Source organism: Megascapheus bottae, chromosome 10 (assembly GCF_031878675.1).
Source record: "Megascapheus bottae isolate mThoBot1 chromosome 10, mThoBot2.hap1, whole genome shotgun sequence".
NCBI classification, from domain to species: Eukaryota; Metazoa; Chordata; class Mammalia; order Rodentia; family Geomyidae; genus Megascapheus; species Megascapheus bottae.
Window position 1 is genome coordinate 5,209,597 of NC_143518.1, and position 139,663 is coordinate 5,349,259.

Consider the following 139,663-nt stretch of genomic DNA (forward strand, 5'->3'; position numbering starts at 1 on the left):
ATAGTGAAGTATCTGAGAATGGGTAACTTACAAAGAAGACATTTTTTCCTCACTATTGTGAGAGCTACCGGAGCTGAAGATCAAGATGCCAGCATTCTGTCTATTTCTAACTGAAACAGGCATCTAATTATATAACTGCAGATTGAAGCTGGATAACTAATTCATTTTATTGCTTGCTTTTAGTTGCACAAGTTTTAACAACACATCTTTCCCCCCTTAATTTCTCTCTTTCTTGTATCACTCTGCTTATTCCTACCTTGCCCCTCCCCACAACACAGATTAGAACACTGGATTGGACTTTTAAACACACACACACACACACACACACACACACACACACACACACACATATATCAGTGTATACAGTCCTCATTTTGCCAAACAAAATTAATAGGCCTTTACTTCCCTTTCTCCAAGACTCTGCTTTCAGTATTTGTGAATCAGCGCTGACTTGAAGGAAGAAAATTTTGGATGACATGGTAAAGGCTTTCTTGCTGCCTCCTCAATGAGGAAGGCAGGAGGAGAGTGAGCGAATGCTACCAGAAACCTCCTTGGTTTTGTACATTCTTGCTCAGCTTCTTCTCTCAAGGTAAGCTCTCTCCCCTCAATCCATAGTTCCACTTCCAGCTTTTTGGTGGTTCATTATAGGTAAGAGTCTCACTGGCTTTCCTAGCCTGTACTAGGTTTGAACTATGATCCTTAGATCTCAGACTCCTAGGTTTCTAGGATTACGGGCATGAGCCAGTGGTGATAGGCTTTGAGAAACTTCTCAGTCTTTGTATTCCAATCACCTCTTATAAGTCTTACCTCTCAAAAGTATCATATTAGGACTGGGAGTGTGGCCCAGGGGTAGAGTGCTTGCCTAGCATGTACAAAGCCCTGGGTTCAATTCCTTCGTACCACAACGAAAAAGCCAGAAGTGGTGCTGTGGCTCAAGTGGTAGAGTGCTAGCCTTGAGAAAGTTCAAGGACAGTGCATAGGTCTGAGTTCAAGCCCCAGGAATGGCAAAAAAAGAAAATAGAATAAAAGTATCAGATTAACAATATCTCAATTTTGAAGGAGAAAATTTAAACCATAGCAACTCTGCAATTGGGATCTGAGCACTGTGGGGTGCACACTAATACAGGGACACAAGGCTGAACAAAACAAAAAAAAGGCAAGTAAATAAATTGACAAAACAATGATAGAAAGCAGCAGTTCATAATAATCTAGAAAGGTTATAGTTTCTATATAGGATGAGATTCTTCTTAACAGTATGATCAGGTATTCTTTCCCTTTTTGAAGAAAATATTCTTTTATTGATGCATTAAATCTTCATATTGTTTTTCAGTCTCAATTTGGTTAATTTAGTTTTTCTTCCTGTTAGAAAAAAAGACACAAGAAGAAAGGCATGCTGGCCCAAACCCTTAATAGTCCTTGGTGCTTGGGAACTAGAGATGAAAAATTAGGGTTTTAGGCCTGCCAGGACAGAAAAGTTCTTGCAATTCCATTTCACTAGGCACGGTATCTTGTGTTCTCTTTCTAAATAACAACCCATTTTCCTTAGTTCCTATCATCAATATCAATATTTAATTGGGCAATTTTAATTTCTATAAAGTACAGTCATGAATTTACAGAAGTAAAATAAGGAGAAGTGGGGAGAGAATGGTGTAGAAACTGTGAATGATGCGTGCTCACTGTCTTTTAAGAAGGCAGGACAGGCAGACTCGAGTGGGGCGGAGGGCCGTGAGTAAGGCTCAGTGAATGTCAGATAAGACAAAGCTGTTTAGGTGAGGCGAGCTGATGATCTCAGCAGTCACATTGAAAGCCTCTGTGGTCATTTTGTGACCTGCAGTTGTGAGTTGTGGGTGTGACTGGCCCGTCAGAGCAGTCTCTGGGATGATCAGGCCTCTGGGCTGGTGGGAGTGTCACGGGCTGTGTGAGGTATATGGTTGTACGAGTTCCTTCCTGATACTCTCCAGTTTCTTGGCAATCAGCTGGCCTTTAGAAAATGAAGGGAAATCCACAGGCTAAAACAGTGAAGAGGAGAATGCATCAGACATTGCAAGCACACCTCATGCCGTGGAAGAATCAGCCCCAGGAAAGAAAAAGAAAGCCAGTGAGCCCTGACCTGGAACTGTAAGTGATGGGTTTCAAATCTGGAATAGAATGTCTGTGAGAAGTCTTTCGGAGATTGTCTCCAGGGAGTACAGTTACCAGTTAGAGGTATTTTTCTTGTTTATTGTCACAGTCTTGAGCAAAGAGAGAATGATACGCTGACACCTGTGCATCTTTGCATAAAACAACTGGGAAAGGCTGAGTTCTTCAATTTGAGAACTCGATGCAGAGAGGACATAGTGTTGGTGGAGAAGCCTGGGGCCAGGGCTGTACCCTGAGCCTCCACTCTTCAGAACCAGGCATTTCTGGTGAAGGTTGGTACTGTCACATTTGCCATATTAGCTCTGTAACACGGGGCTGTAAGTTCCTTTTCATCCAGTTAGTTTCATGCAGTTAGTTTCCTTTGCGCTGCTGGTAAGCAGATACTGTGGGTTAGGATTTGGTTTGCAGGGCTTTGCTTTGCTTTCTAATTTTGTAAAACTAACAGCAGAGGAACAAATGTATAGAGGGCTGTTTGTTCATGGGGGTGGCATATCGGGAGTTTGAACTCAGAGTCTTGCTCTGGCAAGGAAGATTCTCTACTACTCGAGTCATGCTCCTAGCCCTTTTTTGCTTTATTTTTCAAATAAGGTCTTTATTTTTGTCTGAGTCAGTTTCAACTGTGTTCTTCTTAACTATGATCCCCGCACAGCTGGGATGACACCCCTACCTGGAAGTTGAGAAGGGATTTCACAATCTCCTTTTTTTTGGCTGGGCTTGCCTTCAATCTTGAGGCTCCTTCGATAACAGGCATAAGCTATTGTACCCATTCAGTAGAGGTTCTAGAAGAGGTTCTTGTTGTTTCAATTCCAATGATTTTTAAATCTCTCAGAGACAAAGTAAAGACTTTCCCTGGGGCTATTAAGCTCAGGAAAAACTAGAACAATTAGAAGAATATGTCCAAAAACTTCTCAAATGACATTACATGTATACAGAGAGAGAGAGAGAGAGAGAGAGAGAGAGAGAGAGAGAGAGAGAGAGAGAGAGAGAGAGAGAGAGAGAGAGAGAGAGAAACAACACACGCATACCATGCTGTCGAAAGTGTAAATGGATTAAGGTTATCAGCCTTGTTTTTCTTTAGAGGCGAGTATAACAGTGGAAAGAGGCGAGAGTTTGGAATCTACTGACCTGCATCTAAAACTAAGTTCTGTTGTCATTTATTCTCAGAACAGAACAGAGATGAAGAGAATAAGGATGTCTCCCACAGAGGAAGTACAAGATTTGTGGGGCAGAGTGGAAGAGGGGGGAAGAAAGGGGGAGTCCCTGCTCTTGAGTACAGGAGGGATGAAATGTTCTAAAATTAGAGGATGGGGAGAGTTGCACAACTCTGTAAATACACTAAAGGTCACTAAATTGTACACTTTTCAAACAGGACAACTTGGTGTTGTACTCATTCCACCTTAATAAAGTAGTTTACAAACAGCTCTAAAACCAGACAACTTGCTGTTTGAAATAAAATCCTATTTTATTGTAAATGTTGATTAAAATAATTATTGCATTTAATAGTTTATGAAGCTAAAGCATAGATGGTTTAATTTTTCCAGCTATTAAAGAAACAGTCAACTTTTAAGCAAAGACTGCATTCTTTCAAAGCTAAATGTGTACTGGCCCTGGAGTTTAACTGCAAAATTTAGGGAAGGAATCCCATAAAATTCAGAGATTAAGGAAATTTTAGAACAGTGTTACTGATGACAAAGCCTATGACAAACTGAGTCTGAGTGAAATCTATAATTTATAAATACATTTGGTTACTTTATTTTTTATTATATTTTTGTATCCATCCTGGGATTTGAACTCAAGGCCTAGGCATTGTCCCTGAGCTTTTGTGCAAGGGTAATACTCCTATACTAGAGCCACAGCTTCACTTCCACCTTTTCTGTTGGTTAATTGGAGATAAGAGTCTCATGGATTTTCCTGCCCAAGCTGGCTTCAAACCTTGATCCTCAGATCTCAGCCTCCTGAGTAACTAGGATTACAGTTGAGCCTTTTGAGCCTGGCCATCGAGCTGGGTTATATGGCAGCAGCAGAGGATGTGATTGCATTCCTTTGTGTGGGATGGAGATGTGGAGTCTGTGTCTGTAATCTCAGCCCTGGAGACATGAATGTAGAGACAGTCTGCAGAATAGAGATGTGGTCTCCAGTGTTGGAAATCAGCATTGGTAACACAGCAAGATCCTGTCTCAAAAAATAAAACTCCATCCTAAACCAAAAGGCAATGTGAAATGAAGAGGATGTGGCTGGAGGAATTGCATTCTTTTGTGACCTTGAGAAGGTCATTACTCCTCTAGGTACAAATGACATGGAAAGGTGATGCTTTCAGTGACCCATACTGGTTTTCAAATCTCACCATGTACCATTGAGTTCCTAGACTGATCTCAAATGTCTTGGCCATTATTCTGCTGAGTCCAAAACAAAGATCCCTCAAATCTGTTTTATGGAATTATCTGAATGTGCATTTAATTCTCTTTTGACTACTCTTGGTCCCTGGTGCTCCCATTGTGAGAAAAGAATGGAGAAGATTCTCGAACATGATTTTTCTAAGTACATTTAATAAACATTGGTTATAATTTCAGGACAGTCTACCTAGTTAACAAGCTTGGATAGTAAAACATAATTTAATGATGCTAAAATGTTAATGAAAATTATCTCTGGGATCCAAGGAAAATAGATAATTTTAAAACTTTTTTCTGAGAATTCTCAAGGTATTTACAGTAAATATGTATTTATTTAAGAAAAAGGATAGTTGAAAAATCTTTGGGGTTCAACATTATGTCTGTAGTCAATATCACTAAAGTATACATTTTAAATGGTACATTTAACATTCTATGTATTATTAAAAATTACCATAAGTTATGTGGTGTATGTCTTATGTAGCACATATATAATATGCTTATCTACTATATATATCTATTCCAATAATAATAAAAAATAATACAAAAAGCCCTCTTGCCAAGTGGGATGGTACACACCTGTAATTCTAGCTACTGTAGACAGGAGGACCAGGAAGCTAACCCAGGCAAGTGGATTGGAAAAAGGAAGGCACAGATCAAGTGGTAGCAGGAGGTACTCACTTCCACACCAATCTTTATTTCAGAGAACACGGAATCAAGGAGTTTGAGGAGACCAGTGCAAACCTCAAACTTTAGATGTGATCTAATCTATAAGTTACACTGGACTATTTTAGACTATTCCACCAATGTCAATACTTCAGGCACCCAAATTGTAAGCGCTTGGCGCTCTCTCTCTCTCTCTCTCTCTCTCTTTCTCTTCTCTCTCTCTCTCTCTCTCTCTCTCTCTCTCTCTCTCTCTCTCTCTCTCTCTCTCTCTCTCTCTCTCTCTCTCTTTCAGCATAAATTATTCAGAGACAAACAAAACATGTCCTCCAATAAGATTACCTACAACTCAAAATTAGCAAGAAATAAGACAAGTTCAAAAACCATTATCATTGTCATCATAAATGGCATATCTTCAAGGCTTTATAATCTGCATAATGGAACTTCCCATAGCAGTAGTACTATCACAGAGTATACAAACTAAAGTTATTAATACTAGCTGGAACTCAGCTGTATGGGAAAAAACCAATATTTCTAACCTGGCTTAATTTGTGAAGGAAAACTCATTTCTTTTTTTTCATTTTATTTTTTATTATCAAGGTAATGTATACAGGGGTTACAGTTACATTCACCAGATACTGGGTGTGTTACTTTTGACACATTGATACCCCTTCTTATGTTTTTGTCCCCATTTCCCTACCCAGACACCCTCCCAATCATCTTGTTTCCCCTCTTTTCTTTCCTATTGCAAATAAACAAATAAACATATATACAATATATCAGGTAACAAAGTCAGATACAGTAACAATATGAGATTAACTAAAGGGCAACAAAGTACATTAAGAACAATAATCAATCAAGATAAAGCTCTTGTTTCCATATCCTAGAGATCCTTTCATTTAGTCTCCCCCTATATGACCTTACATATCTAGGCTTTGCGCTATTGTAATCCTCTACTAAAGAGTCCTAGATGTGTATTAATTATTACAAATGAGGCAAATCATTGAACCTATGTTCCTTTGAGTCTGGCTTAGTTCACTTAATATGATTTTTTCCAAGTCTTCCCATTTCCTTCTAAATGGGACCATGTCATTCTTTCTGATGGCAGCATAGAATTTCATAATATAAATAATAAAATGTAATATAAATAATATAATAATATAAATACCACATCTTCTTGATCCAGTCATCTACTGAGGGGCATCTGGGTTGGTTCCATATCTTTGTTATGGTAAATAGTGCTGCAATAAATATCATTGTCCTAGTGGGTTTAGTATGTCCTTGTTTCTGGACAAGTGGGCAAATGCCAAGGAGAAGAATTGCTGGATCATAGCGGAAATCTGTTTAGTCTTTTGAGGAACCACCATACTGCTTTCCATAGTGGTTGAACAAGTTTACACTCTCACCAACAGTGCAGTAGTGGTCCCTCCTGGCCACATCTCCACCAGCGTCTGTTGTTATTAGTTTTCTTGATCCTGGCCATTCTAACTGGAGTGAGGTGGAATCTCAAAGTTGTTTTGATTTGCATTTCCTTTATGGCCAGAGATGTCGAGCATTTCTCATGTGTCTATAGGCCATTCTTATTTCTTTTTCAGAGAAGACTCTTTTTAAGTCTTTGGCCGATCTTTTAATGGGATGGTTGTTTCTTTGGAGATTAGTTTTGGAGTGATTCAATTTTTTGAGCTGTTGATATATTTGTCTGTTGTATGGTTGTATGATTAGTGAAGATCTTCTCCCACTCTGTAGGCTTTCTATTTGACTTGCTATCTATGTCCTTTGCCATACAGAAGCTCTGCAGTTTAATGCAGTCCCATTTGTCCAAACTTTCTTTAATTTGTTGTGTTTCTGGATCTTTATTAACAAAGTTTTGACCTGTGCTAAGGAGACCTAATGTATCTCCTATTCCTTCTTGTAAAGTTTTCAGTGTATCTGCTTTTACCTCAGGGTCTTTGATCCATTTGGAATTAATCCTGGTGCAGGGTGACATAGAAGGATCCAACTTTAGTTTTCTGCAGGTGCTTAACCAGTTCTGCCAGCACCACTTGTTGAAGAGGCTGTCTTTCTTCCATTCTATTTTTTTGGCTCTCTTATCGAAACTTAGGTGGCCATAGGTCTGTGGGTTGATTTCTGGGTCTTCAATTCTATTTCATTGGTCCTCCAGCCTGTTCTTGTACCAGTACCAAGCTGATTTTGTCAGTGTAGCTCTGTAATAGAGCCTAAAGTTTGGTATTGATATTTCCTCCTGTGCTGTTCTTTCTGCTAAGAATTGGAAAACTCATTTCTTTATCAATGTAAATAAACAGTGGGGTTTTTTTAAATTTCATTTTGAGGTTACTTATTTATTGCTTTTAGCTTGATTTTGTATCTTGATTCCAAAATTCTACATAATTAGAAGGAAGAATAGGAAAGGAAGGAGATGGAGGATGAGGAGGAGAAGAAAGAGAAGAGTAGGAAAAGGGAAAGGGGAGGAGGCGAGGTGGGGGGGGAGGAGCAGGAGATGCTGGAGATAAGAAGAAAAAGAATGTAGAGGGAAATGAGGAGGAAGAAAGTGAATAAGCATAAAATCTCCCTCCCATCTAGCCTAGTACCTGTATTCTTATGTGTGGGCTTCAGAATGCTTTATTTAATTATCAAGACTATTATCATTGCACAATACTTAATTGTTGGAACTATGGACTGTGTGCGATTGAAGAAAGAAAATCTTATAGTTAAACATTAATGAGGTTAGTAGAGTTTGCACAAAGGCCTTGAGACAACTTTCAACATCTTCTAAGCTAGGAAATTTAAATTGAAATGCAGATTATGCAAAGGAATGGACAGACCAGGCAGAGACTACAAAGGCTGCAGGCTGAGACTAGTTAAGAGTTCAGCAATGTCACAAGAGGGCGCTCCTCTTCCAGATCTGATGTTTCAGGACAGGCCAGTTTCATGTACTTCAAATGGTGTCAGAAATCTATTTGCAAAACGTAAGACCCAGCAGATCATGTCAGCAAACCAAATTCACCTACAATCTCCTGATTTGAGAGAAGTTAGCAAATTTCAAAGATGTAAACTGACTCACCGAAGAGCCCAGATCCATTCATCTTCTTTCTATGTCAAACTCTTTTCATAAATCTGCAACATTATGGTTTATAGCAGAGTATCAGGCAGAATGAGTTATTTAAAGCATTGTTTGTCTCACTTAAAAATGTCGGATGTCAGTTTTTGTTTAGTTCTGTTTTTGTTTTGTTGTGCCAGTCTTGGGCTTGAATTCAGAGCCTGAGAGCTATCCTTGAGACTTTTTGCTCCCATCACTCCACTATTTGTTTTTTGGTGGCTTATTAGTAATAAGAGACTCGTGGACTTTCCTGCTCTGACTGGCTTCAACCGTGATCCTCAGATCTCAGTTTGCTGAGTAGCAAGAATTATAGGAATAAGGCACCAGTGCTTGGCATTTGAGGGGTTTTGTTTTTCTTTTTATAATCTCAGCTTATAATATAAAAGAGTTTCTACTACCTTTTAGTTGAACACTTGTTTCACCATATGTTATTTGTTTTGTTTAGTGTGACTGTTCTTTTTATAACTAGATATATATAGATACATATAGATATAGATATAGATAGATAGATATGTATGTATTGCCAGTCCTGGGGCTTAAACTCAGGGCCTGAGTACTGTCTTTGGGATTTCTCAAGGTTATCACTCTGCCACTTGAGTCACAGAGCCACTTTTGGCTTTTTCTGTGTATGCAGTACCAAGGAATAGAACCCAGGACTTTGTGCATGCTACGCAAACACTCTACCACTAGGCCACACTCCCGGCCCTATACTTACATTTTTATGAATGTTAAAAATACTGGTCTTCATGAGAAAGAGTATCAATGTATGTGAAGTAATGCACCTTCCATCTGGCGAATGTAATGTAACCCTTCTATTAATTACAATAAAATTATATGGAAAAAATACTGGTCTTTATTTCAATCTCACACATTAAAAAAAAAAAGAAGAGGAAGAATGCTTCCAAAGAGTGGGAGTACTTGGGCAAAGGCTGTGTCTAAATGGTCAAAGAGCCCATTTCCGAATGTTACTGACTAATCACAAAAGCAACAAGAAGAGAGATCACAGTAACCTTGGCAGTAGACAATCTGGGCTTCTGGGGTGAATCACTGCCATTCATCAGAAAAACAGGGCAGTCAAAATTCATATTTCCTTATAGTAGCTGTGTGTATCATGAATTTCTTCCCATGTGAACATAAAGTGTAATCCTAACTACTATTTCAGCTTCATCATGGTCAGTTCCCATCAAGATCCAGGCTTTGGTGTTGTTCAGTGATGGAGTGTTTGACTAGCATATGTTTCATCTGTGACACTGAAAAAAGAAAAATTCCATGCAGGGAAGTCCATGAGACTTTTATCTCCAATTAACCAGCAAAAAAGCCAAAAGTAGACCTGTGGCTCAAATGGTAGAATACCAGTCTTAAGCAAAGAAGCTAGGAGACAGCCCTCAGGCCCTGAGTTTAGGCTCCAGTATTAGCACAAAAATTAATTAATTAAAATTGGAAACTGGGAGAGAGCGAGGGTGACGTGATTTTAAAAGAAATGTTCTCATTATCTGACTGTGTAACTAACACCTTTGTACATCACCTCTATAATCACAATAAAATATATAGATTTTTTTAAATTGATGCCCTTGGGGAAAGCGTGAACAGTTTCTACTACCCTCTCCGGCTTCCATATTTATGCCATAGTTTAACTTCCTTCCTGGCTCCTAAAAGCACTTAAATTTATGACTACTGCTCTAGACTTCCAGCAAATCTTGTCTAAGGCACAATTTCTTATGGTAAAGACTTTCCATCTTAGATGAGTTCAGCCAAGATTTTTGAACTACCTCAGAACTTCCCCTAGGCTGAGATGTTGCTGCCTAACAAAATAAAATAAAATAAAATAAACATATCACCAGATGACTGCAGTGATGATTCTAACTCCTCCCCTGCTTCCACAGCAACATGAATGTGGTCATCACACTAACCTTCCATCATTTTGGTTTTATTTCCTACAGGATAAAATGTGGAACAGCCACAACAGCACTTTGAGGTCATCATAATTTAGGTTCTATGTGAATGTTTAATCCTCATCATCTACCTTACCAACACAAACTGCCACACATGCACTGGGCGTGCTCACTTATCTTATGAGCCTACCCTTTCCTTCTGCCTTTCCAGCGTGTCCTCACTGCAACTCAATCCAAACATCTTTTCCATGAGAATTTCCTAGGTCATTTTGACCTCAGATGATCTTGTCTCCATTTATTTTATTTTATTTTTCTTGTATGTGTGTGTGTGCACGCGTGTGTCTGTGCATACATGTTTGTGTGTGTGCGCGCATGCGTGTGCACATACATGCACACACACCACTCCTGGGACTTGAACTCAGAGCTTGTGCACGATATATGTAATTGTGTAATGAACAAGTCCTATCATGAACATGTTTACTTTTAGTGATAGCCAAATTATAAAGATATTGTTTCTTCGTGTATAAAAATGTGGTTTTCCCAAGGCTTAAATGACATGTTAGAGATAACATCCTAGCTGAGATGATAGACTCAAAGGATACTAAGTGCTAGAAAAAATCAAGAAATACAAGCCTGATCTATTACCTTCCTAATTCCTTTGTTTTTAGTTAACTTTTCATTCATGTACATGTTCTCCTACTACCTACAATGTTGGAATAAATACTTTTTTTTTTCTGTCAGCCACTGCAGGTAGCAGAGTCTTGCCAATAGAAACATGTTTGTTAAGTGAACAAGTACAGGGGAAGTTTATTAAGTGAGAAAGATGCTTGAAGACTGGCCAATGACTCTGGACTTTCCTAGAGCACAAAGTAATTCCAAGTGGCTCTAGGCAAAGCACTGCCCAGGTTCAAACCTAAACCTTCATGAGAGTAATATATTATACTGCATCGGATATTAACCTCAACGCTGATTAGGTTTCGTTTACAAGGAGTAGAAGCTACTGAGCCAGTTGTTGGTGCAGAATAAAGATTGGTGTGATTTGACCCCTTAGTATAACGTAGCTACCGTAATGTGTTTCCCATATGTGTCCCTTAACAATGCCGGAACAAAGAGAAAGAGAGAAAAAAATCATAGAAAGGAAGCTTCAACCACATACCACACACTAGTGGCTCTCACCTAAAATCCCAGATACATAGGAGGCTGAGATCTGAGAAGGTTTAGAGCCAGCCTTAGCAGACACATCTAAGAAACTCCTCTCTCCAATTAACACAAAAAGGCCTGAGCTAAAGGCATGCATGGTTCAAGTGGGAGAGCACCAGCCATGAATGAGAAAAACTGAGTAAGAACTTGAGGTCCTGACTTCAAGCCAGGATAACTTCTCAGAAAGAGTTTTGTGCGGGAGGGGAGCTGGGTGTGGAGCCCAGAGAGCCCCACAGCTTGAGAACAAGTGCCCTTAGGACTTAGGGTATTCCGTGCTGAACACTGGAACACGGCACTCACCTCACTAGGCATCAGGACAATCCTTGTGGAAAACATGTATGTATCATTTCAGAAGCATGCTTAGACAGTACCACCCACAAGCTGTGCAAACCTGTCCTTGGTGATCAGTTGGTCAGAGCAAAGTACTAAGAAGGTCAAGGCTAAAGGTTTGAAGGTTTGAAGGTTTGATTTCCCAGGAAACTTTGTATTATTTGCTCTTTTTTCCCCTTTTGGTTGAAGTTTAAAACAAAAACAACTACGGGTAGTTCCCTTTCATGTTGCATGCTCTTTTTTTTTATTAATTTGTATGTATTAACTATGCAAGGATGTTTTATTGTGATATGTCCATGCATTAAATATGTGTATAATGACTTGATCAGATCAACCTTATTGTTTCCCCTGCTTTTTTTTATAATTTTAATAGATTTCATTAGTATTCTGTTTTCATACATACATATAACGTACTTCAAGTATAGTCCCCTTTTTTGTCTGCCTCTCTCCTGCTGGCTCCCCACTTCCAGCAAGAGTCCCCTGATTTCCCAGGTTAACTGTGTACCTCTTGCATGTGTCATAATGAACTAGCTACTCACTTAAGGCAACCAGAAGAGAGCTTGTGGCTACTTCGAGCAAATCTTTTACTACTGCTAGAAAGATTGATGAAAGGCCCCTGATATTTCCTGGCTGTAAACATTAAGTGCTTGAAGATGAATCCATCCACAAATTCATTTTCTGCATTTTCTAGGGCTACACACAAGGTATATCTAGAGGATAATGGTTAGTCATAGCATAATTACAAATTGCCTTGGTACCTGGTGCTATGTAATTTCATCCTAAACCTGCAACACAATCTCAGCCGATGTCAAGCAGAGCTGGGTAGAGCTCCAGTTCTCACCAACTAGATTTTGTCTTCCTTGTGGCTCTTAGGTTAGAGGTCACAGACTTCTGGAACGCAGAAAAACATCCAACCTGCATGTTGAGACTGCTTTGGCTTTGTACCTTTGCACAGGTCATATGTACATCACAACCTTCAGAGCCCTCCAGGCCCCAAGCAGGAAGCAGTGCAGCCACAACACACACAGCAGGCGGCCACTGCCTGTGTGTGGCACAGGTGGCCTCACCCTCACTCCTCCTCTTGTCTTTCAGCCTCTGATGTACAGGCAAAACACCCTGCTGTCAGTGTCAGCTGTATTTTGCCTGTTTAATTTTCCATAGACGTGTTGCCTAAATCCACAGCTAGTAGGGTTCATTCTAGTAAACTAAGAGCTAGATGTCTCTATCAGACCAAATGTCAGGAGGATGAAAACTACCTGTGTCATACTAAGAAGTTACTCATTAACCTGAAAAAAAAATAGCCGCAGCTAGATTAGAAATCAGGTGAGGCTCTTCCTGCAGTGCAGGAACTGTCAGAATTGAAACACCAGATTCTTCACTTTATTTAGGAACTTGGGAAATAAGCTTCGGAGCTGATTTCTTGCCTACGAGGTGGACAAGCATACAATGGTGAAGAAACGATTGTCTTCTGGTGATACGGTGTTCAGGTTTGAGGTACCTGGCAGCCCAAAGAAGACTAGTTCAGAGGCCCCGCACAGCTCCACTGACAGCCCCAACTCCGTGTTCCTCAGGTGGGTGCAAGCTGCCTCTGGCCTCTTCTGGCCACCCTTGTGTGGCACAGACTAGGAGGCCAGCCCTGGATCTGAAAGAGTACAGAGGAAGAGATCTGATCCTAGCAAACAGAACCATTGCCACCTCTAAGCAAAACCATCGCTAGCTTCTCTTTTTTGTGTTCCTTTTGGTTACTGAGCTACTTTTTCCTCTCCTGGCTTACTCTCAGGTTCATAGCAAGGGAAGCCAGGTAATGAAACCTCCTTTGCTACCCAAATATCCTGGCTTATTATTAAGCTATTAATAGTGGTTATTAAGCTATTGAGATCGTTCCCTTTCTACACTGAATATGAAAATAGCACTGGCTTTTCCTTGGTACACCACTTACTACAGGAAGACTGATATAACAGATTTGACCTGATTCTGAACACAGACCTTTAGTTCTGTGAATATTAATATCCACGCCATTTCTCTTCTCTTTCAGGCTGCCATTCTCTCATGAATCTCTGCTCTGCAGAGATCATTTGGGCAAGGTCAGAGAGGAAAAGATGCTCTTTTTTCTCCTTTTTTTTTTTTCTTTTCACTAAGTGTTGCAGCTTATTGTGGGGGTATGATGTTTCAAGCAAGGAAAATGCTTTTAATCAGGCTATTTATTACTACAATATCAATCTCTGGGTTCTGACTCCTTTTTCCCATACCTCTTTCTCCTTCCTCTATCCTGTCTCATAATCACATATTCTAAATGGGAATTCTCTCGACATTTGTAAAATATAGTCCAGTAGAAGTGGAAACCAAATATAAGAAGTATCTTCTCTAGATTTTCATGGGACCTTCCTAAATGAAAAAAAAAGGAATAATCTCCACACTCAAGCTTTATTTTTAAACAATACTATATTGAGAAAATCAAGGATTAAACATGACCATGTGTCTTATTCTTTAATCATCTAAAATCACCCACACAGACAAGCTCTAAATTGTAGTTTTTAAAAATTAAAGTAAAAACAAATCCCATTTTATTTCGTGGCATTCATATATCAGTATAAAATATGGTTATAAATAAAAATGGTTATAAAATAAAGTTAGTTTTCCAAAGCAAGGATCCATTTTTCACGTTGGCTTAATTTTGCTATTATTACTTATTTTCCTGTGATTGTTTGGGCAAGAGTATAACTCAAATGATCAAAATGTAACATTCCTTCATTTTGTTCATATTTTAATAAGCTTCAAGTATCTCTCAAATACTTTGTCTATTTACCTTGTCTCAAGTAGATCAATGCCAACTCCCCTTTGGAATTCAAGCTCTAGCCAGAAAAAAATAAATTAAAATTTGCCAGCAAGCAAACACGTACTTTAAAGTGTAACTTTAAAAAGCATAATAAATATAATTTTCATAATGATTGATAGAGTAAAATAAAGTAAAAACATGTCCCAATCTAAATGTAAACCTCTTTCAAGAAGAGCCTGAATATTCAACATTAAATCTCCATATTTAACATTTAGATGTGCTTTTTTTTTTCCCAGTCCTGGGCTTGGGCTCAGGGCCTGAGCACTGTCCTTGGACTTTCTCAAGGCTAGAGCTCTACCACTTGAGCCTCAGCACCACTCCCGGATTTTTTCTATGTATGTGGTAGCGAGGAATCAAACCTGGGTCTTCGTGCATGCTAGGCAAGCACTCTACCACTAGGCCAAACTCCCAGCCCAGATGTGCTATTTTTAAATGTATATCAGGATTCATTTAATAATACTTCACATATTTTAAACACCATAGGCATTTCATCTAGTTAGATGATCTATTTATGTTTTAGATGTAAAACCATTACATGTAATTTACAGAAACTTCAGGCACACATTGGTTAACTTTTTTATAAAATACTACTACTACTACTACTATTAATAATAATAATAATAATAATAATAATACCAGGTAGCTGAGTTGCCAATGGCTCACATCTTACAATCCTAGCTGCTCAGGAAGCTGATATCTGAGCACTGCAATTAAAACCAGCCCAAGAAAGAATGCCCATAAGACTCTTATCTCCAGTTAACCACCCCAAAAAGGCCAGAAATGGGGCTGTGAGCTATAGTTCAAGTGGTAGAATGCTAACCTTGAGCAAAAAAAAGCTCAAGTACAGAGCCCAGGTCCTGAGTTCAAGCCCCAGAACAAAAAAGAAAGAAGAGGGAGGGAAGGAGAAGGACGAAGGGAGGAAGGGAGGGAGGAAAGGAGAGAGGGAAGCTAGACTCTCCCTTATCAATAATAGTAAGTATCTGTATGACTCTTTGAGATCCCACTATCTTTTTGATGAGCTGGAGCTAATAAACTGTAAACTTTAAACGGAGTCAGAGAGAATTTATGCGGTAGCCTTCACTTTCGTCGAACGGCTAGGCTACAGGGGAGTACAGAGATCCAGTCACAATAAGGCAAGCCTCATTCTTGCATTCCTGGAGACCACTAGCTTCACATCAGTATATATAATTCAAAAATTAACGTTTTATAGGAAACAAGTCAAAGCTGAGATGGAGAATAAGAAGAGAAAACTAATTTACATGGGGTAGTAAATAAAAGGCACCTTACAGAGGTGAAGTTTGGGGGACGGGAGTGTTAAGTGATGAGAAGGAGCATGTTCTGAGTTGGAAGAAGACCTTAGTCCAGGGAACGCTTGGAACTTTGCACCTAAAAAAAAGGAGACAGTGGGCCAAGAGTGTGGCCTCGGTGTAGAGTTCTTGACCTGCATGCATAAAGCCCCAGGTTCAATTCCTTGGTACCACATACGCAGAAGCTGGAAGTGGTGCTGTGGCTCAAGTAATAGAGTGCTTCCTGAGGAAGTTCAAGAACAGTGCCCAGGCTCTAAGTTCAAGCCCCAAGACTGGAAAAAAATAAAGGAGACAATAAGGGCTAGCATTCAATTCCATGAGTACCAGGAGGGCTTCTGGTAATGGGTGCTCATCTCAGATAAGTACTCAGGTTTTCCAGTGGGTTATGTACTATGATTTGCTTGTGCCAGCAAAGCTGTATCTACTCATAACTTCTGACGTGTCCATGCTTCTACATCTCTAAGATTCACACCTTGGTTCATCATAAGTTAAGGATGTGACTGACTTTCCCCAACCATGTCAATTGCGTTCCCAGATCTGTTTCATTTACCACTGACATTATCCTTCTGTTCTGTGATTTTGCTGTCTGACTCTCACTGTTTTCCAATCTGGAAGGTGTGAAATGACATCTTGTTATAGCTTTAATGTGAATAGCCTGTAGTAAGAAGAGATGCATTGTTTCCATTTTTTGTGTGTGTGGTGTTAGTAGCACTTGAATTTGGGTCCTGGTTCTGTCTCTTGGTTTATTTGCTCAAGGATGGCGCTCTACCACTTAAGTCTTAGCTCTACTTTAAGCATCTAGGAGGCTAATTACAGGTAAGAGTCTTAATAAACTTCCATGCCTGAGCTGGCTTTGATTCTTGATGCTTAGATCCCAGCCTCCTGAGTAGCTAGGATTATAGGTATGAGCTACCAACACCTGGCTCACTACCTTTCTCTTGACAGTACTTAAAACATTTTGTAATGTGATTTTTTTTCTTTTTTGTCCAGTCCTGGGCATTGTACCTAAGCTCTTCAGCTCAAGGCTCAGGCTCTACTACTTGAGCCATATCACTACTTCTGGTTTTCTGGTGATTAATTGGAGGTAAGTCTCACAGACTTTAGTGCCCATGCTGGCTTTGAACCACCATCCTCAGATCTCAGCTTCCTGAGTAGCTAGGATTACAGACATGAGCCACCAGCACCTAGCATAATGTGATATTTTTGTTACTTATACATGCTTGAAATTTTATTTCTAGCATTTGAATTTGTCTTTTCATACTATATTCAAGACCTTATTTTTAATTAACTGATCATTGCCTTTATATCTATACTTTCTGTAGCTCATTTAAGAAATCCCTTTCTACCTTAATGAAATAAAAATATTCAGATGTATTTGTTCTCTTTTGAGAATGTGCTTTTCTTTCGCACAAAGGTCCTTTATGGATAGATCTTTGCTCTGTTGTGACCTAGGATAAGACATTCATAATATGCACAGTAGTCCAAAATTTAAGTTCATAAGAACCACCATTAGCTAAAGGAGGCATTATGTTAGGCAGCCTTGTTAATATATATATATATATATATATATATATTGCCCTTGCCTATACTTTATTGGGAAAGGCTTTGGTAAATTAATAGTTACACAGATTAGTCATTCAGGAAATAGAAAATAAAGAATTTCCATTGGACTTAGTAGCTTCTGAATACTTAATATGCAAAAGTAGCCATTAGTCAAAGGTGAGTCTCTCTGTGGAGTTAATAAGCAGAATGCCTGATGGCAGCTGAATGGGGCAAAGATGATACAGAACAAAGTGTGAGTGTAGAAAATATACCAAGCCATGCCTGCTAACCCCCAAACTCTAGTTTGGGGGCTAATCTAGACCCTATGGCCTCACCCCTACCTGCACATCTTTCCATTGTTGTCGGCATCGTTGTCTTGGGTTAGGTTAGCCATTTGGCAGAAAGCAGTATGTGGGCTATATTTACAATGTCTCTCCTACTTCCCACCCTCCTCCCTCCCAGGAACAAGACATTAACATAGCCATACATTTTTTTCTAAAGTATATATACAATAGCTTCATTGAAACTATGCTTGCTATTTCCTCTCCACTCCCATTTTCCCCCTGCCACACTTCCCATCTGGTCAGGTAGCCAGTGGTATTCTTGGCATCTTGCTCTAGAGGATGTTGTGTGAAGATATATTTAGCTGGCAGTCTGTAGAATACATTCCAGTGATTTGCCTCCATGTTGTGTACACAGCAGTTTTCGCTGGCCATCTGGAGTGGGCATTGCATCCAGAAAAAGTCCCCCATCACTTATCCATCCAATACATTCTGCTTAATGGCACAGAGGTAAGGGATCACAGATAACATCATAGTATGAACCTACCCTGCAGGGGCAAAGCACCAGAAGTATGTAGGTAGAAGAAGAGAAACAAGGCCTGAAATGTGTGGAGCCAGGAGCTCAGCTCTGGGAAATCCTTCCAATTACAAGCACAAATTAGAAGCTGGACTTTGCTGTTGTTATTGCTTGGAGAAAACAGAAATCCGTGCCTGTCGAGATGGTATCATCAATAATGCAATTATAAGCAAACAATTATAACAATTATAAGCAAATCAATTGTAGCAACTTGGCGATATTTGTAGACAACTATTTTACAAAAAAGGTTTTAAGTATTTTTCACTACATTATATTTTTCAGGTCCCCTAAAAATATTCAAAAGGAAAGGCATAATAATGTACTCTGGAACATTTAACTCATTTTTTGCCAGTAGAAGAAAATATTTATTCATAACTATTCAAAAATATTTATTCATAAACATAGATAGACAGCTAGATGGTTTAGATAGAACACATGCACACATATCCCTATTTTATATTTTGGTAAAAGTGTTCAGTGGATTTTTTGTACAGTCTTATTGAGATCCAGTATTTCATTCCTTCCACATAGATAACTAACCTTTTCTGTCTTTCTTAGATATGATACTTCTCTTTTGCTACTTTAAATAGGCTTAATAGTCTCTCATACTTCCCTTTTGCATTTGGCCCCTCTGAAACTAGCATTTTTTTAAAATTTTAAAGCCATATCAATATCTCTAATTGGATGAATTCCATTTTAAATTAAAAGTATTGGTAGTCTTTTTTGTTGTGGTTTTGTTTTGTTTTGTTTTTACATATTCATTGACTAGTAAGTGGAGGCTAATGTCTGTAATCCTAACTACTCAGGAGGGTGAGATCCGATGATGGTGGTTTGAGGCACGCACACACACTCACACACACACACACACACACACACACACACACACACACACATCTTCAGATCTCAGACTTCTGAGTAGCTAGGATTATAGGCAAAACTCAGATCTCTCCTCCCATGTTATTTAATTACCTGGGGTAATTTTTAGAGCCCCGAAGGGGATGCTGGCTCCAGAAGTCAACATATGATTGATTGAAGTAACAGGTCAAGCAGGATTCTGATCATGCACAGACTCACTATGGGATTCTGTGGCTTCCCAGATGTTCCTCAGCTCAGAATGGAATTACATCCCAATTTGACCAACCGAAGTCAAAAACATGACATGTAGAAGATGTATTTCATACACCAACACCCATCGACTACCACCATGGCCCAGGCAAATGTGTGCATAGTATGCCATTGGTTTCCTCTCATGATCATGTGACCAAACACAGCTACAGGTCTCAGACCCTGCCCAGCATTAACGCAGAAAATGATGCCACTTGCCAAAGCCCTGGAAAAAAACTAAAGATTTGAAAAACCAATGATAATGCATCAGGAAAAAGCAAAAATCAAAATATTTTGTGTCCAGGACCATATAAAAGACATGATCGCCAGGTACGGTGGCTCACACCTGTAATCCTAGCTACTCAGAAGGCTGAGATCTGACAGTCGCAGTTCAAAGCCAGCCCAGGCACTCCATTGACCACTAGAAAAGGGCAGTGGGGCTGTGGCTCAAGAGCTCAAGAGCTCAAGAGCTCAGAGACAGTGCCCAGGCCCAGAGTTCAGGCCCCATGACCCACCCAAAAAAAAAAGACAGTGATATTTGCTGTATGAGCTTTTGATAAGTGGACAAAATATGACAGATGGTTTCATTGAGTAGGTTTGGAGTGTCCTCTCTGATCTGTGCAAGGAGGTTTTGTCTAAAGAGGGCTGCCTGTGGCCAGGAGTTTGGCCTACTGGTGGAATGCTTGCCTAGCATGCATAAAGACCTGGGTTTGAGTCCTTGGTACATACATAGAAAAGCTGGAAGTGGTGCCATGGCTCAAGTGGCAGAGCGCTAGCCTTGAAGAAAAAGCCCACACACGGTGCTCAGGCCCTGAGTTCAAGCCCCAGGACTGGCAAAAAAAAATAAATAGAGAGGACTGCATGGTATGTGGCTAGTTTCATCACTTAAGAGGTGTGTCGAGGCCAAGTACCAAAAACGGAAAAACTGCCAGCTGCTAGGGTACTGTCAAAGAAGAAATCTATATTTTTCCTTCCAGAAGCCTCATAGGGCAGAGCAATAGATTCCAAGCACAAGTCTATGCAGAAAGGGAAGAAGCCTCAGAGCAGGAATGGTGACGTGGTCTGTTTATCTCAGTTATCCTTGACCTTCAAGGAGGATGCTCAGACCTCAGAGGGCTTGGATGGTGCGGTCTTTTGCTCTTCCTTGTACTCCAGGAGTCCATACTCAGAGGATCAAGCTAACTTGGGGACTTGGCACTTTCCTCTCAGTCTACAGCTCTTCGATAGAGCAAACTCTGAGCTGATATGACTGCTTTCAGAAAACCTCCCCAAGCACCAGCCTCCTTTCTCTGTGTGCACACTGTGACTTTTGTTTACTACCAGCCTAGCACTGACCATGCCTTTAGTGACACTCACACTGTTTGTCTTTTCTTTCTCACTGGGCTGCCGTTCCCTTCTAACCCATCTCTCAGCACTGTTCCTGGCACCAAACACGTAATGATAATCATTAGATAGAGGAAGAAATGTGGAGAGGGTGATGGATAAATGAGCACTTCTCCTGAGATGACCTCGCCAAGATTGCTGGTGACCTCACCCCAGCGACATACCACAGCACGCCAGCTATTAATTTGTTCAGTCCAAGGGACACAGCTAATGGCCAAATCAAATGACACCCCAGACCTTCTGATTCCAGTACAGGCCACTGCTCCAATGGGAGTTATTCTCACATCAGAACCAGTATTTGACTCTCTCTGATTTCAAATGGTTTATCTTTGCAATTGGGAGTGTGTATGTGGAGGTGGGAGAGGTGAGGGGTGGCCGAAGAGGATTCACAAAACCGAAGGGCTACCAGGAACAATATAGAATGAAATTCTTATTTCTGGGGCCGGGAGTTTGGCCTAGTGGTAGCAGGCTTGCCTAGCATGCACAAAGACCCGGGTTCGATTCTTCGGTACCACATACATAGAAAAAAAGCCAAAAATGGTGCTGAGGCTCAAGTGGTAGAACTCTAGCCTTGAGAAAGTCCAAGGACAGTGCTCAAGCCCTGAGCTTAAGCCCAGGACTGGCAAAAAAAGAGAATGAAATTCTTATTTCTGTAAATTTCAATATCATTTAATGTCACATTGCATTAAAGTTCAAAAGTAAATTTACTGTAAAACTTGAGCTAAATGAAATGTGAAGGGAATAGACATTTCCTTCAATAAGCCATCAATTTTTCATTTAATAAATAATCACTACATGCCATACACTTTTAAGTTACACTTCATGCCTCTGCTCTTGCTTTCTTCACCTGAGGGAATTGCTCCCTCAAACAATACTCAACTTCTAAGTCTTCATTGTGTAGTAAGGCACTAAAGATCCCCCAGTGCAGAAAATAAGCATAGTCCAGGTTATTTACTTTCTGAGGCTGTCATGCAACATTGCCCAGGCTGACTGTTGAACTCAAACTCATGATCCTCTTGCTTCAGCCCCCCAGGTGCTGGGATTACAGGTATGCCTGGCTGGGCTAGGTTTTTGTAGTCAAAAGATGGCTTTAGAGAAGACTTCTCAGGTTCCTTGAGAAGCAGAACACAGGGTAGATGGAATGCAAGAGGAGGCTGTCCAGTCTCTACAGGCATAAAGTAGTCCCTGAGGAAATGAAACAGGAGGGATCTGAACCCGAGGCAGAAGGAAGAGAAGAGGTTGGAAGAGAAGAGGCTGGAAGAGAAGACACATTCTACCTATATGCATGAGAATTTGTGCTCTCTCTCTCTCTCTCTCTCTCTCTATATATATATATATATATATACATATATATGTACATATACATATACATATATATGTACCATCTCTCTTTTTTTTTGCCAGCCCTGGGCTTGGGCTCAGGGCCTGAGCACTGTCCTTGGACTTCCTCAAGGCTAGCACTCTACCACTTGAGTCTCAGCACCACTTCCGGCTTTTTGCTATGCATGTGGTACTGAGGAATCGAACCCGGGTCTTCGTGCATGCTAGGCAAGCACTCTACCACTAGGCCAAACTCCCAGCCCTATATGTACCATCTCATTTAGGAACAAAGGACACTTAATCCTATCACCATCCCTACACAGGTTCTGCCTCCTGGACCCTTTGATTGCATGCTGCCCAGCAAACAAAGGGAAATCCAAATTCCAGTCAGTCGCTGATGTGAGCACAGACTCATCAAGGAAACACATTCCACACTGACAAGCTGTGGATGATCAGGGCTGAGGATGAAGCTAAGTGGTAGGGCCTAGCATGTGCAAATCCTGTTTCAGTCCTTAGGAGAACAAGAATAAAAGCAAGAGCAAAACCAAAAGAGAGCATTGGCTTTTAAGTTGCTTCACAGCAACTCAGAGCCTGGATGCTATACTTGAGCCTCTCAGTGCTTAAGACTACCGTTCTACCACTTCGGCCACAGCACCACTCCCTGTGTCTCTTGAAGACGGGCTTGCTTCAAAGCACAATCCTCAGATCTCAGCCTTCTGAGTAGCTAGGATTACAGGCATGAGCACTGGCACCTGGCGATGTTGCCAAATGTTAAGTTGAATTGTTTTCACAATTTCAGAAAAATCTCTTTGTATTACATATTAATAAGCATTTCTCTTAGAAGATGTTTCGTATTAGTGAACCTGTCACGTAGAATCGGCACAAACTGAAAGATGGCTTGGCTCTGTCCTTTCACTAATATCTGATTTTATAATAATAAAATAGACTTCTTCCTCATTATGATTACTGAGGCCCTAACTACTTCTGCAAATTATTCTGAACTCATTTGTATGTAAGTTCTAAGGCAATGTTGTAAAACATAGTAAATATTTAACTGAGATATCAAATGACCTTCTCTAAAGTTCTGTTTGTAACTGACAAAGAAGAGTTTTGCTTAATGCTTTCCATGTAATCATACAAGTGGCCACTAATTAATAAGAACACATCTTGAAAAAGTATTTACTGCACCAAGAGTTTGGCCTAGTGGTAGAGTGCTTGCCTAGTATGCACGAAGACCCAGGTTCGATTCCTCAGTACCACATACATAGAAAGAAGCCAGAAGTGGTGCTATGGCTCAGGTGGTAGCTCTGGCCTTGAGAAAGCCCAGGGACAGTGCTCAGGCCCTGAGTTCAAGCTAGGACTAGCAAGAAAAGAAAAAGAAAAAGTGTTTACTTCTGCCAACAACACATATTTTTTATCTTGGACCCTTCTTTAAATTCAAAAGCATAAGCCTTGTTTAATGCTGAAATCAAGAGAAAGAAAAACGTTCTATTGTGCACCTGTTGGCATGGAATACCCCAAGCAATGCTCCGGCCTCAGGTCACTTCATCAGTCCTTAAGCTTAAAAACAGTGATATTCCTATCTATGAGGCAATTCTTGACTGGGACACCACCTATGTGTCCACATGTCTCCTTCCAAAATCTTTTACAAATTCCAGTCAAACTTCATAATAATCTCATGAAATGGGATTTACTATTACTCATTTTTCAGATAGAAGAGTGAGCCTTGTAAAGATTAATGTTGGCCTTGACATGAAGACTCCAAATCTCCTGCTCCTCCAGTTTCACTGTAATCCAACCCTCCAATGCATATCCATGCACCTTTACTTCCTTTCATCATAATGCCATAGAATTGACTAAAAGGTGTAGCTTCCTTAAATAAGTGGTTGATTCAAAATCTGATAGGATACTTACATGTGATAGCAAAAGCTTTAGTGACAAAAGCAATAATAAATAAATTTCACTTGCTCAAAATTCAACCCAAAGGGCCGAGAGTTTGCCCTAATGCTACAGTGCTTACCTAGCATGCATGAAGACCTGGGTTCAATTCCTTCCTCAGTACCACATACATAGAAAAAAGCCAGAAGTGATGCTGTGGCTCAAGTGGCAGAACTCCAGTCTTGAAAAATCCCCATAACAGTGCTCAGGCCCAGAGCTCAAGCCCAGGACTAGCAAAACAACAACAACAAAACCATTCAACTCAAATTACCATCAAAAAAGTAAAAGCCAGCCCAGTTGTAGTGCATTCGGGAGGCAGGATTGAAGAGGATCACAATTTGAAGCCAGTGTGGACAAAAAGTTCATAAGACTCCATTTCTAACCAATTGAAAAAAAACAAAACTGGGGAAGTGGCACTGTGGCTGAAGTAGTAGAGCGCAAGCCTTGAGCTGAAGAGCCAGGGACAGAGCCCAGGGCCTGAGTTCAAGCCCCATCCTTAACAACAACAACAAAACTGGTATGGTGGCATGTTACTGTCACCATGAGAAATGTACATAAAAGGATCATGGTCAGCCTGGTCTGGAAGTCAGCCCAAAAACATATGGACAATGAGAGACACAAATGAGTAATTTCTCAAAGAGTTACCGTAGGACTCAGCAATTGAGCTCATAAGTATCTACCCCGGAGAAAGAAAAGCCTATATCCACACAAAAGCCTGAAAACAACAACAGCAATAACAATGCTGAAAGAAAACTCTGTCCAAATAATAAGGCTGATACAGCCATATATTTATTAATGGTCAAAAAAGTAGAAATGCCCCAAATATTATCTCCCATGGAAATATAAATAATATGTGTAGTATCTATAGAATGGAATACTGTTTGGCAATAAGAAGAATGAGTGTCATTATATGTTACAACATGGAGAAAGGAGCCTAGTGTAAAAGATTTCATGCTTCTATTTATGAAAGATGTCTAGAATAGGCGACTTTGTAGACCAAAAAAATAAATTACTAGTTCCCTGAGGATTGGGGGAAAGGACGATAGGAATTACCATTAACAAACATAGGTGTTTTACAATTGGCTTAGTGGTGGGGTTGGGGAGGAGGTATATGTTCCAGTGAGGAGAATAATAAAAATATTCAGAAATTACATAGTAGTGACAGTTACAAAATTCTGTTTAGTGGTAGAAAAGCACTGAATTATACACATCAAATGCTAGGATCTTTCAGAATATGTATTATATCTCAATAATGTTGCTATATTTTTTAAAGCTAATGAGAGATTCTTTTTCGTGTTTGTACTTTAGGGGGACTTGAATTCAGGGCCTGGACACTGTCCCTTAGCTTTTTTGCTCCAGGCTGGTGCTCTATCATTTGAGCTACAGCTCCAGTTCCATCTTTTTGCTGACTAGTTGGAGATAAGATTCTTAGGGACTTTCCTGCACAGACTGGTTTTAAACTTTGATCCTAAACTCTAAGCCTCCTGCATAGGTAGGATTGCAGGTGTGAGCCAGGTTCTTCTAAAAGGCATTCCTTCCTGGAAGTTCATACTCTGTCAGCACAAAGTATATCAATAAGTTTCTCAGGACTGATAAAATGGTCTAAAGGATTGACACTTTTTTCTTGAGCTAGATATTCTAGATTCATATTTTATAGGACATTTGATATTTGGGAAACCCTTTTCTTTACCTCTCCATTGAATCATGCAGTGTTGAGGTAGAGGTTTGTCAGGATGAATCTTGGCAGCAAAGGGACGATATGGTCTCAAAGACCATCCCACACTCAGAGACTCACTAGAAGAAATGATGCAATGAAAGACTTACATGTATGCTTACGCATAATGGATCATACGGACGCATTAAACAGGATCCTCAGGGGAAAGACATGGGGAGAGTGTATACAGTCTTCCTAATACTTTCTCTCTCGGTGTCCCATGAAGAGCTGTGCAAAGCAACACAAAGGCAGCCTTTCTATACCAGGACATCTGTTGGTGTGACTCAGGACCCCAGAGGCTCATTGCAGGATGGTCCCACACATAGGTACCCTCTACCTAGCATGTTTGCCAAAGTCAAACTCCTCCAGGGGAAGCCACAGTTCAACCTAAGTCCTACCACTTCATAATTCTAGGCACAAGCAGCCACTCTTCTCATCTACACACCAGCAACAAGACCAAAACATTGGGTTCCCACAGTCAGTTGGGAATGATCTTGTTCTCTTTAAACAAGCTTGTGTAAGAACAGCAGCCCAGGGGCTGGGAGTTTGGCCTAGTGGTTAAAGTGCTTGCCTAGCATGCATGAAGACCCGGGTTCGATTCCTCGGTACCACATACATAGAAAAAAGCTGGAAGTGGTGCTGAGGCTCAAGTGGTAGAGCTGTAGCCTTGAGAAAGTCCAAGGACAGTGCTCAGGCCCTGAGCTCAAGCCCAAGACTGGCCAAAAAAAAAAAAAGAACAGCAGCCCAGGACTTCTATGTGAACTTTTCATCCCAGGGATAAAAGGCAAAGATCTCAAAACCATCATTGAAGGACCTAGATAGAGACAGAGATATGAAGAGTCTTTGGAGGCTAAGGCCATGCCCGCAGATCTGGCTCCAAAGTTCAGTGTACTGATACCCACATCACTGGTGAGATAGACTCTCTCCCAGCAGAGCCTGCTAGCCACTTGGAATTGGCTTCAAGGTCTTACAGTAGAAATAAACATTGGTGCTTCCCTGGAGTCCTGCTGTCCCATCACTGCTCCACCCCCCCCCCAACTCCTGTGGTTATGGGAATGAAATCCAGGGCTTCACACATGCTAGGTAAGTCCTCTACCACTGGTCCTCAGTTCAGGATGTCCTTTAAGGAAAGTGAAGAGGGCAGATGACCAGCAGAGGTTGATTTTTTTTTCCCAGTATAGGGATTTGAACTCAGTACCTTGAGCTTTCTAGGCAGTCATTCTATCACTTTAACCAAGCGCTAGCCTTTCACTATCATAACAATTTTTTTTTGCATAGGCTAGACTGGATTGTGATTCTCTTGTTTGCATTGTGTACCTGGCTGAGCTTATACCACACTCCGCTACTTATTGAGATGGGATCTCCACCACTCTTTTGTCCTGGCTGGCCTCAAACTGCAATCCTCTTCACCTCTGTGCAGATAGGATGACAGAAATGAGCCAGTACATTCAAGAGTACAGAGGTTAATCTGTAGATTTGCTTTGAACCATTTAAGAAGAAATCCTCATAGATGTGTAGATGCTTACTGATATGGTCAAGAACAGAATTCTTTCCATAGCTCAGAAATAACAAGTTGCCTAACTATTCTTATTAGCCATGATCAGAATTACCTTCTATCTTATGGGAATGTGTGTAGAGGGGAATCTTTTTGTCCTTCCAGCTTTATTTATTACAAGTAGTTTTAATAAATTAGCTAGAATCTATTTGAGGATAAATACATACTGGAATCAAAAGCACATGCCACCATGTTCAGCTTCCTTCCCCACAGATGGCATCTCTGCCTAAGCTGGCCTACAACCATGATCCCGCAGCTCTCACCCTCCCATGTAGGTAGGATGGCACTGGATGCCACTTCACCCAGCTTTAGGTTGAAAGGGGAGTTTCTCAAACTTTTCCTCCCAGACTGGCCTCACAGTTGACCTCAGTCTCCCAAGTAATTGAGATTACAAGTGTAAGCCACTGGCACTGGGCTAAAAATTGGTTTCCATTACAATTCTATTTGTCTGGCTTGCTAAAAATAACGTATCATCTCACTAGAAGATGATTTTTAATTAAAACTCCTGTTTCAGCCACCTTCAACTTCCAAATTGATAGTTCAATTTAAAACTACTTTAGAAACCACAGATTATGAAAATTAGTATGTTATTCTAAATTGTACCTGCAGCCACATGGAACAATATAGTCAATTCTTATTTATCAGTCTTCCAAAATTGTTAAAGAGCACTGTTGATTATCACCCTGTCTCCCCAGCTGGGGAAATACCGCTTACTTTCCTGTCTAAATAGCTGGCCAAGAAGGGACTGTCCAGAGAGGGCCTCTCATCTAATTCTCCAGGTTTAATCTTCACAAAGTCTAATTATTCTAAATAAGTCAATTGGAAACCGAGACAAAACCAAATCATTGTTGCTCACTCTGCCAGTCTCCAACCTAACAGTGATCTCCCACCTCAGTTTTTGCCCACTGAGGCAGTTTTATAAAACTTAAATAAAAAATTCTTTCTAGAAAGCTGAAAAAATTGTTTCCTTAGTGAAAAATGATGTTAATTTGGCAACAAAGTACAGAGCTGGGCTATCCAATGCATATGGCAGTTGTCACCCACAAGAAAGGTCTTCTCTGAGCCATTCTGGTACCAGGCACAAGTGATCAGAGGGGACACATGGCACATGATCAGAGGGGATTATCTGACTGCAAGCAACATGTGTATCCATGCTAGCTGTTAAAGGACATGGGACATAGACACAAACTGGGAATTAGGTAGTGAGAGTAAAGCATGAGGGTCAATTCAGATGTAAAAGCTTAGTATGATAGAGCAAGTGGATGCAGCCTACATAGCTAAACTGAAATCCAGCAAGCAGGAAGAGATAAGAGTGCAGTAGTCAAAGAGAATTCTGAACAACCAACATGGCCACCAAGCATACTGGGCTGTCAATGAGCAGGAATGAGTTCCACGAAGGAAGAGGTATTTAACTCTTGATAGATCTATTCCACATCCTGCATTCCTTCAGTGCTACTGGAAGATGGATGTAAGCTGTGCATGGATGCATGAAATAGTCTTGGTTTTGTCTCTCATCCAAATTAGATTCTTGTGAGTCATTTCGGATGTTTAAAAGAGACCTAGCCACACTTATATACAATGGGTGCGTAGTATTTCCTAAGCCTAAGAAATTCTACTTCTATGAAATGAAAGCCTTGGGTTTCTCTACATTTGAAGTAGCACACATATGGCTATTAAATTAATAATAATTAGCTATTTGTATGAAACAGCCTAAGGCTCACCCAGAGAATATTTGAGATCCTGTTAGCAACAAATCATTAAAATTACAATTTGATGTTTCCAAAGCACAGTAATGAATAAACCATCTTACAAGAAAGTGAGCTACATAGTATTAGCCTTTTGTGTGCTTTTTAGGCAAGTAATTCTTATAACTCAATTACATGTACTTTGTGTTTAGAAGATAGTTTTTCTTCAGAATAAGTGGAAAAGCAGTGAGTGTATAATTAAAAAGGAAACAAGGCTAAATGAGAAAAACATACCAAAAGGGTTTTTTTTTAAGTATGGTTAACATTTATTGTCAGATTTAATCTTTAATGCATAAAAACTCATTAAGTTTAATCTATGCTTGCCTGTTAATTCTCATTGGCAAATTTCATTTTCTGGTTATTTTTTTTTTGCCAGTCCTGGGGCTTGAACTCAGGGCCTGAGCACTGTCCTTGGACATTTTCTCAAGGCTAAAACTCTACCACTTGAACCACAGCACCACTTCCAGTTTTTTTCTATGTATTTGGTACTGAGGAATCGAACCTAGGTCTTTGTGCATGCTAGGCATGCACTGTACCACTAGGTCATGCTCCCAGCATGTGGTTACTTTCTTAATAAGCACATTTGAAGATATGATCACTTTACCTTAATCTGAATGTAACAATCCTGATCTCGGACTAAGACTGCAAGAGAATTTGAAATCATAGCTTTTTAAACCTGAAAGTCCCTAAGAGCCAGGCTTTCCATAAGGCTGTGAGAGAAGTGATGGGGAAATTCCAGAGGCTGTCTCTGATCCTCCTAAGTTTCCTCATAGAAAATGAACTTGTATTCACACTCACTCATTTTACTTCTTCCTTATGCTATAGCCATGTTTAGTATTTTGACATATATAAGTCAATATATATATATATATATAATGTCTCCCTCTTTCTCTCCTTCTCTTTCTCTCCCTCTATACATATGCAAATGAAGTATAAAAAGAGTAGAGCCAGGACAAAAAAATCAAAAGCATGCTACTCAATTTCTAGAACAAGAAGATATTTTGCTTAGTTTTGTTTCTGGTCCTGAGTTGAACTCAGGACCTTGTGTATGCTAGGTAAATATACTCCCATTTACACTATGCTCCCAGCAAACTTTTGAGATTTAATTTGGATTTGTTTTGTCTTTTTACTTTTGGTTTTGGGTCTTTGTTATGAAAGCACTTTAGTCCTCTAAGCAACCCTGAAGTATATGAGATAGATTCTCTATTGTCTTCCTGCTTGCCAGCACTTATCTTTTGCCCTTTTTACTCATTTTCTTTCTTTCTCCCTATTTCTTCCTTCCTTCCTTATCTTTTCTTTCCTCCTTTTCTTTTGTCCTTTAAAAAGATGTAAGATGGTGGTTTGTTACAGTTTTGATTTGCATTTCTCAGATAGCTAGTGATAGTAAAATAGCTTTTCAGATACCCATTGATAATTTGTGTTCCTTCTTTCTAAAAACACATATTAAGGTCCCTGGCGAGATTTGGGGGATGCTGTTTGTTTGCTATGAAGTTACTTGCGTTCCTTATATATTTTGAATATTAACTCCTTACTAGATAGTTTGAATATCCCATTCCTTAGGCTATCTCTTCATTCCATTGATTTTTTTTCCTTTGCTATGTAGAAGGTTGTTTTTCTTATTAAGTTGTGTATAGTACCATTTAATCTATTTTTGCTCTTGTTGTTTGTGCTTTGGAATCATACGCAAAAAAAAAGTCCAGACCACTATCATTAAATGTTTTCCCTATGTCTTCCAGTCATCTCATGCTTTCACATCATTTTACTTAAGGCTAGCACTCTACAGCTCGAGCCACAACTCCATTTCCAAATCCACATCTTATAATTCAACCTTCAATCTACTTTTGTGTATGTTTGTATATGTTTTGCATGGACAAGCTGGGTTTTTCTAATACCAGTTATTGAAAATGCTATTATATTTTCATCAGGTGTTCTTGGCACTCTTTTCAGAGACCAGTTGATTATAGGTAGATTTATCAGGAGGCTCTAAGTTCTGTTGCATCAGCCTGTATTACAAGTTCCATTAATATTTTGCTTCTAATGGTCTGTATCTTTTAACAGCTAACATGGATACACCTATCTCCTGCCAGATCCACCCCTCTGGGCATGTGCCAGGTGGTCACCTCTGGTACCAGATGGCTCAGGGAAGACCTTGCCTATCAGCAATGATTACCATGTGCATTGTAGAATCCAGCCTTGCTATTTGGTGTCAAATTAACATTTTGATTACTGATATATTCTATTATATTTTGAGATCAGGCAGTGGGATGCCTCCCACTTTCTTCTGCTCAATTGCCCTAGTTCTTCTGGGTCTTTGGGGGTTCCACATATATTTGAGAATTATTCTGTTATTTCTGTAAAGACTATCTTTGGGACCCAGGTGCTGGTGGTTCTTGCTTATAATCCTAGCTACTCAGGAGCTGGACATCTGAGGATTGCAGTTCAAAGCCAGCCTAGGCAGGAAAGTCTGTGAGTCTCTTATCCCCAGTTAACCACCCAAAGAGCCTGAGGTGAAGCTGTAGCTCAAGTGATAGAACACTATATTTGAGCGCAAAAGTTAAGGGACAGCACTTAGGCCCTGAGTTCAAGCCCTAGGACCACCATTTTTTTAAAATGCCTTTGGGGTATGAATAGGAATTATATTGGATTTAAAGATTGCTTTGGATAGTACAGTCACTCTAACAATGTTAAATCTTACAATTTACAAACACACTTTCTAGTTATTTGTGCCTTCTTTAACTTCCTTTATGAAATAAATTCCTAATAGTGTCTAACACTTTGAGCCACAGCTCTACTTGCAGTTTTCTGGTGGTTAATTGGAGTCTTACAGACTCTCCTGATGGGCTGGCTTTCAACCTCGATCCTCAGTTCTCAACCTCTTGAGTAACTAGGATTATAGATGGGAGCCCCCAACACCTGACCCCTCAGACATTTTCTATGGATGCATATGTTCATCTGTTGCTCCAACAAGGAAGTGTTTTATGGAGAATTGTGCATACAGATCTGCCATATCTACTACTTAGGAACCTACTTTCAAATGGAATAACAATAGCTAACACTACTGTTAAAGGTTTTAATCACTCTATCTTAAGTAGACTAGATCTGCTCATCACAGTCAAGCTATCATTGCTATTGTTTAGATAAGAAAATTAAATTCTGAGTAGCCCTAATTGAGTCATATGCACTGTCAGACTCTTTAATCTTAGCAGGTGACACAAAATGTGCAAATCAGAGGAATTTAATAAGGACCATGAAATTTATAGTGAATTGGCAACTGTCTAGTCCATTGTTGGGCTTTTAGACTCCAATGAAACTCACTGGTATATCATAGCCGAAGGCACTATTTTCTATCTCCTAAACTGGCCATAAGGAAAACCAAAAGCTTAGGTTAGATTCACAATTGAACTAGGTTTTGGTCCCCCTCTGTTTTAGCCTTCCTCTCTTCCCACACATTATATAGCATCCCTCTCTTTTCATGTATCTCCAAGGCTTCTACCAACATCATCTCTGGGGCACTGAGCTAGAGCCATGACTTCTTTTTGCTACTTTGCCTATAGTAGGAGAAAACCCTAGCTTTTTTTATACCAAAAATAACCCTTAAGGCTAATGAGATCAAAGGTTGGTTGAGCTGCACAGTATTTGTAAATACTACTTTGAATTATACAAATTTATCATTATCCCAAATATAGCATTAGCCTCCTTCAATAGATAACTTGGTTCTCTGTCTCTGAGTCAGTTCCTGTGACTTAAGAATCCAGTCACTAGACTGGAAGTCTTCATCATTTCCTTTTTGGAAGCATAACTCTTTCAGTATTTCAAGTCTGTAACTGAAAGCAAATTATTTTGAAGAGCCAGGAGTTAGGATAGTCTCTTCATAAAATATGAGGAGACAATATTTGTCTTAGAGGCCAGTGTCTCTTCACTCTCTTTAACCCTGGACCGATACTCACCCAAGGAAAATATACTGAGAAAAAGCAATCTTCACCCAGGTGTGGTATAGACCCGTAATGCTAGCTATTCATAGCCATGTGGTAGAGTGCTTGCCGAGCATGCACAAAGACCCAGGTTCAATTTCTCAGTACTACATACATAGAAAAAAAAGCCAGAAGTGGTGCTGAAGCTCAAGTGGTAGAGTTCTAGCCTTGAGAAACTCCAAGGACAGTGCTCAGGCCCTGAGGTCAAGCCCAGGACTGGCAAAAAAGAAAAAAGATCAGCCCTGGAAAACCCTATTTCATAAACAAAGTAAAAATGAAAGGGTCAGACACATGATTTAAAGGATAGAGTACCTGTGTGGAGGTGAGAAGTCATCAAGCAGGGGAATATTTCTCTAGCTGTGTTTAAAAATAATGCTTTGATTCCCAAAGTAATGCAAAAAAGAATTGGGCCTGGAAAATTAGCTACTGCAGTAGAATTATAATATGGAAATTTTCATTTTATGAGCAGACGTAAGAATTCTGCTTTCCTTCGTATTGCTCTTTACATGAACAAACATAGTCTGTATGTATATTTAATAAAGAAATTCAATGCATTGGACATGTGTTACATTTCTAGGATGTATGTTGCCTATAGTATGTAAAGATTGTCCTTCCAATTAATTGATTATTATTCAAAAAATATTAAGGCTGAAGCAGGAGAATCAAAAGTTTGAGACTTGGATGGCATATGGGAATCAATTTTGAAATATATGTAAAGAAATTGGGTGTTGGTTGTTCATACCTATACTTCTAACTATTCAGAAGGCTGAGATCTGAGGACTGTAGTTCAAGGCCATATTTGGGAGAAAAGTCGATAAGACTTATAGCCAATTAACCAGCAGGAAACTAGAAGTGGAGGTATGGCTCAAGTGGCAGAGGACCAGCCTTGAGAAAAAAAAAAAAGCCATGAAGGAGTAGGAGCCTGAGTTCAATCCCTAGTATCAGCACACACACGTGCGCGCGCGCGCACACACACACACACACACACACACACACACGCACTACTATATGTGTATACTAGATTCTAGACATGAAGGGCTCAATCCAAGGGACAATAAGCCAGTATCTTCTAAAGTTTAGATTCTAGGAAGAGGGAGTAAGAAAAAAAAATCTAATGTGGTTTAAAGCTAACTCAATGTACAGTTGATTGTTTTAGTGAAGTACTATTAAATATTCAAGAAAGCTACATGTACATTATAATTTTATATATCAAAACTTTCCTGCACTGTTTCTTTTTCATCATACTTAAATGCAACTTTATATGTCCTGAAATAGAGTAAGCACCCTCAAGGATTCCCATTTAGTGGCATAAAGTATCTGAATTTTCACAAATATCAGAGAGACCATCTAAATGAATATATCTATTACCCAAGTTCTGCTGAGAAGGAAGAGATGATGTGGAAAAGGACAATTGACAAAATCCACAGAGGAATAGCAATTTTTCTAAACATTAAATATTGAACAATATTTGAATCTGAAAATATTTGAGATAAACTTTGTTAAACAAATAAAAATAATGTCCAACTTTGCCAAAAGAAGGTGAAATGCTCAGGTCTGATAAACGCAGTATATATATTTAGAAAGCCTGTCACATGGCCTACATTCTGCACTTGTAAAAACAATAGTCTTGGTGTTATTATTGAAATGCTAAGGTTAAATTCCCCAAGTAGAAACCAAAATCTAATGGCTACCTTCTCTAAAATCAGGAAATTGAAGGTTCCTACAGACAATTCACCCCAAGAAAACGAAACCTTGAAATTAAACTAGTACTAGTGTGGTAAGAAGAGATATAGCAAGAAAGTAAAAGAGAGTCAAAATTATTAATTTTCTTCATTCCAGCTAGTAGGAGAAGAGTTGAAGTTTCCAGTTCAATGGACGCTGTGGAGAGAAAGCACAGAGAATTAATTGGTTGTTACAGTAGACCAGTTTTCACCAACTATATAATGCCAAGAAAAGGAAGTCAGTCCATGCTTTATGTTAGTTCTCTAACAAGGAACAAACAAGAAATAACTATTAAATCACATCTGGGCCTACACAACTATCCCTGTGAAAAACCTCAAGCAGAGAGAAATGTCAGCCTCAAAGTCAGTAGCCAGTATCCTCAAGAGTAGCAGATTAAGATCTGGGAGACTTGGGTTCTGTACTTGAAAGTTATTAACCGTAACAATCTGAAAGATGTGGAAAACTTGAAAAGCAATTAGCTGGCAAAGCTAAACCAATCCAAAGCCTTCATTCAGTGTCTAGAATTGTTAAGCACTGCTCTTGATACTAACAGGATATGTGAGCTACATCTCTGTATTTGTGAGGGGACAAGCTTGGATATGTGATGACCACAAATCAAGAGAGAGACCTTGTACATAATAACTAAAACTAAGTGCTAATTCTCACAGGACACTTGTGACATGCCACTGCCCATTCTAATGTGTGTTTGGTTGATTTTTTTTTTTTTTGGTGCCGATACTTAGCTTTAAACTCAAGGCCTGGGTGCTGTCTCTTAGAGTTTTCACCCAAGGCTGGAGCTCTACCACTTGAGCCACAGCTCCACTTCCTGCTTTTTACTGGTTAATTGAAGAAAAAAATCTCACAGACTTTCTTGTCCTGGCTTGCTTTGAACTATAACCTTCAGATCTCAAGCTTCTGCATAGCTAGGATTACAGCTGTGAGCCACCCATACCTGGCATGTTTTAACTCCATCTATCACAACACCTAATATTTTTTCCTTGCTTACAGTGAGGAACCTGAAGCTCAGGGAGGCTAAGTGACTTGCCTAAAGTCACACTCACTCATAAGTGGTAATAGACATTTAAGCTCAGATTCTTGATCATCTATGATGTAGAATTAAATAGTTTTAATCTTTATTATAATATACGGGCAAGATGAGATGGGAGGTAGGAAAAGAAGTTGAATAAACTTAGTGGAGAAATTGGTAGTTGAGTTCTATATTGTTTAGAGAAAAATAATATAACCTCGCAGGGGTCTTCATTCCTTGTCTCCAAAATCAAAACAATGATGAGATTATCTCCAAAATCCTTTGAATCTTTCATTACATTGGAACTCATTCTTTGTGATGTAATTACAAGTGGCACATTGCTTGAAAGAAAGAAAGCTTTGAAGAACAATATGACAAATTACTAATTGTGTGATACAGGGAGAGTTGTTTGCCTCTTCCAGTCTTGGTTTCTTCAGTGGTGCAAAATCCTTGAATGGTTAGCTTTCCTCCTCCTTCCATTGTGTTTAATCTCGGTTGAGCTCATGTGGATCTAGTAAACCAGATAGTTTTGTGGTTGGCTAGACATTGCCAAAATACCTTTTGTATACCTAAAGAAAGTAAAATAAAGGATCTTTGCGCATATCAAGTTATTTTTCTTAATCTAGAAGATTCTACTTTACCATGCAGCTTTTTGTTTTAAAATAGTTTCTTCATTTTTTTTTTTTTTGCCAGTCGTGGGCTTGAGCTCAGGGTCTGAGCACTGTTCTTGGACTTTCTCAAGGTTAGAGCTCTACCACTTTAGCCTCAGCACCACTTCTGGCTTTTTTTTATGTGTATGGTACTCAGGAATCGAACCTGGGTCCTTGTGCATGCTAGGCAAGCACTCTACCACTAGGCCAAACTCCCGGCCCTTTGATTTTTTTTTTAAATTACACAATTCAGCTAATTTTTTAACAACTACATAAGAAAGTAGAAATAGGCCAGGAGTGTGACCTAGTGGTAAGTACTTGCCTAGCATAATGAAGACCTGGGTTCAATTTCTGGATACCATATACTCAGAAAAAGCTGGAAGTGGTGCTGTGGCTCAAGTGGTAGAGCTCTAGCCCTGATAAAACTCAAGGACAGTGCCCAGGCCCTGAGTTCAAGCCCCAGGACTGGCAAAAATAAAAGAAGAAGGAAGGAAGGAAGGAAGGAAGGAAGGAAGGAAGGAAGGAAGGAAGGAAGGAAGGAAGGGAGGGAGGGAGGGAGGGAGGGAGGGAGGGAGGGAGGGAGGGAGGGAGGGAGGGAGGGAGGGAAGGAGAAACAAAGACATAAAGATATATACTATTTACAAGCCATGACTGATAAGATCTAGGAAGTTTTCAACAGATGTTTTCCTGGAGTTTATTGTTTAACATTTTATCATGTTACATACTAAAATAAATATATGAGTGAAAATAGAAAACCTTTTTCTTCATTATAAGTAAGCAGAGGTAATGAGCATTGTAGAAAAGGATAACTATAACAAGTCAACAGAGATGGGTACCATAATCCAGACCTATCACCCTAGCTACTGAGGAGGCTGAAATTGGGAGGATTGAGGTTTGATGCCAACCTGGGCAGAACAGTTCATAAGACCCCTTTTCAACAACTTGCAGTATATGGTGGTTTATGTCTGCCACTCTGCCTTCATGAGAAACAAAAATAGGAAGATCGTGCTTTAGGACTAGACTCAGTAAGGAAGTTAGACTACCTCAACCAGAGCAATAAAAGGACTAGGAGGTGTGGCTCAGTGTTGGAGTGCCTTCCTAACAAACGAGAAGCCCTTAGTTCAAACCCCAGTACTAGAAAAGAAAAAGGGAAAAATCATACTGGCATCTAATTTTTAAGAGGAAATATATACATACATAATATATATAATATATGCATATATATATTCTCCTTCATTCTATTACTTTACAAACAGAATGCATTATGTTGTTTTGCCATTTCTGGTTAAAATTTCTGCGGCTTTTCATTTTACTAGTTAAAATTGGGATTTAACTTCTAGTGCAGTGTACACATACTACATGAATGAATGTTCAGTGCATTTTTAGATATGTATATGTGTGCGTGTATGTTCTACCACAGAGTGTTTCTAGTTTCACAGGACTGTTTCAGTGTCAGTTTCACTAACTGTTCCCTATATCTTTCCCAGGAAAGACAGTTTCCCACAGAAAACCACCAGGCCATCCCTTTAAATAGAGCAGCTACAAAAATAAAAAGTGACAGCTGACAGCACAAAGGAATCCTGAGCCCTGATTTTGTTGTGCTTTCTAGCATATGCTATGATATTTTTCAATAAAGAGCTAATGTACTGGAAGTTTAGAAACCACTAGATAGATAGCCAAGGCTATGGAATCCGTTCAGAGCAATTAAACTGAAACTCAGAGCTGATACTTAGTGAGAAGAAGCGGCCCTCAATTTCTTCCTATAAGAGTGGGATTATTCATGATTTCTTTTTTTTCTAGAGCAAAATAGATGAGGAAAGCATCATTTAATTACGTGATAGTTTACAGTCAACATAGTGTGATTCAATAAGATCTGAACAAATTTTCACTTATGATTAATGAAGTCAAGATAAGCAATAATTACCAATCACCCCGATTCAAATTCTTGATTGTGTCATGAAGCTGCAAACTCTGTACATAAAGAGATGCCCTGGCCAAAGGCCGGTAGCTCATGCCTGTAGTCCTAGCTACTCAAGAGCCTGAGATCTGAGGATCTCAGTTTGAAGCTACCCCAGGCAGAAAAGACCCCATGAGACATTGATCTCCAATAAGCCACTCAAAAACTGGAAGTGAAACTGTGGCTCCAAGTGGTAGAGTGCTAGCTTTGAGCATAAATGGCTCAGGGAATGTACTCAAGACCCTGAGTCCAAGCCCCATGAGCAACCAAAAGAGAATGAGACAGACAGACGACAGACTCTGATTTGATTATCAGTGGAGTATGAGCTTGGCTTTTTTTCGTGGAATTGTGATTGTTGGGCATTCTTGTGTACATTTTTTCACCCCGTTCTTCTGCCAACTTTCAAGCCATTTGCTAAAGATTGGAAGTACAATGAGTGACAGTAAATTCCCACCTTCCCCCAACAATAAGGCAGTTCAGTCCAAATACTGGTTCATCAACCTAGATGTCCCTCAGTTGATGAGTGGATCAACAAGTTGTGGTATTTGTACACAATGGAATTCTATGCTGCTGTCAGAAAGAATGACATCGCCCCATTTGTTAGGAAATGGAAAGACTTAGAAAAGATCAGATTAAGTGAAGTAAGCCAGACTCAAAGGAACTTAGGCTCAATGGTTTCCCTCATTCGTCATAATCAGTAGAAACCTTGGGCTCTACTAGCAGAGATCTGCAATAGAGCAAAATCTTGATACATAAGGCCATATAATGTGAAGCTAATTGAAAGGACCTCCAGGATAGTGAAACAAAAGCCATATAATGAATGATTGTTGTCCTTAATGTGCTACGTTGTCTCTCATCTCCTTTGCTGTCCCTTGGTTATCTCATATTGGTATAGTATCTCACTTTGTTATCTGATATATTGAATTTATTTGTATTTGGATATTTGAAATTTGATAGGGAAGGGGGGAAAACCAAGATGGGTGGGGGGTGTGGGGGGGAGGGAAATGGGTACCAAGACATGTGAAAGGGTATCAATGTATGTGAATTAATGCACCTTGTATCTGGCAAATATCATGTAACCCTTTTACTAATTACAAAAAAAAATAAGTAGTAAAATACATATTCAAGTAATGAAGCTCCTGTAACTTATTATAACTTTTTATTTAACATCTGTTAACTGATACATGTAAAATATTATAGTAAATGGGGAACCCAAAAATTGAAACTAGCCTGGGAGCCTGGCCTAGTGGTAGAGTGCTTGCCTATTAGGCAGGAAGACCTGGGTTCAATTCCTCAGTACCAAATACATAGAAGAAAGCCAAGAAATCCAGAAATGGTGCTGTGGATCAAGTGGTAGAGCTCTAGCCTTGAGAAAACCCAAGGATAGTGCTAAGGCCCTGAGCCTAAGCCAAGGGATGTCAAAAAAAAAAAAAAGAGCTGGGTATGGTGGCTCACCCCTGTAATCCTAGCTACTCAGGAGTCTGAGATCGGAGGATCTCAGTTCAGAGCCAGCCTGGACACTAAAGAATGTGATATTCTTATCTCCAATTAATCACTAGAAAAGGGAAAATGGGGCTGTGGCTCAGGGGTAGGGCAGAAGCCTTGAGCTGAAGAGCTCAGGTATAGCACCCAGATTTAGAATTCAAGGAATATTGCATTTTAGAAAGCCTATGCATTTCTAAATACATATGTATCTAAGAGAATAGAAATATTGCATTTCCATCATTCTGTTCAGAAATATACATTCATGTATTTATCTGTATATGTATGTATTTATTTGTCAGTCATGGGGCTTGACCTCAGGCCTAGGCACTGTCGTTGATCCTCTTTGTGCTCAAGACTAGTGCTCTGCCACTTGAGCCACAATGCCACTTTCGGTTTTCTAGTGGTTAATTAAAGGTAAGAGTCTCACAAGGCCCAGGAGTGGTAGAGTGCTTGCCTAGCAAGCATAAAGCCCTGGGTTCTATTCCTCAGTTACCACATACACAGAAAAAAGCCAGAAGTGGTGCCATGGCTCAAATGGTAGAGTGCTACACTTGAGAAAGCTTAAGGACAATGCCCAGACCCTGATTTCAAGCTCCATGACTGGCAAAAATAAAATAAATAAATAAGTCTCGCAAGGACTTTTCTAGTTGAGCTAGCTTTGAACCAGGATCTTTGACTAGTGAGTATTACGGGTGTGAGCCACTGACGTCAGGCTTGTTCAGGAATATTTTTTTTCAGGATATTTTGTACAGCTCGTGAAGAAAGGAATTCCTAACAGGCAACAAAACTGCTTGTGACAATAATTCTTATGAACATTAAGGAAGGGTTTATTTATTTATTTTCTTTTTTTATTGTAATTAACAGAAGGGTTACATTATATTCTCCAGATAGATGATGCATTACTTCACACACCTTGACACCCCTTTCTCATGTTTTTGTCCCCATTTCTACCCTCATCTTGTTTCCCCTCCTTCCCTTTCCTATTTCAAATAAACAACAAAAAAACATATGTACAATATACCAGATAACAAGGTAAGATACTGTAACAATATGAGATAACCAAGGGACAACAAAAGAGGTGAGAAATAACATAATACATTAAGAACAACAACCACACATTATATGGCTCTTGTTTCTACATCCTGGAGGTCCTTTCATTTAGCCTCATCCTATATGGCCTTATATATCTAGGTTTTGCCCTATAGTGAACCTCTGCTAAGAGAGACGAAGGTTTATACTCATTATTACAAATGAGGGAAACCATTGAGTCTATGCTCCTTTGAGTCTGGCTTACTTCACTTAATATATTTCCAAATCTTTCCATTTCCTTACAAATGGGGCAATGTCATTCTTTCTGATGGGAGCACAGAATTCCATAGTGCATAAATACCACATCTTCTAGATCCAATCATCTACTGAATGGCATCTGAGTTGGTTCTATATCTTTGCTATGGTAAATAGTGCTGCAATGAACATCGTTGTGCTAGTGGATTTAGTATGCTCTTGTTTCTGGATATTGGGTAAATGCTAAGGAGTGGAATTGCTGGGTCACAGGGGAGTTCTATGTTTAGTCTTTTGAGGAACTGCCATGCTGCTTTCCATAGTGGTTGAACGAATTTGCATTCACACCAACAGTGCAGTAGTAATCACTCTTGGCCACATCTCTGCCAGCATCTGTTGTTATTAGGTTTCTTTTTTTTAATTAAAGAATTTATTAACATTTGTTTTTTATATCATATTTCAAATGACGTGTTAAACAAGTGTTAAAGAAGGGAATATTTATATACAATCACTGGCACTTAGATTGTAGAACATAATTAAAATTAGGCTGTGGGTTTGTATGTCATAGATACATATGAATCTATGTAATAAAACATTATGTGTATAGAGTCAAAAAAAAAACAAATACTGGTTCATTACATGCCAGCCATGTACAAATGAGCTGGTATATTTTAGTCTGGTCAATCCTGTAGACTATTCATATTTTACAAACAGGGACACTTCTCAAAAAGAAAAGGAAGTCATTTTCAATTATACCAGAAGACCAAGACTAAATAAGAATTGTCACCATAGCTGTCACATGGCTTCACTCCATAAAAATTCATGCTGATTATCTCTTGGTTATTAACTCTTCATTCCAATGTTTAGTTTGGTTTGTTTATCAGTTAAGCTAAAGCTTGTGTGGTAAGAAAGGCATTTTAGAGAATGGGGGAAAAAAAACAAGGAGTTCTGAAATATGATGACTGAGCTCTACCAAGTTAGACATGTCTGTGTGTCTGATCTAAGAGCATAGCCATAATTCACTTCTGATAGAAAAAAAAGAGACTGAACATGATTGAGTACTGAGAGGTGGTCATTTACTGAGTCCCTCCAGCATGTGACTGAATACTCTGCCCACGGTAGGTTGCCATTAAATGCTGAGGTCTCATGAAATAAAGGCGGGCACTGTCATCCATGTGTTAACATGGTATGCTTGTTAATAATAATCTAATGATGGGGCCAGGGGTTTGGCCTAGTGGTAGAGTGCTTGCCTAGCATGCATGAAGCCCTGGGTTCGATTCCTCAGTACTATATGCATAGAAAAGCCACAAGTGGTGCAGTGGCTCAAGTGGTAGAGCACTAGATTTGACAAGGACAGTGCTCAGGCCCTGAGTCTGGTCCCCAAGATTGGCCAAAAGAAAAAAAAAATCTAATGATGATGATCAATTGTTCGTGTGAACTGAGTGCCTACCATATGTGGGACAGACTGTCTGCAATCCACGCTATCTTTTCAAATCCTCTGAGGACTGTATTGCAGCATGCCTCTGCTAGTCATAAATTTTCGAACAGGTGAGACATTGGAGGTTTAGGGAAGGTAGGTCATTTGTCCAAGGTAATCATAAGTATATCAAGATTCCCTGATCAGTCTGACTCTTAAACATTCCCTTACTCTACCTCTGGATCAGAGCATTCTCATCACCAGGTTAACTCACACAGCTAGCTCAACAAGAAAAGTTGTTTACTGGAAGGACACCACGAGCAATCCCTTGGACATCCAAAGCAGAAAAATAAATCCTCTGGATCATCTAGAGAGTACAAATGAGAGGCCAAGACCCAAGACTACTCATAACAGCTCTCGCCAGCTGTTTCTTCATGCTGTTTGCTACAAATCTATGCAATGTTTTCTTAAGTCTGGAGGCTGGGGAAATCTATAATACCAAGCATTTTTAATGCCCAGCTGTACTCCTGATTCATGTACAATTGAGTTGGGGGTAAAGATACATTTTTTTTCTTCAACTTAATTTATTCCTAAGTGGCATAGAAGTTTAACATTTGGAGTAGAATTATAATTATGTCATTGTTACAATGTGATTATCAAAGTGTAAAATGTACATAATTATTTTAATGTGTATTTTAATGACGATTGCTGGTTTTCAAGTCAGAAAATTATAAAGAGCACAAAATATCCCCTAAGTCTTGCTAACAACTATCACTTTAAAATGGTAAGCTTTAAATTAATACAGCTATATTAGAACATTCATTAAAATGAAAAACTCATTCTTTCTCCTTCTGCAGTAACTTTAATAAGACCACAATATCTGCCAAATAGTGGAATATCAGTAGCAGTATATTTCCAAAAGAAATGGGCAGTTGGCTATGCTTTGGTTTTTAGTTTTATTATTGGCTAGTAAATATCTTTATTTTTAATAATTGTTCTAGAATTTCCTTCACAGGCTTATATAAAGATACATTTTTAATTTGATTTTTGATTACTGCTAAAAATGAAATGGGGACCAGGAGTTTGGCCTAGTGGTAGAGTGCTTTCCTAGCATTCACAAAGACCCGGGTTCCATTCCTCGGTACCAAATACATAGAAAAAAGCTGGAAGTGGTGCTGAGGCTCAAGTGGTAGAGTTCTAGCCTTGGGAAAGTCCAAGAACACTGCTTAGGCCCTGAGCTCAAGCCCAGGACTGGCAATAAATAAATACATAAAAATGAAATGCAAAATTTAATTTTTTATTAGTCTGTGACATTGACACACAAGGACATTTTGTTTCCTCTGGTCTGCTTTTAAAAGTAGAAATCATGCAAGCTACCAAGCCCTATAGAAAATGGACACTTGAATGAAGCTGTGTACTCACGGCTCATGCCTGTATTCCTAGCTATTCAGGAGGCTAAGATCTGAGGATTGCTATTTAAAGCCAACCAGGGCAGAACAGTTCATGAGATTCTTTATCTCCAGTTAACCAGCAAAAGGCTGGAAGTAGAGCGTGGGCTCAAGTGGTAGAGCACTAGCCTTGAGCCAAAAAAGAAAGTATAGGGCCAACACTTAGCCCTGAATTCAAACCTCAGTATGGGCATTCGTACTGGGGGGCGTTTGTTTCTCAGGTGGGTAGATGAAAGTGTTTACTTTTTTCCAATTTGTTCATAGAAATATTCTGCCTAAACATAAGTCCCCTTCATTCCAGTGGTTTGTCTGTATAAAGACTGATGGGATGCTGCTGTAACCCTGAGGTATGGGTCCTTTCTTTGGGGCCCACAGTTCTGTTCCTTTCAATCTGTATTCCATTAATAGATCCACATTCCAGCACAGAGCACAGAGCTTGGACCCCAGCCCAGTTCTCTTCTATTCCAGCCTTAGGCCTCTTTTAAAAGTAGTGCGGATGTGGGGGAGGAGTGGCTTATATGTGACCCAAAACAGAACAAAGGATCAAGTTGCCACAGCCTTCTCCTTCTTACCACCTCACCCCACGACAGCATGGAGCACCAAGTCTTCCTGCAAGACAAAAACAGAACAATTTGAGCTGATGCTCTGTATATGTCTGTTTACTAAATATCTGCTTATTGACATGTATCTTCCAGAGGCCTACAAACTCACTAGATCACACATGGTGCTTATTTGTTTCTGTAAGAGAAAATATTGGGAAGAAGGAAGGAAAAAGGAAGGCAGAGAAGAAGGAACAAGGAAAGGAGAGAGAGAGAAGAGAGGTGGAGGAAGGAAGGAAGCAGCACAAGTCATTCCTAAATGAAGGGACTGCTTGTAGGATTCAACTACAAAGTAGAAGTAAAATAACTGGAGCTAACTGAGAAAAGGAGAAAAACTTTACCTGAACAATTTTTGTGTATCCTTCTTTCTTATTCCTTATTCTTTATTATTTGAGAAGGATTGTTTTTAAAATGGAATCATGCGGGGCCGGGAGTTTGGCCTAGTGGTAGAGTGCTTGCCTAGCATGCACGAAGACCCGGGTTCAATTCCTTGGTACCACATACATAGCAAAAAGCCGGAAGTGGTGCTGTGGCTCAAGTGGTGGAGCCCTAGCCTTGAGAAAACCCAGGGACATTGCTCAAGCCCTGAGCCCAAGCCCAGGACTGGAAAAAATAAAATAAAATAAAATGGAATCATGCTATATACAGAAAAGACTGGAAAGGTAATGCTAATAGAAATTGTCAGAAAAATGAAAAAGGTATAAAAAGAATGAGAAATACAAAATAAGCAATGCAAAGTATGCAACATGCAAGTGATAGAATAGAATGAATAACAGCTTTTACAATAACACTAATGACTTAAAAATCAATGAACCATTAATAACAATTAAAAATTAATGACTTCTAAAACGATTTGAGAATTGTAGTATGTGGACAGAAGTGTCAAAATATTTCTCGGGGAAAGGAAGAGGACATTCTAAAGCATGGCAGAGAAAAGAAGGCCAGTCCATGTACCATGATGCAATCCTTAGTTCCCAAAACAAGGGAAACTAGGGTCTGTGTGAGTATTATTCTAAGAGAAAAAGAGCAAGAGAGGGAGAGGGAGAGGGAATAGAGGAGGCGATTACATAGCTCTAAGTTGTTGCTTGGGGGTTATAAACAGTGCTTGGACTTGCTCCAGAGCTAAACCATCTGACAGTCGTGGAGCGTCATGAGAGTTCTCCTCTCTATTGAACCATTTACCATTTACAAGAAGTACAAGTCAATAGTTTTCTTTTTAGTTAAGAGTATAATATTACTATTATGTTTCTTTTTCATGTGCTCCTTTTCCTTCAGTGCAAAAGGAAAAGTATGCCAGAATTTTTCAATAGTAGAACACATCAGGTCAGTGAAGAGTTCCTCAAGAGTATGGTAGGTGTTCGGTAGGTGGAAACAAACACCCAATGATTCATTCATTCACTTTAACAAGTGTTTGTGGGTCGTCTAAGAGGAATAGGCCCTGTGGATACCATGGTGAACATAGCAGACAAAGTATTTGTTTGTATGAAGTTCCCATTCTTAAGGAAGGGACGATACAAATAGCACAGTTATCATTTGTATGAAGCACCAGTCTTCTCACTCTTTACACTGCCAGCACAATGGACAAAGCCTGTTTGGGCCTAGAAATATGACCAGGGCTTGAACTCAGTTCCCAGACTTTTCTATCAAGGCTGGTACTGAGCCCAGCTCCATTTCTAGCTTTGTTTTTGGTTTTGATTTTATTGTCAGGGTGTTGTACAGAGGGGTTACAGTTACATATGTGAGGTAAAGAGTACATTTCTTTTGAACGTGTTTACCCCCTCCCCCGTTTTTCTCCCATTTTCCCTTCTCCCAGCCCTCCGCCAAGTTGGAAAATTCATCTCCAACATATTATCTTGTGGATATTGCTGTAATCTCTCAAAAACAAATCCTCAAAGAAACAACCATCCCATTGTTATGTATATTTTGCCACACCAAGAAAAAAAATCTCTTCAAAGGGGAAAAGGAATCAGTAGAGGCAAGTTATCATATAAAATTTCATTTTATGATTTATTCATTTATCTATGGATGGACTTTCAAGTTATTTCACCTTGTATCTACTATAAATCACACTCATGAATATCATGTATAAATTGCTTTTCATCTCCTTGCTTTCAATTCTTCTGAATATGTATCTAGGAGTAATTTTGCTGGGTTATATTGAATTTCCATACTTAGCCTTTTATAAAACCATAGTTAGGCCTCTGGATGCCTGACAAAGAGCTGGCCAGAGCGGCCCCACAGTGCTCAATATCTTGAAGCTTACTGTGTAGTGTCTGGAAGGATAGCAATGGCATGACCTAAAGTGAGAAAGTACAGAGGTTGTTGTAGAGAAAGGGGGATTGTGGGGGGAATTGCAAAATGTAAAGTATGTGCATTACACAGTCAGAGTTGCTTCAGTTTAAGACATTGCCAAACAATTGCCTAATTTGTTTATATTTTGGGTCATTATACCATAAAATGGAGTACAGTGTTTAAGAGACAGCAGCAGTCAATTGTAGGGAAAATTTGATTGTGGTATAACCAAATATGGACAAAAATTATGTCTACAATATATTTTAGAAGGCTCTTCGATTTTTGTGCCAAAAAAGAAACATATTTCTTCTTCTAGACCTTTGAACATCTAAATTTTTGTTTTTAATATCAAAGAACAGTTTTAGCTGACACTGTTTCTAGTTACTGAAACAGTTTATAGAAGTAGAAGCTTCTATTCAAAAAGTTTAGGATATTTGCCAAAAACGTGGGCTGTTTTGAATATTGATCGGATTCACAGTACATCTGTCCACAGGCTCAGGGGCAGAGTTCAAATAGTGGGTTTGGAAATTTGTGTGCATACAGACTAAGAATTGCCTAATCCATAATACATGCCAGGGTGTGTCTTATTAGTCAATATAAGAATCTCTGAAGTATCTGTATATGCCTGTAATTTTAGCATATTGTCTCATGGTGTGTTTTGGAAAATGTTGATGACTATCAGGATGAAACATCGAAGCTCTGTAATAATTTAACTATGCCTGGTATTCATAATGAAAAAAAAAATACCAGCATTGATCAAACTACTCCTGTTGTCAATTAAGGTTAATTATCCAAAGGAGGAAATGGGAAGTCATTAAAAAGAGTTTAAAAAAAGAGCTTCACAGTAGCACCAAAGATTCCAGACCCTTTCCCCTTCCTTCTTCCTTCCTCCTCCTCCGACTCCCCCTTCTTCCCCCTCCTCTTCTGCCATCTCTCCCCCTCCCTTTTTTTGTGTGTGTTACTAGGGTTTGAATTCATGCTTGCCAGGCAGGAGGTCTAGCTTATTGAACCATGCCCTTAAGCTTTATTTTGTCTTGATTTGTATTTGGGGAAAGAGGAAAGGATTGAATATTACACACTAAACAAAATTTAAAAAAAAAATCAAATCCCTGTCATTTCTTAAAGAGGGACCTAAGCTTCAGGGAGTTTAGAGACATAGCAAAAACATCAACTTTTACTAAGAGGATAAAGACCCAGATTTCCTGGCTTCCAGTGGGAATATTTACAGAGTTGTATGAGAGAACAGTGTAAGACACATTTGATTAATAGCAGGGCACCTGATTTCTAGGAGAATGTGCTGAGAAAAATCTCCATTGGGTGGCTACAGTGTGAATTTCCATGAAGGGGCATTTGAAGCTAGAACTATTTTTGATGGCTATATTTTGCAGTTTTGAAAATATGGTGGCTTAATGCCTCATTTATGATCACACACGGGTCTCTCTGAGTTCAGTGGACTCAGCTGAGGCCTGTCACTTATAGTCTGCCACCAGTTACAGTCAGAGCCCAGAGTTACAGTCATTTTGAAGACTCAACTGAGCCAAATGTACATGATGCATTTTTTTACTTCCGTGTCTGGTGCTTAGAGGGGCTGAAGTAGCTGAGTATTTTATTGTCTTCATGTGGCACTTCCATCTGACTAGCTCTGGCATCTTACAGAATGGTGATCTAAGTACAGTTAGACTTATATTCTTGTTTGGAGCTTCCTCTAGATCATATGTTTTGGTATTACCAAGGAATAATCTATAAGGCTTCTTATAAGATAGCGTGGGAAGCCATGTGGCTTTATCTGGGCTACATTCCTATCACCAAAGGTGACCCCCAGGGCCAGTCTATGTTCAAGGTGATCAAACCACACAATCTGTGAGGCCTGTGGGGTATAGCTCACCAGGGATCACCTTTGTAAATCAGCTACCACAGTGCAGATAAAAGATTGTCATTGAGCATGTGCATACATGGACATTTCTAAGTCCTGTATAGAATTACACAAAGCAGGCAGAATCCATCTTGTAGTGCTTTAGTGGGAGAAGCCAAAACTTTCCAAGGAAAATAATGCTCTGTACTTGCAGATTCTGCAGCCTCAGATTCAACCATCTGAAGATTTTTTTAAAAAATAGAGTTAGGTCTACATTGGTTGCATTTATTTGTGCTGGACATACACAGACTTAAGTTCTTTGTCATAACTTCCTAGAGAGGACATAATATGTATATGTGATATCAGATATTTTAAGTAATCTAAGATGTTTTGAGTTTAAAATATACACGTTTTCAGGTCCTCACAAGCAATCCTTACCTAGAACCCATCTGTAGGGATTGAGTCTGTGCTCATAAAGAAGGAGCCAGAGCCCTGATTAAGCCAACCCTTAAGGAATTTACATAATATATTTTATTATTTTTTTCAAATGTGACAGGCATCAATTCTGGAGCAACAAGATTGCAAAAAAGATACTGTATTCTCTCCCTCTAACAGTATAAGCTAGTATATAAAGTTTATTTTTTTTAACTTTTGGAAAGACTTGGATCTCTAAAATATGCCATGTTATTTGGAAAGGAGGGGGTCATAGAAACACACACACACACACCACATATATACACATGCACACACCACTATACCACACAACATCACATCACTAAATAAGATATACTAGGGTTGAATGTTCCTAGTCTTATTTCTAAATCTAACATTCATTTTTAAGGGCTAGAGGCAGAGTTCCAGGGGTTGAGCACTGGTCTAGCCCTGATTTCAAACTCTCCTACTAAATAAATAAATAGTAACTAAAGTAAAAATAGTTGAGGGTGTGTCTCAACTAGTAGATTGCCTATCTAGTAAGCAGAGGTCCTGAGTTAAAAGCCTGTATGTCATCACAATTATTACATTAACTCATTAAAAAAAAAAACACAAAAGGACTTGTAGCCCCAGAGCACATTTAGTAATTTCTTCCTTATGTCTGTTTTCAAGTTAATTTTCCAAAAACACGGTTTTATATCAGTTATTCTTACTCTCAACTCCAGCAAACCGGAAACCTATCAAAGCAAATGTTATTTTCTGTAACAAGTCATTATTTAGAACTGTGCTTGGCACAAAACGGTTCTCAATTTTTGTCATCTGGGAACCCCTTAGTCTCTATCTTGTTCTAGGAGCAGAAAATGTTTCTCTGGTTTCCTCCCCAATTTTCCCCACTTTATCCTGATAAAAGTTACTGAAATTTCACAAAAAGAATTTGTTGAATGAATGCATGGAAGTTTCAGATACCAAGCTTAAGAAGGATTCAGGAAGTCAAAAGGTCATTTAAAGGCCAGTGAGAAAGAGCATGCATTCTTTACACAGACTGTGTAGAGTAAATAAGGTGGGAAGAAAAGGCGTTATTCATTTCCTAGTTTGTGCAGAGCAAATTAGGCGCTAATGAGATGTTGATGGTTCGTCCTCACTCCCCTTCCCACTTCCTGCCCACCTGAGAACGAGGAAGTGCTAACCAGCCCACCACTAAAGGCAACTACTTCAAGTTACCTTTGTTATTCCCACGTTGAAAACGGAGGAAGAGCAAGGCACTGGTGGTTTACTCCTGTAATCCTGGCTACTCGGAAGACTGACATATGAAATATGAAGGCCATGGTTCCAAACGAACCTGCACAAAAAACTGGAAGTAGAGCTGTGGCTCTAGTGGTAGAGGACTAGTCCTGAGCAAAGAAAGCTAAGAAGAAACAACATCTAAAGCCCAAATTCAAACCCCTGTGCCTATATATATATATATATATATATATACATACATATACACACACATATGCACTTTATAAATATTATATATATATATATCAAACAAGGAGAACAAGTTTTGGTGTAGGAAGGGACAGTCCCCAATGAAGCAACGTCGTGGGTGAATAATCCAGGCTGGGCTCATCAGCGTGAGCCAGCCCCACCCGGCCCTATCCACTGCCTGTCTCTACAGCCCAATGCATTTTTTTAAAAAATCTGGTCATTATCAATAGAGCAGAAGCAAAAGATGGAAAAGAAAGAGAAACACACACAAACACAAGACACAGACACAGACACACACACACACAGACACACAGACACACACACACACACACACACACACCAAGCTAAGGGCAGCTGACAACTTTGACTTGTTATGCAAATATTTCACCTGCTCAGCCAATAAGCTTCGTCGCTCAGAAAGACGAGTTCAACAGGTTTCCTTTGTCCCGCCCTCGGCCTCCCCAATTGGAGGACGGGGCTGTCACTCGCGCGGACCCTCCCTGTCCCGCCCTCTCGGCGCTGGCACGCGGCCCAGGACCAATCCCGTGGCCCCGGACGTGTCCAGGTTGGCGGCGGGGGGCCCGGCCTGGACGCACGCGCGCGCGCGCGGCGGCGGCGGCAGCTGGCGGAGCGTGGGGAGGGCGCAGCGGGGGCGCGGCGAGGCGGGGCGCTGAGCCGCCGGGTGCCTGAGCCCCACAGGCGGGGAGCCGAGCGGCGAGGAGTCCCGGGGTGCCGGCTTGGGGCGCCTGCCTTCCTGACCCTGATCCCCGATGACTGAACTACAGCAAGAGGTGGAAGACACAAAGCCGGCGAAAGTGCTCGGCAAGCGCGAGAGCAAGGCTGGGCCAGCCCAGTAAGTGTGGTGTGCGGACCGCCCCGGACCACCCGGGCTTCCTGCGCCCCGGGGAGGATGGGGAGGGCCTGCGGGACTTCCTTGAGGGTGGGAAGGGCCTGCGGGACTTTTATGAGGACAGGCTGTGTCCTTAGCGACTTCTGACCTGCGTGTGTGTGTGTGTGTGTCTGTCTGTCTGTCTGTCTTTCTTTCTGTCTCTCCGTCCCCCCCACCCCCGTCCCCTGCATTTCACGCATGCATTGTACTTGCAGCAAGTTCGGTGGGGATGTGAATTATTTAATGTGCGAGAGCCTGTTTGGTGTTTTAGAATTCCCAAGATTCCCAAGGAAACTCGAGGGACACTTATTCAATCCCCCCGTATCCAACCTCCCTAACGAGGATTTCAGTCGCCCTCCTTCTTTGGGCCCTCTGGCAAGATCCGGTTGTCCCTGGCTAGAAGCTGTAGTAGGATTACTGCTTGCACAAGGATGTGGATGTACTGAGCTTCAGGTTGAGTGGACATCTCTCCCCCAACGCCTCCTCCAGGCCCCCTCAAGAGAGGAGACGTAGTGGGGGTTGAACTGTGCTTTATGTCCAGGGCCCTGTGACAGCCGTCGGTTTCTTCTCACAGACTTATCTCCCACTACTCTGGACAGAGGGTGTGGAGTTAGGAGAGGGAGACTGCAATCACCATAGTGTAAAATAGAGCACAGCAAACCATGGATTCTGACTCTTAAAACATGTATATGAATAATAGGATTTGCTAGTTATTTGACCTCTATGATCTCTGTTTTTTTTTAAATTAAAAACAAATCTTGTCATCACTTGGTGTAACATCCTAAAGTGAAACTATTTTCTTCTCTTGCTTTGTCGATTTTTTTTTTTAATTTGATTTGATTTTGTATCAGTACTGGGGCTTGATCTCGAGGTGAGGCAGTTTTTCTACTCAAAGCTAGTGCTCTACCACTTGGGCAAAAGCTCCACTTCCAGCTTTTTGGTGGTAAATTGGAGAGAAGAGTCTCACAGACTTTCCTGCCCAGGCTGGCTTTGAACTGCTGGCCTCAGATCTCAGCCTCTGGAGTAGTTAAGACTATAGACATGAGCCACCTGGCACTGGCTTGATTTGTTTTCTATTTCAGAGGCATGATTTTTTTAAGTGAATTTTATTCCCAAAGATTTTTTTTTTTTTAAGGAAAAAGCACCTTTCAGTACTTGGTTGTTTTTTTTTTATCACTATCATATGAATCAATAATATAACCAGTATCTCAGTAAGCCCAAGAGTTGTGGTATGGAGTTGTTGGGGTATCTAAAATGTTGTACTGACACGGTTATGAACACAACAAATTCCTTAAGTAGTGAAGACTCAGGATCGTCATTCATCATTTCTTCTAGTTTCAGGTAGTCCTTTGTATGTACACATTCCTGTGTGTCAGGGATTTGAGCTGAATCAGTTTGAGCAGTTAGCTGTGCTAACTGCTAACATTAGTCACATGGTCTACCAGAGTCTTCTGTCCTTCCTTTACCCTTTGGCAATGCCAATGCAAGTTGACATTCTTTACTCTGTAGGAATGGGACAAAAAAGCCTAGAAGTAACTCCCACCTCAATCCTGACATGGTAATGATTAAAACCTAGGGGGAAAGGAGCCTTATAAAATAATATCTATTTTTTTTGCACCTAGTCATTCTCTCTACAGACATTCTTTGAGAAAGAGGTCCACGGACAGTGTTTTCATCCACGGACAGTGTTTTCATCCACGGACAGTGTTTTCACCATGTGATGGATGTTGAAAGTGACAGGAGCACCAAGTTGGAGAAGCAAAACTAGAACCTAGAGTTTAAACTCCTAGTCCAGAACTCCTTCAAGGCAGTCTTTAGTTCCAATTACACAAAACAAGTCTTTCCAACAGCTGGCATTATTAAGATGACTTGCCACTAGACGGAGAGTCTGCCTAACAAGTTGTATGCATTTGCAAATAGTGAGATAGACACTATTTATATCTATTTTATAGACAAGAACCTTGAAACACTGCAGAGTTATGCAACTAGGCATTATCATAGAGATAATAAGAGAGCGGCTGAAATTGAAGCTTAAATAGATCTTTCAACTCTGCAGCAAACTTGTTACCATAGCACCATAATTTATCCTTCACTCTAGAGTCTATCATGTACACTCCCTGGCCTGTTTGAAAATACAGGTGCCCCCTGCCGAGACTTTTTAAGATCTTCATAATCTAAGATGCACATGGACTGTTTACTTTTTTTCTTCCTTTCATTCTTCTTTATTCATCCCCTATCCGTACTTCCTTCCTTCATGCTAGGGTTGAACTCACAGCCTTGCAGATACTCTCCTGTTTGAACCACACTCCTGGCTCCATCTTTACCCTTATTACTAGTTAGCATATACATCTTATAGACAAACAGTCATACTAATAGCCCTGAAGTATGTTCACCACAACATTTCGTAGTAGCCAAGTTGTGGAATCAATATTTATTCATCAGTGGATGGATGTGGAATATAGTCACAAAGAAAAATGTCATATAAATATCCTCTTTTCAAACAGATCATTTGTGACATAAGCCTATAGGTTTATATGTGGTAAACCTATAGGGCCTTCTGGTGGATGAAATAAAGCAGGCAATGAGAAGCAAAACCCATATGTAGAATCTAAAAGGGCTGATCTCATGAAAGTAGAAGGATGGAGGAATGGGGAGTTTTTGATCAAAGGTTACAAAGCCTCAGGTACATGGCAGAGATTAGAGATCTCTTGCACAGCAGTGTCATTAAATATAGGCCATATATAATACGTATTTCAAAAGAAGAACAAATTTCAAATGTCTTATGTGATAGGTAAGTGGATGTCAGTGGCTAGCATCTATCCACAATCCTAATTACTCAGAGTGCTGAAATCTGAGAATAGAGGTTCAAAACCAGCCTGAGTAGACAAATCTATGACTGTTATGTACAAATTAACAATCTAAAAGCAAAAAAAATAAAAGCAATGTGTTTCAAATGGTAGTGAGTCACCCATGAACAAAAAATGCAAGAGGGAGGCCCTGAGTTCAAGCTCCAGTATCAGCACAAAACACACCAAAAAAAGATACCTCAAGTGCTAAAATGTTAATTAGCTTTATTTAATTATGCTATGTTGTATACATATATCAAAATACCACATTATACCCCATAAATGTATACAGTTATTTGTCAATTTAAGTTATGTATTTAAAAGAACAGGCTAAAGATGTAGTTCAAGTGAAGCATGCTTTTTCAGTATGTATGAGGTTCAGATATCATACAAAACTCAAAAAAGAGAAGCAGTGTGCAGAAGGAATAAAGAATGTCTACATATAGAATTGAATGATCGCCATTGTTTTATTCCTTTGCTTCGGCAGTTCTCTTATACCTCTGAAAATCAGCTCTGCTTTTTACACATTTTAAATCCTTTTTTTTTTTTGTCCAGTCTTGGGCTTGAGCTCAGGGCCTGAGCACTATCCTTGGACTTTGTCAGGGCTAGAGCTCTACCACTTGAGCCTTAGTGCCACTTCCGGCTTTTTCTATGTGTGTGGTACCGAGGAATCAAACCCGGGTCTTTGTGCATGCTAGGCAAGCACTCTACCACTAGGCCAACCTCCCAGCCAAATCCTTCCTTTATCAGTGGCTACAAATATCTTTTTATCAGTGTTCACTCTGGTCAGTCCCATAGGATTTAGCTGCCACTATTAAATAATTAACCATTAGTGTTTATGGAAGCTTTTATTTGTACAAAGTACTGTTGTAAATTGTTAACATATCTTAAGTTATATACCAACTTTACATTATGTGAAGGATCTTTCCTCTAAGTGCATTCTCCCTACATTTCTCAGAAGGTCTAACAAATACGTCAGTTTTACTGATAGTGTGTTGGTGTGCTGAGGAGGCCAAGACTCAGGACCATAATTAAGAAATGTGATATTGTCAGACATCAGTGGCTCATGCATGTAACCCTAGTTGCTGAGCAGGCTGAGGATCAAGGTCTGAAGCCCGCTGTGGCAGGAAAGTCCATGAGATGCTTATCTCCAATCAACTACTAAAACATTGGAAGTGGTAGTGTGGATCAAGTGGTAGAGTGCTAGCCCTAAAGCTCAAGAACAGTGCTCAGACCCTGAGTTCAAGTCATAGACCGACAAAAAAGAAAGAAGTGTAATATGCTTATAACTGACCTTTAGCTTGACCATGTCTGCAGGGAATGCTACTTTCTGCCATTTTCTTCATCAAAATTCCTATCGGTTATTTGAAAGTACATTCAATTTCCTGAGGGCTGTGGCTTAATTATACATCTTGGTATATGAAAGTAATGTTGCTTATGGACTTATAGGTACATTCTAATTATTACAAATGTCTGGGAAATCCATGAAGCCTATGTTTCTTTGGGTCGACTTACTTCCTCAATACAATTTTTTCCAAGTCTTTCTCCTGGAAGCATAGAAGTCCATTCTATATATATTCCACATTGTTGTGCTGGCAGCTTTATGTGGCCTGGTTTGTGACCTATTAGATAAATGTTAAGGAGTGGGATTACTGGGTCATAGGGAAGTTCTATGTTTATAGTCTATTGTGGAACCTCCATACTGCTCTCCAGAGTGGTTGAACAAGTTTACATTCCCACCAACAAGTAAACTCATGGATAGTAAAAGACAGTTACACTTGGGAAGTGGCGCTGTGGCTCAAGGAGTAGGGAGATAGCCTTGAGCTAAAGAGCTCAGGGACAACACCCAGGCCCAGAGTTCAAGTCCCACAACTGACAAAAAAAAGTTACACTTAGACATAATAATTTTTTTTTTTTTGCCAGTCCTGGGCTTGAGCTCAGGGCCTGAGCACTGTCCTTGGACTTTCTCAAGGCTAGAGCTCTACCACTTGAGCCTCAGCACCACTTCTGGCTTTTTTCTATGTATGTGGTACCGAGGAATCGAACCCGGGTCTTCATGCATGCTAGGCAAGCACTTCAACCACTAGGCCAAACTCCCGGCCCCTAGACATGATAATTAAATAGAACTCTAAACATCCCCACAGTGAGAACGAAGGAGAATATTCTTAGAAAAGGGTCACAAGGGCTCAATAGCTGTGTACATGTGATCATATAAAATAATGCTTATTGAAATGAACTCCAAGAAGTGGAAAAAGAAGGGTTTTGTTTTTCTCCTTTTTAAATTTCTTTACCATTTGTTTTATATGTAAGTTTATCTGATTTGGGGAGGGGAAGGAAGAGCACAGAAATGGGACAAAGGGTGAACTATGTAGAAAATGAGCTATACAATTTGGGGTGGGTAGAAGGAGTCAGGAGGGGAAAAACTGGGAGAAAATGAGAAAGGGACTGATGTTTCAAGAAGAAATATACACAGTATCTGACAAACTATGTAACTGTGACTCCTCTGTATATCACCTTTACAATAAAAATTAAAAAAAAAAGAAAAGACAAACAAAATATAATCCCAGCTACTCAGGAGGCTGAGATCTGAGGATCTCGGTTCAAAGCCAGCCCAGGCTCTAAAGACCGTGAGATGCTTATTTCCAATGAATCACTAGAAAACCAAAGTGGTACTATGGCTCTCAAGGGGTAAGGCAGTAGCCTTGAGCTGAAGAGCTCAGGAATAGCGTCCAGGCCCAGAGTTCAAGCCCCACAACCTGGTGTCCTCTATTGTTAAGCATTTTTTTTATGGTTGTATATATACTGGTACTTGAGTTTGAACACAGGGCTTTGATCTTTAACTCTACTTTCTTGCTCACAGTTGGTTTTCTACCATATTGACCCACATATCCAGCCCAGCTTTTTGCTGGTTATTTGGAGGTGGAGTCTCTATCAGACTCGCCTACCCACCCTGGCTTCAAATCCTGATCCTCTAAATCTCAACTTTGTGAGTTGCTAGGATTACAGATGTGAGCCACCAATGCTCAGTTTCTACTAAGGGTTATTATCTGAAATTTTTTCATGAGTATATTGGAATCCCTAGTAATGTCATGCTATAAAAGTTGTTTTGTAAATTGAGTTATTGTATGCAGAAATGATGAAAAGACACTAATTCCTTATGACAGCTTTATCACTATATTGCTTCGATAATTCATTAGAAAATTGCACCTCATTTGAATCTTTTAATATTGTGTTGAATACCATATAATATATAACATGGTCTGCTAAGGGCCTTACAAGACATTTCTCCCACTCTGTTCCCCTTTAATAATGAAATTCCATAATATTGAATTCCATAAAATTGGATTCATTTTGCAGTGACATAAGTGCATTTAACACATTTGTGAATCTTTTCCAAGTATTTCACAAACAATCATAACACTTTTTTGTCAAATTCTAAAATCACAAAATATCAGACTTTGCATCAGAACCTGCGAGATGAGAGTTAAAAGGCATTGTCAGCTAAGACAAAGGAAGAAATTGACAACTGTAAGGACTGGCGAGGTTTGGTTATCTGCTCTGCTGACATTAGGTGGTTTTGGACATTTGGGAACATAAATTGACTGTGAAGAGATAACAGGGTAAGAAAGGTTCGAATTTTAAAAATGGTTATTTCTAGCTGGGTGTGGTGGCTCACACCTGTAACCCTAGTTACTCAGGAGGCTGAGATCTGAGGATTGATGTTCAAAGCCAGCCCAGGCACTAAAGTCCATGAGACTCTTATCTCCAATTACCCACCAGAAAACCGGTAGTGGCGCTGTGTCTCAAGGGGTAGGGTGGTTCCCTTGAGCTGAAGAGCTGAGGGACAGCTCCCAGGCCGTTCAAGCCCCATGACCCACAAAAAAAAAAAAAAAAAAAAGAGGCTAGTTCTGACATTGGACCTTTCAAAGAAAAATTTAGATAGCACATAAAGGCTTAAACTAAGTGAAGTAAAATTACTGCTTAGCATTAGACACTTTACTGTGCTTTTACATATACAGATACAATGAAGTATTATGTCCACTATATTTTATATACAATTGAGACACAGTAACTTGCCCAATATCATAACAGCTACTAGAAGCTAAATTTCAAGCACCTAACCTAGCATCCTAAAATCATGCATCATACAAGTTCACTGATGTGTATATGCATAATATATACAAGGAAGAGCATGGATGCAAAAGAATACCACCTAGACTAGAACATTTTAATTATTTTTTTGTACTGTACTGGAGCTTGAACTCAGGGTTTGGGTGCTGTCCTTTATGGTTTTTCACTCAAGACTAGTATTTTACCACTTGGGCCAGAACTCCACTTCTAGCTTTTTACTGGTTACTTGGGTATCTGAATCTCACAGACTTCTATTCCAAGGCTGGTTATGAACCACAGTCCTCAGGTCTCAGCCTTCTGAATAGCTAAGATTACAGACATGAGACACCAACGACCAACAGAATTCTTAATTGATGTTTTTCCAGTTATAAAACGAAGGTACACCTCCATTCTAACTTAACATGGGAAGGAATTGTATTACTCTTTGGAAAATAAGACCAGTTGTTAGTTGAGCACTGGTTCTTTTCTCTGTGTTTGTAAGTACATGTACTCTTTGGGGACTTGTATATTCATCTAATAGAAGAAAAGTGGGTTTGTTCAGTTGCTGTTTCATGTTTTGATCTATATAGTATTTGCTTATAAATTCCAAATATTAAAAACCATACTTGGGGCTGAGTACCAATGGCTTATGCCTATAAATTCTAGCTATCCAGGAGGCTGAGATACGAGGATCAAAGTTCAAAGCCAAGCCCAACAGGAAAGACTGTGAGACTCCAGCTGACCAACAAGACGCTAGAAATGGAGATGTAGCTCAAGTGATAGAGCACCACGTTGAGCACTGAGGGACAGTGCCCAGGCCCTGGACTCAAGCCCTAGTACCAACACAAAAGTACTTGCGCACAAAAGTGCATAGAGAGTTTGTATAAAGTAATATGACGATTTGCTTTTTAAAAGAAGCATGTGATTGTTTTGTTTAAAAATGGTCACTAAAGGAACCCAAGAACTTTTCCAACAATGCCATAATTGCACAAAATCTGGAAATTCTTACTGTGTTAGTTTCAAGCCTAGAGCTGACCCTGAATACTCAAGGGATTGGCAAATACTCTTCTTTGAAACTTAATTGGGGCTTTGGAAGCAGCCTGAAGCTGTTTGAAGCCAAATTTAGTGAATATAAATACCTAGGAACCTCTCTGTGAAAGAGATCATTTTTAATCAAAAACAAAATGTGATTATAAAATAACAAGACAGCTTTTGGCAATACTTCCAAACCAACTCCACTCTTTCCAATCAACATTTATTATCTTGAAACCTAATTATGAAAACAACAAACCTTTATGGATTACTACTCTGTTCTAAAATCATTTTAGTGTTTATAATATACTCAAGTAAATGTTGATGTACCATAAGTATTAAAACAGTGCTTATATAAATAAAGCAATGCTTATATAAACCTTTTTTCTTTAAAGGCACATTTTGTATATTTTAGAAAATGCAATTTTGGAAAATACTTATACAGTAAAAAAATTTAAAAATCACAACTTTCTTTTATTGGCTTCTATTTTTTTTACATATGCTGGGAATTACATTTATATGAGAAATACATTATTTTCACCCTTTTCTATGTTTATACAGGAGAGTCTTTTCTTATGGCATGTTAGGCACTATTATTTAGTATTGCTATTTTATTTGTTTGTTTTGTACTCATAGTGAGTCCTTACACTCTCTCTGAGATAGTTCACTCAAGGCTGTCACTCTGACCTTTGATCCACAATTTCATTTGTAACTTATTGATGGTATATTGGTGATGAACGTCTCTTAGATTTGCCTCCCTGGGCTTGCTTCACACCAAGATCTTCATGAGTAGCTAGGAACACAGGCATGAGCCACTAACACCAGAATACCACTCTAGACTTGCCCACATAATAAAAATCCATTATTGCTATCAAGCTTTCCATGGTTGTCTTAAGCGTCACCACCTAGTGAACTGAACACCTACTAGTGCATGTGTACTTTTCTGATACACTTACCTGGTAAGTCCTTGAGGATATTTAAGGATAAGCATACCCTCTCCCTTCCCCAGTCCTGGGGCTTAAACTCAGGAGCCTGGGTGCTATCCCCGAACCTCTCTGTGCTCAAGGCTAAGCACTCTACCACTTGAGCCAGAGTCCCACTTCCACCTTTTCAGAGTAATTTATAAGACTGTCATGGACTTTCCTGCCACTTGACTTTAAACCACCATCCCTGATCCTCAGACCTCTGTGACCTAGTCTGAGCCACTGGCACCGAGCTATGTTTTTGGTTTTTTTTTCTGTTTTTGATTTGATCAGAATAGATTCATTATCCCTGCTATCACACAGCCATTTTATTTGAGATCTGTTAGCACTAACTGTTGAGTAACTTCTGTATGTTATGTCCCCACTCTTCTTTAATGCAGTGTAATCCCACAAGCATTACCTAGCACCTCCTCTGCTTTAGGAACAGAAAGCTGAGATCGATAGGGCGTTTTAGGAGCTCCCTGACTACATATATAATACAATTGTCATCAAATGCTCTGGGAACAGAGCCATAGACACTGGGTCTCTTGGGATGTTTGGGGAGGGACACATGAGGATGATGGATGAGAAGGAAAATACTATCTCAGACAGCAAGAACAGGCTTGTATGCTTGATGAGGATTTGGGGTACTAGAGATTAGACTGAGGGGACTGGGAGGATGAGTGTGACGGGGCGGGGAACTGGGAGCCTGACTAGCCTGCCCTATCCTTGCCTTGGTCTCTGCTTCACTTCTGGCTTTGGCTCTGCTACTAATCCTTGGACCTGGAGGAAATCACTCCTGTCTTTGGTCTTCAGTTTCCTCTCGGTAAGAAGAGAAGAGTGAATGACCTGATTTGTTAAATGCTTTCCAACCAGCAAAGGACCAGCCTTTGAAGAAACTGCCCTACTTCTTTGCACTCTACTGTCACTTTGGGGAGGGTGGGGAGTTTTTGCCCGAACAAACTGAGAGGTTTTTTGTTAATTTTATCTTATTTTAATTTTCTTATGGGTAATACGGGCTCTGATTCAGCCTGGGAATTGTCCCTTACCTTTTTTGTTCAAGGATGGTACTCTACCACTGGAGCCATACCTCCAGTTCTGAAGGCTTTTTGCTAGCTAATTGGAGTTAAGAGTCTTAGCAACTTTCCTCCCAGGCTGGCATCAGATCATGATCTTAGCCACCTAAGGAGCTAAGGTTACAGATGTGTGTACGCTGGTGTCTGGGAAGCTTTTAAAATAGGGGTGGAATCATGGCTTTCTTTCATGACCTAGCAGCTTGATGTGTTTCTTTTTCTTTTATTTCTTTCTGTAGGTAAATTTACTCCTGCTTAAAGCAGGACTGCCACTGGAACAAACCTGGACTGTCCTCTTATGTATTTGTGATAACATGCAATGTATTCAGACTGACTAGTGTGACCACAGTGCCTTCTGCACTAGTCAGAGTAGACAGGCCTCCTATAGTACATGGGGACCATATCCACACTTAAGATGTGAAAACAATCATTTTTTTCCACTTAAAACAGAATCTAAGTTAAGATTTCTGTTCACTTAATAATTATAATAGCATTTTGGTATAGTTAAAATATGTATATTCGCATTAGTATTTGCATGATTTTTATGAACGGTTATTATTAGGCATGATGGTATGGTATGGGGTAGTAGAATATAGTTGTTATTTGTCCTGCACTCAAGAAGCATATATCAGTATAATTATTTTTTCTTTCCTTCTTTATTTTTATTGTAAAGGTAGAGTACAGAGGAGTTTCAGTTATGTAAGTAATGAGTAGATTTCTTTTTGACCTCTTTCCTTGTTTTCTCCAAGATTTTCCCTCCCCCCCCGCCCTTACCCACAAGTTGTATAGTTCATTTTCAACCTAGTGCCTAGTGAGTATCACTGCTTCCTTTGTTTACCCTTTGTCCCATCATTTCTATGCTTCTCTTTATTCTCTCCAAAACAGATAAACTTACAAACAAGACAAAAGGCAACGGGAAAAAAAGCAAAAACCTCATTTCCATTTCAATATGATTCTTTAATTACATTTATTTTCACTGCTACATAACCACATTCAAAATTGCACATATTAATGGGATGCCATGTGTGGTTTGATTTATATATATATATATATATATAATATTTAGATCAAGCCAAACACATCTGTATCTTCAAACATTTATTATTTCTTTATGGTAAAACTAAATTTAGAGTCCTTTTTTTTTTTCAGCTTTTTGCAAACTGCAGCACACTATTATTAGGAATAGTTACCGTACAGTGCAGTAGCCCACCAGAACCTCCTATTCCTGCCTAGCTATAATTTAGTGTCTCTGATTAACTCTTCCAATACTCCCTCTCTCTGTTCTTCACAGCTTCTGGTAGCCATCAGTCCACTCTCATCTTCTAGAATCTACTTTCTAGATTCTGTATGTGAATGAGGTCCTCTGCTGTCTTACCTTATTTACCTCTCATTCTACTCATGCTGCAAACAGCCAGATTTTATTATGCTTTTATAGAAACCTACAGTGTATGTCTGCATTCTCCTTATCCATTTATCAATTGATACTTATCGTATTTCTGTTTGTTTTCTGTTGTGAATAATCCTGCAGTAAACATGAGAATGTTGATACCTCTTCAACATATTGATAGCATTTACTTTGGTTAAATACCCAAGAGTGGGATTGTTGAATTGCATGGTACTTCTGGTTAACTTTTAAATTTTGGAGGAACCTCCATACAGTTTTTCATAATGGCTACACTAATTTCAATCACCACCAATAGTTCATGAGAGTTCCCTTTTCTACTTACGTATCTGAGGAAGTTTTGTATTAAGCCCTCTCTAAAGAAGACAGAGATCATCCTAAAATAAAGGAAGTGGCAGGAAACAGCCTGGTGATTAAAGAGTTTGTATTATGAGAACATAAAATAAATAAAACTGATTGGCAATACACGGGGCAGGAACAGTAAGCTGGAGGAAGATGATATAGAAGAAGGCATCTTACGAAATGGAGAGGGGCTTAAGCAGATCCCTGAAATAAGATAGTAAGGCCCATTAAAGGGATTTTTCTCAGTGGGGGGCTGCAGTCAAGTTTGAGTATTTAAGGAAAGATTTAGGATAGTTTGTTGGAAAACAGTGCGGGAAAGAAGCATTAGTTGACTGTGGAACAATTCAGGTGAGATTGTTTTGCTAGGAGAAATTGGGGGAAATAGATTTGAGAAATATTTAAGAGAAAAAAATCAGAAGAAAGAGGTGATGGATTAGGTTGGTAGAGGAGCAAACAAGACTCATCCTCTTGCTAGGAGTCTGTGTATATTAACACATAAAACATAGAAAGTAAAGGTTTCTGAGTATTATGGAGTTTACAAGTTGCCTTGTCTAAACATAGAGATAGAGCTGAGAGCTAGAAGATAGATCTGGGGACTGTTCACCCATGGGTAGTACTATGAGACTGGATAGAATTTCCATTGGAGAAAAGAATAAGAAAACAAAGTACTTTGGAATGAGGCTGTGTCAAGATGATGTGGCTTCTTTGTTTGAGGCCACAGAAAGACACAGAGGAATAAAACAAAATAAAAATATAATATCATGAAATAAGCAAGGAAAAGAGCATCTTTAGAGCTAGCCAACAAGTGGCAAATGTCACCAAAAGTGCTCCTGGCATTTAATGGTATCAAAATCACTGATGAACTGTGCCAGAGAGATTTTATTGGAAATGTAGGCCTCACACTGGCCAAACTATGCCAGGCCACTATTGTCTGGGAATGTGGAAATGAGAGAAGCAGGCACAGTCCGTGTAGACTATGACTTCAGAGTTTACACAACTTTGAAAACAGAAGGCTTCAGGCATTGCTAAGAAGTAGAAGAAAGAGAAAGGCAACTGGAGAAATGAGGTTTGTGGACAGTTTTTTTATTTTTAAATAAAACTAGAAGAAGGAATGGGTAATAGATTTGATAGCTAGTGGATCAAGCTCAGAAATATCAGGAAATGGATGTGGGCATGAATGGGAGAGAGATCTTAACCTCGGAAACCAGAGGCATAAATAGACACAGGAGGAACAGCTGTGGAGCTGTACATCAAGACGCATGGGTACTCTCATCTGAGGACTTCAGATGTCATTCCTCCTGGTGCAATCTTTACATAGCCCCCTTCACAGGGATGAGCTGTATTTGGTTAGGGGCTGGAGAAGTAAGGAGAGTGTTTTTAATATGAATTCAGGGAATGGGAGAGGAGGATATCCAAAAGCTTTTGAGGACCCAGATGACAAAAGAGACCCAATCCACCATAAGAACTATACTTTTCCCTTTTAGTCTACTTAGAATCTAGGAACTATAAGATGAAATGACTAACTTTGAGTTAATCTGGCAGCAAGGGGGTATATTCTGATTGGACATCAGATGACTAGAATGACTAGAATCAGAGCAGGCAGTCACATGTGTGATCCGAGCTGCCTCAGGAAGGAAGTCTTCAAGTCCAAAAGGGTCTAGAAAGACATAGAAATACAAAAGTCTGGTATCTGTCTCTAAGGACAAAGAGCATAGAAGGTGGGAGTGGGTGGTGATTGCAAGATTAAGTGGCCACAGGCAGACATATGGAGTGTGATAAAATCACACTGATGTGAAGTGATTTCTGTGATGAAGAGTAAAGGCCACAATTGTTAGATGTGAGAGTTGTGAAGGAAGGGACAGTATATCCAAGGGTGGAAAAGTACAGGTAGCTCAGATCAGGGTGATGTGTGGAAAGCTGGACTTTCTTAACATGCAGATTAAATAGAGGTAGAAATTTATTATGTAATGTTTATTTGAACTCAAGTTTATAAAAACAGAAACAAGAGAACTCAGTAAGTTGGCCAATTAATCAGAAAAAAATATAAAATTCAATGATCTTTTTTTTTTTTTTTTTGCCAGTCCTAAGGCTTGAACCCAGGGCCTGAGCACTGTCCTTGGGCTTTCTCTCAAGGCTAGAGCTCTACAGCTTGAGCCACAGCACCACTTCAGCCTTTTCTGTGTATGTGCCAAGGAATTGAACCCGGGTTTACATGCATACTAGGCAAGCACTCTACCACTAGGCCAAATTCCCGGCCCCAGTGATCTTTCTTATCAATAGTAACAAATGGGGGAAAAAAAAAAGAAAGTAGATTGGAGCTGGGCACCCCCATAGGTCACACCTATAATCCTAGCCACTTAGGTGGCTCAAATCTGGAAGCTCAAAGCCAATCCAGGCAGAAAAATACAAACTGGACATATGGCTCAAGTTGTAAAGCCCCAGCCATAAGCACGAAAGCTGAATGAGAGCAAGTGTGAACAGCATAAATAAAATAAACCAGTAAATAGGAATAAGAGGTGCAGTGAAAAGTATAGAAGACTGAGAAGTAAATTTAATAGGGTTTAAAGTAAAACGCTATCCTTACTGAAGGATAAATGAAGATGTGTACCTTCTTCCAAAGGAAGATTGAATAAAGAAGTGTTCCTCCAAACAAAATCTCAGACTCTTAAGAAAACATGAAATGATTCTGATTCTTTTAAAACAGCAAGGTATTCAGGAATAACAGGATCAAATCTGAATGATTTATAGACCTGGCAGCTTGTCATGGTGAAGGTACAAAGGATTAAAAAGAAATTCAAAAACTCTGGAGATGTTTTCAGATATGATGGGTTTGCCCACAGATTTGAAACAACTGGTTAACCAACTGGAAAAAAATAAAGTTGGAAACCTATTTTTGTCCATAATTAAAATATCAAATATTTAAATACAAAATAAATCAAATATTTCAATACAAAATAAGCTCACAGAAATACTAGAAGAAAACAGAAGCCACTATAATGTGGGAGTAAGAAGTCTAACTTGCACATGAATTAAATCTAGAAATTACGAAAGGAAAAATGAATAAAGTTGAGTCCATCCATGTTTCATGCCTATAAGTGTAGTTATTAGGAGACTGGCATCTGAGGACTGCATTTAGTAGCCAGCCCAGGAAAGAAAGTCCATAATAAAAACATACAATTTAATATATTCTTCTCCTTAAACCTAGATCCCTAGTTTTATAGAAAATAGTTGTGTATTTTCAACACTAAGCTAGTGTCATTGGCTGGGATTATTTGGAATGTAATAGCATCAAGGTAATGTCAGCTGTTTGAATCATTGACTCTGAAATTAGGTCTTGGGTCATAGAGTGAAGTTAAATAGGTAGATAGCATTGGACTGTGGGTTGTGAATTGCTCAAAATTATATACTCCTCCCCTGTGGATTCCAAGCTCTTAAGCAGGCTTTGAGAACCTTTTTTCCAAGTTGATTCAGAGCTACCATTTTCTACATTTTCATCTTCATAATGCTCCATTTTATGATCTTTGCCTTGTATAATGTTCTAATTGCAGGCTTTCAAAGGACAGTCATTGAAGTCTTCCCAGTGTTTTATTTTTGTGTGTGTCAGTTCCGGGGTTTGAACTCAGGGCTCAGACACTGTCCCTGAACTTTTGTGCTCAAGGCTAATATTCTACTACTTCAGTTACAGCTCCATGATTCTCAGATCTCAAGCCTTCTGAGTAGCTAGGATTACAGGTGTGAGTCACTGGTACCTGGCCCAACTTTTCTTCTTTTTTTATAGTTTTCATGTAGAGGTGATTTATTTAATCACCATTCACAGAAGAACCTCTAGACAAAATGTGGCCTACAGCAAAATATTTCCCAACTTCCATCGTAGTGAATAATCATTATAAAATGTCAACAGACGGTATGTTCAATTCTAGTAAGAAAAGCTCCCCCAGTGAATTTTCATAGGAATACATGAACCAGCTTGTTACAGATGTATAAAATGTACTTCTGAATTTCAGGTTTTTCACTGAGGAGAAATACTCCAGATAACTGTGATGATTGCTACAAGACTATATCGGCTCAAATCTTTGTTTTCTAGCACTGAAAAAAAAAATTAAATCAAAACACATTTTGTCTGGCTAAAACAACTTCTAGTGTATTTGTGTGTTTTTATAAAACATACAACTACACTTAACAAACAACAGCATTACAGAATCCTAACAGGAAGACTTAATCTTCCTCATGTGTGTGTAAGACACTTCTATGCAAACAGAAAGGTTTTACTATTTAACAAAAAGATTAACTACCCCCCCAATACTAAGCAAATGAAAATTAAGGGAGGATTTGGTAGTTAATTAACCAACTGACTCTGATTTTATCTTTACCACCTTCTTCATCTAAATGTTTACATCAGTCATAGTTTTGAAACAAACTTTCAAAACCCTGTTGTAGGCACATATTTTCAAAGTATATTTACATTATGATAAATTCACCACTCCTTTCCAGCTTCCCTTAGAAAACTGGGTGAAAAAAGACAAAACAGTTTATTCTGTTCCCATTTGGCCCAAAAATCTTGGCTTTGTTGGTACACAGATCACTGCTTCCAGGATTTCTGTGGTCATAACTTTAAAAGGCCTTACGTAAGGCTCCGAAGTATATTTTAACAAGCCTGCCTCCCTCCTGCTGTCCCAGGTGGTTCTGACATGTGGAAGGCTTCGTTCTATTTACAGTTTATCATATGATTTAAGCACACCTTGTAATAAGCGAACAGTTCTGAGAGTGGAAAGATTCGTTTTTAGAGGACTAGATTTTTGTATAGCAATGCCCTGGACTGGACTTGGTGTCTGAAACTCCTGAAACTCGGTACTTTGTTTCAAACTCATGGGTGCTTCTTTTTCAGATGAGTTCAGAGCTATATTCAGGTCTAGCCAAATGCTACAAAGCTGGGAAGCCAGACTTGAGTTTATGTATGAAAGCCCTGGTAGTCCTGAGTACATTCTTAACAGTGTCCTGTGCTCACAGTCTCTTACACCTTTCCACTGGGTAGAGGACTGGAGCAGTGCCGCAGTGTGAGCCGTCGACAGGATACATGGGCCATCTACTGGTGATCATCTACTTTGATACTTTCCTGTTTACACTTACAACCCACTTCATGCTGATACCTGCAGTAGGGCATCTCCCTACCTTCAGCTCCAAGAAAGCCTAACCTCACCCAAATATTGAGTATTTGGAGGTATCATTTCTATTTCTTCCCTTCTTGCAGATAGCCAGAGCCACAGGGCAGCAAGACAAAAGGGACCCTGGTGACGTCAAAGTGAGTTCTTTCTGCTGTGTGAGCAACAGCGGCCTGTGGACTAGTGCAGGAAATATGGCTCCCGTCCCATACAGGTACCCAAATACCTAGCCATCTGCCTGGAAAGGCTGTCGTCCAATCCAGTACCAAGTCCTACTACACAGAGCTAGACTGCAGGCATTTTTTTAACACTGGTTATGATAACCAGATACTTTTAGCTTACATCTCTAATCCTAGCTACTTGGGATGCTGAGAGAGTGAGGATCATGGCTCAAAGCCAGCCCAAGGGAAAAAAAAAAAGTTCAAAAGACTCCATCTGCAATTAACCATCAAAAAGCCAGGCTGTTGGCATGGCTAAAGCAGTAGAGTCTCAGCCAAGGAAACAAGTCAAGGTCCCGAGTTCAAGCTCTGGTACTGACACACACACCAAAAAAAAAGGAATGGGGAATTTTTTCTAAACTGGAAGGAGATCTGACAGAGTTGCTCCATTTCAGGCATCTCTGTGACACAGGCTGTGAGAAGGAAGTCCTACTGTGGAGCCAGGGGAGGCCAGGATCTTAATAAGACACTGAACTATGACAAACATCCTTTATGAAAATGCCACTCCCACTTAAGACGATACTTAAGTCAGCCACTGGTCATAAAAACAAAGTCTTCTAGGGCCTCTTTCATTCCCCAGAAGGAGGAAAGTGGAGGAAAAAAAAATTCTGACATCTTCCAGTTTCTTGCTATCTACAATATCTAAACAGTGCTCATTAAACTCTAAAAGTCCATCCCAGGAAGATATGTTGGCCCCTCCCAGCAGGAACCATGAAATCATCTGGCTATAACTCAGCTACAGCTGCATAAATCACAGGAGGTGGGAAGGGACCATGAGCTAGTCACTTCTTCACTAGAAATGTTCCTTCTCTACCTACCACTTTCCAGGGGTCAGGTTGACCTTTGTGGGGAAGAATTGGGAAGCAGATTGGTTGGTGCCTTAGCCAAAGCGCCATCTAGTTTCTTCTCTAAACTACCCTTCAGCAACTTAAGGTCTTAGCCAGGGAAAGATAAGCAAATAATAGCCCCCTACACAGTGTGTACTTGTGACAGACCACCTTACAGGGAACTGGGATGGAACCCCCAGAGTGTTAGTCCTCAAGGCCCCAAGGAGATAGAGCAGCCTTCTTTAAGAATATGACCTCAGCCAGAACTAAATCTTTGAAGGAGATGCAGAGCTAAATCCTGAAGGAGGTGCTTTGCTCCTGAGAGCACAAGAGAAGGCCAGAACCATCTGGACTAGAGCACTGCTTGTGGGGAAACGTGGCAAGAGGCTAGACCCAGAAAGGCAGCTGGAGGTATTTGAGTTTAGGGATCCTAATTACACCACCCAAACAAGAAAATACTAAAGAAGCAGATATCTGATTGGTAGCCTTCACTCTCAAAGCTCTTAACTTGGTCTCCTCATCTGTGGGGTACGGATAGCATATGCCTTGTGTGCCTCAAAATCTGGGCAGAAGGATTAGGTATGGTGTTGTGGGACAAGTACTGAAAATAGTAAAGCACAGTGCAAGCAAACGTCCTCAGAAAACCCAGTAGGAAGGACTGGGAGGAAAGAAGGAAGAGACAGAGACAAGGTATTTTACAAGACAGCCTGTTTCTTATAGCCAATAGAGACAATGAGTATTTGTCATACTAAGGATGTCAGGAGTGAGACTGAAATCTATTTAAAATCTATTTCCCTGAAAAAAGGAACTAGTTGTCTGGTATAAGTTATTGAGATAAATATTGAGATTTAAAACTTTTTAACAGTGAGAAATTATCACTAATGCTGCATTATTCTGTGTCTTGATACATGTACAGATTATAATATATTTTACTGTTGTATTATGTGATAAGATACAGAATAATTCTATATTATTGACACAAATATGTACCAAGAAACAGGTAACTTCTAGGGGAACACAGATACAAATAAGATAAATAACATTTCTTAGGGAACTTACGTTAGCATTTATTAAACCTAGTCATTGAAATAACAAAGGCTCTATCTTAATATTTGTCATGGGATAGTAGGGACTGCTTTTTGTCTAAATATGTTTGCTTTAGGAGTGTTTTGTTTTGGTAGAATCAAAGCCATGGGTACAGAACTGTCTTCTATAATACTTAAGTAAACTTTTTTTTTTTTTTTGGCCAGTCCTGGGCTTAAGCTCAGGGCCTAAGCACTGTCCTTGGACTTTCTCAAGGCTTGAGCCTCAACACCACTTCTGGCTTTTTTCTATGTATGTGGTACCGAGGAATTGAACCTGGGTCTTCGTGCATGCTAGGCAAGCACTCTACCACTAGGCCAAACTCCCGGCCCTTAGGTAAACTTTTAGGAAATAACATTGTGGAGTGGAAATGTGGCTCAACTGCTAGGGTAAAACTTTGAGTGAAAAGCCAAGTGAGAGTAAAAAGCCCTGAGTTCAAGCACTGGTAGTGGTAATAATAATAATAATGAGTAGGGGGAAGGGAAGAAGAAACATTGCCTTTTTTTTTTTTTTTGCCACTCCTAGCGTTTGAACTCAGGACCTGGGCACTGCCCTTGGACACATTTTGCTCAAGGCTTACACCCTACCACTTGAGCCACAGCACCACTTCCAGCTTTTTCTGTGTATGCGGAACCGAAGAATCAAACCCAGGTCTTCATGCATGCTAGGCAAGCACTCTACTACTAGGCCATGCTCCCAGCCCAACATTGCTTTCTTTTAGAAGTTGAGTTTGTTCCTTTTAATTTTGCTTTGCTTTATTTATGGGTGTGTGTGTATATATATATATATATATATACACATGCGTGTGTGTGTGTATGTATGTATTATACTGGTTCTTGCTATGTTGCTTAGGATGATCACAAACTCGGGCTTGCGCAGTCCTCATGCCTCTGCTTCCCAAGCAGCTGAGACTACAAACAAGTACTACCAGACCCTACTGAATTTTTTTTTATAAGAAAAGAATTCTCAGCTGTAATAATACATGGATTTTAAACAAAGATCATTTGTCCTAATGACATTGCGCTGTGTCTTGCTGTGTGGGCTATCTGATGCCATGTGGCAATCCATCCCCAAGTGCTTCTGGGACGTTCCTCTGTGGCCCCACCCCATGCAAGCCCTGCGCTGCTGAACCATGAGGTCAACACACAAGAGAAGCACGAAGGAAGGACAGGTTGAGTGAGGGAGAAAGAAAACAGAGGGAGGTTTCTGGAATGTTCCTCTGATATTTTGGACACACAATGCCTTTGTTTATTTGTTATTTATTTATTTATTTGTTATTTATTTGGGTGGCAGTACTAGGGCTTGTACTCAGGACCTCAACCCCTCAGTTGGCTTTTTTTGCCCTCTTTTCACTTTTTTTTTTTTTGACTGGCACTTTTCCACTGGATGCACACCTGTATTTCTGGCCTTCTTGGTCGGTTAACTGGAGATAAAGAGTCTCGCAGTCTTTTCCTCTCCCAGCTAGCTTCAAACCATAATTCTTTGATCTCTGCCCCCTGAGTAGCTGTGATTACAGGTGTGAGCCACCAGCACCCAGACTCTCTATGCCTTGTACGTCTTCTGCAGTGCCCATAGAGCGTACCTTTTAGCTCCCTCTGGCTTTTGCTCTCTTTTTCTTTAGTTTCTTACATGGAACAGAGGAGTCATAGGAAATGGAGGGCATAAGAGGAAAAGAAGGACTTTAGCCAGCCCTGTGCTGTCCAGGCTGTAAGAGGGAGGCAGTGCTTCCTCCCAGGCTCTGTCCACAGCAGAGGACAGTGGCAGGACATCATGAATGCCGTGAGGACTGTGCAGCCCTCCCACAAAGACAGACCCTTGTCTCTTGCAGGACTGCTACTGATGGCCTGGTCTTTGTCACTTTTAACTTAAAACGTACGTGTGACATTCCAAATATGTGTATTTCTGCAATGATGCATTCTACCCGGCCACATCCCCAATAAAATCCCCCCTCACCATACAGTCTTCCTGAGGCAACAACAAGGGAATTGAAACTTAATTCAAGAAGAATTTATATTAAGGTAGAGGAATATTTTGCTCATGTTCTATTAGGGATGCCTCTCACTGGGGCACTTTTGCCTTCATCCCCTTTCTTTTCCTACTCTTTCATCTGTTCCATATTCATTCTTTTCCTTCAAGAGAAGAACCCACCTGGCATCTTCCTTAAATCTGGCTGCTGTCACAAAAGACCATAAACTGTGGCTCATAAACGACACAAATTTACTCTTACCACCCTGGAAGCTTCTAGAGTGAGCAGCTTTGGTTCATTGTACCCTCCTGAATTATCGTTCATTCTAAATGGCTGTTTTAGTTTAGTACATGGCATTTTTCTTTTTCTGTCTTACCTCCAAAAACACTCCCCAGTGACCATGTTACTCTCCATAGCTGTTTCTAAAGTTGCTGAGTTTATTTGCTAGTTATGCTTTAAATAGTTGCTCTATTAGCTAACGATTTATTAATATGGTACTATTTCTAAATTTTTTCTGGATTTTTTTATTAAAGAATTTATTAACATTGATTTTTACATCATATTTCAAATGATATGTTTAACAAAGTGTTCAAGAAGGGAATCTATATAAAACCACTGCCACTTAGTTTTTAGAACATAATCAAAATTAGGCTAAGGGTTTGTATATCATAGATACATATTGATTTATATAATAAAACATTATGTGTAAAAAGTCATAGGTTTTTATATCTATGTCGTTGTGTTTATATTTCCAATACCATGTCCATAGCATTGGGTATACAAATATTGAGTCCTTGCTCTTGTACTGTTTGGATCTAATAGCCACATATTAAGGATACCATGCGCTTTTTGTTCCTTTGGTCTTGTCTCACTCAAAATGATTCGCTCTAGATTCATCTACTTCCTTACAAATGCTATTGTTTTATCTTGTCTGTTGGCTATATAGAATTCCATTGTGTGTGTGTGTGTGTGTGTGTATATATATATATATACATACATATATATATACCACATTTTCTGTATCCATTCATCATTCCTTTGTATTTCTGTTTGAATAGATTTTTTGGGGGGAGGGGTGGTCCTGGAGGTTGAACTCAGGTTCTGAGCACTGTCCTTGGGCTTTCTCCAGGCTAGAGCTTTACCTCTTAAGCCACAGTACCTCTTCCATCTTTTTCTATGTATGCGATACCAAGGACTCAAACCCTGGTCTCAGTGCATGCTAGGCAAGCACTCTACTAGTAGACCAAACTCCCACCTCTTGAGTAGGTTTTTAAAATCTGTTTAAAAACTAGTTCTAAGCTGAGCGAGGTGGTTCACGCCTATAACTAGCTATTCAGGGCTGAGATCTGAGGATCATGGTTAAAGCCAACAAAGCACTAAAGAAAAGACTGTGAGACTCTTATCTCCAGTTAATCACTAGAGAATGGGAAGTGGGGCTGTGGCTTAGGGGTAGGTCAGTAGCTTTGAGCTGAAAAGCTCAGGGACAAGCCCAGGCCCAGAGTTCAAGCCCCAGACTGACAAAAACAAAAACTGGCTCTAGTCTGCTGTGGTGACACACACCTTTAATCCCAGCATGCCCGAGGCTGGAACAGGAGGATCATGAATTCTGACTAGCCTTGGCTACCTAATGAATTCAAGGCCAGCCTGAGACTCTTTGTCCAAAACAAACCAACTAACCCTAAGTATATCCCTGAGGCCAAGAACCCTAATCAAATAGATGTTCTTGATTATATCTTAAAGTATATGCAAAGTAGCTTATTTTGATATACAGCAGTTGCTAGTGGAAAAACAGCTTCAGAAAGAGTGGATAGCAGTGGTACTCACTGGACAGTACAACTTGTGGGTAGGGACAGAGAGAAAGAGGGAAGGGGTGACATTGTGTAAAAAGAAATTAACTCATTACCTGGCTTATGAGACTGTAATCCCTGTACATCACCTTCATAATAACATTTTTTTTTTTTTGCCAGTCCTGGGCTTGGGCTCAGGGCTTGAGCATTGTCCTTGGACTTTCTCAAGGCTATCACTCTACCACTTGAGCCTCAGCACCGCTTCCAGCTTTTTGCTATGTATGTGGGGTACCGAGGAATTAAACCCAGGTCTTCGTGCATGCTAGGCAAGCACTAGGCCAAACTCCCAGCCCCATAATAACATTTTTAAAAAACAATGGATAAGCCAATGAGGTGGCTCACGCCTGCTACTCATGGGGCTGAGATCTGAGGATCAAGGTTCAAAGCCAGCAGGGCACGAAAGGACCTGAGACACTTATCTCCAATTAACCTCTAGAAAATGGGATCTGGGGCTTGGCTCAAGGGTAGGGTGCTAGCCTTGAGCTAAAGAGGTCAAGGACAGTGCCCAGGCTAAGTTCAATCCCCATGACCCACACACACACACACAAAAAATATAAACCATATTTATATTTGAAATAGGATAGAGAAGGGGGGAAAACAAGATGAGAAGCGGGTGGGGGGGGGGGGGAGGAAATGGGGACCAAGACCTGAGAAAGGATATCAATGTTTGTGAAGTAATACACCTTCTATCTGGTGAATATAATGTATCCCTTCTATTAATTACAATAACAATATATGAAAAAAAGAAATATAAACCATACTTAAATTATCTTCCCCTAAGAAGATTATATTCTGATTTGATAATGGAGATATATTGTATATATCTTTTTAGGAACAATACAAAGCAGTATTATATGCAGAGGATTAAATAACAAGAGACCTCAACTACCTTTAAAATTATTTATTCAAAAAGTTGATTGTGCTAGGTGCTGGTGGCTCACCCCTGTAATTCTAGGTACTCAGGAGGCTGAGATCTGAGGATCAGGATTCAAGGCCAAGTAGAAAGGTCCATGAGACTCTTAACCTCTAATAAACTACTTAGAAAAAGCCAGGAGTGGCATTGTAGCTCAAGTGGTAGTTTGCTAGCCTTGAGCACAAAAAGGCTCAGGATCAGTGGCCAAATCCTAAGTTCAACAAAAAGAAAAAGTTGATTGTAAGCTAGGTATGGTAGCATCTCACTGCAGTCCCAGCTAATGTAGAAGCTTGAGCTCAGGAATTTGAGGCCAGTCAGGCCAATCTAGCAAGATCCTATGTTTTAATAAACAAACCTCTAAAACAATAAAATACCTAGATATTTATTATTAAAATATTATTAAATAGTATTACATTTTAATAATCTAGTCATGACGTGTAATAATATATAAATATAATAGATATATACCATAAATACAATATAGCATATAATAATATAACACTTATTAAATTGTTAAATATTATTAAATATCTTAACCACTATAGACCTCTTTAATGAAAATTACAAAAGCTTACAAAATTAAATTGAAGACATCAAAAAAAAGGACTGGCTTCTCGTACTCATGGGTTAATACCACCAATATTGTGAAAATGGCCACAAAGCAATTTACAAGTTCTGTGCCATGCTGGTCAAACTCTCAATATCATCCTTCGCAGAAATAGAAAAAAACAATTCAAGTGTAGGCTCCTGTAGCTCACACCTGAAGTCTTAGCCACTCAGGAAGCTGAGACCTGAATGATCACAATTTGAAGACAATCCAGACAGACAAATCTAAGATCTCCAGCTAGTTATTAAAAAACTAGACTTGTGGCATGGCTCAAGTGATAGAACACTTGTTATGAACAAGAAAATCAGAGTTCAAGTCCCAGTACTCACCTGTGCATGCACATGCGTGCGCACACACACACACACACAAATCAATCTAAAAATTCATATAGAAGCATTAAATACCCAAAGTAGCAAAAAGCAATCCTGAGTAAAAAGAATACTGGAGATGTCACCATACTAGATATCTGGAGTTCAAATTATGCTACAGAGCCATTCTCACGAAAACAGAACCAGAGTCATGTAGAACAGAGTAGAAGATCCAGGCATAAACCCTTACGGTACTGCCCTCTGATTTTCACCAAACACATACACTGGAGATAAAGATAGTCTCTTCAGTAAATGGTGCTGAGACTTGTTATCTGTTTTCAAGAAACTGAAATTTGACCTCTGTCCATCATCTTGTATAAAAACCAATTCCAGGGCCGGGAGTTTGGCCTAGTGGTTAAAGTGCTTACCTAACATGCACGAAGACCCAGGTTCGATTCCTTGGTACCACATACATAGAAAAAAGCCGGAAGTGGTGCTGAGGCTCAAGTGGTAGAGCTCTAGCCTTGAGAAAGTCCAAGGACAGTGCTCAGGCCCAGAGCTCAAGCCCAGGACTGGCAAAAAAAAAAAAAAAAAAAAACAATTCCAAATGAGTTAATTAACTCCAAGTAAGATCTGAAACTTTAAGCTTAGTATAGGGAAAACTCTGGAAGTTATAGGCAATTATTTTCTAATAGAACTCCCAATTTCCCAGAAAGCAAGAGCAAGAATTGCCAAATGGAACAACACCAAATGAAAAAATTTTCTGCATAAGAGAATAATAAAAATAAACAACAAATAAAAAGGAGTAAAGCTGTATTCTAGACTTTATTTTCTCCTAAAAATAAGTCTTATAAACTGGCAAGTTTACTGGGGAAGGAATTTCAATCATAGGAACCAAGAAAACGAATGAAAAAAAAATACGTATATAATGTTTTAGATTATTACCTGGAATTCTGTCTTTTTATGTGCCTGAAACTAAGTAGAAAACACTAGATTTCATTCATTTAGTTGTGAGATACAACTATTTGGACATTGAAACAAAAATTCATGTATCAATTCAAATTATTTATAAGTTAAAAACTCAAGCTTCAGTCAGGTGCTAGTGGCTCACATCTGTAATCTTACCCAATCAGGAAGCTGAGCTCTGAGGACTGCAGTGTGAAACCATCTTGAACAAGGAAGTGTAAGACTCTTTCCTCTAGTTAAGGAGCAAAATGCTAGAAATAGAGCTATGGCTCTAGTGGTAGTGTGCCAACCTTAAATGAAAAAAACAAGTGAGAGCAGAGCAAGGGGCCCTGATTTCATGCCTGCATACCAGCTTTAAAAAAAAAAAAGAAAGAAAACAAACATCATATTACTATTTTTAAATAAAGAGTGCAATATGGATAATAGTTTTTATGATCTGAAATATAAGGGCAATGGTATTTATAAACATGTTTGGCATTATAGCTAATTAAAGAGAAGTCCATATTCCCAGAAAAATAGTAAAAAGTTTCTGTACAGCAAAAGAGACAATTATCAGAGCCAAGAGACACATAGTCTGGGAGAAAATTTTTGCCAATTATTCAACAAAGGAGTAAAATATCAAGAATAGTAATGGTAGTAATAGTAATGGTAGCTCTGTTCACAGTAGCCAAACAGTAGAATCAACTGAGGTGCCCAATAACAAATGAATGGATAAAGATCATGGTACACATATACCATGGAGTGTTACACATCCATAAAGAAAACTAAAATAGGTCATTTCCAGGAAAATGGATGGAATTGATGAACATGTTGAGAGAAGCCAAATACATGTTTTTATTCATATGTGGAAGCTAGACCTAAAAGACCTGCATATTCATGGACATGCATGTACATATATATGTATATATACATAATACACATATAAATATGTAAGTATTGGTACTCCTTTTTTTTGCATTTTTTTATTGTAATTAGTAAAAGGGTTACATGATATTTGCCAGATAGAAGGTGCATTAATTCACATACATTGATACCCTTTCACATGTCTTGGTACCCATTCCCCTCCCCCCCCACACCCCACACCCATCTTGGTTTTCCCCCCTTCCAGTATTGGTACTCTTATATAAGCCTCACTGTGTCTTGCAGGTGTGGGTCATGGAAGTTCTACCAAGAGCAGGATAATATTTTTTGTGTGTCTGCCTTTTGACATAGTAGTTGCATTTCCAAGAAATTATCCTGTGGGTCTATTCATCTACATAATAAACACATAAACTCATTCGTCATGTTCTGTATATTTGCAAAGACTCAAATCCACCTAAATGCCCAACAATAAGGAACTGGTTATAGTTCATGCCGTATGATGGAACTCTGTGATGTCATTTAAAAGAATGAGGAAAAGTGTGAATATGAAGATGGGGGAGACCTATATGCATAGCAGCAAAGCAAGGTTAAGAATAGGGTGCCATCATTTATATGTAAGATGGCACCCACTTCTGTGTGCACAACTGCTCACCCAAAGGACATACAAGCTGCTGGGGAAAGTTGGGGCCTTGAGGAGAAACCAGCCTCAAGGAAATAGGTACAGGAGGGAAATTTGTGTCTCCATTAGAAATTGCTTTGTTGAATGCTGGTGCTTCCTGCACCTATCCGAAAAATAAATGTTGATTGAAAATGTCTAGACGGATGCAGTAAAAGAGAATTGTAAATGGGAGGCTGCTCTTGACTTGTAAAATTCAGTTTCCAGAACTTTCCTGTGTCATTATTGGTTAGCTCTATTTTCCAAGTGTTGTACCTCAGCCTGCAAACCATAGACCTACCAAGCCACAGCACCTCAGAAACACCAGCTGCAGGGGTGCCAGTCTTGGCAGGTCTAAGGGCCTGAGTATTCAGCATAGACAGAGCCCGGCCACGTTCAGGAATTTGCTCTGTGGATATTCTGTCTCCTTGTGGGTCAAGATCATGATTTTAAAGTAAGAATCAGAGATTATTCTTATATTTACCTCATGTAAAGTTGCCTCCACCTGTACCACTCTAAGGAAGTTCATTGACATAATTTTTATGCCTCAGTTGAGAATAGGTTGACGTGAGTTTAGACTCACAAAAGTGAATTGTCAGTGTGATTAGAAAGGAACACAGCTTGGGCACCAGTGGCTCACGCCTGTTAGCCTAGTCCCTCAGGAGTTCGAATCTGAGGATTGCAGTTCAAAGCTAGCCCAGTCATGAAAATTCCTGAGAGACTTGCCTCTAATTAACTACCAAAAAAGTCAGAAGTGAAGCTGTGGCTCAAGCGATAAAGCCTTTCAAGAAGGAGAAGGAGTATGGGGAGGAGGAAGAGGAAGAGGAGGAAAAGGAAAAAGAGGAGGAGGAGGAGATATCGCTTCCTGAACCAAACCACGGTGAGCAGTAAGGCATTTGTTTTCATTCACCTGAGATGCAGTTTCTTTTATTTATTTATTTATTTATTTATTTATTTATTTATTTATTTTTGTTGGTTGTGGGGCATCAACTCTGGGCCTGGGTGCTGTCCCTGAGCTCTTCAGTTCAAGGCTACCGCCCTACCTCTTGAGCCACAATGCCACTTCCAATTTTCTAGTAGTTAATTGGAAATAAGAGTCTCATGGACTTTAGTACCCAGGCTGGCTTTGAACCATGATCCTCAGATCTCAGCCTCCAGAGTAGCTAGAATTACAGGCATGAGCCACGGTGCCCAGCCTGAGATGCAGTTGAATTGTAGTTTCTAGCCAAAAGCTACCTACTTGCCTTGACTTACATGTGAAAATCTCTGAATGCTTACCTGGGACACTGGTCCAGCCAGAGAACAGCCTGTAAAATTTACCTTACCTTGCAGAGCCCTTCTCCAGAAAGATGCTAATCGACTCTATAACTAAAATCTAATTGTGAAATATGAATTTAAGTCATCATCAGACTAATGAGTTCTGGGAAGTGACAAATAATGGGTTGTTGATGAAGTCGGCCCAACCTGTTTTGTTTTGTGTTGTTTTTTAATAGATTGTGTAACTGTGTGGCAGTGTTTTACTGAAACCAGCTTGTCCTGGCTAGTAATAAAAAATTCACCTAGTAGGTGAAGTGAAGCTTGGTTGGTATAATCTTGACCGTCTCACAGCTCTGAAATTCGTACTAAAAAGCTCTCCAGGCACAGAACCAGTGCATCATACCCTTGGATGGAAATGGAAACGAAAGGCCACGTGAAGGCTGATTCTAGATTTGCAGCATCTTCTGAATCTGGGCTGTTAGATCTGCCAAGTTCACTCATCCCTCTGTTAGGAAGCCTTGGACATCTTCCCAGCAGAGAGCGTTCCAGTGAACATCTATGGGATCACATGAAGCCCATTCATCTTCGCCGACTAGAACGTTCTCAGTTCCTGAGAGTCCCCAGAGAAGCTTTCTGTTCCCCCAAAACACTGGATTCTGTTCTCTCAAGACCTCCAGGGGAAGGCCCTGGCTGGGAGAAATCTCACCTAGTGGGAATTAACTTGCTTGCACCGGTACCTTTTTTAAGTAAACAAAACTAACATTGAATTGACCCCTAGATAAATTTGCTTCCTCTGTGAGGCAAGCCATAATGAATCCCACATCGATCAACATATAAATGGCCTCTGTGAGCAAACTGTGAGTGTTGTGCTATGGAGAGAAACCAGAAGTTCCCTAGCGAGAAGGATCTGCTAGGTAACTGAGGCTTAAGGGAAACAAGGTCACTGCTCCAGGCTGTTGAGCGGAAGGAGACCAGGGAGGATGGAAAGCTTTATGGAACATGTGCTTCAGATAGGATCGTAAAGGAGGGAGTCCATGCTGAAGACAAGCTCCAGTTTAAGAATAAAGGGTGAGAGCCAGGCGCTGGGGCTCACACTGGTAATCCTGGCTACTTAGGAGGCTGAGATCTTAGGACTGTGGTTCAAAGCCAGCCTGGGCACTAAAGAATGTGAAACTCTTTATTTCCAGTTAATCACTAGGAAATGGGAAGTGTCACTATGGCTCAAGGGGTAGGGTGGAAACCTTGAGCTGAAGAGCTCAGGGACAGCACCCAGGCTCAGAGTTCAAGCATCATGACCCACACACACACAAAAAAAATCTTGGAAAAATACCTGGACAGGTTCTTCTGAGTGGAACCCACCTGTGTATTTTTCACAGGTGAAATATGCTGAAAGATGCTGCTTCCGTATGATGATTAAAGGTGTGTACTAAGCAGTTGAGTGCTGAGCTCTGGTCCCTAAAGCCAAACTAGCACATAGCATTAAGTACTTGGAACTCTGCACTGCAGAAAGGTGCCCAACCAAGAAAGTCCAGGGTTCTAATCCAACCCAAGCTGGGTAAACTTCTCTTTGCAGTTTGGTGCTAGAGCACTGGGCATCTTATCCCTTCAGAGTCCATATTTAAGGAAGGATACCTCCAAACACAGGGACACTTCTGAGAAGGAGTGACTCCTTCTAAACACAAGTGCTTGCTCTACAGGGCAGCTTTTGCTCTGCTCTGAGGCCTAACCAGACTCGGAAAAAAACTTACTAACTACTCAACTGAATGCTAAAATGAATTGTCTTCTGCACATGTGTCTTCCCATGGAAACTTCGCACAAGGATTTCTGCCTGATTCTTTGTGCCTGAGACAGAACACCTAATCTCACTCTGTCCTCCATTTGCTAGTGGCCCTCTTAACAGGTCTCTACTCCCATCTCTCACTTTCCAGATTTACCAAAATTTGATTTTTTCTTAAATATATTAATCCTGACTCTATACAATGAGTATCTGAGACCCTATGGTTACTGAAAAAATGAATAGGATTCTCACCTCAATCTAGAGCTCTCACACCAAAGGATAAATGGACTTATAAGTTGTTGGAAGGATGGGTGATGGCTAGATGGACAGAGGAGAGAAAGAACAGAAAGAATTTATGCACAAACGCCTGGCAGGTGAACAAAGTGGGGTTTAAATCCCAACCAAAACAGTTGCTAGCTCTATGAATTTGGGCGGGATATATCTGAGAGCCTGGGGGTTTTGCCTGTAAAATAAAGGTAATAAATCCTGCCTCACCTGAATGGCTATAAAGACTGCAGGCTGTAAATTAGGGAAGTGCTTGCTTTGCTTGCTTAGAACAACAACTGAAACAAAGGGTGTTAAGTGACATAGAGAAGGGCAAACAAAGAGGGTGGGGGCTCTTGTACCTGCAAGAGGCTGTGTGTGTGTGTGTGTGTGTGTGTGTGTGTGTGTGTGTGTGTGTGTGTGTGTGTGTGATGTGTATAAGGGCCCTCCCAGCTTTATAGCACATGTCTAGGTCAGACAGAGTTTGACCAGCACAGGGCCCACAGGCACGGGCCTGAGAGCTAAGCAAATCCCTGTACACTCAGACATATCCAAGTGAAGTAGTTGTGACCTGCAGCTTCTGCCCTTCAGGCTGCAGCTGAAAGGGGTTACAATGGACTCTGGGAAGGTCACAGCCATCAGAGCCTGTCAATGAGAACTAAAGATCATTCTACAACGAACACTCTCTGGATGCCTAAGATCAAGTGCTTCTTTCTCTTCTCTAGCTCTGAGGCTGAGAATGGCGTGGAGGACAAAAAGAAAGCCTGCAGGTCACCAACCGTCCAGTCCCCTGCCCCATCCGTGGAAGTGGAATCTCCAGACCAGAAAAGAAGCATCTACCTGCGGTGAGTCTTCTTTCAACTCTTTATTTGGGGACTTTTGTGAAGAGATGGTGCTTCTGGTTTTATGATTCTCTTGTTACGAGTTAGAACTAAGTATAGGCAGACCATTCCCTGAGAAAGCACAGCTGGGCTTTCCTGAGAGCCCAGGGCTGGCCCTTGTCCTCCCCTCATCTCTTCCTGGAAGCTGCTGTCCCAGCCTGTAAAACTGCAGCTTCTCTCTGGGAGCACTGTTGTGTTGGTTGGCAGGGCCAAGATTCCCATGCTTAATTTTCTGGAAGCTGTTGGAAAAGGGCAGAGGAAAGCCCCTTCCAGGGCCCCACCAGACTGCTCCTGTGATGGGCTGTGAGGAGAGCCTGGCTTGGCTGGGAGCTGGGGAGGGAAGGACTGTGGTCTGAGACACCAGCTACCAGGGAGGGGCTTAAAGATGCTTTAAAATAGAGCTGATAAACCAGTGGTCCTAGTGACAGGTCAACGTGGTTCTTTTGGGTTTTGTTTCCCTGTTGGTGTTCATTTTGATCTTTGTGTGCGTGTGGTGCTGGGGATAGAACCTGGGTCCTAGTATATGAAAACAAGTGTTCTACCACTGTACCACTCTCCCAGCCCTCTCTGTGTGGTACTTGTCTCTGCTAACGCATGTGATGGCCCTCCCTCCCCTTCCTGAGAACTGTTAGAACTGTTGCTTTCCCTCTCCTTCCACCTCTGCTCAGAGATGATTAACTAATTCCTGCTTTTCACTTTCTTCCCTTCCCTTCTCTCCAAATCTGCTTCATTCAGGACCAAGAGTAAGTCTGAATTTCCCTTTGTAAACTCCCACTGAGCTGCCTGTCTGTCTTTTCTGCATGCTTCTTTTGTAGCTCTTATCTTTCCTATAGACATTTCTCATCAGAGCATCTCTGCCTCCTCACCACATGAGTACCCACACAAGGGCACAGAATGTGTTACTTCGTGTGTGATGCTTGAAACACGGTTGTATTTACCAGCCTCTCCAGGCTTTGGTTAGAAGCCTTGCCTGCCTGGCACAGGTATACACTCTGGGCCATTGCAGGGGGCTTTTCACTAATGCTTATTGTGGAAATCCTTAATCCCTTTTGTGTAAGGGGCCCTGCACTTGTGTTTTGCATTGCTTCTGGTTCTGGTCACATGCACCTTCAAGTTGACAGAATGCAGAAAAATCAAGACTGTGGAGCATGACTGAGCTGATAAGCGTTTGTAGTCTTCAAAGACAGTATCACCCTGCTTGTAGCCTTTGCCTCCAGTCTTTCGAGCTTCAAATGATCTACCCATGTTCTTGGTAGTCCTGTGAGCACAGGTTAACTTAAATCAGTAGGTAACTTGAATTACCACTTAAATTAGTAGTAATTGAATAAATGACATTGTTTTGTTTGTTTATGAAAGGGTCTCATTATGTAGTGAAGGCTGCCTGCAAGCTCACTGCATCGGCTTCCTGAGTGTTGTGATTACCACATTTATCTCTATAAGCCACCATAACCAGTTAGTAAGGCTTTTTTGTTTTGTTTTGTTTTGTGCCAGTACTGTGGCTTGATCTAATCCCTTGCACTCTTACTTGGCTTTTCTACTAAAAGCTGGTATTTTACCACTTGCGCCATACCTCCTCTTTACTGGTTAATTGGAGATAAGAGTTTCATAGACTTTTTCACTTGAGTTGACTTTGAACTGGAATCCTCAGATCTCAGCCTCCTGACTAACTAGGATTATAAGCATGAGCCACGTCACTCAATTTCACATTATTTTTTTGACTCTCATAAAAATTTGGGGGGGGGGCAGTAATTTGGCCTAGTGGTAGAGTGCTTGCCTAGCATGCATGAAGACCTGGGTTTGATTCCTCGGTACCACATACATAGAAAAAAAGCCGGAAATGGTGCTGAGACTCAAGTGGTAGATTTTCTCTAGCCTTGAGAAAAATCCAAGGACAGTGCTCAGGCCCTGAGCTTAAGCCCAGGACTGGCACAAAAAAAAAAAAATTAGAAAGTGGATATCAGGAGAGTCACAATTTGAAGCCAACCTGGGCAAAGTTTGCATGAGACACCATCTCAACCAGCTGGGTGAGGTAATATAAACATGTCATTACAGCCATTTAGGAAGCATAAATAGGAGACCCAATTTGAAAAATAACTAAAGCACAAAAGCCTGGAGGCATGACTCAGGACCTACATGGCTGGTCCTACCTGGCTGCAAGGTTCTATGTTAAACTCCCAATGCTGCCAGCTACAAAGTAATTGTCTAGTCAAGAAGAGTGCAAATATTTGTTCATATCAGATACAAGGAATTTGTATCTGTGAATTGATTCAGTAGCCAGTAACAGAAATCAAATCTAGCCAGGTATTGGTGGGAAAGTCTATGACATTCTTCAGTTAACTACCAAAAAGCTGGAAGTGAACTGTGGCTAAGTGGGAGAGGATCAAACCTTGAGTGAAAAATTTAAAAACAGAGTCCAGGCCCTGTGTTTAATCCCCAGTACTGGCATGAGAGAAAAAGAGACAGACAGATAGAACAAACCCATGGGTTTTGACCTAATGAGAAGTATTTTTCCTGTAATTTGAGCATTGTGGAATCTATTAGGCTGGAAGCCACCTGAGATACCACATCTTTTCAAGCTGAGAAAACAAGAGACTAAGGTTTAATTTTGATCATTTTTGTCCCTCTGTGACACCCAGATCACTTCAGATTATTCCTGACTCTGCTTTGAACCAAATAAGTAACAGAGCCTCATTTTTAGGACTAATAATGAAGAGTTACAGATTTCATGTGTGCCATTTTTCCTTTATGAACCATGAAACAGCTGTATAACTACAAAACTCATTTGTACAGGACCTCTAGAAATCAGATATGCATTCCACTTTGAAATAGCCACTATTGGCTATATGGTTGAAAGTTCACACAAACTTTCTAGAGTCGCAAAACTAACATAAACCTAGAAAGAAATTCTGGGCCTCTGACCTCTGCTCTTAATAGGACAAGAGAATTTAGATATGATTCTTTCAGGGTGAATTTGATTGAAAGCTATTAGATGCATGTATGCCAATATGTAAACATCATAGTAAATCCTCTTGCACATAAAATAAAATAAATAAACATGTTCTTTCTCCCTACCCCCACATTTCTGTTCACTTGTACTGTTCTCTCAATCTCCAATGTTTTGTCTCTTTCCCTCATAATTCTGTTCATTCTGTTAGATGTTGTGTGTCAAATGCATGTTGTTCTGTGGATTTCTTCTTCTCTTTCCTACTGGTATTATCTCCCCGGCTGTTAGTATGTACTGCTAAATTGGGTACTGCTGACTGCTCTGTGTGTGTGTGTGCACGCGTGTGTGTGCGTGTGTTGTGTGTTTGTGTGTTTGTGTGTGCTGGGACTTAAACTCAGAGCCAGGGTGCTGAGTCTGAGCTTTTTTTGCTCAAGGCTAGCTCTGTACCACTTGTGCCCATGGCTTTACTTCCAGCTTTTTGATGGCTAATCGGCAATAAGAGTCTCTTGGACTTTCCTGATGAGACTGGCTTCAAACGGTAAACTTCAGATCTTAGTCTCCTGGGTAGCTGAGGATTACAGGCATGAGCCACCAGCTATGTACTGACTTAAAAAAAAATTCTTTGGGGCCAGGAGTTTGGCCTACTGGTTAAAGTGCTTGCCTAGCATGCATGAAGACCCGGGTTCGATTCCTTGGTACCACATATATAGAAAAAAAAGCCGGAAGTGGTGCTGAGGCTCAAGTGGTAGAGCTCTAGCCTTGAGAAAGTCCAAGGACAGTGCTCAGGCCCTGAGCTCAAGCCCAGGACTGGCAAAAAATAAATAAATAAATAAATAAATTCTTTGTGTGTGTGTGTGTGTGTGTGTGTGTGTGTGTGTGTGTGTGTGTGTGTGTTTACGTACAGGTTTCCAAAGGATAAAGACTCCTGTGTGCCCAAGGTCATCAGCACAATGTCCCTTCTCAATTAATGCTCATTAAATATTAATAGATTCTGAAACAGAATTATTCTTTGTTTTAACCTCAGCTGTAATTTTTATTACTAAATAAATTTTTATTTAGTAATAAAAATTGCCTCAAGTACTCCTCTTTAAAACACTTTGTAAGTGATATGGTGACGACCCACATTTCCATCACTTTGTCCCTTTTCTAGTCACCATCTCTGCAGTTTGAGACGACAGCCTGCTGAGTTTCATATAGACAAATGCCCGTAGTGTCTCACAAGTGATTATCAATATCCAGAGGAGAAAAACAAATGTTTGGCTCCTTCGTGACATGATATAATAATAGAGATCTGCTACAATAAGTAGGTGACATAAACAGTTCATCTTATAATCTCCCCAGGTCAAAATCCAGTTTTGAGGGCACAACTGTATCAAGTGACAAGAATGAGTGTAAAACAGAGAGTAAAAATGACTCTAAGACTGAAAGGAAAAAGTCTTCATCTTCTAGCCAGGTAAGTGCAAACTAGAATGTGTATTGAAGCCATGGTTTACTGTAGTACTAGAGTCAGTGGAGGAAAAAAAAAAAAAAAAAAAGCCTAAGGGCACAGCTTCCTGCTGATTATCCCTAACAGAGACACAAATTTCTGAGAATTTAGAAAAACAGATGGGAAGCAGTTTCTGTGATCAATTTTTCATCAATATTAGATTCCACAACTGACCTTTCAATGCATATCGAGAGGTGGTGAATGCCTCTAACTCTGACAGAGGCGAAGAGAGCAGAGGTTGTACATTCCAGCACTGGTCAGGAACCAGCAGGACAGGAGAAGGTGTGACACCCTAATAAGAAAGTTCAGAGTCTGTTTAGGGCACTAGTTATACGCAGAGTGGAGAGACGTGGACACAAGGTCATGTTCTCCAGGGATAATTTCAGTTCTCTGAAACATGCCCAGACAGGTAACAAAACCTAACTCTGTGTCACAGAGTATAACGCTTACTGAGGTCATGAGTTTGTGGGGTTTTGACTTTTGTTTTATTTTGTTTTGTCTTTGATGCTAAGGATTTAACCCAGGGCCTTATGCAAACTAATAACATACTTTGGCCAGTCCCAGGGTTTGCTTGGCTGATGCCCTGCCTCTTGAGCCATGTTTCCAGCATTCGTGTTTGGTAGTTATTTTGGAAATGGTTATCTCGGACTTTTATGTCTGGGTGGGCTTTGCACTGTAGCTTCCAGATCTCAGGCTCCATGAGTAGCATGAGCCATCATACCCAGCTTGTTTCTCTTTTTTGACACATCATCCCTAAATACTTGAATATGTTTCTTCTAAGAGGCACTACAGTGAACCACTTTTTAATGCACAAATAAAATTCTACTAAATATCCAATTTACTTTAAATCTCCACAGTTGTCCTAGTAAGGCATGCCCTTTATAAAGTGTTCTTTTCTTTTTTTTTTCTTGAGAGTCTAGTCAAGAGTCAAATACTGAATTTATTTGTTTTTATGGTTTTAAGTTATATCAGTCCTACTAAATTTTTTTATTTTATTCCTTTATTACAATGGTATTTTTAATAAATTTTTTATGGTGATTAATAGAAGGGTTACATTATATTCACCAGATAGAAGGTGCATAACTTCACAAACATTGATACCCTTTCTCATGACATGGTCCCCATTTCCCTCCCTCCTCGCCCCGCTTATCCTGATTTCCCCCCTTCCCTATCCAATTTCAAATAACCAATTAAGCACATATAAAATATATCAGATAACAGAGTGAAATATTGTAACAACATGAGATAACCAAGGGATGGCAAAAGAGATGAGAGATAACATAGTACATTAAGGATAACAGTCACTCATTACAATGGTATTTTTTTAAGAGTCCATGGCCTTGGGCTGGGAATTTGACCTAGTGGTAGAGTGCTTGCCTAGCATGCACGAAGACCCAGGTTTGATTCCTGGGTACCACATACATAGAAAAAAGCTGGAAGTGGTCCTCTGGCTCAAGTGGTAGAGCTCTAGCCTTGAGAAAGCCCTAGGATAGTGCTCAGGCCTTGAGTTCAAGGCCAGGACTGGCAAAAAAAAAAAAATAAGAGAGTCCATGGCCTAGAATTTTCTCTCTATTTTGTTGTTGTTGTTGTTGTTGTTGTTGTTGTCAGTCACACTATCCCTAAGCTCTTTTGCTCAAAGTTAACACTCTACCACTTAGAGGCATAGGGCCACTTCTGGCTTTTTCTGAGAAATTTATTGGAGTCTCACAGCCTTTCCTGCCCAGGCTGGCTTTGAACCATATCATCAGATCTCAGCATCCTGAGTGCTAAGATTATAAGCCTGAGCCACCAGTTCTTGGCATTTTTCTTTTTTTCTTTTTTTCTCTCTCCTTTTTTTCTCTTTTTCTCTCTCTCTCTCTTTCTCTCTTCTCTCTTTTATTTTTATTTCTAATTTTTTTTTGCGATACCAAGGATCTCACACATTAGGTAGATGCTTTGAGCTAATATCCCCAGCTTTTGTTTGACTTAATCTTACAGTCCTCTAACTTTGCACCCTCCTGCCTCAGTCTTCCCAGGGGTGGGATTTCAGACACACACCACCATGCCTAACTGGCCTAGAATATGTTTAACTAACTGTAACTGAGACTCCCTTTAGCCATTAAAAAACAAAATCTCATTCCCTCTGCGCACACACACCAAATGCCTAGTTTTCAAACCCCAGTGAAGAGTTGAGGATTTGAAAATTCACACAACTGCTAAAGAGTGTCAGGACTAGACTCACTTTAGTCTTAAGTTCCAAAACTCTGACACAAAATGTACTCTTTGGAAGCAGCAGCCTAATTTAGTGTAGTTTGTGTTGAAGACCTGGTCTGGAACTCTACCTGGTCTGGCCTTTACCACAATAAGGCCAGTTTTGCTGTTGAGAACACTCCTGATATGTGTAATAAACCACCAAGGGCCTACATGAGAGAATCCCTGTTGCTTACTGGACTTTGTCTTTGAAAGATCATGTGAGGCTCACACTCTACTTCCTAGTACCCCCATGATGTGGCTTCTGCCACTCAGTACTTGAATGCCCCGAGTCCTAACCCATACAATGAGAATGTCATGTTTTCCCAGGGTTGTTGTAAAGATGGCATTTGTGAAAGCAGTTTACAACTAACTTGTTGAGCCTCCGTTATCCTCACCATCCTGGAGACAGATGCTTTAGAAATGAAACCATTCACCACACTTCTCTTTCACCTTATATTGCTCTGGAGAATTCAGTCTTTTATTTGAAATACTGCTTGTCCTGTCCTGACTGAGGAAAAGCTTCACCACAATTTTGTCATAGTTTATGTCCCAGGACCCATGCAAGGGGCTTATTAGAGCTATAATGCCCTTGACATCCTTCTGAGGCAAGGAGTAGTGTTTCCCCCTGTCACAGAAGAGGAAACAGGCCCAGGACAATTAAGTGCCTAGACTCTGATCACACACCAAGAAAGCCATAGAGGCAAGACTCATGTTCAGGTTTATCTGAGTGCAAAGCTTTTAACCCTTCCTTTTCAGGGGATACTCACTTAAATATTTACAAGTAAGGATCCAGTATCTTTCCCATGCCATTGTTTTTAGTCAGGAACATTCTTGTCTTGCCCCAAGACTTCAGTGACCAGCAGCTACTTAGTAAGTTTAATGAAGTGCCCATCATGTTAGATAATGAAGGTGACAGAAGATGAATTGGTATAGAGAGTGTTAAGAGAGGAAACACGTGCTCTCTAATGTATACTACAGTTCAGATTTGTGGTGTTGCCTGACAAGGAGTTCAGTGGCATCTGCATTTTGTTTTCTTCACAGTACAAGGCAAACATGCACTTTCACAAGTTGTTCCTTGAAGTCCCAACTGAGGAGCCTCTGAGACAAAGTAAGTTCTGACTCGTTTGCCTTTCTAAACTACACATTTGAAAAGTTGTGAAGTGGTTGGGGGGAGAGTATATTCTGAGACCAGAAGAACAGATTCATAAAGGTCATATTGGGCCCATAATGCCAGATGTCATCACCTTACATTAAAACATTGAAAGAGAAGCCAGGCACAAGTGGCTTATGCCTATAATTCTAGCTACACAAGAGGCTGAGATCTGAGGAGCCCCTTTTGGAGCCAGCTTAGACAGGAAAGTTGTGAAACACATAGCTCTAAAAACTTGGAAGCAGAACTGTGCACGGTTCACGTAGCAGAACACCATGCTTGAATAAAAATGTAATGGACAGTACCCAGGCCCTGAATTCTAGCCCCAATACCAGCATACTGAAAAGAAGAATGAGAAGCTGATGAGAAATTATCCACACTGGCCTCCCTGCCTTCTGTGTTTACTGCAGAAATGTTTGCAGTTGAATCATCCTGAGAGTTAGGATGCAGGCCTCGGCTGAGGTTAAGTGTAAACTCAAGTGTGAATGCACAAATGTGTAGTTAACTATCTAGGATTTGGTGGTCCCATTTAGACAGCCTCCCAGCAAGTTAAGCATATGGCCCATCCTGGGGCTTGAGGTTCAATTCCAGCCTCTCTGTTTCCAAATGATAAAGCAAGGTGTTGGATTCCAGACATGATGCCCAGGAAGCATCTGATTCGTCATTAGTGAGGACCCAAGAAAGAAGGCCAAGAATGTTGCTGTTTGCACAAGGGTGGCGCACACCTGTCCCAAATAGTAGGGTTTTCCTGAAGCATCATTCTTGGTTTTTCATGGTCAAAGGCAGACTTTTCTTCCATTTTGATTGTCATTCTAAAGTTTCTAAGACTTTGACTTAAAAAACAAAACTCCAGTCACCAGTTTTTCTTTCTTGTGTTCTTTTTTGATCAGTCATGGGGCTTGAACTCAGGCCTGGGTGTTGTCCCCAAGCTGAGTTGTCTTCAGCTCAAGGCTAATGCTCTGCTACTTGAGCCACAGCACAACTTCTGGTTTTCTGGTGGTTCACTGGAGATCAGAGTCACACAGATTTTCATGCCTGCGCTAGATTTGAACTTCAATCCTCAGATCTCAGCCTCCCGAGTAGCTAGGATGATAGGTATGAGTCATCAGGACCCGGCCTGTAGTCATCAGTTTTAGTCCACTGAAGAGCCAGGCATGGTAGTACCCAATTGTAATCCCAGCACTCATTAGACTTATGTAGAAGGGTCACAAATTATATGCACTACACTGTACAAGACCCTGTCTCAAGAAAGCAAAACAAACAAGTGAACAACAGCAGAAAGAAAAGGCTGAAAAAAGAGGTGATAGAACTTAAAAGCACAAGTCTCTTATCTCTGATCTTTAAGTATCATCTCTGCCCTTAAGTCACCCAAAAATGTACAATATTTATTCTAAATAGGAATGATGTTTTCATGGAATTCTAGATGCTATTTTTACATCTATCCATTTTCTCCCAGGCTTTACATGTGCCCTACAGAAAGAAATACTGTATCAAGGAAAGCTCTTTGTATCAGAGAACTGGATCTGCTTTTATTCCAAGGTCTTTGGAAAAGACACTAAGGTTAGTATAAAGACTAGAAAAGACATGTAGCTGCTGGTAGAGCTCAATTGGTAGGTACTTGTGCAAACACAAGTCTCTGAGTTCAATACCATTATGAAGGAGAAAGGGAGGGAGGAAGGGAGGAAAGGAGGGCTTGTGTTTTTTCTTAATGTATTGTAAATATGACTTTTTTCTGAACTTCAAAAGGATATGTAGCACAGCTATAATTTAGCACATGCAAGCATTCAGTACTTCTCCATCAGAGTCTCCCCTTCTGTATTTCTTATCTCATCTGCTACTGTCCCCCCATACACATTCCAACCCCCCCTTGCTTTATTACATATGCATGAAGGATTCTTGCTATATTCTTGTCCCGTTTCCTTTTTTCACTCAAATTCTCTTACATTTATTTCATATCGAGATTATGCCTTTATACTTTATTTCTTTTGTCGAGGAGCCAAACACTACGGTTCTAAATGCAGCCAGACGACACTGACTTGCTTTCACTAAATAGCAAGTTCACTCATTTCCTCACAGGCGTTTCCCTATATCCGCTCCATACCCTAAGTCCTCTTTATCCACGGGTCACCTCCGACGCTAAAGCTGTTCCCGTGGGGAGGGTGCCATAATTTGGTTCGTTTCAAGTGAACTCTAGAACTACAGGTGTGGCTCATGTAGTAGAGCATTAACCACGTCAAAAAGCTGAGTGGATGTGTGAGGTCCTGAGATAAAGCCCTGGTATGAGCACAGTTTTCAAAAGAAGTTGCATGTATTAAAACCAAAACATTTTACTTTTTTATATTTATTTTTTAATTTCATTTTAGTGTCAAAAGTGATGTACATAGGGGTTACAGTTGCATATGTAAGGTAATGAGTATACTTCTTGTGGAATAGTGTTACCCCTTCTTCAATTTCCTCCCACTTTCCCTCCTCTTGAACAACCTCCCTTCCCCCTCCAAGTTGTAAAGTTCATTTCTAACATAGCATCTTGATGAGTATCATTGTTGCATTGTCCTTTATCCTTGTCTCATTTTGTCATTTCCCCCTCCCTTCCCCAAATCAGATAAACATATATACAAGACACAGTACCAAAATCAAATACAGTGACAACAACTTCACACAGTATATTAAAAACAAGAAAAACAAGGACCAGGAGTTTGGCCTAGTGTAGAGTGCTTGCCTAGCATGCGTGAAGACTTAGGTTCGATTCCTCAGTACCACATACACAGAAAAGCCGAAAGTGGTGCTACGGCTAAGTGGTAGAGCACTAGCCTTAAGCCTGTCCAAGGACAGGGCTCCGACCCTAAGTTCAGTTCCCAGGGACTGGCAAAAAAAAAAAAAGAACAACAACAAAGAAAAACCTCCTCTTGTTCCATATCTTGAAGTTAATTTCAATTCGCATCATCTTATATGGTCATATGTACACAGCTATTGAGCTATTATGATCCTCTGCTAGGACTATTCTAGACATATGCTGATTATTATAAATGAGGGAAACCATGGAGCCTATGTGTCTTTGGGTCACTTAATATGATTGTTTCCAAGTCTTTCCATTTCCTTACACATGGGGCGATGTCATTCTTTCTGATGGCAGCATAGATTTCCATTGTGTATAAGTACCATATCTTCTTGCCCTGTTCATCTCCTGAGGGGCATCTGGGTTGGTTTCATATCTTAGCTATGGCAAATAATGCTGCATTGAACTTTCGTATGGCCTTATTTATGGTCATTTTGGGTAAATACCCAAGAGTGGGATTCCTGGGTCATAGGGGAACTCTGTGTCAGAACATTTTTTTAACATATTTGTTTTTGCACTGTGTTCATAGCACTTTAGAGAAGGGTCAAGACTGTACATGAACGTGTACAGCACCATCTGGAGGAATCCCAGGTATATACATGCCGATACACACTTCTTCATCCTCATTAAACACAAATGTGGGGGAGTCGAGGTACCTGACATCCTGAGCATAAAGGAACAGAAACAAAAGAACATGATCGTTTGCCTGAGATCATGCCTTCCCAAACTCTTCCTTAAAGAAGGGAAAATCTCTTCTTGGTATCATGTTCTCCTTCATTCACACTGCCTACAGTCTGAGAGAAACCCTCCTGGGCTTGTGTAACCTCAGTGATTTCTGTTATTCTGCTGCTGATTGTGAATAATGCAGGGATGTTTTTGGTTGGTTGGTCAGTGGATTGGTTGGTTGATTGGTTTCTTTTCATTCTGTTTTTTGGGGTTTTTTTTGCCAGTCCTGGGCTTGAGCTCAGGGCCTGAGCACTGTCCTTGGACTTTCTCAAGGTTAGAGCTCTACGACTTGAGCCTCAGCACCACTTCCGGCTTTTTTCTATGTATGTGGTACCAAGGAATCGAACCCAGGCCTTCATGAATGCTAGGCAAGCACTTTAACCACTAGGCCAAACTCCCGGCCCCCATTCTGTTTTTTGTGTTGTTTGTTTTGGTTTTGATTTTGGTTTGGTGGTGCTAGGACTAGAAACCTGTTGAGCCTAGGTGCTAGCCATTAGCATTTTCCTTCAGTGCTAATGTTCTACCAAGTGTGCCTATATCTGGCTTTTTGGTAGTTAACTGGAGATAAGTGTCTCAAAGACTTCCCTGCCTGGGCTGGCTTCAAGCTTTGATCCCCAGGTCTCAACTTCCTGAGTAGCTTGGATGACAGTCTTGGACCACTGGCACATGACCATGAATAAGCAATTTTATATTCATGAAGTGACCCATTTATTTCAAATAGATGCACTACACTTGCATATTCTCCCCAAAACTACTGGCAATCATATGAAGACCACTCAACAAACATAATGGAAATGCTTTAATTTGTTGGACGTAGGTCGAGTACTGGCACACTATTCTTTAGGTAAAACATGAAAATATTGTGTTGATGTATTTGTTAGACATTTAGATAGACATTTTGATTCGTGGTATTATCTAAATCAGTATAATAAAGACAATATTAAGCAGCATTTTATTACTGTTCCAGATATCTTGATTACAAGGCCTTATCATTAGAGTGGCGTGTAGAGAATTCTCAGGACAGAGAATGCCAGTGTCTGAGTCTGAGTATCAGGATTTAAAGACATTTGTGAGCAAAGAGTTATTCTTTTTTTAAAGAGAAGCACATTCACAAAGGAAGTAAGTGTAGTTCCAAGGTATGTAATTCTAGCAGTGGTTTTTTTTCATATATTTTTATTGTAATTAATAGAAGGGTTACATTATATTTGCCAGATAGAAGATACATTAATTCACATACATTGATACCCTTTCTCATGTCTTGGTCCCCATTTCCCTCCCCCCTATCCCCACCCCTCATCTATGCTGCTGTCAGAAAAAATGACATCGCCCCATTTGTTAGGAAATGGAAAGACTTAGAAAAAATCATATTAAGTGAAGTAAGCCAGACTCAAAGGAACATAGGCTCAATGGTTTCCCTTATTTGTCATAATCAGTAGAAACCTTGGGCTCTCCAAGCAGAGACTTGCAAGAGAGCAAAACCTAGATACATAGGCCATATAGTATGACGCTAAATGAAAGGACCTCTAGGATATAGAAACAAAAGCCATATAATGAGTGATTGTTTTCCTTAATGTACTATGTTATCTCTCATCTCTTTTGCTGTCCCTTGGTTATCTCATATTGTTACAGTATCTCACTTTGTTATCTGATGTATTGGATATATTTATATTTGGTTATTTGAAATTGGATAGGGAAGGGGGGAAAACAATCTAGCAGTGGTTTTTAAGTCCTGTTTCCACTCCAACTACCCATTCCTGTGATCCTAGCAACTTGGGAGGTTGAGAATAGGACAATGATGATTCAAAGCCCGCGGGACAGAAAGGGTCACAAGATACCTTCATAATTTATAGCAGGGCGTTGTGGCATGTGCCTGTCATTCCAAGCTACAGTAGAAGCTGAGATTGGGAGTATTGTGGTTCCAGACCAGCCCTGGATAGAAAAGTCCACAAGAGTCCATCTCATCAGGGGAAACTGGTAGCATGTGACTCTGATCCCAACAATAACAAAATCCTAAAAACAGACATATTGTGCTCCTTGCCTAGGTAGAAAGTAGAAACTTATCTTTATATAACTCTCTCTAACCTTTTAGATATTTATATGACCTTATCAGATCATTGGAATCAAATGATATTCTCATCTCGTAAACAGGCAATGATAATAGCTTCATTATTTACCATTATTATTTTATATTTGAGACAAGAATGAATTTAGAGTTTATTTCATATTTCCTAATTTTATGAGATATGAAGAAATCAATGCAATTTTTTTGTTTGGGGCTGGACATTTTCTGTGTTTTTTCATTTAGTCCACAAGACATCTAAAAACTAGACAAGAGTGCTCTAGGGTCGGGAGTTTGGCCTAGTGGTTAAAGTGCTTGCCTAGCATGCATGAAGACCCGGGTTCGATTCCTTGGTACCACATACATAGAAAAAAGCCAGAAGTGTTGCTGAGGCTCAAGTGGTAGAGCTCTAGCCTTGAGAAAGTCCAAGGACAGTGCTCAGGCCCTGAGCTCAAGCCCAGGACTGGCAAAAAAAAAAAAAAAAAAAAAGAATTCTCTCCAATTTAGATATGGAGAAATAGCCTAGAGTAGGTAGCTTAAAAACATGGAGATCGTAACAGACTGAACTGTTAAGATCAGGTCCAAAACATGTACCAATGACGGGTCCCCTCAAACAGTGCTTCATACTAGTTTGCTCCCTCGCATGCACTCAGTACAGGATGAGAGACCAGGAATGTTAGCTCAATGTGGATGACCACAGCTGGCTTCAAACTTGCTTCAGCTTGGTCCTTGTGCCTCTGTCTCCCAGCTTCTGTGATTACAGGCTTATACCACCATACCACTCTTCTTCATGAAGGCCAGGGAACGTGATGCTAGTGATCATTGCTTCATTTTATCTTTTTGACAGGTAGCTATCAAGTGCTATCCTATGAAGTCAGTATTAAGTTGGTTCTTCTGTTTCAGATCACTATTCCAGCTTTCTCCGTAACCCTAATAAAGAAAACCAAAACTGCTCTTCTAGTGCCAAATGCTCTGATCATAGCAACAGTCACAGACAGGGTGAGTATTCCACAAAGCAAGACTGCCTTTCCTCTGTCCTGCTCTGTAATCTTTTGCCTTAGAAACATCTTGCTGACAACTGGAACCCTGCATCATAAATATTATAAATCTGCTGTAGTGCAGGAGGCAGATGATAGTCTATAAAGCTAATTTTTAAAAATACAGCATAGAGACATGCATGTAATATCATTTCCCCTCAGAAGACAGTTTATTCTAACATTACTGTTGCTAAGTTTGAAATTCCTGCTAATTTAAATGTACTTGCCTGACATAGGGCAAAAAAAAAAAAAAGAATCCCTCCCAAATTTCCTTCTCCTAACATCTGGTTATTCATATGTTAGTCAAACTAGTATTAGTCAAACTAATTATTATTATTATATTGTTGGAATATATTTGTATAGTATAATTATATTATATATTATATTGTTACTAATTATAGTATTGCTATTATTATAATTACTAATTATTAGTCAAACTAATATATCTAATTACTTGCGTATTACTTAAACCTTGCTTTCAGGATGAGGCAGGATGATACTGAGGCGTTCCTGGAATGGGCAACTATCTCCTCAAAACCTCAGCAGCCCTCCCATAAGCCATATGCGTAGAACTTGTGCCTGTTCTACAAATGCAGCTTCAGAATGAGCTCCAGACTCTCCTTGCTGCCAGGGCCTGAACAGCTTGCTTGCCTTCTGCCCAACTCGTTATTGGGATTCCTCAGCACATGTAGTCACAACTATTTCCACTGGATGGGCTTGGGAGTTTGGCCTAGTGGTAGAGTGCTTGCCTAGCATGCATGAAGACCCGGGTTCAATTCCTCAGTACCACATACATAGAAAAAAGCCGGAAATGGTGCTGATGCTCAAGTGGTAGAGCTCTAGCCTTGAGAAACTCCAAGAACAGTGCTCAGGCCCTGAGCTCAAGCCTAAGACTGGCAAAAAAAAAAAAAAATCCACTGGAAGTGATCTTTATTTTAGCTTGATAGGAGAGAAGGAGCTTTGGTTACTCATTTTTTCATTAGAAACCATGTTCAATCTTTACCTGCTATTTTTAGGAAAGCATAAAAGTTACATTCATTTTCAAACTATACTAGATGTCTTATGAGAAAAGAAGTAGAAAGATAAAAGAGACTAATCTGAAAATAAGCTAAGTGTGTGTTTTTGGATTTTTTTTATAAATACTAATTGCTAACAGCTATCAAGTATTGCTCATGCATTGTCAGACATCAGCCAAGTGCTTTTTTTTGTCTTTTCTCATTTATCCCATTCTCTCATCCTGTAAGGAAAATATAGTTCAACAATTTTCTCAATGTCATTCACTTAGTACTGGAGTCAGAATTTACAATTGGATTTGTCTAATGCTGGAACCCACAGTATTAATTACTTTGGAATATGACAAGTATTTGTTATATTGGAAATAATATCAACTTTTATGATGAGTGAAGAAGATCAGCACAAAAATCCTGAGAAGGAAATCTAAAAAGACTGGGTCATATAAATGGGGGGAACAAAGGAGAATAATGTTTTCAATATTTTCTGAATGTACCATTTATAGTAAACTTCCCCATGTATCATTTTCTCTCCAAATTATTTGTGTAGCTCTGATTTTACCCAGTTTCCATAGCTCACTTACAAACATCTACTAGGAAGTCTCCATATTTGTGCAAGGAAGAATCTAGAGGTGGCATGGGAAAGAATGAGCCTAGGAGAGCCACTGGAAAGTTTGCAGTGGAAATCTGGGTCAGAGCAGAGAAAGCAGGCCCACAGGAATTCTTAAATACCCTCAGAAACTAAAACCAAATTGAAGAGGGGAGACTTAGAGGATCTAACTGATGTCACAGCACCCGAGTCTTTCCTGCCCCGGTTTTGTGTGGCACCTCAGTCATGCTTTCAAAGCCCTCATTTGGCCTACATTTCTTTATTATGTCTTCTTAAATTGAGTTAAGGGAGTCTTGTTACTGTTTGGGAAGGACTCTCCTTGCTTTATTCCAGAAATGCACTCAAAACAATGTTTTAGTGAGGAGAATAAGAATATAGATGAGGGATACTTTTTTTATGTATGTATATACCCATACTGCCGCTTGGATTCAAGGCCTGTTGCTCGGGGCTAGAGTTCTACCACTTGGGCCACAGCTGCCCTTCAGATTTTTGGTGCTTAACTAGAGATAAAAGACATTCTTTCTTGGACTGGCTTCAAACTATAATCCTCAAAGCTCAGCTTCCTGAATAGCTAGGATTACAGAGCTGAGCCTGTCTATTATTTTGAACTCTGAACTTTTTCATCTCATCAAGAAGGTTCTTTGTTAATCATGATTCTTTTTTTGTTTTGTTTTTCAGTACATATTTGTCTCCTTACTCTCCAGAGATTCAACATATAAACTGCTCCGATCTGTGTGTGGACACTTAGACGTGAGTGTGCCATCTCCAGTCCGTTCCTGTATTTTGTATGGTTTTGTGGATGATCTAGATTTTCATGTTGTTTTAATAATTTCAGAATTCGAGTGTTGGTAATAGTCCCAATCCATCTTCTCCTGAAAACAGCTTCCGGGAAGACCACCCTTCATCTTTGCCTCTGGTAAGCTATCTAAAAGCAGAAGAAAAGGCGCATGGCCCACAATACATTGTACCTACACCACCAGCAGAGGTGGGAAGAACACAGGAATGGAAGAAACAGTAGATCTTTTCTGAAGAAGAACCAGAGGAGGCCATGAGCTTGTTTGTAGTAATTAAGAGTTCTACAGAAGATAATAGTTCTACATGATAGTAGGTTGTGATGGTGAGCCAACCATTCATAAGAGCTTCTTTGTTTGTCTCACCCATTTGAGGCCAGTGCTATACTACTGACCTACATCCCCAACCAATGATACCATTCAGAGAGATTCACAGGTCAGTGCCACAGGCACTGCACACACTGTATTGTGTTAGAAACCAGGAAAAATCAGATGCATACACCTGTAATCTCAGAACCTCAAGGCTGAGATCTGAGGATCGTAGTTTAAAGCCAGCCCAGGTAAGAAAAAAATCCAAGAGCCTTTTATCGCTTTAATCAGAAAAAAAAGGAAGGAAGGAAGAACAGGAGTAGAAACGTAGCTCAAGTGGTAGAGCACTAACTAGGCTTGAGCAAAATAAGCCAAGCAAGAGTTCAAGGCCCTGAGTTCAAACCCCAAAATAAAGGAAGAAAGAAACCAGGAAAAATTAAACTAACCTGCCTTCAAAAACTTCATCTTGGGCTATGGCTCAAGTGGCAGAGCACTAGTGTTGAGCAAAAAGTTTCTAAGGACACTGCCCAGGCCCTGAGTTCAACTTGTGGCAAAAAAAAAAAAAAAAAAAAAAAAAAAAACCTTCACCTTTGAAAGAAGACAAAATTCAGAAATCACCAGGGGAAAAAAAAAGCTATAGTTTCCATATGAGATGAAGATTGTTTGATTCCCTTGGTCTTTGTGGACTACAGGATAAATTTCCAGTAAAAAGTACCTCCTACTTATACAAATTTTGTACCTAAAATGGAATTTAGTGCTTTCATAAGAAAGTTCTAACCTGCATCATTTAAATTATAGTTTGAAAATTGACGTGTTAAATGTTTATCTTTAGTAAAGCAATACAAGCCCATAGTTTCAACAGCTGTGAATTTCTTTAATTAAAAAAATATATTTGGTTTGGACACCGATAGCTCACATCTGTAATCTTAGCTGCTCTGAGAATTGTGGTTTGAAGCCAAGCCCTGGCAGGAAAATCCTTGAGACTCTTATCTCCAGTAAACTACTCAGAAAACGCAGTGGCTCAAAGTAGTATAGCCAGAGTCTTGAGCAAAAGCACGTAAGGGATAGTGCCTAGGCTCTCAATTCAAGCCCCAGGACCAGCACACACACAAAAAATGTGTGTGTGTGTGTGTGTTTATTTACTTATTTATTTATTTAGATTCAAAACATATTCACAAGTATGGTGGTACATACCTGTAATTTCAGGACTCAGAAATTTGAGACAGGAATTGGAGGCCACATTTGAGACCCTGCTGCAAATTTAAAAATAAATAATAAATCAGAAAAACTTGAAGAAGAATGTTCATTTTGAATTGAAACTCCTTTGTACAACTACTTAAAGATCATTTAAAAAAGGAAAGCAAAAAAGAAACGTTCATTATTTATAATAGCCAAAACGTAGAGAGTTAGACTCTAATGTCCTCCTTCATTTTTTAATCTTACAGTTTATATATGCAATGGAATATTATCCAGCCATAAAAAAAAGAAATGCTGATACATAGCTACCACATGACTCCACCTTGAAAACATGCCAAGTGGGGGGAAAAGGGCCACATATTGTATAATTCCATTTACAAATGCTGTTCTGCAGATGATGAGTTTCCATCCCAATAAACACATCGTAAGTTGAAAATACCATGAAAACTCCATTTGCTAGACCGAACCTAACATTTTAACTTAGCCCCACAGCACAGTATACCATATACTCAGTCCCTCTCATGGTCACGTGGCTACCTGGGAATTGCTATTCTGTCACTGTCCAACATTGCAAGAGAGCCTTGTAGGGTAGCACACTATCCCCAAAGTCAAAACTTACATGTCAAGGGCTATCCATCCATGAAATGGTCCAAACTCGCAAACTCATTGGCACAGAAATAAACTAGTGGTTGCTAAGGAATGGGCTGAAAGAGAAATTGAGGCAGTCCCTTGTGGGTTCAAGGTTTCCTTGGGGGATGATGCAGGTGTTGTGGAATGAGAACGTGGTGGTACTTATCCAACACTGTGAATATTCAAAAGCTACTGGACTGCACGTTTTGAAATGGCACATCCCAATTCTTTTGAAAATCAGTCACTTTAAAGAAGTATTAGAGCCTGGAGCTTGTGGCTCACATTTGTAATCCTAGCCACACCAAAGGCTGAGCGCTGATGGATGACCGCTGTCTAAACCAACCCAGGCAGAAAAATCTGAGTCTCTTACCACCAATTAGCCAGTAAAAAGCAAGCAAAACCACAAGTCCCTTGGTTCAATCCTTGGTACTGGCATTCACAGAGAGCCAGACTCATTTCCTTAATCTACTGACACCTCAGTCTTGAGACCTAAATAGGGAGATTAGATGCATTATATAAGCAAGCAGCTTTGCATAACCTCTTATACGTAATAGGCATTTAATAAAATTGAAGAGTTGTAATTTTTTAAGTTTCCTTCCTCCTGATTTTTTTTCTTGTTCTAGTACTGAGGCTTGACCTCACACTGTCCCTTAGCTTTTTTCACTCAAGGCTGGTGCTCTACTACTTGAACCTCTGCTTCACTTGAGCTCTTTGCTGGTTAATTACAGATAAGCGTCTCTGGGCCTCTCCTGCTTGGACTAGCTCCAGACCCACATCCTCAGATCTCAGCTCCCTGAGCCACTAGTGCAAACAAACATACCTGTAAATTCTTGCATGAAAATAAAATTAATGTAGATAACCAGAGACAAGATGGCAAGTTCAAGGGAAAAGGCTGTCACAAGACAAGTCTCTTCTTCAAATGGCAGCTGCCTGAGTTACTAAGAGCTCAACCTAATTGTACTTTGCCACGACATTTCCATGATACCACCTGTATCTTTAGGTCTGAAGCCCTTTGGAGGAGTTGGTGGTTTCCCAAATAAAATGTCTCTGCTTTATCCCTTGCTTCCCTGTCAATTTTCTAGAATAAATCATGTATTTGAGCTGTTTAGGTTGATCTGGGGGGATTAAGGCGCTCCTCAATTTTGTGGTCTTAATTTGTAACACCTGCTTTCCCTTTTCTTTTTCCATACTTTTCTGTAAACAGTACTTCAGTAAAATGTTCTCTTTGTAAAACCATGGATCCTCAAATTTCTATTCACTTTTTCCTTTGTACATGTTTACAGCAGCCAGTTTTTTCTATGACCAACCATTAATAAAGCTTCTCCAGTTTCAAGCTTGGATGCTTTTCTATCATTAGCATTCTACTGGGGATTTTTTTTGGACATTTGTTATTACAAACAAGTTGACTACTGTCTCTTGGCCAGATTCTAACCAGCCAGACGAATCTCGGTTTCAGTAACCAGAAACTGATTAGTTAGGGAAATCCCAGTAGTAAAGGGTAGTCCCTTTTTTTCCTTTATTCTGTGGGTCAAGTATGAATGAGTGAGCCAGGGGTTACAAGGGCCTGCCCTTCACTAAGGAAAATTCTCCTGTCATTGTGTCTCTGCAGGACTTCAATGATGAATTCTCAGACCTGGATGGAGTGGTTGAACAAAGAAGGCAGGACATGGAAGGATACAGCAGTTCGGGTTCTCAGACTCCAGAATCAGAGAATTCCCGAGGTCTGGGAAAATCTCTGTATCTTGTCTCAAACTTAACTCACCACCTAACACCCTCAGCCCTCCTCCGCACTCGTCCTACCTAACACATGCAAAGAGAAACTGGAAAGGGGTTTAAGGGGTATTTTCAAGTTTAAAGAAAAGGAAATACCTTTCTATAGTTTAAAAAAAAAAGACCTATTTCCTTTCATGTATACTTGAAAAATGTCTCCTAAGTTGGCAATAAGCCAGATATGGTGGTGTGCACAGGAACCAAAAGCAGGAGCATTGGATTTCAGTCAAGCTCCCTCACCCCACTTGTGACCAATCCATGTATATACTTGGTCATTGTACCGATTAAGAATTCATTTGTTTTCTCCCAGATGCTAGTGGCTGACACAAGTAATCCTAGCCACTCAGGAAAATGAGATGTGGACTGAGGTTCAAAGTCATCCAGGGAAGACGAGTCCATGAGACTCATCTCCGGTTAACCAGCAAAGAGCTCTGCTGGGCCAGGTGACAGGCATTCCCCTCACCCCTGTATTTCTAGCTACTCGGAGGCTGAGATCTGAGGATCAAGGTCCAAAGGCAGTCAAGCAGAAAAGTCTGTGACACTCTTATCTTCAATTAAGCAGCAAAAAATCTAGAAGTAGATCTGTGACTCAAGTAGTAGAGGACCATCTTGAGGGAAAAAGCTAAGGTATAGTGCCCAGGGCCTTAGTTCAAGCTCAGTACCAACACACAAACACCACAGAAGCCTCTAACTGGAGACATGGCTTAAGTAGTAGAACTCCAACAAGCAAGTAAGCTGAGTTGTGTGCAAGTCCCTGAGTTTAAAACCCAGTGTCCCCTCACCACCACCCCCAAAGAAAAAAGCAGGAAAAGAAAATAATTTGCTTGATGGTTGATACTATTTTCAAATGCATCTAGAAAGAAACTAACCCCCACCTCGTTTTGGCTTGGTAGACTTCCATGTGACAGAATCTCAGGCAGTTCTGAATGTCACCAGAGGGGAAGCAAAACCACCCCGGGCTGACACCCATTCGAACAGAGTGCCTGATGGTAAAGCCAAGAACCTTCCCACACATGGTAAGGAACTGAAGGCTTTATGGAGGTGGGAGATATCTGTTTGGTTTGTGTGTGTGCTGGACCTGAGGCTTGAACTCAGGGTCTAGGTGCTGTTTTGAGCTTCTTTTTGCACGAGACTAGCATTCTACCACTGGAGCCACAGCTCTACTTCTGGATTTTTTAGTAGCTTATTGGAGGTAAGATTCTCACAGACTTTCTTGGCCAGGCTGGTTTCCAGTTGTGATCCTCAGCTCTCAGCCTCCTAAGTGGCTAGGATTACAGGCATGAGCCACTGGCGCCTGGCTCTGTTTGGAACTTTTAAAGGGTCTCAGCCTTTCTTTCTTCCTTTTCTTCTTTCTTTCTTTCTTTCTTCCCTTCCTTCCTTCCTTCCTTCCTTTATTTATTTATTTCTGCCAATCCCAGGGCTTGAACTCAGGGCCTGAGCACTTACTTTGGGCTTTCTCAAGGTTACCACTTGAGCCACAGCACCACTTCTGACTTTCTCTATGTATGTGGTACTGAGGAAACAAACCCAGGTCTTCGTGCATGCTAGGCAAGCACTCTACCACTAGGCCAAACTCCCGGCACGCAAAATCTCATTTTATGACTACTTTTCATATTCTCCCTCCCTGTCTGTAGTAGGTCTCTGCATATTCTCACTTAATGATAATCCACAGTTTGATGGTAAAACTCACATTTTTCTTTTACTAATTATTCCAGTAACTAATTATTATTAATACTGGAATAAGAGCTCAGGTTGTCTTTTATTCGCCAATGACTCCATCACACCTGTATCCCCAGAGAAAGAAGATTCTTTGTAAAACATGCACTGAACGAAACTACTGGAAAACCTTGAAGCTACTGGCTAAAATAGCCACTGGGAGGCTTGGTTGATGTTTTCTTTACTTTGGAATGTCTGTCTAAAATACCTCTGAAAGAAATATACTGTGCTATGATATGAGACTATTGTGTGTGTGGTGTGTGTGTGTATTTGTGCGCTGGTACTGGGGCTTGAACTAAGAACCTCAGAACTGTCCCTTAACTTTGTCATTCAAGGCTGAACTCTACCTTTTGAGCCATAGTTTCATGTCTGGCTTTTTTTTTTCTTTTTTGGCAGTTGATCAGAGGTAAGAACTTCATGGACTTTTCAACCCAGGCTGACTTCCAATCTCAGCCTCCTGAGTAGCTGGGATTACAAATATGAGCCACAGCTTCCTAGGCTTAAACTGTTCCTTTTTTTTGTCTTTAACCCAACAGGTCAGTCAGAAGCAATTGGAATCTTACCTAAAGTCAAGTCTGAGAACTGTCCGGCTGTTCAACATATTCTTATATTCTATGCAATTGTGTGAGTAAATTTTGGCTATTAAGTATGTATGTGAATGATTCCATCCTCTAAATGAGTCTCCACATGGAATCTTCACAGCACCTGGTCTAAAATGACATTTTAAGTGTCTCTTTAGCCAAGTTATTTCAGAAAATCCAGTATAGGACATTGGATCCAAATTTATTGGTTTTTTTTTCTAATATCAGATCCTTTCCATTAACATACTGGAAATGTCTTGTTCCTTTCCAGTGTCTGTGCACTTATCATCTCGACCTTCTACATGAGATACAGAATTAACACTCTGGAAGAGCAGCTGGGATCCCTTACCTCCATCATGAATACCCACAGCACTGAGTAAGAAGACCCTTCCCTTCCACCACATCTGCTCCTGCTCACATTACTCAAATGGACTGAGGCTCCTTAGCAGATGATAATGGGGAACACATTCTCTAGAAGACACTGGGATATGTGTACCTGTGAGCAGAAAGGAGGGAGGAGGTCCATTGAAGTAAATGACCTACACCTGCTCTATTCCTGAATTATAGTGTCACCACGGAAACAGGTAGAAACACACCTAACACAGAATTATCTGCCTCTGTTATCCTAAGATGTGATTGTGTCTTTGGCCTGTTTGCTAAACTGTACAAGTTCGTCTTCATGAAATAGCAATGAATGACAGAATAGAAGCAATTCAAGCAACTCAGCATGTATCATCATGCATGTGAAATAACTTACTGACACACCTCTTGGATGCTATAAATGTTCATCTGTTTTCTTATCAGTTGAATACATCTATACTTTTTTGAACAGTCACTTTTCAATATAGCTCACCTAATTAAACTCATCACACAGTCTTATTTCCCCAGCCATTTACATGAGGATTTCAATGCACTGAATGAAAAGTAAAATAAAATCAGTGTGTCCCATTAGAAAGCATTCTTTTAGCTCACGTTTTGAAAGTAGCAGAGATTGTTAGGCAAGCACTCTACTTCGGGGCCACACTCCTGCCCCTTCTGATATTTACAAGAGAAATATTTACTCTCTGCCACAGCCTAGTCAGTCTTCTATTCAGCTAGATCTAAAATGTGTCCCTTGCCCATATTAACTCTTCTCTTTGTTTTACAGACAGATTGTACCATCTGGCTTGGGGTCTGACGTGCAGTTAAATGTGGAAGTCCTCTGCCAAGAGCTCACAGCCAACATAATGAAACTAGAAAAGGTGACTTACCTCTTTCCTATGTATAATCATAGTAGCTCCTGTCATTAGCCAAAGCCATGGGTGACACATTCACATATGTCCAGCTTAAATGGCCAACCTTGCAAAATAAATGTAGAAAGGTATTTGGTATGTCAGTGGAGAAACAGGTTCTAATCTCATTTTTTTTCAAATTGTGGTCTCTTCAGCAAGCTTTTGTGCTTCCTGCTTAGTTGGACATATTTCTTCGTACATCAGGCCAGCCGTGTTTGACCGCTGGGCCCAGGCTCTAGAAGGCACAGTGGGAAGGGAGCTGCTACTGAGGGGCTGAGCAAAGATACTGCTCCATCTGCACCAAGCTCATTCCTGCAAGACACAGAATATTGCACGCAGTCCATAGTAGAACCCTAGAAAATAGCTGCCATTGTCCCTATTGGATAAGAAAAGAATGAAGTTTCAAATTCCCTTGCTCAACAGTCATATATGTAGAAAGTTAAACTAAGGACTTGGAATTTGAACCAGGGAGCTCCAACTGCAAGTTTGTACTGAGAATTCCTCTGTTTGGGGCAAGGAGAGGCCCAGCATGAGGCCCATTTAGTGCTGAGATCCCAGCACTAAATAAATAAAGCAGCCTTCTGCTCTTCATAGAATCTAGCTTTAATGATATTATGGATAATGTTACTCCTATGGCTCTGCCTCTAAAGGGATCTTCCTGGACAGATCTACCCTACCTTGTGGTGTTCTTGGAAGATAATAGAAGGTCCAACTAAGAATAAAAGCTAAACATGTCAACAATACGCCACAGTCAAACCTAGTTTTTACGTCTTATTTTCTTCTTTCAACATGTCTGTCCCTTTCCATCTGATAACTACTTTGTTTTTTACCCTAATCCTTAAGGAAAGATATAAAGATCTCTTGTGTTCATTTGAACTAATTTGAAGTTTCCAGTATTTTGGTAGCTTTATATAATAGTACTGTATGGGAAGAAATAGGAAATTCAAAGGTCTAAAATTGTTTATTTTCCGACCCTAAATGTTATCAAGCATTTAACAACTAAGCAAAGGAGTTTCCAAACTGCTGATCTAAAACAATTCAGAACAACAAAAAAATCTGCATTGACGTTATTTAGTCTTTGGACAAACAGAAACATTGCTTTTGAATTCCAAACCAGCCCAGAGAAGTTATAGATTAGCTACTAAAATTAGCTTACTTGTTAAAATATGACATTCTGATATCTGAACCTAAGTGTTTTTTAAAGAAACAACTTTGGCTCTTTTGCTGATGTAGAGGATAGAGTAGTATTTGTTTTCTTTTTATTCTTGTTTTGTTGTTGCTTTGTGGGTAGTGGGGTGTGAACTGGGCTTGAGGCACTAACACTTTTGCTTTCACATCCATTCAAAGGATGGAAACTCACAGAATCTTGCTTCCTTCCCCGTGGTGCTTCCCGCTCTCCCACCAGGCTTGTGTAGAGTACCACATAGTGGGAGAAGGGAACAAATAGCAGAAGAATGTGCTCTCTAGAGCACAGCAGGGCTGCACTTCCAAGCAAGCCCAGCTGGATGACTTAGTGGGGACCCCCGTATTACCATTGGAGCCCACCTTTGTCCCCATCAGAATCAAATACAAGTAGATTTGGGACAAAATGGACATTTTTTAAAAAGTTTACACCCTAAAATGTTACAAGTTATACACATTGTTTTCAACGATGCATGTTTAAAAGAGTTATGTCAGGGCCAGGAGTGTGCCCTACTGGTGAGTTCTTGCCTAACATTCACGAAGCCCTAGGTTCGATTCCTCCATACCACAATACACAGAAAAGGACAGAAGTGGTGCTATGGCACAAGTGGTGGAATGCTAACCTTGAGAACGCACAAAGACAGTGCCAAGGCCCTGAATTCAAACCCCAGGACTGGTAAAAATAAAAATAAAAAAAGATATGAACCACATCCTAACTTGTTTTTTTCAGTACCACTTGAGCCACTACTCTACTTCTAGCCTTTCTGTTGGTTAATTGGAGATAAGTCTCACAGACTTTTCTGCCGTCCTACGCTTCTAACCATGATCCTCAGATCTCAGCTTTCTGGCTTGCTGGGGTTCTGCTGTAACTTTTTTAACCAATTGTCACTTCTCCAAGCAGTCAGGGAATTACTCCCGCATAGCCCCGAGGTGAAATAGCAGCTATATGCTAAACAGCTGGTAGAGCCCCGTGGCTGTAAAGTCATGGTTATCTCTGCTCTTTCAGTCATCCTCATTGAAATTCTAACACTTCCCACCTCTGTTCTTTTCCTACTAACCACTGAGTGGTTCATTTGTTGTAAATTTCCCAAACTCTCTTTCCATTTCTGCCTTCTTGGTCCTATCAGTCTCTGGCTGCCAATCTGCCATTGTGAAACTGACTCTCATGGATTTCCTTTGTATTTTCTAAGTATTACTGAAGTCCAACAGCTCATATATTTATTGGCCATTTGTTTTACTGTGGGTTTTTTTGTTTTGGAATTTGGTGGGGTCTGTTTTTTTGGGGGGATAGCGTTTTGTTCATGTTTTACATATTTTGAATATCAATTTTGTGTTTTATTTCCTTTTCTGTCTTTCTACTTGTCTTCATTCCTGAGGGTGAGGCAGGAATGCTATGGAGAAGGAATGTGGAGGGAAGAAAGCAGTGGGTAAAAAATGTAATTATTTTCTTATTAATGTGAGTGATAGAGTAGGAAGCTCACAAATTTCATAGTCATACCTTTGTTCTCATCCCTACTCTGCAAGTTACTGCTTGTGAAACTGGTTTGTTATTTCGCCTTTCTGGCCTTGTGTTTGCTATGTATATCCTGTCTCTGTATGCTGTCATGCAATTAAGATAAATCTTCATGGAAGGACCAACGAGTTACAGCTAATTTTTTTTTAAAGTTCTTTTGGGCCAAGAGTTTCGCCAAGTGGTAGAGTGCTTGCCTAGCATGCACAAAGACCCGGCTGGGTTGAATTCCTGGGTACCACATACATAGGGGGAAAAAAGCCGGAAATGGTGCTATGGCTCAAGTGGTAGAGATCTAGCCTGGAGAAAAGTCCAAGGACAGTGCTCAGACCCTGAGTTCAAGACCAGGACTGGCAAAAAAAAAGAAAAAAAAAAAAGTTCTCTGGATGGTGGTGGCTCACACCTGTAATCCTAGCTGCTCAGAAGTTCCAGATCTGGGGATTGCAGTTCAAAGACAGCCCAGGCAAGAAAACCCATGAGACTTATTTCCAATTGGCCACCAAAACAAAGCCAGAAGTGGGGCTGCGGTTCAAGTGATAGAGCACGATCTTTGAACACAAAGGCTCAGGGGCAGGAGCTAGGCCCAGAGATGAAGCCTCAAGACTAGCACCAGAAAAAAAACAAAAACAAAACCCCTTACTGATGAGGACTGTTGTCCCATAGCAGCACAGGACCTCATATAGTGAGAGCTCATATAGAGCTAGTTTGCTAACGTTCATATAATATAACCATGGGTAAATGTTCCACCTCAAACTACCATTGACCTATAGCTTCAAGAATAAAGCTGCAGTGTGACTTTTGGAGGGCAAACATGATACCATAATAAAAAGAGGCTTCTGTTGCCTTTGGTCTCCAGGACTTCCTACTTCCGCCATACATAGTCCTAGTTATTTAGAGTGCCTGCCTCCCTCTAAATTTTTGAAAATTTGTTTATTCAGCACTGAGAGTGCTTTTAACGGCCATCCTTGAATACACATAGTTTATGGCCCAAACACAGGACATGGTCAAACCTGTCCCTATGAAATTGACAGTCCTCTCCGGCATGTTATATATAATAATCTCTAGAAGGAACGTTAAACATTGTTATGTGACATTTGTCTGATTAAAACCGTCAAAAGCATTTTGTGAAGAGCAGCATTGGTTCTGGGTGTATCTGGGTCATACCTGCTGTCTCTGGTTCTTTTTTTCTCATTTTCTCTTTATATACATATAATATAATTTTATCAAATTCACTGTTATCCCCTTATCCCCACCTTTTAAAGTTTAATTATTTCATTTTGTATGAAACACTTTTATCATATACACACACACCCACTTCCCCCTAATGCCACCTTATTTGAATTTCACCCTTGCGGGCCAGGAATTTAGCCTAGTTGTAGAGTGCTTGCCTAGCATGTATGAAGACCCAGGTTCAATTCCTCAGTACCACATACATAGAAAAAAGTCAGGAATGATGCTGTGGCTCAAATGGTAAAGCTCTAGCCTCGAGAAAGTCCAAGGACAGTGCTCAGGCCCTGAGTTCAAAGCCCAGGACTGGCAAAGAAAAACAAACAAAAAAAATTAATTAAAAAAATTTCACCCATACATGCATTTTTATTCAAGGTAGAATAATCTCAAGCATTTACAAACCACAGCAAATATGTTCAAAATTCTGCATTCTATTTCTCTCTTATTATTTCTAGATTCAGAACAACTTACAAAAGCTGCTTGAGAATGGTGACTGACCAACCAGATCGCTGGGGCCAACATAATACCTCAGTTTCCCCTGAAGAAGGTGCTCCCGCGGTGTTCTTGTCGTGTGCCCCCTGCTGGTCGGAGGCACAAGCAGATGAGAATCCAGATGTGTTTGCCCTTGGAGATGTCCAGCTCAGGAAAAGGGAGAAGGGGAATCATTTGCTTCTTGTGCAATAAAAGTCGATCTTGTCTCTCTGAGAAGGTTTTTTGCTGCTCCTGTTGCTGCTGCTGCTGCTGCTGCTGCTTAAGAAAACAGACCCATCTCCGGAGGCATCTAGAGGGTCTGGGAGGACACTGTGGAATTCCTGTGGTTCTAGACTCTCTTGACTGCGTCAGTGATCACTCCATGCCTTCCTAACCCTTCCCACCCTCCTCTCTCCTTCCATCCCTACTTAACCAACCTGTAGACTAAGGAATACATGATACCCACAAACCCCATGTGGTCCTCTAAAAATTAGCCATGAGTCTCCAGAAATGCAATGAATGTCTCTAAATAGTCTCGCTTGCTTCAAACAACACATGCATTGCTCTCTTTTTCTCTCTTTCTCGTTCTCTTGCTGTTAGGTTCTGATGTAAATTGCCTGTACATCATAATTTCTCAATACAGTTTTAGTAAGAATGTTAAATACAGTGGATTAAACTAGCCTGTTTATGTTTTGCCTTGTTTTGTTTCTGTAAATATTTAGGGCCATCAGTCCTTAGCCACTTCAGGTTAAGAATCTGTGGGATGGGAATACTAAATGAAACTTAACTCTGAAACCAAAACTAATCTTTAAACCAAAAAATTGTAATAGTGATTTAATGCCAGATGAAAAAACACTGAAATTTTAAAGACTGTAGGTGAACTAGGTTTGAAACATGATAAAACCCATTTCCACATGGCAATGTATGTCTTTCTCCTTTACTAATTAAACTCATGAAGTAACTGGTGGGTTGCTAATGTTATTTACCATATGGGTTGCTTGGTTTTTAGTAATGATTGTTTAGGGTTCCACAAGATCTGGAAATATAAAATATATTCTGTTTCTATCTGCAGTGCATTTGATAATCGTTTCTATGAAATGTATTTTGTTAATCAGATAAGCTAATAAGTGAATTGGTTACATTGTTTGTATGTTTAGCCTACTAGACAACTGTGTCTGGTGTACCACTGGCTATTAAAATAAAGGTTCTTTGGATAAAACAGCCCACTAACATAACAGACTTATGGTGCTTGATAATGCTTTCTCTGCCTCTACTACTTCCAATTTACTTTAAACTTCAAGAGCACTGGTGACTCACTCCTGTAATCCTAGTTACTCAAGAGGCTGAGATCTGAGGGTTATAGTTCAGATAACCATGGAAAAGTCTATAAGACTCTCCAATTAGCCAGCAAAAGGGCAGAAATGAAGCTATGATTCCAGTGATAAAGTGCTAGCCTTGAGCAGAAAAAGGCAAGGAAGGCCCCCAGACTTTAAGCCCCAGTACTGGCGTAATAAGGAAGAAAAAAAAATATTTAAAAACAAAAATGAGTTAAATTCTTGGTATCAGTAAGAAAACAATCTGTGAAGTAAAACAATAAAAACAAGGATGGGCTCCAAGTTCAGATCCCCCATTTTATGAGTTACATAAATGCAGGCAAGGTATTGGGCTATACTCCTATCCTTTTCCCCTGGACCCTGCTGAGCTGGACGTATATCTCAAATGGTAGTGTACCTACGTAGCAAGTACACAGCCCTGAGTTTAAACCCCAGTAACTTCCCAAAAGAAAACTGGGATGGCTCTCAGCAAGAAATCAAATCCTACAGTGGCCATTTCATCAGCCCAGCTGCTAAGTCTGCAACTTTACTTCCCAACAAGCACTGTGGCTGACTTGTCCAGAAGGGGGTGGGGAGAGTCACCATTTTCATGTTTGGTATTACTGTTTCTGCATTGGGGATTCTATTCCTGTTGTTTCTGTGTTGGTTTATCACTGAATCCCAAGTCACAGATCTGATGCAGGTGGTTCTGAATGGTGGATTTTCCACTCCTGTTTGTTAGTTATGAAGTTTGGGAAAGCAATTACCTGTGCTAACATCTGGGAAGTTAGGAAATTCTAACGTAGGGAGAAGTTCTAGATGCTGAGTGGCAAAAATGATCACAAACCGTGTATATATTTTGCCCTTACAAAAGTGAGTATTATCTTTCTAAAATTAAAGATAAAATAAAAATGCTGATTGTCCTGGGCCACAATGGCTTACTCCTGTAATTCTAGATGCTCAAGAGGCTGAGTTCTGAGAATCACAGTTGGAAGCTAGCCTGGGCAGAAATGTCCATAAGATGCTTGTCTCCAGTTAACTACCAAATTGAGCTGTGGTTCAAAATAGTAGAGCACTAGCCTTGAGCACAAAAGTTCAAGGACAGTGCCCAGTCCCTAAAGCAGGATGGCATACACACACATACACACGCACACAACTAGTTGTAGTGCTATTTCTGATTATTATTAGTAAATTTAGACTTAATTTCTAGAATACTAGGATGGAACATTTTTGAGTTTTTTTTTTTAATTTTTTTCCTTACAGAACCCACTGAACAAACAACATTTTTAATAGAACTGCTAAGCAGATAGTGCTGGAGGTTAGGGACCTTTTTCCTTTGGGGGACAAAATAGCATTACTTCTGTCAGGCTGCAGGCTCAACCCATTCCATTCTCAGGCAGAGTTGTCCTATTTAGCTGATTTCCCAAGTCCTCAAAACCATCATTTCATGTCTTTTTTCTCAATTTTTTTTAGTCCAGCTGATTACATCATCTTGGGTCAAAATGGAAATCCTGCACCCAAAACACTTTAACATCTATTATTGTGAATACAAGCTAGCCTGGAGGTTGGCAAGTTTAGGTTTGTGTGAAGAAAAGGGAAATGGTTGAAACCATCTAGCTTAGAAGCTCAGAGAAGGGACAGCGAGGACAAGTCCAAGGAAAGGAACCATGAAGAAGGGCTAGCATCTCAGTGAGTATAAAGGAACTAGTTCTGTCACTATTGGAGATTCGGCTTTCTGACACAGCCATTGTCAGAGTAAAGTGGAAATAGGGTGTCATTCATATGAGCAGGAACAAGCAGAGGTTTGGGGAAGCAATCACTAATTCCTCGCCTCTTTCCTTTTTCAGTGTCCCTCCTGGCAAATTCTAGTGGGGGGTAGGAGGGGAGACCCAGGAAAATGGCAATTCTGTTCTAAAGAGTTTCAGCATAAGCATCACATAACCTCACATAATAGACTGCTTGTTTATTTGTTTGGGAGACAGGATCTTGCTATGTGGCCTAGTTTGTGAAAATGATACTGCTGAGAAAATTATTGTATTTCCTCTGATAGGTGGGCATTGTTAGGGAGTAATGGCAGGAATGCAATGGTCTGAATGTCTGTGTCTCCACAAATTTCTGTGTTTCATTTTCATTTGTTTTGCTTTGAGACACAGTCTGTTCTGCAACCTACAGTGGCCTTGAACTTTAGGGTTAGAGATGTGTATTGTCACTTGACATAGAAGTGTTGAAGGCAGAGCTTAGAAAGAAGACAAAATAGGGCTGGGAGTTTGGCCTAGTGGTTAAAGTGCTTGCCTAGCATGCATGAAGACCCGGGTTCGATTCCTTGGTACCACATATATAGAAAAAAACTGGAAGTGGTGCTGAGGCTCAAGTGGTAGAGCTCTAGCCTTGAGAAAAGTCCAAGGACAGTGCTCAGGCCCTGAGCTCAAGCCCAGGACTGGCAAAAAAAAAAAAAGAAAGAAGACAAAATAGCTTAGCTTAATTGCAGGATGTTATTCCACCTTTGTCTAGCCAACCTCCATACATAGCATTTAACACAAATTTGAACTCTTATCCAACGAGAAACACAATTTAATAACAATTTTATATTTGGATCTAATAAGATACAATTAACCATGTAAAAGAAAACTTTCCCATCCTTTCCTTAAACTACTGGCATGCCAAGTCTCACCAAAGATTACATCCATCTTTGGAAGGCAATGACCCCATCTATCATTCCGCTACATTAATTTTGATCAGATTTGATAGTTACCTCTGAACATTCCGTTCCTCAATGCTAAATTTAGAGTTAGTCTCTAATAAAACTTGCATAAAATATTAATGAAATGAAAAAAAAGAGAAGAAAGTAATTAAGGTCTCTATATGTATAATGTAATACACACACACACACACACACACACACACACACACACACACACACACACACACACATGGGGTACCTAAAGAAGGAAAAAGTGGCCAGGCACCAGTAGCTCACACCTATAATCTTAACCTAGGAGGTTGAGATCTGAGGGTCTCAATTCGAAGTCACCTAGGGCAGGGAAGCCCATAAGATTTTTATCTCCAGTTAACTACCCAAAAGCTAGAATTGGAGCTGTGGCTCAAGAGTGGAAGCCTTAAGAAAAAAGGAAAAAGTTAGGAACAGCACACAGGCCCTGAGTTCAAGCACTATGACCAGAACAAACAAAACAAAACAAAACAGTATAGCTGCTATGCTTCTCATTTTATGAGACAAAGTTATAAGTTCATTTATCTTCCCTCTTCCATTATTCATTTCATCTTTTCTTTTCCCTTAGAGTAAATCTGAGGGAAAGATCTTTAACCTAAAGTCTGAATGTTTGTAGTCATTTGTTTCCTTCTGCTTTCTTCCTTTCCTCCTTCTACTTCCTTTGTTGCTTATTGTTATTGCAATTTTTGATTGCCTATTGGTCCGATGGCATCAGTAGATCAAAAGAAATATTTGGTAGTTTTGGTCTTGGCCTCCAATTCAATGGAAATATTTCTGTGTTTTTGTGCATGCATTCTTCCTTAAGACTCAAAACTTCAAGGTTGGTCAGAGCTCAAAATCTTATCCCTAAGTTATAATAGTCAGTTTCTAGTCAGCCTTACTATTGGACTTGTTAAAAAGCTATTTGCTCCATGAATGCTCAATTAGGAAGGCAATCAGAGCCAGCAGGTCTGGAAGGCAGTAGAGGGGCTGGAAATCCTTCACAGATTGCTTGATTATGAGGGCTAACTACTTTTGGAGAGAACAATGATCAATGAGCAATCTGCATTTCCTACTCTGCCCATTGATTTTTTTTTTTTAATGACTGGCAAAACCCATTCCAAGGGTTAAATTCACCGGGGAAATTAAAGCATTTCTTGCTAAACTAAGAAATCAGAACAACAGTCCTGATCATGTGGAGACCGCGACACAATCTATGTGGGTAACAGTACGTGGTCAATGCAATGAGCTGGGCTTTACCCACAAGCATATTGTGATCCACTTCCTTGCCAGGCAATTGTTCCAGCAAGGTAGTTTACTGACAGAAGAAGATTGAAGACAGAAGACTGTACAATCAAAGCCAAGTAACTGCTGAACTGAATAAAATGCTGTATAAATCCTGAAGTCAGGGACTGGGAGTTTGGCCTAGTGGTTAAAGTGCTTGCCTAGCATGCATGAAGACCCGGGTTCAATTCCTCAGTACCACATGTAGAAAAAAGCCGGAAGTGGTGCTGAGGCTCAAGTGGTAGAGCTCTAGCCTTGAGAAAGTCCAAGGACAGTGCTCAGGCCCTGAGCTCAAGCCCAGGACTGGCAAAAAAAAAAAAAAAAAAAAAATCCTGAAGTCACCCTGTAGAAAGAAATTTAAATAACAAGAAAAAAGAATTGGTTTGGCAGTGAAACACAAGGTGATTCCTACTTGTCTCTCTGTATCCAACAGGAACATAGTGTGTCAACTTTTTCCACTCAAGGCTAGTGCTCTACCACTTGAGCCACATCTCCACTTCTGGATTTTTGGTGAATTGCAGATGAGTCTGAGGGACTTGACTGCCCAGGCTGGTGTCAAACTGAGATTCTCAGATCTCAGCCACCTGAGTAGCTAGGATTACAGGCAAGAAACACCAGCACACAATCCAAATGGATTTTTTAAATGAAGTTTTGTAAGAACATAAGATTGAGGTGAGTATGGTGGTACATACCTGTAATCCTGGTACTTAGGAGGCTGAGAGAAAGAGCAGAGTTGGCAGGTTAAGTACATAGGGAGACTATTGAAAGGAAGATAAAAGGGAGAAAGTGTAATGCTCAGATTTCAGGGTACCCAGAGATCACCAAGGAGCGGACCCATGTAATGCACAGGACAGTTTTATTGCAAGCTCGAGCCTGGGCTGTTAACTGTCACCAATGCAGCAGATCTGGATTGAGAGCCCCACCTTCCGGTTGGAGGGGTTTTTATATGTTTACAAAGTTAGGTCTAGGGGATTTCCAGCTAAGTTACTAGTAGCTGCTAAAGGCTGATTAATCACAAATTACCATTACATATGTGATTCTACTGATTGGATGTCTCCACCTGGCCAGCCCACACCTTGTTATTGGACCCTATTATTGAAAACTGACTGGTTTGGGGGACTGTTGTCTCTCTTCCTGGTCAGGTCAGTTTGAACTAAAACAAGAAGTCCTGTTTTGGGTACTCTTTTTCAGGCAAGGTCAGTTTGTATTTTTACATACGTAACAGAATGGCTGTTCAAATAAGATGGAATTCCTCAGGCTAAGATGGAGTTACTCAGGCTAACAACCGGTCCCGAAGGAAGGAAGGAAGGAAGGAAGGAAGGAAGGAAGGAAGGAAGGAAGGAAGGAAGGAAGGAAGGAAGGAAGGAAAAATAGAGAGGGAAGGAGGGAAAGAAAAAGAGAAAAAAAGAATAGATTCTATCTGAGGAAGGTGATAAATCTAGATTAAGGACAACTACCAGGACTTTAAAATGGTGTAGAACTCCAGGATGACCAGGGCAGTGAGAGAGCTGGAGCTATTTTCTGTGAGAAGATGATCTTGTGTGGAAGGTGGTCAGCTTTCGACTTGGTTCTCCTCAAGGGAAATAGTCCATATGACCACACCTGCTACTGAAGCGGATGCATAGAACCAGGCATGTGGTCTTCCTGGAAGAAAAGCAGGCTATCTCTTTCTAAGTCAATATTTTTATAATCTATTGTTCAGGCACCTTCAGGCTTTTTATATATGGAAGACTTCCTGACATTCCGATTAATTGAATCATCAGCCCTGACCTTTATTAAGGACAAGACAAATGCCACGCCCCACCCTCAGCATCAAGGTGAGGCCACACCCCCGGAGGCGAGACCACACCCCACCCTCACTTGCTAGGCTCCATGCTGTAATGAAGACCAGACAGCCAGACTGACTGAACTCAGATGGACCATGGGAGTTAATGGTCAGTTATTCTGCTGACTTTGAAGTCTGAAAGCTCCTCCTGTAGGCGTTTGTACTCACATCTATAACCACCACGGACTTGAGTTATTCTTTACATGATCTTTATTAAATATATAGGATACCGTAAACACTCTTTTAATGCTTAATGATATTGTTTATTTGGCACCATCATGAGATCCTAATTTGATCCGTGATGACACCAATTCTTCCCAAAATTGAAAGCTTTGAACGGATACCTGCTAATTTTCTAGACATTCAAGACCCTTTTAGCTTTTAAGCTGCTCTCCTCACTTACCCTGGCCCGGAGACAACTCAGGCCAGACACAAAGGAGTGGAGAAGATGACCACCTACCCCACATTTTGGATCTGATGTACCCAGGCAGGCCTGTGAGGGGGTGGGGGAGGGGGTGCTTTGATTGAGCTCTTCCAGACAGTACCTCTAAGTTTCCCCAACTGACACTCAGAGACTGAGCCCTACCAACAAATTAACCAGGTCCAAGAAATACCCACCACAGAATCCTAACCAGGATGTTTGTTGAAATAGGTCCTCAAGCCTTCATCAGATATCCCAGATGAAAATCTCATTATGGGTCTGGGAATTGAGTCACTCAAGAGAATCAACATCAGAAGAAAGAAAAATGTTAAATTCAAGCTGGTTCACTCGTAATATGATTTCTAAGATCCTAATTATGAGATTCCGGTTCAACTGAGGCCAGCTGAAGACCTCAAGCTTCCTGGCTAAGTACTCTTATCATATCCCTCTCCTAGTCTCCAGAAGGCTCTTAAGAAGTGAAGGGTACCATTATTGTAAGCAAGATCCAAGTGATACAAGCAGATAACCCAAGAAGCTCCCAGTAGGAGCGGAATCAGTTGCTAGCTGTTTAGCTCTGGGCTTCCTGGAACCATTTTCCAGAGTTCAAAGATCTTTTGCTGTAACTTCCAGTTTGTTCCCATGTTTCTAAGTATTCAAGACTGCTCTAAATCTGCCTCTAGAAGTAGAGTGTACCTATTTATTCACTATAAAACATTATATACATTCTACATATCTTGATCAGAAAGATCATCCTCCCCCAAGTACGCTTGAAAAGCAATGAACCAAGCAACACAAAATCAGACAGAAAAGGAATTCAGATGATCAGTCAACATTATAATATGCTCACCCTTGAATTTCTTCAATCCATCCCAGATTTCTTTTTAACCCTGAGGATGTGACCTACATTCTCTTTTTTTAATATATATTCTTATTGTAATTAACAGACGGGTTACATTATATTCACCAGATAGAAGGTGCATTACTTCACATACATTGATACCCTTTCTCATGTCTTGGTCCCCATTTCCCTCACCCCCAACCCCACTCCTCATCTTGTTTTCCCCCCTTCCCTATTCAATTTCAAATAACCAAATACGCATTTATCCAATATATCAGATAACAAAGTGAGATACTGTAACAATATGAGATAGCCAAGGGATGGCAAAAGAGATGAGCGATAACATAGTACATTAAGGACAACAATCACTCATTATATGGCTTTTGTTTTTATATCCTAGAGTGACCTACATTATCTTTATGGTTGTACAACACGTTCATTCTACTTTGCCCATTCTACTTCTGACAAAGACAGCTCCACGGCATGTCACTAATGTCCCATTCAGGGTTGCCAAAGCACATTTTGAGTTAGAAATTTCCTTTGATATAAACTTAGTAGTCTCTGTGTGTACAGCAAATGGTGCCTGAAAGCATCTCTGGTTAGAAGGAAATGTCTGTCTTCACAGTGCAGAAGCAGGGAAGCTTCCCAGATCTGCTTGGTTGTCTCTTCAAACAGGAGGCATCCGGATGCCTGGGATCCGCTATCCTGGGCTAAAAGGTGCTGAATTAGGTCAACTTGATCTGCTCTGTGCTCCTTCTTGCTCCTCTGCACCTGTGGTGGAATTTAAGGCATCTACAAAGTACATTGTACTCATAAATTGGCATCTTGCATTGAAATTCTTCTTAACAACTATTTAAGGATAATAAAAATAAAATTTGAAAAGATAAAAAAATCATTAAGTCATACCTAATATTTCTTGTGTGTTTCCTCCTTGATCTTGTCTATGAAATAGCACCTTTCTGTAAGCACAAAACTTATTTTTTGAAGTACCCCCCTAATCTAGGGTTGTTTTAAAGTTCATATTAAAATCCTCTGCATCTCAGGTGAAGGGTGTGTCAAATCTGTTGACATTTTATGCTTGTTGACATAATTCAGGTAAATCAGAACCACAAATGAATATTCTTTGAACATTCTTCTTTACCATGATGTTTCGTTTAGTTTTGTTGTTGGTCGTGAGGCTTGAACTCTGAGCCTGAGTGCTGTCCCTGAGCTCTTCAGCTCAACGCTTGTGCTCTACCACTTTGAGCCACAATACCACTTCTGGTTTTCTGGTGGTTAATTGAAGATAAGAGCCTCATGTACATTTGTGCCCAGGTTGACTTTGAACCACCATCCTCAGATCCCATCTCCCTGAATAGCTAGGATTACAGGCATGGGTTGGCACCTGGACTAACAATGATTTTATATTATCTTAGGTCACTAGAACTCTGTTGCTATGTAGGTATCAGAAAAGAATGCCTAAGTGCATAATAATTCCTTCTTGCTTTTGATAAGCAAATCTAAATACAGATAGTCTCGGTATGGGCTATGAAAAACCCTTGTTCATAGTTCTTTCAGAACTAATATTAATATGTATTTATTATAATAGGGGTTTATAAAAACTAAAATTTTTTAAATATTAAAAAATCTAAATAGATTCTGAGGAATAATCTGTTTGTACTGGATAGTCAAATAAATAAACTGTATCAGGCACTGATGCCTATAAAATTAGCTGCCCACAAGGCTGAGATCTTAGGTTTCCAATTAGAAGCCAGCCTAGGCAGACCCATTTGAGAGATCTTTATCTCTAATTAGCCAGCAAGAAGCCAGAAGTGGAGCTGTGGCTTAAAGTGGCAGAGTGCTAACCTTGAGCAAAAAAGTTCAAGGAGAGCTGGGGGCCTAGTGGTAGAGTGCTTGCCTAGCATGCAGGAAGACACTGTTTCGATTCCTTGGTACCACATACATAAAAAAAGCTGAAAGTTGGTGCTGTAGCTCAAGTCATAGAGCGCTAATCTTGAGAAAGTACAAGTACAGTGCTCAGGCCCTGAATTCAAGCCCCAGAACTGGCAAAAAAAAAAGTTCAGGGATAGTACCTAGGCCCTGAGTTCAAGCTCCATGACCAAAAAAATTAATGAATGAAATAACTGCCAAAAGAAAATTGTAGTTATACTTTTACAAATATATGGTTTACTATAAAATATCAACATTCCTGGTGTGACCAACTTAAAGTTGCAACAGATTATTTGAGTGATAACATAATTTACAATCATACCATCGCACTAACAAAAGTCAAAGGTAATACCTGTTAAAAAATTTGCTAGGACAGCAGACAGGCTACGTGGGACATGTGGTCAGTTGAAGGATAATTTACAATTGACATCTCTTTCAGGAAAATCATGGGGATTCCAGACATTTACGTGTGTGTGTGTGTGTGTGTGTGTGTGTGTGTGTGTTCAATAAGGACTTACTTTCCCCTCACTGCTGGTGGTCAAATGCTAAGAGCAAGGCTCCAGGGTCTCTAGAGCAAGCCCTTCTAGTATCCAGACACTCGCTTCCTGAATCTCAGAGACTTAAGTCAGTCCATCATCGTATATGAAGAACTATATCTAGCTCACCTCTTTTTATTTTATTTTATTATCAGGGTGATGTATAGAGGGGTTACAATTACATTCATAAGGTAGTGAATACATTACTTCTGGAACATTGTTGGCTTACCTCTTAAAGTCATTCAGCTCCAAATATATTTTCATTTCATAATTCATCTCAATTCCAAGATTTTTCTACTTAGTTTCCAACATATCAGATATTGGTTTTTCTTTTATTCTTTCTTCTGACAAATGAAAGTTATATACATTTACAGTGTACTACATAGCATTTATATGTATACATTTAACTTTGTAAATGTTATCATACATATAGGTGAATATAGAGAGAGATGTTATAGAGATAGATGATACAGATATAGATATACAGAGGTAAACTTGGTCAAGCTAGTTAACATACCCATTATCTTACAAATGTCTTTGTGATGAGGATGTTATAACATTGAAAAATCCACTGTCTTAATGATTTCCAGGTGTAGCTTACATTGTTGTGACTGTTGTCACCAAATGAGAACAACTAATCTCTTTAACTTTTTCCTCCTAATTGAAATGTGCAGAGTCCAGCCCTGATTCCCTAAGCACCGCCATTCTTCTCTCTGCTTTTCTGAGGATTGAAATTTTCTAGATTCCAAACAGAAAGGAGATCACGTGGGGTTTGTTCTTTTGCACCTGACTTATTTCAGTGTTCATTTATGTTGTCACAAAGAACAGGATTCTTTTCTTTCTCAAGGCTCAGTAGTATTCCACTATGTGTAAAATGCCACCTTGTTTTATCTGCTCACCCACTGAAGGCCATTTAGGTTGAATAGGATGATATGGATAACCCTGCAATAAACAAGGAATGAAACACTCTCTCATGTACTGGCTTTATTTCCAGTGGACATAAATGCAAATGTACAATTGCCAGATCACACGATAATTGTGATTTTTACTCTCTGCAAAACCCTCTGTCATGTTTTTTAATGTCTCTCATTGATTTCTAATTTTACAGGTAACGATGGTCACAAAGCATAGTTGCAACAGTTTTGTTCCTTCACTGAGGCATCTTGTAGACATGACTTTTCTTTTTAAATAGTTAGTTCATATTCAAAGAGTGTTATTTTCTGCCCCACTTTCTTCTTCCTTGCATGCCTGTGTCACCACTTCTGTGTCTGTGGTTCTGAGTGTGTCAGCTTCCTGGTGACTAGAAATTTCCATGCTGTACTTATCATGCATTGTCCAGCCTGGCACAGTGCCATTGCCTGGCCTGAGCCACACCCCAAGTCTCCAGGGATGCCCCACCCGAGGTCCTTGATGAGTCCAAACCAGGAGATCTTTCCTGAGCTTAACCGTGCAGTCAGCCAGATTTCTCCACAGCCTGGAAGCCCACCCAGCTTATGTCCTTGTGGGAAATAGGTATTACCTCCATATTAAGGCTTCCCTGTGCATCTGGAAAGAGAGTAAGATTGAGTACATCAGTGGTAGTAACTTCAAATACCACACTTAAGAATAGATAAGCATAGTCCATGCGTTCTCAAAGACACTAACGAGGATAAGGATATACTACTCAAATTATGTCACTGCAGAATAGGAGTTATTTTGAGCTGAAGGCATTTGAGTTGCTAGTTGCTGAAATCCCATATTGTGCTCAAAGGAGAGCCATCAAAAGAATTGTCATCGATCTCTTCTCTAACATGCAGGACGAGAATCATGCTCAACCCTGTCACAAGTCTTTCCCATCTCCACCTCTCTAGTAAGTTTCCACCCATCCCTCTACAAACTGTCCCTAAGACAGACACTAGTGGCTCATGCCTATAATCCTTGTTTCTCATGAGGCTGAGATCTGAGGATCACCATTTAAAACCAGCCCTGGCAGAAATGTGTAGGAGACTCTTAACTCCAGTTGACCACCAAAAAGGCGGAAATGGAATCATGGCTCAAGTGGTAGAATGGCACTCCCGAGCTCAGAAACAGCACCCATTCCTGAGTTCAAGCCTGATTTGAAGCTCTACACCTTGATCCATACCTCCACTTAGAGGTTTTTGCTGGTTAATTGGAGACAAAAATCTCATGAACTTTGCTGTCTGAGGCTGATTTTGAACCTGGAACCTCAGTTTCCTGAATAGCTAGAATCACAGGTGTGAGCCACGGGCTTCTTTGGGGACCTCTGTCATACCTGTTGTGTGGCTGGCACTCCACGCTGGAGGTTGGAGGGAAGATGACATAATGATCACAGGGATGCAGTGACAGCTATACCCACTGCCCTGGCAGCCCTGCTGTCACACTCTTTCCCCTCTGTGAGAATTGCATACTGTGAAGGAACCAAGTGCCTCAAAGTCAACAGAGTTTACCTCAAGCCTTCAGTTCATCCTTACAACTTTTAAATGATTCGAGCACGGTCTTCTTTCTACAAATAGTAACGAGACATTCTCACCCAATCCTCCCCCCTGCATAAGTTACAGAAATATCTGGTTTTAAAAAGTCCAGGAAAACACAAGTATTTAATCTGTTCCAAATAAGGAAGCTAAACTCCAGGACTTCAATGGTTTTCCCATGGGACTAACTACAGGATGTACTTGAGTTCAGATGGTCTGACCCAAATCCTAACCTCTTCCTACTGCTGATAAGATTTAGAAGAGTGTCCTCAATTTACAATGTAATATTTGGAAAAACCTTATAGGTAAACCACAGTTAAAAGGACTGCATTATTAATCATCAAATATCATGAACAAATTGTTCTTACCTTGATAATTCTTGAAATAAGAAAGTCAGGTGGACCTGGGGGTTAAGTATAGCAGTAGCTGAAGATTCATATTTTGAGCAGGGCCTACTGGGTCATGCCCGTAATCTCAGCACTCAGGAGGCATCTCTCAAGTTAGGGATAGCTTAGGCTATGTAGGAAGACTTTATCTGTCCCCCCCCAAAAAAAAACCAGAAAACAGTTTACATTTTATGTTAGGTTATACTAGCCCTACTTTAAAAAGGTTGATTTCTGTCCTATCCGGGATACCTTTGCTTACAGCCAATATTTAAGAAGTATATAATAGTTTAGATTGATGTGCATGAAAGCACAGCTAACAAAATTAGATCTGTTTCAAAACTAGGTATCTCTGGAACACTCTGGAAACTTTCTATCTCCAGAATGTCTTCTGAACTTGTCACCTGGGATCAAATCAGGCCCAATAAAAATGAGAAGTCCTGCCAAGAGCCAGTGGCTTGTGCCCATAAGCCTAGCAACTCAGAAGGCTGACATCTGAGGATGGAAATTCAAAGCCAACCTGGGCAGGTAGGTTCATAAGACTCTTATCTGCAAAAACACTACTCAGAAAAGGCAGGAAGTACTGCTGTGGCTCAAAGTCTTAGAGTGCTAGTCTGGATAAAAGGAAGCTTAGGGACAGAATTCAAGCCCCAGGACCTACGAGACAGGGTAGAGGGGGGGGCGGGGAGGAACCATTTCCACATGCTTGTTGGGCCCTGTCCTGGGAGCAGTGCAGTGCAGGGACCCTCAGCCCGGCAGCACAGTGACTCTGGTCTAATCCTCTGTGAGTCCGGGACTTGGTACTAGCAACACTGGTTGCTCAAGAGCCAAAGGTATGCAGAATCATTATGTACATAGAAGATACAGGGGGCTCTGACTCCCTATTTTTAACTCTCTTTTAGAAATAAATCTATCCAGTTGATTGCAATTCCTATATCCAAGAAAAATTCACTGGGTTTTCCAACAACTTGACTCATGCTATTATGCATTATTTTTAAGTTTTCCTATTTAAGCAGAGCCTCCTATGCGTACAGAAACTATTCAGTGAAGAAAATCTAAGCCTAACTTCTATCCATCCTGAAGTGACCCATTTGGGGCTCTTATTTCATCTTCCTTAGATACTTTGTGTGTGTGTGGGGGGGTGTGCTGGTACTAGGCCTTGAACTTTGAGCCTCTTGCTCTCACCTGGCTTTTTCTGCTCATGGCTGGCACTCTACCACTTGAGCCACGCTTACCCTTCTGGCTTTTTGCAGGCTAATTGGAGATGAGTGTCACAAACTTTCCTCCTTGGCCTGGTAATGATCTCAGATCTCAGCTTTTCCTATCACAAATCAGTCTTCTTTTTCTGGGTCCCAGATTTGTTCATATATAATCTGTTCCAGGCATGTTTCTTTCTCCATGTGTACAGATGACCATGTTTTACTTAAAGAAACTATTAAAAGTGAAAACCTATCTGTATTCATTTGATGTGTTTTTATATAATAATTCAGGGAAACAACTGCCAATGATAATAGGCTCAAATCTTCTCAATTGTAGACTGGCATGAGTTTTCAGAGCATAGAATGACTGCTGTCACCAACACACCTGCACACACACACACACACACACACACACACACACACTCACACACACACACACATGCACATCATGGACATAAGCAGCATTCCAAACCAATTGGTCCATCCCAGATCTTAGGTTTGATTTCAAAGTAGATGAGTAAGGAATGAATGGAATTCCCAGCCTGGTGAGTTGAAGCCCAGGTTCCCTCTGGGGTAAACTGTGAGGACCAAGAAAGGTCCTGAAACGGAACTTCTCTTCGTTGGGCCTCTGTAAACCCAGGGGTGGGGTGGGGGAATTACCAAGTATGTACAAAATGGTTCCCAGTTTATTTCTTAGATGCACCAGACATCAAGTTCCGTTCAAGATATGCTGAGCCATTCGTGCTATCCTTGCTCTCTCAAAGCATTAGTTTTGTTTGCTTGGCTTGTTTTTTTTTCCTTGTGCCTGTGGGGTTTAACTTGTCAGGACTGGATATTGTGATTTTTCAATAGTAAAAACTCTAAAAGCAACTTGGGTCCCAGCCCTGGAGTTTGTGACACACCTGTGATTATTCAGGGATTGTCCAATAAAAAATAGTAACCAAAAGAAGACAGTGATGGAGCACTAACAAAGCCTGTCCCCAGTGTGCCAGCCTACCAATACTGGACAGAGACACGTTCACATTGATGCTTGCAAAATCAGAACATTGCTCTTGCTAAACACCTGGTTATGCTGTGTGCAGTTCTAAAAACATAAGAATAGATTGTCAATAGATGTTGTTACAATACACTCAATGGTATTCATATTATGTGAAAATAGAATTGTTTGCATGAAGAGAAAATAGCAGAAAAGCCAGCAAAACCAAAAGTCTTTTCCCATCTAACCCTCTCTTTCAAACCTAGTTGGCAAGAATTAGGCAAGGTTACCTAGGTAAGAACATAGTATCATCAAAAAACTGTACCTAATGTACATGTATTTTCAATCAAAAATTTATTTCTAGGGCTAAGAATGTGGGTTAGTGGTAGAGTGCTTGTTTAGCATGCATAAAGCCCTGGGTTAGTTTCCTCAGAATCACATAAACAGGAAAAGCCAGAAGTGCTGCTATGGCTCAAGTGGTAGAGCTCTAACCTTGAGCATAGAAAGACTCAGGGACAGAGCCTAGGTTCTGATTTTAAGGCCCAGGACTGGCAATAAATGAAATGAGTTGTATAAATAAATAGGTGTGTGCACACACGCACATATGCACACACACACACACACACACACACACACACACACAGAGCAAAATGAAAGCTACAAGTTCTCATGTATAGAGAGAGTTAGGGCATACCTCAGGAGACAGAGCACTTGCCTAGTATATTAAGGCCATAAATTCCATCCTACTACCATCAACACCCAAAATGTCATAGATACAGTATTCTCATTTTTGCTTTTAAAGTTACATTTTAACATTTAAATTAAAGTTAAATACATAAAAGTGAGCAATTAATTTCATTTAATAAATTTATAATTGATTATAGTTAATAATTTATAATAATTAAAATTCATGATTTTATATGATTAATAAATAAAATATTTTTAATTTCAGTTTTAAATTACATTGAAATGTTTTAATTACATTTTGCTCTTAAAATTATAGGCGTGGATGACTCACTTGTATAATTGTAGCTACTCAGAGAGACTGAGAACTGAGGATCACAGACAGCAGGAACAGAAAAATCCATGTGGCACTAATCTCCAATTAACTACCTAAAAGTAGAGGTTCAGTTCTAGCCTTGAGCAAAGAAGGCAAGGGACAGCACCTAGGTGAGGAGGAGGAGAAGGAGGAGAAGGAGAAGAATTGAATGTTTTAAAACAAAAAAATCTATCTGGCTGGGCCAGGAGTGTGGCCTAGTGATAGAGCGCTTGCCTAGAATGCATGAAGCCCTGGGTTGGATTCCTCAGTACCACATACACAGAAAAAAAAGCTAGAAGTGGTACCGTGGTTCAAGTGGTAGAGGACAAGCCTTGAGGAAAGCCCAAGGACAGTGCCCAAGGCCCTGAATTCCATCCCCAAGACTGGCAAAAAAAAAAAAAAAAAGCTCTTTGGCTCACATCACACCTATAATCCTAACTACTCAGAAGACTGAGGATCATGGTCACAGTTCCAAGCCATCCTGGGCAGAAAAGTATATGAGATGCTTACCTCCCATTAACCACCAGAAAACCAGAAGTAGAAGCCACTTCTTTTCTATTTTCTTTCTTTCCTTCTTTCCTTCCTTCCTTCCTTCCTTCCTTCCTTCCTTCCTTCCTTCCTTCTTTCTTTCTTTCTTTCTTTCTTTCTCTCTTTCATTTTCTTTTCTCTCTCTCTTTTTTTTTTGCCAGTCCTGGGGCTGGAACTCGTGGCCTGAGCACTGTCCTTGGGCTTTCTCAAGGCTAGAGCTCTACTACTTGAGCTACTGCACCATTTCTGGCTTTTTCTAAAGTATGTGATACTGAGGAATCGAACCTGGGTTTTCATGCATGCTAGGCAAACACTTGGCAAAACTAGGCAAAAACTAGGCAAAAACAAGGCCAAACTCTCGGCCCATAGAAGCCATTTCTTAACCCATCTAAGTAAGACTTTCCTCATCCCCCACTAGTTGTATAATGTATACACCAAGCTAATGGAAGTGGGCAGATGGTACAGGAGAGCTACACAACTTCTCTAGAATAGTAACTATAGTTCCTTCATCTCCCAATTTCTGTTTTCACTGATTGAAGCCTTTAAATGTCTATAAATTCCATTTTGCAACTTTCCTGCTGTGCCTCCTAACCAGCATTTCACAGAAACTCCATTAGCTTTTTTCCCTCAGAGCCCAGAGATTTCAAATCCCAGTACTTATTCCAACCTTCTATTTCTAATACCATTGCCAAAGGTGAAACCACACCGGAATACAATGGAAAATAATTCCTTATGCTCTTTCTTTTTCTTTTTCTTTTGTGTCCATACTAGAGCCCATTCAGGGCCTTGTGCCTTCCTTTTGCCTATTCATCCAAGACTGTACTCTATACCGCCTGAGTCACATCTCCACTTCTGGTTTTTGCTAGGTAGTATAAGGTAGAATCTCATGGACTTTTCTACCCAAGTGGGCTTAAAATCTTAATCCTCTTTTTTTTATACACACCAGGTATATTTAACTTTATCTTAATCATCTTTAAGTAGTTGTACAAATGGGTTTCAATTCGACTTAATGATTTATGAGTAGAATACATCTTGATTAATGTCACCCTCCTATCACTTGGTATATGGTAATCATTCTTGCTGCTGCACTGTTTTACATTACCAATTAAGTCTACAGATATCAAGACTAGTGGGTTTGCTAGATTTAGGTCACTGACAAAAACATCTTTTCTCCTTAAGAATCCTTTCAAACAAAGGGTGATTCCATTAGCCTCTCCTTTCCAGACAAATGTCCTCTCCTTTTTTTTAAAGCTTGTTTTATTATTATTATTATAAAGGTGATGTACTGAGATGTTATTAGTTATTAGACACATAAGTTCAGTAAAAAATGCATTTCATTTTGGATAATGTCACCCCTTTTCCCTCACTCTCCCAATTACAAAAGTCTTTTTTTTTTTTTGTCAGTCTTGGGGCTTGAATTCTGAGCCTAGGCATTGTCCCTAAGCTCTTCAGCTCAAGGCTTCCACCCTACCACTTGAGCCACAGTGCCACTTCCAGTTTTCCAGTGGTTGATTGTAGATAAGGGTTTCATGGACTTCTGTGTCTGGGTTAGCTTTGAACTGTGATCCTCAGTTCTCAGCCTCCTAAGTAACTAGAATTACAGGCATGAGCTACCAGTGTCCAGCCAAACATCCTTTCTTGAGATAATTTTTTCCACTTTGAAACATATCTTTGATCAATTGAGTTGTTTTTTATCAAAAGTTTCCAGAAAAGTGTCTTTTTCCAACTGTTCTTGTTCCCAGAGCATAATATTCCTTTGGGCAAGGTCAAATGGGGGATTTTTCTACTGCATGCTACAGCTCAGTGAGAAAGCAGACCAGTGAAAAAGGCATGTGCATTCCTAATCCAGTTATTCATTAGCAGTGTTTTTGTTGTTGTTGTTTCTGGCCCATGGCAATTTCATGCCTTGTTCTCCATGGTCCATTCTTGCTTCAATACTGAGAGAATACGAAAGGTTCCATTTCCCCATCATGCTTCTCATGATTGATATGACTAATTTTAACAGGATATACTTCCAAAGACAATTGTTTTTACACTATCTGCTTCTATCAAAGCTTCTTGAGGGACTTTTTTTGTGTCTCTGTACTGACTTGAACTCAGGACCTAGGCACTGGTTTTTTTTTTTTGGTTTGGGGTTGTTTTTGCTCTAGGTGGCACTCTACCACTGGAGCCATACCTCTACCTCCAGCTTCTTGATGGTTAATTGAAGGTAAGTGTCTCATGGACTTTCCTGTGTAGGCTGGCATCAAACTGCAATCCTAAGATCTCAGCCTCATGAGTAGTTTGGGTTATAGGGTTCAGTCATTGGCTCCTGGGTCATAAAGGGACTTTCCTATACCTCTGTATGTGCAGAAGCCAGGTCTATCCAGCTATGTGAGTGGCTCTCATGGGAGTGACAACAGTGAGTCCTTTACCACCTTGCAACTAGAGCACAAATCAAATGCACATGAGCAGATAGTCATGAACAGATTATGTGAGATGAGTACAAAATTCCTAGACAGTACTCAATCGGCCCCAGTGAACCTGTGGAGACAGCAGATGAACTATAAAGGTGGCTGGAATTCTCTTTAGAGAGCCAAACTCAGAACCCTGTCCTATGTGCTGTCTCCATTGTGCTCCTGCATAAGCCACAATTAGGCTTTGTTCACTTGGTTCTACTTGATCGTCATGACATCTTTTTAAAATTGAGCAAAAGAACTCCAAGCTGATTAGATCCTCCCCTGATCTAACACAACCCACAGCTTCAAGCCCTAAACAAACAAATAAAAAAAAGCCAGCTGGGCACCGGTAGTGTACGCCTATAATCCTAACTACTGTGGAGGCTGAGATCTGAGGCCTGGAATTGGAAGGCAACCCAAGCAAGAAAGTCCATGAAACTTTCATCTCCAATTAACCATCAAAAAACCTTAACACAGCAATTCTACTCCTAGGCATTACTTCAAAACATTGTAACAAGGTTACAGTAAAGCCACCAGCACAACCATTTTTATTGCAGCACAAACGCATCATAGGAAAGATATGAAATAATCATAATATTAAAAGATAGGATTTCCTTGTTTGTTCAGAACTAAGGAGTTACTCTAGAGCTGGGTGCTGAGATCTGAGGAGTCCAGCTCAAAACCAGCCCAGGCACAAAAGTCCCTGAGACGCTTATCTCCAATTAACCAACAGAAAACCAGAAGTGGCAGTGTGGCTCAAGGGGTAGAGCACTAGCCTTGAGCTGAAGAGCTCAGGGACAGTGCCCAGGTCTAGAGTTCAAGCCCCACAACTGCCCCCCCCAAAAAAAGAAAGGTATGCTAACATAATGCTTAGGCAATCAGAATACACATGGAAGGTTCAGTATTGGGAATAAAGAAACATTCCAGTCTTATGGAGGTTACTTACATGAGAAAAGTTTATCTAGGCAATAGAGAAAATTTTAATCCTTTAAAGGAATTCAGGAAAGAAACTGACCTCTGCAACTGAACACTGACAAAATAGTTTTATAAAAAAAGCTTAATGATTGTCTTCACCTTACATCTGGGGGTAAAAAATAATGATAAGACTAACCAAAGTAGGTGTCTTCATTTCCTTCTGTGTTACTGCAGTGTGTAAAAGCTGCTTTTATTATTATTTTTTTTTTGCTGGACCCATGAATTAACTGAAAGCAGGAGAAAAGTTTGCCATCACTGCCTCTATTCTGCACAAGCTTGTTTTAAACTTTTCTCTCTGAAGCTTTTTATGGAATCTGGGAAGACAGGACTAATCAATCACTTCTTTATGACAAAGGACTGAAAGTAATCCAAAAAACAACACAAACCTCCTCAGGACAGACCATCTACTACACAACAGTGATCTGTTTCTCCTGAGTAACAGGGATGACAGCAATAACCTCTCTGCAGCTTCTCCCAAACTAAGGGCCAACACCAGGGCTGGGAGATTGGCCTTGTGGTTGAGTGCTTGCCTAGCATGCACAAAGACCCGGGTTCGATTCCTCAGTACCACATACATAGAAAAAAGCCAGAAGTGGTGCTGAGGCTCAAGTGGTAGAGCTAGAGCTCTAGCCTTGAGAAAGTCCAAGGACAGTGCTCAGGCCCTGAGCGCAAGCTCAGGACTGGCAAAAAAAAATAAATAAATAAGGGCCAACACCATGATCAACCACACATAGATACAGCCATCGGATTTGTGACAATGTCGCCAAAACACATTGGGGAAAGGATAACTCATCAACAAGTGTTTCTGGAGAAACCAAATGCCCACCTACAGAAGACTAAAGTTAGTTTTCTATCAAGGACCAGGAGTTTGGCCTAATGATAGAGTGGTTTACACAAAGACCGGGTTTTGATTTCCTCTACCACTTCTGTGTATATGTATGAAAATGAAAATGTCATAATGGCTGGCACCAGTGGCTCACACCTGTAATCCTAGCTACCTCAGGAGGCTAACATCTGAGGATCAAGGTTCAAAGCCAGCCCAGACACTAAAGTCTGTGAGACTCTTATCTCCAATTAATCACCAAAAACTAGAAGTAGTGCTGTGGCTGAAAGTGGTAGAGCCCTAGCCTTGAACTGAAGAGCTCAGGGACAGTACCCAAGCCCTGAGTTTATGCCCCATGGCTGACAAGAGAGAGAGAGAGAGAGAGAGAGAGAGAGAGAGAGAGAGAGAGAGAGAGAGAGAGAGAGAGAGAGAGAGAGAGAGAATGTCATAATAAAAACTATGATTTTTATGTAATTGGTATATGCTAATAAAAAACAATAACCATAAATATAATTTAAAAGGATTTCCTTTTTTTTTTTTTCCAGTCCTCTGGCTTGAACTCAGGGCCTGAGCACTGTCCTTGGGCTTTCTCAAGGCTAGGGTTCTCTCTACCACTTGAGCCAGTACACCCTTTCTGGCTTTTTTTCTATGTATATGGTACCGAGGAACCGAACCCAGGTCTTTGTGCATGCTAGACAAGCACTCTACTACTAGGCCAAACTCCTGGCCCCGGATTTCCATTTTTTAAAGATGTATCTCTAAGGTGGTATTTCCTTATATTAGCCCCAGAATGGACAAGGCACCAAAAAAAAAGCACAAGGCAAACCTCTCTCAGATCCTACAGAAGAGAGAAGCAAGACAGTGCGTGCCAGGTGCAATGGGTGTTGCCTATAGCCCTAGCTATTCATGGGGCTGAGACAGGAGATGGTGAATTTAAGGACAGCCTGGGTTACAAATGAGACCCTCCCTCACAGTCTCAATTTAAGAAAGGGAAGGAGCATTACATGAGAGCAAATATCTCCATTTGGGATTTTCACAAAGAAAGCCAAACCATCTGAATATTCAGTGACCCATTTGAGTTGTTCAGAGAGTTTCAGACTTCATCAAAAGGAGTTAAGCTCACTGCAATCCAAGGTCAAACAAGTTCAACTCTGGAATCCATACATCCGTTTGGTATGAAGATTATTGTGAACTGCAGACAGAGTTTATTAAATCCTCTTCGCACTTCCTGTCTTGTCCTGAAAGCAGGATACAAATTCACAAGGGCTTCCTTCCTCCCCTCTCTACTACAAAGAACAGGATAAATGTGCGAGACAGTACCAGAGAAAGCCACATCACCGATGTCACTCTATGGCCTTTATCTACCAGTAGAGACCCAAGTCCTGTTCCTCCATCTTGTCACTTTTCTAAAAGTAAAAGCACAATTCCTTTGTTAGAATGCCAAGATCCCACAGCCTAACCAAGCCTTGAATTACATTATCATGGTACTCATGCAAATAAGCCCTGTTTGTTTTCCTCGAATTAGTCTCTGCCTGACAAAGAAGAGGCTAAATCCAAACCATGTAAACTCCCTTAGGCTTTGAACCTTGGGTTGTCAGTAAGCCCCAACTGTCTGGATTTCTAGGACCCTCTTAGTATTTTATGGCAGCACTGGGGTTTAAACTTAAAGCCTCTATGCTTGTCTGGCTGCCTGCTTTGCTGGAGTTCTACCACTTGAACTACAGCCCCACCCTTGCTTTTTGCTACTTATTTGGGAGATGGAGTCTGGAAAACTGTTCTTCCCAGACCAACCCCCACCTGTAATCCTTCAGATCTCAGCTCTCCTAAATTAAAGAGTTAGGATTACATATATGAGCCATCAACATCCAAACCAGACTTCTGGGCCTCTCTCTTTAGAAAGCTAAGACCCCAGGGTTGATACAGGCCAAGGCCAGCTCCATACAGTAAGCAGAAAACACTAAGCACCTCCAATAACCACTAGCTCCATGGGTTTAGCATTCCTCGCACAGAAAGCTTGTACATTCAATATCACGTTTGTACTTTGGAAAGAAAATTGTGTCGTGAGATTATCTCCATTTCATGCAAGTGTTGAGAATAAAATCCAAGTCTCTTGACAGCCCTGAGACCCGGAGCCAGAGAGTAGGACGTGAGCAGAGAGGCCAGGCAAGCAGGAAGCTCACATCTGCTCCAGGACTCCCACTTCCCTTCCATCACACCCACTTTCCATCCTGCCCACTGGCTGCCCAAAGGCTTCTGAATCTCTGCCAGCATAGCCAGCTGTCCTGTTTGTCCAGCCATCTCCTCCATCTCCTTCTAACTGACTTTGAGAGTTCCTCTGAAGGCCTGCTTTCAGACTTTCGCAGATTGTATCTCTTGCTGCAGGCTGAGTGATGGGCAGCTCTGAAAGCAAGGACACGGAATCCAAATGAAGCATTCATTGGCAGGTAAGCAGAGAGTAGAAAGGTTATTCCTGCTAGCAGCAAGTAGAGCTGAGGGCAGCAGGTTTTCCTCAGCTCCTACTCTACTCTCAACACAGAACAGCTACTTCTTAGATACCAGGCCTCCCTCTAAAGGCTTGTTTCTCCCCCTCTCTCTGGCCTAGAATGCTATATGACTGAGTTTCTTCTAAAGCCCAACGAGTATAGGTGATGTGTGCCACTTCTGGTCATGCTCTGAAAGGCACGGTTGGGATGCCCTTCCCCGAGCTGGAGCACAGATACACCTGTGAGCCACCCTCGTTCGTGCAGAGACAGCAAAGGCCTGGACACCATGTCACACAGTTCAGCCCTGCAGCCACGAGGCAGTTGGGAAAGTGCTCCAGGTTAGAGGTGTTGTGTGGGGTTCATGCCTGAGCCATGTGAGGAAGGCCTTTGAGAGGAAAAATGGTGCCAGCCCCACCAACACTGTGAGAGTTGGGTTGCAGGTCAGTTACACAGGGGAATAGTCAACAGGAAAATGAAATCGAGGTAATGGCAGCATGTTTCTGATGACTGGAGACTAGAAGGGGCCAAATTAACATGATTCCTGTGGCGCTGATGTGAATAGATTGCCCAGTCAATACAGATGCACACATTTGGCCACTGCAGGGGCCTTGAGTCCACCCTCCATGTTACCTTTTTTTTTTTTTTGCCAGTCCTGGAGCTTACACTCAGGGCCTGAGCCCTGTCCTTGGGCTTTCTCAAGGCTAAAGCTCTACTACTTGAGCCACAGCGCCACTTCCAGCTATTTTTGTCTCTGTATGTGGTACCAAGGAATCGAACTTGAGTCTTTGTGCATGCTAGGCAAGCATTCTACCACTAGGCCAAACTCTAGGCCCTCCATGTTGACTTCTGACTATGATGGTTTAAAAAGCCAGTCTTCAGGGCTCCTGATGAATAAATGAGGGACATTTACATTTGTAATTATTTTTAGCCAGGCACAAGTGTCTCACATCTGTCGTCCTACCTTCTCAGGAAGCAGAGATCCAGAATAAGATTCAAAGCTAGTCTGGGCAGAAACATCTGTGAGACACTATCACCAATGAAGCAGTAAAGAGCTGGGCTGGAGGTATGGTTCAAATGATAGAGCACAGGCCATGAGGAAGCTAAGCCAAGCAAGCAGAAGAACCCATGTCAAACTCTTATACCAGAAATCAAATCCACAGGCAAGGGCTGAGTTACATATGTAATGTGGATCACATGCCACTGGATAAAATAGGAAAATACACATGTGGGCAAATATAAAATCATTAATAAATGGAAAGTTTGGTGAGGACTAGGATATATACATAGTTTCAAAGTACCTTCCTGCAAGGCCCAGTAACTAATGAAGTACAAAAGCAAGATTGCCCTGAGCCAGTGATTCAGTCCAGTTCCCTACTCAGGAAGCTGAAATTCGGGGATTGTGGTTGAAGTCAGCCGAGACGGGAACACGAGTGCCACAATTTCCAGTGCACTAGTTACATTCATAAATGCACCAGTCTGGCTACATCGATTCAAATTCCAGCCCTATCAACTGTGTGAGTTGGGATAAATTCAGTAACCTCTCTGTATCTGTTTCTTTTCAATTCAATGAGAATCATTATAGTATCTACTTTGCAAGATTGTCCTAGAAATCATAGGGGTTTACATTTATGTACTTTTGAAAACTTCATGACAGATATATGTGAACATATACAAAAAAAGTGTCCTATGAAGCTGTTCAAAATGGAAAACTCAGGCATGATTGCTGAAGAATGAGACTGGCAGCCGAGTGCTAGTGCTGAAATGGATTGAGTAAAGTCAGTGAGAGCAGACAAATCCAAGAAGAGACTCATCTCCAATTAACCAGCAAAACGTTGAGGGGGGGTATTCCAACCTTGCATGAAAAGCCAAGGAAAAATGTGAGGCCCTTAGTTGGAACCACAGTTCTAGAAAAGGCCAGGCTAACATAAAACAAAACAAGTTAATTACATTTTAAGAGGCAATAGAAATCAGCAATTATAGGCATGCACTTTTCCTCTTTAACATTTCAGAGTTTATGTTTTTATTCAAGATCACTAGCGCAAATAGGCTACAGGAGACAGGACAACAACAATGCTGGGAAGAAAATCGCAGAAAAGTAGGCTGAATTCAATAGATTCACATGCTACTGAAAGGTCACCTCCTTCTTGGACAAGTCAGTTCAATGCATGTTGCTCAATGGAGAGGTTTGCTTTGGTGAGCAGTGCCACCTACAGGTCAGTAGGGTAAAGAAAGGTCAGTTCTAAACCCTGCAGTTGCCAATGGAAGGATGTGCAAGCAAATAAGCACATCCTTATTTGGTTAGTGATTAGTGTTTCGTAGCCAGGAAAATAGACTATATAACATAGTCCCCTGTGGTTTGCTCTTTGAGACTGACTATGAGGACTGATTTATTTGGGCTTTGTCTTCTAGATTTTTTTTTAAGTTTAACAAGAATATGTTCCAAAACACCCCTTTTCTGATGAAGCAGGAATTGGCTTACCTTGTAACCGAGAAGTCAAACTGTATTAGAGATATGTTTTAAATGTCAGGTGTGATGGCTCATGCCTATAATCCTACCTACTCAAGAGGCTGAGATGTGAGCATCTCAGCTTGATGCCAGCCTGGGTAGAAAACTGTGCAATGCTGGAAATGGGGCTTAGTGGTAGAGTGCTTGCCTAGCATGCATGAAGCCCTGGGGGAGGAGGAGGAGGAGGAGGGGGAGGGGGAGGGGGAGGAGGAGGAGGAAGAGAACAAGAACAAGAGGTGCTGTGGCTCAAGGTTAGGGTGGTAGCCTTGAGCTGAAGAGCTCAGAGACAGCACCCAGGCCCAGAGTCCAAGTCCCACAAGCAACGAAAAAAGAAAAGAAATGGTGAGACAAGGGGTCAACAGCTTAAACTGTAATACTCAATGGATTCTATGTTGAAAATGAACTATACAATTTGTGGGGTTGGAGTGCCAGGGGGAAAACCTGGGAGAGGTGGCACTGTTTAAAAAGAAATATATTCATTACCTGACTTATGTAACTCACCTTTACAGTAACAACAAATAAGTCTGTGCAACTCCATCTCCAATTAATCAGCAAAAAGCAAGATTGGCTCAAGTGGTAGTCAACTAAGCAAGCCAGCCAAAGGGTTTGAGACCCAGAGTTGAAATGCCAGTATTAGGAAATAAAATTTTAAATAAAATTAAATAAAAAGATAAGGTGCAAAGGTCACTTAGACAATGTGTAGGACTCAAAACTGAATTTAATAGGGAAGGAGAAACTCATTTGTTAACCGAGAATTGAGATAACATATACTCAAAATCAAGTCAATTAGTAACTAAAATACCAATGCTATAGAGACTTTTTCCAATAGAGGGTAAGACTGTTTCTTTTAAATCCCGAATCCAATCAGTATAAGGATTAAGTTCCTTCCTGTTAAGAGTGTCACTCCTCTTTCTTGCCACTGTTGTGACCTGGCTGGTTTCCTTACCCTGGGCTTTGATAAAAAAACAACAACAACAACAACAACAACAAAAACAACCCACACACCTCTCCCAGTTAACTGCCAAAACAACCATTGTGAGATGGTCTCTACAGAAAGTATTCCAGTAGAAGAAACATATCATACCAGGGAACCATACAATCTAGGCAAGAAAAGGCTTTAAAATAGAAGAGCTGGAGCCGGGAGCATAGCCTAGTGGTAGAGTGCTCGCCTAGCATGCATGAAGCCCTAGGTTCAATTCCTTGGTACCACATACTCAGAAAAAGCTGGAAGTGGTGCTGTAGCTCAATTGGCAGAGCACTAGCCTAGAGCAAAAATGTCCAAGGGCAATGCCCAGGCCCTGAGTTTAAGCCCCAGGACTGGCACCTTCTATCTGGCAAATATCATGTAACCCTTTTATCAATTACAATAAAAAATATCAAAAAAAA

General features: G+C 40.3%; 1 protein-coding gene across 2 annotated transcripts; it reads left to right on the top strand.

Annotated features, from left to right (window-relative positions):
* The first annotated feature begins 51,274 nt into the window (after positions 1-51,274).
* Gramd2b (GRAM domain containing 2B) lies at positions 51,275-111,881 on the top strand. Of its 2 annotated transcripts, none has more exons than XM_090340101.1 (14): positions 51,275-51,466; positions 82,703-82,822; positions 87,144-87,255; positions 90,562-90,628; positions 92,127-92,230; positions 97,195-97,290; positions 99,627-99,698; positions 99,784-99,864; positions 103,485-103,596; positions 104,539-104,661; positions 105,898-105,985; positions 106,214-106,318; positions 107,090-107,183; positions 111,588-111,881. In XM_090340101.1, the coding sequence occupies exons 1-14, from the start codon at positions 51,384-51,386 to the stop codon at positions 111,627-111,629; spliced, it is 1,299 nt and encodes a 432-aa protein (XP_090196227.1). In that variant the 5' UTR covers positions 51,275-51,383; the 3' UTR covers positions 111,630-111,881. The 2 variants fall into 2 exon arrangements, with proteins under 2 accessions (XP_090196227.1, XP_090196228.1); XM_090340102.1 differs by lacking the exon at positions 51,275-51,466 and adding an exon at positions 68,548-68,642.
* Positions 111,882-139,663: the final 27,782 nt, after the last annotated feature.

What these genes read in the sequence shown, in the direction of transcription:
- Gramd2b (XM_090340101.1), top strand. Translation starts at nt 51,384, where the DNA reads ATGACTGAACTACAGCAAGAGGTGGAAGACACAAAGCCGGCGAAAGTG. An exon ending in AGTCTTCATCTTCTAGCCAG is followed by an intron (nt 87,256 to 90,561) that starts GTAAGTGCAAAC and finishes TTTTCTTCACAG; the next exon opens with TACAAGGCAAACATGCACTT. An exon ending in CAAGAACCTTCCCACACATG is followed by an intron (nt 104,662 to 105,897) that starts GTAAGGAACTGA and finishes TTAACCCAACAG; the next exon opens with GTCAGTCAGAAGCAATTGGA.